The sequence below is a fragment of the Coloeus monedula genome (genome assembly GCF_965178545.1).
Source record: "Coloeus monedula genome assembly, chromosome: 7".
Classification (NCBI taxonomy): domain Eukaryota; kingdom Metazoa; phylum Chordata; class Aves; order Passeriformes; family Corvidae; genus Coloeus; species Coloeus monedula.
In genome coordinates, this window is record NC_138787.1 from 23,645,742 (window position 1) to 23,789,920 (window position 144,179).

The 144,179-nt window shown below is 38.6% G+C and overlaps 3 protein-coding genes across 6 annotated transcripts; all 3 read right to left on the minus strand.

Moving 5' to 3' along the window:
* Nucleotides 1-446: 446 nt before the first annotated feature.
* Nucleotides 447-6,565, minus strand: TBR1 (T-box brain transcription factor 1; the record flags this gene model as incomplete). The annotated part of the gene is made up of 6 exons (XM_082284971.1): nt 447-1,290; nt 3,399-3,460; nt 4,320-4,478; nt 4,834-4,955; nt 5,286-5,440; nt 5,874-6,565. The coding sequence occupies 6 exons, from the start codon at nt 6,563-6,565 to the stop codon at nt 447-449; spliced, it is 2,034 nt and encodes a 677-aa protein (XP_082141097.1).
* Nucleotides 6,566-10,527: 3,962 nt separating this feature from the next.
* Nucleotides 10,528-57,372, minus strand: PSMD14 (proteasome 26S subunit, non-ATPase 14). 2 transcript variants are annotated; one of them, XM_082285434.1, is made up of 13 exons: nt 57,217-57,372; nt 53,926-53,977; nt 52,260-52,348; nt 49,296-49,347; nt 34,830-34,901; nt 34,391-34,510; nt 33,232-33,302; nt 32,110-32,260; nt 20,208-20,315; nt 16,989-17,063; nt 14,556-14,681; nt 13,358-13,420; nt 10,528-11,170 (listed from the first exon to the last, which is right to left on the minus strand). In XM_082285434.1, the coding sequence occupies exons 4-13, from the start codon at nt 49,341-49,343 to the stop codon at nt 11,072-11,074; spliced, it is 933 nt and encodes a 310-aa protein (XP_082141560.1). In that variant the 5' UTR covers nt 49,344-49,347; nt 52,260-52,348; nt 53,926-53,977; nt 57,217-57,372; the 3' UTR covers nt 10,528-11,071. The 2 variants fall into 2 exon arrangements, with proteins under 2 accessions (XP_082141560.1, XP_082141561.1); XM_082285435.1 differs by lacking the exon at nt 57,217-57,372 and adding an exon at nt 55,509-56,102.
* Nucleotides 57,373-88,169: 30,797 nt separating this feature from the next.
* Nucleotides 88,170-121,187, minus strand: TANK (TRAF family member associated NFKB activator). 3 transcript variants are annotated; one of them, XM_082284894.1, is made up of 10 exons: nt 121,113-121,179; nt 120,407-120,545; nt 111,954-112,100; nt 108,781-108,889; nt 107,825-107,937; nt 100,503-100,682; nt 99,128-99,204; nt 96,901-97,019; nt 94,656-95,236; nt 88,170-90,341 (listed from the first exon to the last, which is right to left on the minus strand). In XM_082284894.1, the coding sequence occupies exons 3-10, from the start codon at nt 112,050-112,052 to the stop codon at nt 90,174-90,176; spliced, it is 1,446 nt and encodes a 481-aa protein (XP_082141020.1). In that variant the 5' UTR covers nt 112,053-112,100; nt 120,407-120,545; nt 121,113-121,179; the 3' UTR covers nt 88,170-90,173. The 3 variants fall into 3 exon arrangements, with proteins under 3 accessions (XP_082141020.1, XP_082141021.1, XP_082141022.1); XM_082284895.1 differs by lacking the exon at nt 120,407-120,545 and having other exon boundaries at nt 121,113-121,187; XM_082284896.1 differs by lacking the exon at nt 100,503-100,682.
* Between the last annotated feature and the right edge of the window lie 22,992 nt (nt 121,188-144,179).

Consider the following 144,179-nt stretch of genomic DNA (forward strand, 5'->3'; position numbering starts at 1 on the left):
TTAAACAGGATCTAAGTTTTGTGACTTAACAATGAAAACAAAACAAAAAAATCCAAACAATAAATAAACTGAGCCAAAGAAAAGTAATCTGTTACAATAAAATAAATACTATGTACAGGCATTTCACAGGCTGTTTTCCCCACTATTACTGTTTCCCCTAGAATCCATCCGTGGTAAAAGGAAGGAAGCGCTGTACGGTTTGAGAGTCTAAGCATCCTACTTATCAGTGGGTTTCGGTGCGGCAGTTCCCCCCGCGCCCCCGGGGCGCCGCCGGACCGGGCCGGGCGGGGAGCGGGGCGGGGGGGCGGCGGCGGCCGCGGCTCAGCCTCCCTGCCTGCCTCCCTGCCGGGCCGGGCCGGGGCACGGATAGGGCAGCTAGGGGAGGGGGTCAGTGCGCTAACGCGGAGGAGTTATTGTGCAAAAGGACGGCGGGCCGGCGGCCGCGCCTAGCTGTGCGAGTAGAAGCCGTAATAGCCGATGTCCTTGGCGCAGGTCTTTTCGCAGTCCCGCTGGGTGAGCACCTCGCTCTTGAGGGGCGAGGAGCTCTCGGACACCGGGGTGTCCGAGGGGGAGATCCGCCTCCTTTTGGCCTGCTCGTAAATCCCAGAATCGGAGGAGTCGATGGACTTAATGGACGACGGCGTCTCGATCCAGCTGGAGTCGGACAAATCTTTGGGCTTGGAGTCCTCGGCGCCCGGCAAGGGGGACCGCTCGGGGGCCAGGCTCTCCGCCTCCTCCCCTAGGTAGGGGTTGCCGGCGGCCATGCGCGCCGCCGCCGCGCTGTTGGGCCAGCAGGAGAGCACGGAGCCCGACTTGCTGCAGTACTGCGGGGGGCTGCGGGCCCCCCAGCCCGACGGGTCGGCGTAGTAGCCCAGCGGCCGCCCGGCGCAGCCGGCCGCCTGCAGCGGCAGCGCCTTGACGCCCGCGGCCGCGTAGGACAGCAGCGTGGCCGCGTTGCCGGCGAAGTCGGTGGCCGTGTCGTAGGCGGAGGCGGCGAAGTCGAGGCGGTTGTTGGCGGGGGCGACGAACCAGCGCTGCGGCGAGGGGGCCCCCGGGTCCTCGGCTTGCTGTGGGGAGAGCAGCCCGTTGGTGTGGGGCACGCTGCGGTCGGCGCCGGGCCCCGGGCCGGCTCCTGCCCCGGGGTGGAAGCGGGACTTGGCGTAGTTACTCACGAACTGGTCCTGGAGGAAGGAGCCGGCCATGGCGTAGCGGGCCCCGGGCACGATCTGCGAGCGGGGCGAGTCGTTGGGGGAAGGCGTCAGCCGGTCCATGTCGCAGCCCGTGTAGATCCTGCCCAAGAGAAGGGGAGAGAGCTGGGTGTCCGCCGCAGCCCGGCGGCCTCCTCGGCGCGGCACCCGGCCGAACGCGGCCCTCGGGGTACGAACGGGACGGCGCCGTCCCAGCGCGCTCCTGCCCGGCCGAGAGCCTGCGCTCCTCTCCGGGCTTGGCCTCCGGCATAAGTAGTGCCGAGGGCCTTTAACGGGTAAGAGGAAAGACGGGGGCAAACATGGAGAATAAATCATTCGGAACCGGTTGGCCATTCCTTGACGGGGCTGAGATCCCTCTGTCCGGTCGGAACCCACAACCCAAAGGCATGGAATCCCGCGCGGTGACACATTGACCGGCCCCACCACATGCGCAACAGGCAGCCCGGTCATTTGCCGCGAACAGCATGAGTGGCAGACTACGGAATTCTATCGGCTGTTTAACACTTATTATTGGGAGTCACAGACGAACCATCAACATTTTGCTGAGTTTAAATTAAGCTAATCTTTAAACACCTACTGTAGGAAATGTAAAGCCAGACACTTCCAGTGTTCCCTGCTTGGCCTATATATAATTCTCCCATGCTGGGCTGTAATTTGCGATTATAAAAACTTTAATGGATGAATAACTACTATCTGTATTTAATTCAGGCTAAAACTGTGCTTTAATTAACCCTCCACGCCTCCTGGAATTTCTTATCCAAAATAAACTTGGCCCTTAAACAAATTCAACGTGCTAGACAACATTGAAGCTTCCCCCTCCCCCCGTCTCCTTTCAAGTGACGCCCTATAAAGTTTTTCCCTATCAAAAAGAGAAGAGCACTTTTGGCTGGGGGCGAAGGCCACGTAGCCTTTCCAAAGGCCGCACATACTCTCGCCGAGCTCCCGGAGAGCGGGCAGGCTCGGCTGCCACCCTCTGTGGCACCAGGAACGGCCGCTGTCCTCCCGGCGGCGGCCCTGCTCCCCGCCACAGCCTCCGCGACCCCCGCCCCTGGGGAAGAGCGGCCGAACCACAAGCTGCTCCCTGGGGAGAGCTGGAGCTCGGCCCCGGGCCCCTCTCGCACTAATTCAGCTCTTGGCGTCGTTTCCACCCTTGTCCTGAAAACCTGCTGCTGGTGGCTGCTGGACCGCGGTCCAGCGGAGAGGCCGAAGCAGGCGCTGAAAGTGCGCACGGGATGAGGCGCTCGAGGCCAAGTGAGGCTGCTCACCGCCACAGTTCAGAGAGGAAAGAGGTTTTCCTCCTCAAAGCTGGGGGCCCATCCCACAGACCAGAGCTTGCAGTGGGACAGGCGACATCCCAAGCCGCCTGCTCTCCTGGGTGTATGGGCCGCCCTGCGGCCGCCACCTCCCGCTGCCCCAAGCTGGGCTAGGGGATGCCGGGCGGGCCGCACCTCGGGCCAGGGGAAGCCTGCCTGCAGCGCCTGCAGGCCGGGATATCCCCGTATTTGTCCCGAGGGCCGGGAAAGGCGGCGGCGGGAGTGTTGATGCCGCCCCGGAGCTGCAGTCGGAGGGGCACCAGCCGCGTGTGGCGCGGGGTCAAGGCCGGGGGGTCAAGTGGCTGGGAACGCCTCGGAGGCGGACGGGCAGAGGCAGAACACGGACAAACCGCGTTTAAAACTTCAGAGGCTTTAGCTCCACCCAGAAGGGAGAAGGGGGGAAAAAAATCCAACCCCGGAGAAGAAGAAAACAAGACGAAGACGTTTGCCTCCGGATCCCGGCTCTGCGGACCCCGGGATGATGCAGACCCGGCGGGTTGCCGGGGACTGAGCCCCTGCTGCTCGGGTGCTGCTTTCGGAGCCCTTACACGCAAGTGAAACGGAAGCTTGGAAAGAGGCGCCAAGATACGTGCCAGGAAAAACCAACAACAAAACCGCCGCAAGTGCCAAAGCGAGATGCGGACTCAGGTGCGGGCAGCGCGGCCCCAGGCGCGGAAGCGGCCTCAGGCCTGCGTAGGGCCTCGCCGCAGGGACAGCCCCTGTGCCGGAGCGGGCGCGTGCTTCCCTCCCGGAGGGCTCTGGAAAAGCCTGACATTACATATCTCGGTGTGAAACGAGCCAGCCCTCATGCTAAATCTCCCCCGTTTGACATGTGTGTGCAGCCGGCAGAAAGATAGTAAAAATCCGGTTTACTTACGTATCATAATTGTCTCGGAATCCTTTCGCGAAAGGGTTGTGATCTATTTTCAGCTGTGTGATCTAGGGAAAAAGAGGAGCAGAGCACACATTGTGAAAGCCTGAAAAATATACCCCACTGCAGCCAACAGGTTTTTAAAGGACCAAGCTTTACTCTAGTCAGTCATATTGCCTTTAAACCGTGAAAAATAAGCTCTGGCATGCTTATAGACATCGCCGCCTGATTTTAAGATTTACGTTGTTGTAAAAAGTACAAAAGAATTCAATATTTAACCCCATATTTTGAGACGTGTTCAGCATTCCTAGTGCATGGGTATAAATATATTGAAATCCAGAAATTAGGCAAAACGTACCGCAGAATGGTAACTAGGAGTTTGCATTTGCATCAAGCAAAATAATTAAAGCGAGAATGTGGACTGAACATATGTCATTTGAAAAGGGGGCACCAGTTTGTAGCAAAGCCAGACCACTCCGAAACGCATCCAGGCATTAACGAGCTTTTAATTTGAGGAAGTTGCTCCGTCACCCCCGGGCGCAATCAATGAGGATGTTAATTGATCTTTGCAGACTTAAAGCTTAAGATAACAGCTTAACAGCTAACTAAGCTGTTTCCGACTGGGAGATAAACGCCGCGGGCCAGCGCCCAGCCCCGGACGGAGGGGCAGGATCGCGCCCGTCCTGGGCGGGGGAGGACGATGCCGCTGCGGACGCCCGGAGGGGGCTCCTGGGGCGAAGGCGGCCCGAGCGGCTGCGGCCGCCCTCGGGACGGCCAGGGAGCGATGCCACACAACGGGGAACAGGGAGCCCCATCTCCTGGCGCCGGAGACCCAGGGGAGGGTGGGCAGCAACCGGGCCGTCCCTGGTGGGATGCCTTGCGGGGAGCGGGGGGACCGCGAGGGGAATAAACTAGGGAGCTCTTTACATCGGTGTTTTGGTAGGCGGTGACGGCTATGAACTGCGTCTCGGGGAACGTGAATGTCTGCACTCTGCCCGGCTGATTGGTATCCTCCGTCCCGTCTTCGTTCACCTCCACCACATGCAAGCGAGGTTGGTACTTGTGAAGGGACTGCAAAACCACCATCTGTCAGGCATGGCAAAAGGAGGGAGGGGGACGCGGGGAAAAAAGAAGAAATTAGTGCGAGAAGGACGAGGAGAGCGATGCCCGCTGGCCGCCGCTTCCCCGGGACGGTTGCGGACTTCCCCGGCCGCACCGGACAGCGGTGTCAGCTTGGGCAACGCGCTCAGGGCCGACGAGGCCCATGGCAAAATAAAATGGGAGGACTTTCTCACCACCACCCCCCTTTTATTTTCACCTAACGACACTATCTAAAAAAAACCCCAAAACAACAAAAAACCCCCACGTCCTTTCGGAAACGGTAGGATTTTAACTGAAGCAATAAAAATAATTCTGGCAGCGTCTGCCTTCCCGCACTGACCTGCCCGTTGTTGTTTGATGCTCCTTTATTGTTTGTAAGTTTTAGTTTCCCAAAGGAGATTTCCTGACGCATCCAGTGGGCTCCCGTGTTGGGGGAGTCGGGATGCATATACACCCGGTTTCCTAAGCAAAACAACAAAAAACACAACCACATCACAGTTCTCGCCTGTACCCCTGTTCTGCCACTGCATCCGCACACGAGGGCGAAGGACCCCGTGAAGTTACCAATATTTTACTGCCAAAACTCCCTTCATTTTAAAAGAAAAGGATTAAAACAGCTTTTTTCCGAACACCTTTTACTTTCTCCTCCACCCTCCTTTCTTTCCTTAAAAAAAAAAAAAAATCGTTGGCCCATTTGCGTTTAAGAAGTTGCCAGAGCCAGTCCGCAAAGGCATTAATTAATCATTCTCACCTACATATGTGTCGGGAAAAGTGTTAATTGGAGGAACTTGCCTTGTACATTGGTGTCCGCCTTGCCGCAAGGAACCCATTTGCCTCCCTGAAATCTCCAGTGATTGGGATCCGCCAAAATTACATCCACAAAAATATTGTAGTGAGCCGTAGGGTCGAGACCAGATATATTAAAGCTTAGGAAAGGGAACATGCGCCTAAAAAAAAAAAAAAAAGAAAAAGAAAAAAGGGGGAAAAAAAAGAAAAGGAAGAAGGAAAGCAAGCCACCGGCAGCGACAGGCACACGCGGAGGAACCAGCCGTTGTTCTTTATCCTCACGGCTCCCGATAGCGACCGGGAAATAAAAATCAAAATAAACCCCCTCCCTGGAGCGTCGAGCTTTCCGCGGGGAAGGGATGAGGGCAGCGGGCGCGGGAACTTGCGGGGAGGCAGAGAGGGCTGCCCCGGCGGGGACCGTCTCCGGCGGGGACCAACTCCGGCGGGGACCGGCACCGGCGCTCCCGGCGAGCAGGGCAGGGGCCCCGGTGACGGGCGGATGGCTCCGCCGGGGCGGCGGAGACTCCGGGCGGCTCCCCCGGCGAAGTCCGCGGCTCAGCCCCGACACCCAGAAAGGTCCGCGCGGTGGCTTACCTTCCCTGCTTCGTGATGATCATCTCCGTCTGGTGCCGGTGAAATTTCAGCCAGAGTGGCCTGTTGCACAGGTAGACCTGAGCCTTGCCGGGAACCAGCCCCGGCTGGGTGGAGGAGAACTGGTAGAAAGGTGCCCCTTGGTAGGAATGGCCATACTGCTGGGGGTACGGGTAGCCCGCCGTGGGGTAGCCTTGCGGAGAAGAGTTGGACAGGAGGCTGTTATAAGCTCCGTTGGTGATCACAGGATGATGAGCCATGTAGCGGCTGGGGCTGGCGATGGAGAAGGCTGGGTGAGCAGGTCCATGCTGGCTGGGATAAGGGAACATGGTACTAGGAGCAGAGGCAGCAGACTGGGGCTGGCTGGACTGAGAGAGCAGATAGCGATCTGCAGCAGATCCATCGAAACTGTGACGAAGCTCAGAGACCCCGTCCAAGACGGGAGAGAGTTTATTTCTCTGGACGTCCCCTGGTGTGTCCTTGGAGTCAGGAAAATTGTCTGTATCTGACTGATTCGTCATCCCCCTGGTAATTTTTTTCAAAGGTGAACTTCTCTCCAGGTTGTCAGTGGTCGAGATAATGGGATGATCATGCAAGGCAAGCTCAGATCCGCCTGCATGTGGGTAACTGCTGCTCACATTGAGAAATTTCTTGGAGAGCATGATAGAGGGAGAAAGACAATGCTCCAGCTGCATAGCTCTAGCACCACAGTAATAACCCTTCAGTCCCTGGATCTGAAAGGGCTTCTTAGTATCAGAAGCTAGACATCCTGGGACCCACACTAGGCAGAAAGCACTTCATCTACCAAATGCTTCCCAAACGTTTGATTTACTTTTTTTTTTTTTTTTTTTTTTTTTTTTTTTTTTTTTTTCCTTCCCTTCCCAGGGAGAAGAGATTGGCCAATTGACACTATGCAGCAATCAGGAAAGACTCACTTTTGATCTTGCTGCTTGTGGAGAGGATGAAACGGCTTCTGCCATTGGTTAACCGCTGACAGTAATTTAATTAGATAGACATTAATTAGGATAATCACCTGGCTCCTGGTCGCGACGATCATGGCAAATTGAAGGAGATGATTTTATTGTGAGATAGAAGGAAGGGAAAGGGGGAAGGGAAGAGTGTGTTTGCTGTGAGAGCTCATTATTATGTGACCTTTCTAGCTTTTTTTTTTTTTTTTTTTTTTTTTTTTGACTATGGCTGGAAAATAAATCCAAACCCTGTGATTCCCCAAATACTCCCCGCGTGTACCCCACCTTTGTGCGTCAGGGAGGAGAGCGGGTCCTGGGCGCTTTGGGGAGCGACTGCGAGCGAAGCGTGGGGCTGGGCGGCCGCTGCCCTCAGCTCACTCCCGCGGTTTGTCCCCAGCGGGGCGCAGCCCCTCTCCCCCAGCTCTTCTGGGCGATCCCCGGCGCATCGCCCCCACCCTTCCCACCCGTGCCTATTCGCGGGGGAAAATACACCCTCCGTCCCTGCTGACAGTGGCCGCGTATCATCTCTTTTAACTTCTGAAATAATCATAAGCCCCGCAGCCGAAGTGCCCTAATGTATTTGCCGCGATGTTTACGGGTCCTTTAGTAAATAAATATTTTATCTGGGTGCCGTAATGTCGGAGATTATCAGCAAAACAGCGTGGAAGGCGTCCACCTCCCCATCCGGCTCCGGATTTCTTTCCTCTCGGTGCCTGCTTTCCCTCAGTGACTCAGTCCCGCGGGCAGCTCTCGGGAGGGGCAGATTTTTGGTAGCACCTTTGCCAGGGGCCGCGGCCCGCCGCGGCCGCGGGGTCGATCGGAGCTGAGAAACCCAAACCATGACGGTGCTGCGGCGGGAGCCGCCGGCACCCTCTGCCCGGGGGGTCTCCGCGGGAGCCGCGGCTCGGGCTGCGCTCCCAGGCGAGCGGGGGCGAAGCTCGCCAGCCCTCGGGGGAGCTGCGGGGACACCCAGTGACCGGAGGGACCAGCCGGCGGGTCCCGCGCTGTGCCCGGCCGAGCCTCGGGCTATTGAAAGCGGGACCCTCCAAGGCGTGAAGATGCGCCTGAAGAGTTCAAGGGGCCCGCTCGCCACCCCGCCTTTGCCAAGCACCAGTCTCAATTTCTCTTCCTAGGGAAGCCCGAGAATTTAAAAGCATGGGGTTTGTTTTTCGATTTTTGTGGGTCTAGGGTTTTTTTGCCCGGAGAGGAGCTCTCCTGTTCCATTTTTCTTAGTGTTTGTTGTCCCCTTAGTGGTTTGGACTTCAGGTATTTTACAGACCATATCTCTTCCCAGGTGACATCAGCAGCCGGCTTCAAATTCCACTGACAGATAATGCAGCCTGAACCACTGCATAATAAAACCGAACCACCGTGTAATTGCCTGAAGCCAGACTGAAACTTTGCAAACTCAAATCCAGATAAGACTAGAAGAAGGATGACTTGTCAGAATGTGTATTTCAATGCTCACAAATCCCGTGGCCATTTATTTTTCTGTTGCTTAACCGTGAGCTACTTCAGTTATTTGGTGTTTCACAGATGCCGACATACACACACTCTGCAAGGAAATTATTCTAATAAGATAATTTATGAAGCAAAAAGCAAGCAGTTCACTGTTCTACTCGAGTGGTTCAGCGCATGCAACTTTCCATACACCACCTTCTTTCTATGTTAAGAGAACAGTTTCATTATTACCAGTTCTAACTAATGTTTCCGACACTTGTTTCACCAGTGCTCACCCTTCCCTTTCCCTGTCTGAAACAACAGAATGGTAATGGACTTATATAGGCAGGAGATGGACCAAAATGCAGATAAACCTTCGGAAATGCTGCCCTGAATTACAGAGCTACACCCATATAGATGCGGAGCTGCAATGAATTCAGTGGTATACTGCCAATCACACGGAAGTGCTAATATATGCCAAAAATCTTCAGTGCACAACTCCTAAACTGGTATAATAGGGGGGATATGCAATGGCAGGTGGTGTTACAGAATCGTCATAGAATGGAGTGAGGTTTGCTAATACAATATGCCCGTCCTTCGTGCTGACAGGTGACAAGGGGTCATGCTGCTAATGAAGGTCTGCTCCATTGCGGCTGGAGGCTCAGAAGGTGGCTGCTTGAAAATCTCTTTCTTCCTCCAACATGGTATACGGGCTGCTGCTTTTCAGGTTACAGCATACACACATTCTTCCAAATCCTCTGTGTAGCTCCTAAAGCACTGGACACAAATAAGGAAGGATGCCCCAAAACCCTGCATTTTTATTATTCATGTAACATCTTGGTAAATGGAAAATTGTGCCTCCAAGTTAAACTGAGGAGTGAATAGAAAGCAGGGTACCACAGCAAATGCTTATACTACGGGAGATCTGCGTCTCCAACAGACTCCCTTCAGCTACCCTCTGCAAGATGTACATTTGTCAAAATTAATTTAGAATATGTAAGACTCACTGGTTTGTCTCCCTGCTTACACCAGCCTCTCACGCATGTATACACTGCAGCACTGCGCTAGCTCCTCTCCTGTTCTGCAGTGCCATGTTACCCACGACCTGCCAAACTCTGTCTCCCTCGTGGTGTTACACGTGTGTGTGGGAGTAGAGAGCGGCAGGGATGCAGAGCCCCCCTGGCAGACGAGCCCCAGGGCAGGTCCCGCGATAAGCTCCTGCCCCATCTCACCCCGGGCGTGCGCATCCGGCAACGGCGAGGCCCGAATGCAGCCCTCCTCAACCACCCGCAGGCTTGCAGTGGGAATCGCCAGAAAGAACATCCATTTAACTACACACAGGCAAATGTGGTTTGGTATGTCTCCATCTTCCCAGTCTGATATTCCACTGCCTACTGTGGGGGCAGAGGGAAGGCCATAAGGAGGGCAGCTGCAAAAATCTGCATGTTTCCCTCTGAAGTAAGTGCACGCTAAATATACTTTGAGAGAGAGTTAGTCTAAAATAGTAAATTAAAAGGCCTAAATAAGAAATTTCAAACAAAAGAAAAATCTCTGAATGGTAAAGAGTAAGTAAATATGGGCATAAACTGGAAAATAAGACAAATTTATGGGTTATTTCTTTAGTATGCAAGTAAGAAGTCAATTAAAAAAATTATCTTCAAAAAGAGGTGGAGATAGTTTTATAATATTTGCCTGCCAGTACTGTTGCTGTTTATTAAAAAAAGCCCCAAACAAACAGTAAAGAGAAAAAGAAAACTTCTGCCCAGACAAAAGAATCAAATCAGCCTAAGCAACATCCAACACTTGAAAAAAAGAACTGTAATGAACAATTCCAATCAGTACCTGCCCAAAATGCAGTCACTCCCTAAACCCAGTTATTTGGCTTTGCCTGCTTCAAATCAAGCAGTCAAACCAACTGCCTTCCTTCAAGTGTTTCCCTCTCCAGTTAGTGGAAATGGTTTTAGATGTCATATTCTAGTTGGGACTCTTTCCATATATTTATATATATGGACATCTCATGTACGTTCTCTTTCACAGGAGGGTGGGTTCATGTAACCTAGAACAGCCTCTGTCACTTTAATGTTTATTCTCAGAATACTGCTATTTATGACACCGCTCGTGAGAGTTCTGTGATTCAGTTATCAGCAACTGAATTAATTTTCTTAAGGTCAGTTGTCTTCTGTAGATATTAGGGTTTGAATAATATTCAACGGGAGCTGACAGAGGAATTTTCAGCATTTTTGGTTTTGTACATCCTCAGAATTCTGCACTACGATTTTTTTGTTTTAATCTCCATGAGAGTAACTGGTAATCAATGGGAGCCAAATTCCAGTAGAGAATTTCTGCTTTCCTAGCAATTAGTATCTCAGTAGTTTTACAGTAGGGAGAAACAAATGTTTACTAACGCTTTTTCTAGTTTGTTAATTCCCACTGTCCTTTCTCAAAAAAGACTGTCCAGAACTTAAGACAGATTTGTAAATGTATTTTTATTATGTGGCAACAATCAAAATATATATGTACTACTAATTTTTTCCCCCAAATATTAATTGAAAATGTAATACATTTTTCCCCACATTGTGTTCTTGAATGCTTTGGAATCTGTGAGGACCCTGACATAAAGAAACTGAAGCAAATGCACAATTAGAGACTGAGAGGTGTTATAGTGCTGCACTTACATTGCAAATGAAGTCAGATGTCTCCGTTTAATCAAATTGAGCCTCAACAGTCTCTGTTTTGTGAGTATTAGAAACAATAAACAAATATACACAGAAAGCATCACAAACAGTAAATTGGTTATTTAAATACAACTGTATCCAACATAGCAGCTAAACACTGGACAATGTTTGAGGTCATCAGCACATCCACATGCTCTTCTAAATGACGTTTAGGGTCCTGAAATACAAAGGATGCCATGAGAGGAATGACTGAAACACATCTCTGAAAGATTTCATTTACTTCAAGTCTATTTAAGATGTCTGTGAGTTAATGGAGACAGGCCAGTAATGCTCCTAAATTTTCCATTCTAGGAAGACCTAGCAAATGACTGAATTTCCATGAACAAAATTTTATTAATTCATACTAACAGTTATGTTGAGGATAGGTTTAGGAAGTAAATTTCTATCCAGCATATCAAGAGTAACCGTGGCAGCTGTGAGTTAGTTTTAAGGACAACACACAACATGTGAATTTTACTATACATCTCACTAAGGCCAATATTTTAATCTTACTTCTGGTACATTGCAATTTGTTTTCAGATCTTTGCACAAATGTGTGTTCCAATCCTGCAAAGATTCAAGAATCATCTAACACAGTCTTTGAATAGTTGTGTTGACTGCAAGAAAACTAGCATATCTATACCCATAAAAACATGAAACATGAACAATGCCCTGTTCAAATGCTCTTAGGAATTGAATGTTAAGCCTGAGCAGTTTTCTGAAAATACATATCCCCACACTCTATTACTCAATTGATGTAGGCATTTGTGGGCATCTGCATACAACAGTAAGATTATTTCTGGTTGAAAATCATACCCATGCACTTCTTCAGTTTCACCACTTAAATAATTAATCTCCAAATACTGCAAAAATATCAGGCATACCTCAAAAACATGTCTGAACTTTATTACAGTATCATTGTAGTAATTCTTGTGTGTAAAGAAATTAAAATACGGAAGACAATCATGCATGGGAATTATAACTTCTTTAAAAAATGGAATTATTGTCAAAATGTAATGAACCCATCTAAATTTATATAGAAGAGTGCTACTGAATCCATGTATGCTGACCTTCTTAAATAACTCATTTTCAAAGATCAGACGGTTCTCCAATATTCTTTCTGTTCCTAACAAATTATCACCTAATAACATAATATCCTTATTGTGAGTGGCTGCTTGTTTACAAAGTTTTTTTATCTAAGTTTCATAAAAAAACCCACTTGAAAATTACTTCACTGAACCATTTTTTAAATTTAAAGAAAACTTAAAAATTTTATCAGGAAAAGAATTATTTTCTTTTTGAAGAACTGTATCAAAATAGAGTTTTTTTCACATATGCGTAACAACTAGTGAAGCTCAAGTTCTGTTTGAGATGACATCATAACCCTTAAAATACAACCCTTCTTACATATTTTATATGTATATATTTATGTATGTGTAGGTGTGCATAAACTCCATTGTTCTGAATGCTACAGAAATACATGAGTGACTGAACAATAGTGCAGATGTGTTATGACATTGCTGCTAGAAGCTGACACATAAGAGCAATCCAGAATCTTTTAAATTCTTCTACTGTTACTAGCAATACGATAAGTACTGGTTCTTTAAGGACACACTAGATATTTTAAAAGCTATGTCTTGTTTCCACTGCCCTTCTTGAACACAAGCTCTCACAAATTGGCTTTGCTCTCCTCTTGCTCATGAAAGCACATTTCCTCAACCTTTATGCTGAAATCAAATGTAGAAATAGTTTTTTGTTGAGTCTTTATAAAGACATTATATCCTGACATTGCAAAGGGATGGAATTAATTGAGTGGGTGTTTTCAGTTTCAGCTGTGGTCCTGAACAGTTTTCCTCAAACACCAATACAAAGGAACTCAGCCTACCTGCCTATGTGTGTCTGAGAGCTAAGCATTAACAGTGTGTTCATGAACTGAGGACAGGGGTGAGCTGGCTCTTTAGCCACGACGGTGTACAAACACCTCCCCCCACCTCTGTTTCCATGATTACCATTTTTTAAGTGTCTCCACAGTTTGGGTCTCTCTGACACAGACTTGGATATCTTTATGCCTCTTAGAAGAAGTTAAAACAAATGAAGAAGGAAAAGGGAAAACTACTAAATCTCAACACTGCTCCTCAGTATGTAACAAAAACACACGTAGGACATGGCTTGCAGATATTCTGTCGATTACCTACAGTCAAAGGCCCCGTTCTTTCCATAACCTCCAACAAAAATAAATGTATTATTTGAAGCACTGAGAATATCATGCACATAGAACTAAAATCACCTATGCACATGTAAAAAATTAGTATTTAGAATGAACGAAGCATATCATTCCACCTCACTCTAATTCATCACACCTCACCTGCTTGCCAACATTTTTTATTGCCAGCTGTTCAGGTGTCATCTTATCTTCTTCTTCAACAGCCTGTGAAAGAAACACAGAAAAGGTCAGTGTTTCAGATTTCGTTTACTTTTTCCCCAAGCCACAGATTCTCAAAATACAATTCTGTTCCTTAAAAAAAAAAAAAAAATCAAACAGCAACACATTTCAGAAAGTCAAAAGGAAAGGTACTTCAGCTTTTCAGCAGACGTGGTTTTAATTACTGAGTGTTAGTGCAAAAGATCAAGGCAAATACTTATGAATGGTCTTATTGTCAGATATTCACCAAAATGTTATTAAGCAAAAATCCTAAATGAGCAGTATCAATAGTTAAAGATAGTTAAAACCAGTTAGAATAGTAAAGCAGAATCCAACCCAGCATTATCTATACTGTTTCAACTACTGGAGATTTGATCTCAATAAATTTTAGTACTGTTTAAAGTAATGTATTTTAATACATTTTGATACTGTTATGTTGCCTTCAAATACGGTGTTTTCATAAAGTTCATCCACTAACTTAACTAGTGAATGTAATACTGAATTTTGGTTTTAAGGACTTCTAAGGAGTTGAAAAAATATCACTTGTTAAGAAATACTGACATGATTACTACTCATAGAATGCTTGTTGAGATCTAATACTTGTAAGAAACATTTCTAAGTGTGTCAGTATTAAAACAGTACAAGTAGCTGTGATTCCTCTTACTGACAACACCAATGACAAATTTTTTATCTAAACAGAACACTGAATTGGGCTCTGGAATGTGTTCTAAACACTTATAGCCTATCTAGTAGACTAATGCAGATAGATAACCTTTACTCTGCTACAGTGACCAAATAGTCCTTGACTGAAGGGTTGAAAAATACAACTAACTGCTCATTTTGATCTACAGAAATCTTAAATTCTCGTCACTAAGTAAAAATACAAAATAGATGTGATTACTCACATTTCAAAGCAAAGTGTGTTACAAAACACTTTGACAGTTTAGGGCAAAAAGTCTGGTGGCAATGCCTGAGGAGCTAATGTGGCAACTTCACACAAAACCTTAGGTAGTTGATTAGTACGAACTACAGTCATTCTGAACAAAGCTTGTGATAATCAATTCCTTCTGAAATTAAGCAATTAATTTCTTCATTTCATAAACACAGCTACAGTTATACTATCATTATGGGATATGAATACCTTGTTATAATTCTTAGCTAATTCTAACATCTCCTTCACTACTGTTTCATTGAGTTTGCAATGTTCACTGTAGTCCTGAAGTGTCAAACCTTCCATCCAACTCTTCTTATGCAAATTTAGCAGCATCTGCAAAACAAAACCTCTTTAGAGCATTCATCATAAAATACTTTCAGAATACTATGAAGATCTCTTTGACAGAAAACCAATTTATAGCAAGAAGAATAGAATAAAAAAATATTGATCTTACAATGTCAATGTTTAAATAGAGGAAATACAATCACCAACTATTCTGCTAGAGTAGATGATAGACTTGCATACTTTTTAAAGATCGAAACTTCTTGAATCCTAAATATGTAAATGAGGCATGGAAACATGGGTCGCATTTACTTTGACAGGAATATATAGATTTGTTTTCTGTGATTTGTTATTTTTGTTGCAGGTTGAGAATGCACAGTTGCCTTGTAGCAGGGCTAAAAGAAAATTGAATACTTTAGCCGCCATATGAGGAACTCTGACAAAGTTGAAGAATATTTTAATGCTTGGGTTAAATTCATAAATTAGTTATATAGGCTTCACTGATTATCTGATCTGTATGCAAGCAACTGACAGTTATGATAAAATAAACTTTGAAAGTGACCAAAGCATGACTTGTGCGTCTTTGCCTCATACAAAATAAACAAACATAAAAACCATAAGATAAAATGTGCAGAGGTTTGATGGTGATGAATGCAGGCAGTATTACAAATATTTGAAAGGTTTTACTTGATACTTTGATGTCATTCTTGAAAGAGTAAAGGAATAGGTACAACAGCAATTTCTTTATTTTCATGAACAGAGAAAGCGTATTTTGTAGATCTCCTGCACACTTGATGACTGTAGGAAGGACCCTTTCAGCAAACAGTTTCAGCTTGCCTTCAATTTGTGAACATTTACTAGACATTTTTGAGAATGGGTATGCCCTGTAATTGGTATCACCTGAATTCAGGTACCTGTTTCATCCTACATACAGTTTCCAAAGAAACCTGGCTTTGGAACACGTGAACTGAGTTGAAAGTTTGTGTCATAATTTGTGTTAGCAAGATCTTAGCTACTGACAGAAGGAGTCGTAGGCAAACTGCATATGGACAGTTTAGCTAGGCTATCTTGATTTTAAAATTATGGTTTGGTGTGATGAGCTCCTAATCTAATACATGAAGCATGTACTCTTCTTACTACAGATGGAGATAACAGATCACCACCACCACGAGGGGGGTTTGAGATATGTATGAAGCTGCCTTATGAAAGATGTGAGAGAGAGTTGTTGCCTCACAGATTAAAGTTTTCCTAACTTGGTCAAGATAATTCTCCTACTTGCAAAGGTAACAACTTACTTATGTAAAGCCACTGCTGAAAATACACACTTGGAACTTCGAACAAGACTGGATTTGCCAAACTGTTGCATTTGAACGGAAACAATAACCCCCTGGAAGCCTCATGGACATTTCCTGAGAGAGCTGGTTTTGTTAGACCAGTTATGCTTTTCAGTGAGGTTTTGAAAGTCTGATACTGCCCGACAACGGGTTGTGCATTTCACACATTCTTTCAAACTCCCTAATTTGCACACATACTCCTCCACTATTTGAAACTGGGTTTTTTCTTATTACTTGTACCTCTCTAAAAGTCTGCATTCTGTGAAAAAACGATTCTGACCATTTCATCATAAACTCTATAACCCTAACAAGGCCATGAAAATGCACAGACATATCAGAAAACACACACAGAGGACACAATCTGGCTTTTCAAGAATTAACTTCTGTAGATGATAAATAAGCTTTTTTTTTTTTCCTCATTTGTTTTCCTGGTTGAGACTCCCAAGCAAGATTTCGCTTGTAACTTGAAGTTTGATGCAAAAGTAAGAGAAAACATTTGTTGTCAGTAAATCCATAATATTTATTCTGTAAATGCAGGATATTCAGTGACGTCTTGGGGAGTTCCAATCATACCAACTGGAAGCACCTTCTGTCAAAGTGATTATAGCAAATAAAAACCCAACATCCCTTGGTTATACATTCCATTTTGGAAAACACAGTTAAGAATTCTCCTAGCTTCAGGAATTCCAGCCTGTGAAAACTGAAGGCAGCTAGTATATCTTTCAGCTTCATCACTGAAAACTTGAAACTTTGGACAAACTTAAGTGCAGAGAACAGCATGACAACTTTCCAAAAGGTGGACAAAAATGTTGTTAAATTATTCATATGGTCATTAGAATGTGGTTTTGGAAAGTTTCATCATCATGACTGTACCACCAAGTGCTTTCTGGAAGAGAAGCCACCTATTCCAGGAGAGTTAAAACAACTACTGAAAGTAACAGCCACTGAAATCAGAATATTGCCACAAATCTTAAAAAGTTTGTATAAAGTTCCTTTTACTCTGAATTAAAGCTGAAACATTTACCTTCTGTTCTAGTTCATTCTTCCTGTAGTTGATGGTGATGGAATAGTAATGTCTGTTTAGTCCATGGATTAGTGCCTGCAAAATTTAGGGGAGAAACTGAAGTAAATCACCCACTGCTGAAACGAAGAAGTATCAGAAGGAGAAAGCTAATTTCAATACAAACATCTTTAAACATCACTCAAATAAAAGAAAAAACACAAAGAAAAAAACAGAGACTATAAGGAAATATGAAGTAAATATACCTGGTTCTGTTTCTCTTTTTGTGTTCATTAACTGACAGTTATGCTTTCTATTTCTAAACCACAGCTTTTTTTCACACAGTAGCAACTATAATAAGAAAAAATGGTAACTGCCTGCAAACATTTGACCGATACATATGCACAAACATATTTCTCTCAAATCCTTCCTCTCTCAATAAATTTGGTTATCACTCCTATTAAAATATTCTGTTACAAACAAAAGGTTATTTGCTATCTATTTATTTATAGCCACTGTCAACATTCCCAAGTTCATTTTCCAGGGTACAATATGAAGAGAGAGTAACTGAAGCAAGTAAAAACCTCAGTTAGACAATGTGCATCAAATTAACTTTAGGTATTAAAGCTAATTTTATTTTTTAACTTTAAACAAAAAAAACCCAAACCACCTTTTTCACTGTAATTATGCCCTCTGCAAATACAATCTGATCAACTGAGATTAGTTTTAGTGATATCTGTATGCATGTATTTTCTCTTTTGCTCACACGCGTTAGATACTTCTTTTTACATTTATGACTTAAGGGTGAATTTTATTAATATTTGGGGGTGTAAAATTCTATGATCAATCCTCATCACAACTAAAAGAGTCTATTTTCAAATAAAATTTTACACATTAAGTATACATTTACAAACAAGATAGGATAAATCATATATAAAGTATGCTGAATTAGTGATAAATACTTCTTCTGTTTCAAGCATTCCACCTAAATATGTTTAAATATATATTTAGAACTACACAAAATGAATGTGTATTTGCATCTTGTGCAATTTAATATTTCAGCATTACAAAATTATCTGTATGAAAGCTGAAACTGGTTTCATACATACATTTTAAACAGATTTCTATTGCAAACACATATACAAAGATACAAAACTACTTGAAAAGTTATGAGAACCAGCATTTACAGAAAACCATTACTTGTGCAACTTATTTTAATTAAAATTGTAAAATACAGGTTTTATCATCAATAAAGGAATTTATAGTTGAAACTATTAGCAATAAGTAATTTCCACTGCTATTTTCTTACCACACTCAAAATGATTGCATATGAGATTTTGGTGTTTGTATATAAATTCAAGTGTAGATACTTAGGAAGTTGATTCTCAAGCTCTTAAAATGTGACAAACAGGTCTGCCTTCTCCCACTATCCTCTCCCTTTCCTCTCTCCTTCCAAAAACTACCCTTTAAAAGAGTGGGCAAATGTAAAAGATAAACAACTGTTAAAAAGCTGTTGATAAGGGAACACAAGAAAAAACTACACACACTGTCTTGGGATGAAAAAAAAAGGGAATGAAGCCAAGGCATGTATTATTCTATTATTCTTCTTCCTGAGATTTTAAGTAATGTCTCATAATTCCTGCTTCTAGCCCAGCTGAAATCAGTATTTAGTTTGCTTCTTTGCTCAGCTGGGTCAGAATTTTATTAATGGCTTAAAATAAAAGCAAAACAACACTGCGAGAGCTCTTGCAGCTTTAAGAACAGAGTATTATTTAAAACTATGATTTTTATCTTAACAGTGACATTTGCAGCAGCTCACTGTCAACTTGCAAAAAATCAACACAAACAAAAACTACCGATTTTAACAACAGAAACCCAAAATCCCATGGCCAAAATATGCCATGCTGTAGTGACAGTGATCTTAAAATAATGAAGCTGAATAATACTGCACGGGTTTCCAAGGGAGAGCATTACACATGGTCTAGAACAGCCCAGTTAGAAAAGCCCTGAAACATGCAAGCATGGGCTTGCCTACATCCAATCAAGAGTATTAGCTGCTTATGTCATACTCATTATTGTTCACAGTTTTGACCAATTCGAAAATCAAGAGTAAAACACAGCTTCCTTAAGAAGACACTCTTTAAAGACTCTTTTTTGCTAGCATTTATATCAACAGCAAAGGGTTTCAATGTATTAGTAACAAAAAACCTGCTGATCTTTTGCAAGATAGGGGTATGGTAGTCTAGTGCCTCCCAAAGGATGGCTCTCTCAGAGCACAAGTTCAGCCCTTATTTCAGTTCTGCTCTGACTAATGGATGGTCTTTTTCTTGGATGTTTAAATAGCAAATATTACTTCTATTGTTCCAATAATGGAACAAAAAGCAGGAACTGGTCTTCATGGTTTCAAGGACACATGCTTTTTAGAATACATAGCAAGGGGGAGAAGTTTTTTAAAGGAAAAAACATTGAGGCAGAGGAACGACAGGGATAAAAGCATTAATCACTCCAGAGGATACTTGTTTCAGGACAGAAGCTATTTCTCAAAATAAAGGCTTGCTTCAATGAAGACCAAAACTTCTGTCTTTCTAATGGAAGTCAGCTTCAGAAATCAAACTTTGAATACTTCAGTTTCACAAATGTGTATTCAAAAGAAACATTACAGCAGAAGTCAATCTGGCATCCATTTAATCCATTGAATATTCTCCTCCACCATTTTTTCAGCAAATTACATGCATTACATAAAAATCAGAGATTAATTATTTAAGACACAATACAAAGTTTAATCTGGATTACATAATAAACAAAAACCTCTATAAATTTAAGAGCAAAAAGAAAAGAGAGAACTTTTTCCATAATTTACTTGAGAGTAACTTATCTTGAAGAAAGCTGAGATGTTGATAAGCAGCAGATTTTAAATTGCAGGACTGAAAACAGTACCTGTTTTGCATCACATGTTATGTCATCAATTGTCACTTTTAAAAGTTTGCCTTTCCATAAATTTATACTTGAATCTTTGCTGTACACAGTAAACACATGTATTCACACTCAGGTAGCAAATTTAGGGCTCAATTTTAAACCCTTCACATATACATCTTCAATGATGAATCACATCAATTATAAATGCATGTGACAAAATGCAATAGAGAGAACAATAAATAGTTTTTAACCTACTGATTTAAGTACCTTTCCCAAAAATTGACGAATAAATTTTGCAATTTACAGGACTATCAGCCCTAGGTTTACCTGAATAGATGGCTTGTTTAAGTGACCCAGATTTGAAGTTGTTTGTCTTGGTTCATGTCCTAAGACCATCATATTAGCATTGATCAGCCTGAAGGCATCAATAACAACCTGTAAAAACAAGATGTCAAGTCAATTCTTTTTAGAAAATGCAACTAATAGAGCCAAGCAACAGTGGACAAGGCACAATCAACTCTCATCTGTTTTTGGCCTTTATCCAGAAAATCATTTAATTATAATATTAATAAAAAAGAACCTCCTGCTGGCTATGTGATCAGCACACTATACTACCTCGTATTGTAAGGTGACACCAATTATTACCTTTTCCATGGAACTGTAAGTTTTATATGCATTATATCATCATATAACATTGAATTTTACGTACAGTTACTCTAAGCCTCAAAACTATGCATATGTTTGTCACCTAAATCTTATCCAATCAAAATGAATGACAGAGAGAGACTAAAACTGAAAGTGAGCACAAGCTAAGGGACCAAGTCTAAAGCCCAGTCCTGTCACATCAATTATACTACCACAATACTTGAAATGACAACAAAATTATAGCCAGCAAGGAACTTGCCCCATGTATTCCCTTCTAGTCAGATGCTTTTTGCTTCTTGTGACTACGAAAGGGTCTATAAACTGTCTGATGGATTAAAAAGTCCTTGTCAGTGTCATGCTCAGGAGTAAAAAAGAGAGTAAAAGAAAGCCAAGGTCATTTATGATTTAAAGGTACATAGTAGGCAGTATTCAGTGCTATTTTACTGCAAATAATGTAAACTCATCACTGATTCTTACTCCGTCCTGTGCTAAATTTCTCTATGAAAATTTTTGGAAAGAGAAATTCATGGTCCCATGCAATAAAACCCCCATCCCTATCCAAAACCTACAGGAGCTGAAACAGAGCTAAGAACGTAACAACAATACACTCAAACCCACTCTTACTGTGTCCTGACCAACACAGGTTCATAACTGCAAGATAGGAATTCCTGTTTAGGTTCCAGTCTTTTAACTGGACCACTGCAGGCACAGCCCTGCACATCCACTAAAACAGTACGAGGCAGACTTTGCAGGCATCTTGTCTGTATATGTTTGAAGAGTTATTAACTTAAATCTCATTTTAACAGTTTTTTTTCTATAACAATTTTTATTCTTTTCCTCTCTGTACTGTGAGTTGGACAACAACAGATGCATTTACGTGGCTTGTTTGATATTTTGAGGAATTAGACTTGAATCTTGCTTACGTTGAACAAATAAGAAATCAACCACTGTCACTGAAAGTCTGCACTGAAAGTGACACTGAGTCTCCTACCTTGTTCCAGCACTTTCCTCTCCATTTACACAAATGTTAATAACTAAATAATGTGCAGATTTTAGGATTACAAGATAAATACTGAGGTCCTTCATGTGGAAATTAAATTAATTGGCAAGTATTTATAATAAAAAAAATCATCAGGTGTAAACAGAAAAAAACCCCAAACTTATCACCTGTTGTATTTACTTTTGAGACCCAAGTGAGACAGTGGTGTTGACTGACTGAGTGCCACTAAGGGCTATTGCTTGGTCTCTCAGCTGTTGGCCAGATCCACCTGCATATGCCATATCTTCAAATTGCATGCAGAAAACCTTCCAAAAAAGATCTTCTTTATTAAAAATGTTCAGTTGTGACCCAGTTAAAGTGAGTTACCAGTGACCTTTTTTTCCCCCTGAACAATAAAAACCCCAAATTCAGATTTAGAATGCAGCAGAAGCATGCTATCTGATACCAATGCTACAAAAAAAGGAATTAACATTTAGAAGAATTTAACTCCCAAAAATATCTAGAACAATTACTACATATCTATACATTCTTTCTCATAATGTAAGAAGTAATTAGTTTTTTTTTCCTTTTTTACCATTTTTCTCTGTCTCAGAACACTTGTGACAAGCTTTCGTACGTATCTTGGTATTCCATTTTAACCAGATGCTCTAATTTATCAACACCTGGAAATGCCAAACCATAACAACCAGGCAGTATAAATTAAAAAGCCAAGCAAAGCAAAAAAAAAAAAAGAAAAAAGCACACCACAGATTCTCCAGAGACAAGCTAGATAATGGAAAAAAACTAAGCAAGCAAAAATTTACCCTGAGGAGCAAGAAACATGAACTTGGCAGTATACTATAATGACAAGGAGTTGCTTCATAGCTTACTAACAGCCATACTTCTAGACCTGAATTTAACTGAGAACTTCACTAGACAATGTTGAGCTTATCCAAAAACAATGGCATTGTGCAGCATGGATTTGTTTTGGGACTTGAGCCATGTAAAATAAAAAAAATTATTAAACTTTGTTTCGATAAGAAAATTCAACATTTCGGTTAGTTTTCAGATTTGTTAAACTTCACATTAAAATATGAGAACAAGTTGCTGAATTATTTATGAGGGATACTCAATATTGCTCAATCATCTTAATTCTGACGAGAAGTAACGTTCATTATGTTTCAGGTACAAGCTGCATGGCAATATACTGCACTGTCTATCTGTCCTCCTGAAGGAATGCCATGCAAGTATTTCCTAAGTAGAAAAAATATAAATCTAACAGAAAGCCGTATGAAAAACTGAAGTCACAAATCACAAATATGCTTTTAAAATTGCAATTCCTGCAATCTCAGAGGGGTACAAAAAGTACATGTGCAAATGCTGTTTTTCATCTTAGTTGCACTCTGATGACCAATGGTAACTAAATACTTTAACTACACTAAGATTAAAGGAATTTGCTGCTATCACTATAGCAACCATCTTAAAGAAACTAACATGCTCAGCAACCTGGAGGCTAAATTTAGACCTAATACACAATAAAAACATAAATACAACAATAAATCCTACATATTCATTTCTATGAAATGTAGTTGCTTTTTTCACAGCGAGCATAAATCAGTCCCGCCTTTAGAGGATTACATAAAAATAAATAGACTCATTAATGTCCAGTGTACTAATGAGCAATGGGTGAAGTAGGTGTTAATTATGCCACAGTAAGATCCAAGAAAAAAGCCCCAGTGAGCACTTGGAGGTGTGTACAAGTTGAAGTCTCCTCTCTATGTTTGTGTATTTCGAAGTACAGAATGATGCAGGCTGATGACAGAAACATGGTCACCCCATATTCTATGATGCAAACTTTAGATGCAGTATTTTGAACAAAGAACTTCTAAGGATTAATTAAACCCAGTACAAACCACCACTTGGTTGCTTAGATTTTTGTTGTAAAACGTCAGTATTTCCCAACCAAAAATTTTAAGCTTTCATTGTACTTAAATTACCTGTATAATATAATGCAGCATGTACTCTTTTAGTAAAAATTTGTTTCCAAGATTCATGCTAAATTCCTTTTCTAAAAAGACATTAAAAAGTTAGCCAGAAGTCTATGCTATTGGGATGTTTTCCAGAAATTTGAAGGTAATTTTTTTTTAAAAGGCACTTCCATAGTGCAACTCTTTCACCACTCTGACCATTTAATTTTTCCTTGTGTAAGTGTCTCCAGACTTTTCAGAGGTCATTTCAACAGCAGACAGCTTATAACAAAACCATTAGCAGTTTGGCTAGCTTAAGGAAACCTCTTACTTTCCTTTTTTGTTTATTATCACTGCATGAATCTGCAGCATATGAGAGTTTATAATTTCTCAGGCTTGTTAAATTCATGTTAAAGGTCTGTTTTCTTGTTGAATAAATTTTGTTCATATAATGCTGCCTATTTCATATACTGAGTCTTTAATAGCACCTTTGGTCTATGCGCAACTCACAGATCAAAACAGAGGACTAAAATAGGGGTTGATGATGCTATTTACATGTGTGATTCCTGCTGTCTTCTTGTTAGTAGCTTTAATATAATAGAAGACCTTGTCTGTTTTGTAATTAACACATCTTTACTGGAGAGATATTTGGAAGTGATTGCTGTGAATATACTGGTTAGTAAAATAAACACAATCACACACCACTTTCTGTTATCAGACAAATTTGTGAATTGTACACATTATACTCCAGATCAACAAACTGTGATTTAACAGCCAAGTAGAAGACACATTTATATAACCCTTTATTTTTCTGAAAATATGTATTCAATCTGACCTTGCAAATATAATTAGCTTGTGGGATGTGTGGATTTCAGTACCATGGATGCTTTACTAATTGCAGTTCTTGGAAATAGATACTAAATATTTGGAAGCTGCCAATACAAAATAAAAACTACATCTTTTTGTACATCTGTCTTAGCTTCAAAATGCATAATAATCTAAGAAACAATAACTATACTGCATTTTTTTAGCATTTGCCTGGGGTCAACAGCCCACACTAGAGTCCATATAATGTATTTTTAGAAAGAAAATTTACAATTTTGTTCTGTGTATATTTCAGGACAGCTATAATTAATATGATTCAAATTTACTCACAATCTAAGATGAGCACTGGACACCTCAACTGCTAGCTAGATAAAAATCTGGCCTCTTATAGTCTCCACATAGTTATTAAAAATAATGACTTGATTAAAATTTAGGATGTTTAGTAGCCAGACTTCTTTTAGCTTCTCCTGAAAGTGTGAATATATATATATATAAACAGTTTTTCTAAAACAGTCTTCATAACTTCGTGGGGTATTTAAAAAAAAAAAAAATTAATTCAAGAGCACTTTACACACTTGATCCTTAAATCTCTCCAATATTAAATTTCCAAACAATACTGAATGAAATAGTCCTGTTTTTCAAGTCCCACTATATTTTAACTTCAGTTAGGAGTAAGTCAGCCTTTCTTGTTTAAATTTTTTTTTTAAATCTAACATCAATATTTTTCCAGCAAAGAATCCACAGCATATGGTGACTTTAGAAATGCATTGTGTCCTTGGAATTCCAATAGCGATGTATTGTTTATGCCATATGTTTATGAACAAACATACCAGTGCTGCAAGACAACTGCAAAGGAGAGAGTGTGGTTATGCCAGGTGTGGAAAAAGAAGTAATGTCCCATCTAAAATCTCTTTTATCACCTGCAACTGACCTGTTATCAACTGCTTAGTTTGTTTCTAGATTCTTTAAAAATGAAATGGAACACGTGACCAGAGAAGTGCAGCTCAGGTTTATGACCATTTCGTTATTTATGCTGCCATGCACTGTTAGACAACTACAAGTGAAGAACATCTTCTGTCCCCTGCAAGCCCACAACATAAAAAATTCAAAGAAATCATATTTTTTATGCCATTTCCAATGAAAAGCACTAAGAACTGAAACTGACTCATGCCAAATGCATATCGCTGAATTGCTGTGATTGTGATTTTGAAGTTTGCAACATGGAAATTATTTATAAAATGTCAATTTTAGCTCTGGAAAACATATTCCTAGGAGTATGTGCATTTTCCTTCTCTATCCTTGGAGAATTATTTACTTGTGGTCAAATCTGCAGTACAACTTCAATATCCATACTGGAAGGGGAAGAGAACTACAGCATAATACATTTATCTTGACAAGTGAGGGCATGCATCCATAACTCCCAAGTAGCTGAGCCACAAGTTTTAAAGCTATATGCCTTAATGAACATAAATGGACTATTCTACATCCACCACAGCAAAAGGAAATTAAACATTTAATACTTTTCAACGAAGTCTTGGAACTTTCTGTTTTAGGGAAGGGCATGAACTGAAGTAACCTCTGTAAACGGTTTAGTAGGTAGACATACATTAATTCATTAAATCACAAGTCCAAAGGACATTACATAACAAATTTTAGAACATTAGCATTGATATTAACAATTTCAGCACTCCATTAAGAAAAGAGGAAGTAAAATATGCAAAATATGTTAATCTGGATACATGTAACTACTCTAGAAAATGTAACAAAAGACTGGTGCACTGGCAGTAATAAAACTTTTTAGTTTATACCTAGGTTTACGCAGCCTGAACTGAAAACACCAAGTGGCTCACACTGTGATGCAGATGCAATTAATCTCCTACAAAGATGATTTTCCAGGAAAAAGAACATCAATCTTTACTGAACCAACAGTGACCAAACCCAGCACACACAACTTCCTTACTCTCCAAACCAAGCTCCTTCCTATTGAAACCCAGCTCTTGCCTAGATCAAACTAGGATGTTTCTGTCCAGTCAATGGTAAGAAATAGCACAGTACTGTGAGAGTATGCAAATGTACTATACATGCAAAATGTTCAGAAACATATTCTTGATACTCCAATCAAAATTACACACTGCAAAGTTATGTTCACCATTTTAGGATTTTTCTCTTTACAATAGAAAAGTATTAGCAAATCCAGTTCTAACAATGGAAGTTGTTCCAGGTATAAAAGATTCTGAAACAAAATTGTAGGCATCATGTTTTAAAATACATTTTCTTCTACATGCTATCTGCATAATAATTCACAATGAACAGACATGTCTCTAAAGTAGTGACAATACAGTCAATTTACTGTTTTATTGTTTTTAATTACTAATTTCTACAGTGTTACTAATTTTTAACTGTACCCTAAAGACTGTTGAATTCACTTGTGTTTTAGAAGTCTTAGAAGACTTACTACAGCAAAGATCAAGACATGCGCATGAAGTGGGTGGAGGAGTTGGGTATATTAAAAAAGTCTTGTTAGGTGGCTCCAATCTGCTTATAGTTCTCACAAACTTAATGGGCTATTTTAAATTGCAGGCATTACACTAGTGACTCCACAAACCTCATTTGAAGGACTGCTCCTTTTCTGCCTTCTTAAAAAACAAAGTCTCTAAATCTTGTGGTTAATTCAAACAAAGAAGGGAAAAAGACAAGTTCAAAGGAAAAATAACAGCACTTTTATCAAAGAGTGGAGGTTTAAAACCATGCAATCTTTCAAAAAACTAGTGTAAGACATGTTCAGCTGAAGAAAATCTTGAAGCTAGATAGTAATTCCAATATTCAGGAAATTAATTGTTGAATCACTGTCAGCTATTGGTTTCAGTATTTTAGACTAACAACTAATTACCAAATTATGAAACCATTCACACACATATTTGCCTTGATAAACTGGGAAGATTTGCAGCACAAAAACGGAACTCACCAATCTGAAACAGTGTTATATACAGACAATTTAATCTAAACCAGAGCATAAAAGTAGCAAAAGAGATCAAAACTACTTGCGAATCACTATTTTTATGATAAGCACTCAACAAAATGACCATCTATTACTCTGAAGAGTAAAAAACTGAAGTAATGTATTAACAAACCTGTAATGCTCATATACGTGACTAATTACACACAACTGTCACCTAGATTTACAAGTACCAATGGACAAAAAAGGGGAAAGAGGTTGCTAAAACAAGTCCTCCAGCTCTCCTCAGGGTCTTTATTTGTATAAGGAGGATAAAACCAGCACGTATCTTTCTCTCTCTCTAGCACGATAAGAGTAATTTTTTTCATACTTCAAAAATTAGTAAAAGAACAAATGATAAAGTTCAGCACATTTTTTTACTCCATTTAGAAGAAAATTCTAATGATCTCTTAAGTTGAACAAAAGAAAGCAATTTTCAACTACCAATGAAAAGAAACTGCATGCACAAAGTGGTTCCAAACTACAGCCCACATTCTGACTCTTTGAAATAAAAAACCTTCCAGTTCCAGAAGAGCTTGCTTGGGCCACAGAACAAGGTTCTTCAATGATGTATGTGGCAGGAGACAATTGCAATAAACTGAAAAGAGGAGATGCTGGCTATATGCATACAAGGGGAAAAAAACAACTGCAAGAAAAATAAAATATTGGAACAGGAATTGCCATGAAGCTGTTGAATCTCAAGACACAAATGGACAAAACACTAAGTGAGCTGACCTGAACTCAATGTTGACACTGTGCTCAGCACAAAGTTGGGCTAGATGATCTACACAGATCACCCTCAACTAGAATTACTTTGATTTTCCAGGCTACCCAAATGTATGCATTTTTTCTTCTTTTACCATCTGAATGAGTGTAAGTTAAGGATGAAGTACCACAGCAAAATCCTCTTATCAAAGTGGCGGGATCTGGTTTAAGCACAAGATTAAGATGCATAGCATATTTGTTTTTATCTGTCAAAGGTGACTGAAAGAGAATTTATAAAAAAGTAATTGCAAAGACAACTATTTTCCTCAGCAAACAATTAAAAAAAAGAATTTTGCCATGAACCAACAGATCTTCCTACAAATACTTCTATCAGTGCTTGCTAGGAAAAAATATGGCTTAACAGAAATGAAAGTTTGCTGTATGCCTAAGAGATTTTGCTACCAATCCTCCTAAACACCCCACGTGCCAATGAGCTTCTCAGATGTACAAAGTGGACTTCTGACAATTTTGGATATTTCACCGATCCTTATGCAAGCAGTTATTAATCAAGGGAAACCAGTTAATTCTCTCAGAAGAACAAATCATTTAAAATGGTGACTTCGTTATACTAAAGATCTAAAGTTTAAAACAGCTCAAAAAAGAAAACACCACATTTTTCTTTTTTAATTTAACAATACTATGAGTGCAACACAGTAAGTTAATGCTTTTGGAGTTAAAGATACTATGTTACAGTGGGTTTGATGTAGTTATATTTTCCTTATGAGGTGATGAACAGCTGCTAAGTTAAGGTCCAAAAAAACACACTTATTTTTAACATTTGGCAAAGGTTTATGGTTCTCTGTACAGACATTGCAAAGTGTATATTGGAAATAAATATGAAATGTCAATATTTAGCTTTATTCCAGATCTTTAATGAAATTACTGCTTCTGTGGAATATTCTAAATATGTATTACAGCTTTCATTGCACAGATTGGAAAACTGGAGGGGATAACAGAAAGGTTTATTAGTAAGTATAAAATGAAACAACAGCTAGCCAGGTTGCCCCACTGGCCATATTTCAGGATGTTTATTTTGACTTCATTCAAAGAAATCAAGCTAAAAAAAAAAAAGAAAAGTCAAAACAAAGCTTTTCCTCTCTGGGTTCTGAGAACACTGACCTTCAGTTAAAGCTCACTGATCTGCCGCGAGTTTATTTTACAGACAACTGGAGCACTGTGAGCCTAAATATTGCAAAATATGGTACACAGTCATGAAAAAACATACTTTGTGTGCAAGAATATGTATGTAGAGTAGTAAGATCAGTATTTAAAATTACTTGTCCTTCATGTGTCCTACTATATTTATGCAAAAATATCCCAGTCCTAAAATGGTCATTAAAGCAGTTGGCATTTAATCCACAGATCTATATGAGTGGTGTATTTTTATATAAGGATTTTATGTGACTTTTTATTTCTGCTCATTGGCTTTAAGACATAAAGTGACTTTGTTTTTTTTCTTTTAACTGATGAGAATTACAGGTATACTTATCTTTAAACTGCAATCATACAGCCCTGTCCTATGTAGAAAACACGTATGGAGATGAGGCAGTTAACAAAGAACAAATTTTCATTTTCTACAGTAACAGGGCAAACTGCTTTTCAATGTTTTAGCTAGTCAAGGTGAACCTGAGGTTCCTCATCAGAATTCACTGCAACTTTCTGACACATGAAAATAACCTCTGCCCCAGTTATTCTTCACTAGCCCAACCATGACTGCTTCACTGACCATAAACCATAGCAATTTATATGGGCATGGACCTGCCCTGAGGCAGGTTTAAAATTAGCTGATGTGTTATTTTGGATTTTGCTTTTAAATACATCTAATCTCAGACAAAACACACCATATTAAAATCTTCTATGCCACATGTTCACTGTATTTTGTTGCCAGACAGTCATGCCAGTATAAGGTACAATGAGTTATGATCTTGGACTCATGTAGCTAAACCCCACCAGTACACTGGTTACTACACCACCAAAATTACCTCTGCAAGTGGTTCTTCATTTGCTGACAAATGCAGATGCTTCCCTGAAATAGGCTGAGCTTGAGCTCTCTAGCACACAAAGAGGCTCTGGGTGCCATAATAAGTTAGCCAGGCACATGAAGCACTGAAACCTGACCTAAGAAACCCCCCTGACTCTAATATATCTGTTCTTCTTTCAGTTCATTTAAAATCCAAAAACACATTTTGGTATAAGTGATCTTGCCAACTAGGATCGTAAAAGTCGAACACATTCCACATCTTCCAAATCAAGAAGTTAATTACAAGTGGTATTCATAATTTGGGAGATTCTTTTTATTTCTAAGCTTTAAAGGATGCACTTGCCAGAAACATGACAGATGTAAATTTTTTTTAATGTGAAACCTGAGAACGTAATTTAATCTGACTGTAGCAGCTAAAAACGTGTATGAAAAACAAACATTAGAAGACTTCCAGTAATCTCAAGTACTGGCAGCAATGCCATAAGAGCAGCTGTAACTGAGAAATGCTTAGATGGACAAAAATTTATTCACATTCAAAATAAATATGCCAAAGATTACTTTATTGAAGAACTCAAAGATCTCAAAGATAGACATCTATGTCAAACAACAGCGGCAATAAAATTACTTTAAAAAGAAGCACTTAGTCAGCAAATGTGTTATAACAGTAGTGTGACTTATTGGGAGGCTTTTATTCTTAATGGATTTAATAGCTAGTGAGGTCTAAATTAATTACTAGTAATAGTCTTGACAATTATATTTTGACAAAATAAAAAGAATCCTATTTCAACATTTCTATTGGAGTGGGAAAATAAAAGTTCTAGGAAAAATAAGTCAGGAATAATTAAGTGTTCTATTGCATCTTCCCCCCTCCCCCCAGACTACCTGTATTTTCCTCTACTCTTTATGCAATTTAAAAGGGAACAAAATTTATAGAGGACTAATAGCTTCCAAACAACCAGAAGCTAATAATTTTTCAACTGCCTGTTACATAAACATATTTGCTATAAAATTCTGAATTTAAAAAAAAAACAACTAAAAATGCAACTGTAGCTTCAGAACATTCGGCTATGAAATTAAGAGAACCCATAGTGTTTAATAAGATCTGCCTCACAGGAAATATGATACTACAGTTCTGTAGAAGATGAACACTTTTAAAATATTTATAAATTTACATGAATATCATCCATATATACCATGACACATTTCAATAATTATTCTACAATACAATGGGAGTGCATGCTCAAACAAAACACCTCAGCAGTATTTTAAAGCAGTAAACCACCTAGCCAATTTCTGTACGTTCTGTAGTTTTTCTAATCCACTCTCCCTGTGGTTGAGCAAAATCGAATTGCCTCTCACATTTGCAGACAGCTCTGTGAAGGTGATAATAGAGCTGCTCCCTGCTGTCATGAGGCAGGAAATAGGAAAATGGCATATGGGGCTAGAAAGAAATAAAAAGAGAACTAAACAAGAACAAAAGAGATTTCAACAAAGGACAACTATAACCCAATATGCTTTGCAAGTTAATCTCTTTTCATAATAATTTAACGTACTTAATCATTTATCTGCACACTTCTCAAAAATCCAAATGCTTAATACCAACTTCTCTGTAAAGTCTTATTGCCCAAAACATTTTGAATAGAAATTTTAATACCATTCATCATATGCAATGCCTGCAAATCAGTGCATTCTTAGTACCCATGTTAAGGAGCTGAACCTATTCCAATCTGTTAGTAATGGATCTTTGATTTTGTACCTAAATTGTAATATATAAAACAATGTATACTTGGATTATTAGTTATAAACCTGTTGAGTCACACCTAAATAACAAAATATTGAGAGGATTATGACTGGTTATGTGTACTGACAATATCAAAGATCTCCAGCCTGTTTCAGGACCGATATAAGATGCAGAACAAACTGGAAATATTTTCATTTACAATGAGATTTTTGTTTTAATTTTTTTTAAATACAGTATGGGCCTCCAAAATCACGTACTTACACGTATTTACAGTGCTTCTATATTAAATCCTACTGAAGTACCTTAAAAATGAAAAGCAAGCCTACTATACCTTTCCTTTTACACTCTGAATGGGATCCACCACCACGGCAACAGCTCTTTCTGATAAGGCTTCAAAGCTCTGCTGAGTATTGATATCTACACCAGATAACCAACAGCCAAAGCCAGGATGACTATGGTACCAACCAACTACCATCTCAGGTCTGAAACAAAAAGGACATTGAGAGTCTTAAAAATATAAACACCTATCACAAGAAGAAGTAGGAATATATCAGGGCATAAATTAGGATAAGCTGTGAAAAAAACACCATTAGTAATATTTAAATTACTCACCACAGTATGGTGAAAACATGGACATGAATAAATGCGACAAAAGAGGGCTATCATTAAGGGATACACATTAGCAGTGGTAGATCATGCTTTCAGTTTTTCACCCTGTTACCACACCTTCCCTGAACCAGTTTTTACCCTTTCAGCACTTGAGTAAATATCCACTCTTTAACTCCTTGGCGTCGAAGGTTGAATTTTCACGGCAGAAAGTCCATTTCAGACATGGACAACGGGAACCAACGGTGGGAAAGGATTAAATATCAATTAAACCAGCAGTAGAACTAGGAACTCAGTCAAAAAGCAATTTGCACTGTTCTGTTCAGCTGCTGAGCCTTTTGGTAACACTAATTTTGAAGTTTTTCCCACAGTAAAAGAATTTGAGCAAGCAGACGACAACTGTTGAGAGGTAGGAGTGAAATAAAATTTGTTTAAATACTAGGATCTTTTACAAAATTATTTTCCCTTTCTTTTCATTAACATTGCTCATGAATAAGCTGTAACTTCAAAAATTTTTAAAATCTTATTTAAAGGGTTAAATAAAAAAATCAGTCTTTTAAGCAGGTACTGTGTAGTAATCGCCTATGCTAAACTGAGCAGCATTCTAATCTATCTGGGCGATAATCAAAGCTGTAGGTTTAACAGGAGTGACAATCTCCCGACAATTGAAATGCATGAGGGGGACTGAATTACATGCTAAGCTACTCTCCTAATTTCTAGGGCAATTCTTCATTTTTAAACATTATTAATAGCCCTTAGAGCACTAGTTTTGCAGAAAGCCAGCTGTTTCTTCTAAAAACTGTGGAGGGAGTACTTGTTACTGTCAGCCCTCTTTACAGTGACTTACCTTCCCGTCTGTTTCAGCATATCCAACATTTTTGCTTGAAATACAGGATCAACTGCCTCCACACTGACACCCTAATTTAAAAGACAGACAAAAATCATAGTAGTTGTACATGAAGCAATATTATCTTTTAACTTGTAACTTTGCACAAACAAAAATATTCATAAGCATCTGTTTAAAAAGGCAACCTGAATACTTTAGTACTACGTGACAGAACTCCCTTAAACGCAAAATGTAATTTTTGGAAATGTATTTCAATGTGATTTTTAAAATACTGAAAGATTATTTTGAATTGTTTTTTAAGTAATCTTTACTATGAATAAACATGATTAAATAGGCACAGGAATTCACATTTTTCTCCTCTGTTTGGTCTGCACACAGTGGCCTGTTGTTTTTCCCAAGTTCAGCACTACACATTTTATCAACACACTGGCTTTTTGCAGATTTTTATATTATGCACATGTATAGAATAAACTCAGGACAAAAGAATTTGAAAATTCTATGGAGTGCAGCTCTGAGTTACAAAGGAATCATTCCATGCTTGTTTTAAGAACATTTCATTCTAGTTACACAAAATAAAAATCATAAATTCCAATTATGCCCCTTGACACATCTCTTTAATCTGTTCATAAAATGGATATTGTACTCAAAATTTAAATACATATTTTTTTCAAATCACAGAAGTATCATATAAGAGACATGCAACTAAGGTCTGTCAAAGAGAGCAAGTTTGAAGTATATCTAGTGTGAAGTTTATCTATAGCACCATCAGAATTAAGGGCATGCTACACTTCTAATCAAACCTTTTACATTTTGAATCTTTCTGCTGGCTCATAGGATATGAGTTCTGAAAGTTATCCATTTATAAGCCTTATAAGTCACATTATACCAATATATTTATATATACATAAGGACATAACATCTGCATATATTGATAGACTCACTTAAGTACTAGCCTTTACTAAAAATTAAGTTTTGACTACATTTTTTTTTTACTGAAACCCTTTAACCATTAGACTTGTTTGTATTAAAACTTGCAGCTTATACCTTCAGATTGCTTCAATAAGGTAAAGCACAAAAAGCTTTTAAAAAATATATTTACCATAAGGAAAAAAACAAACAAGCAAATAAAATTTTCAACATCTAGATGCAAAGAACTCACCGTTCCAGACTGTGGCATTGCAAAAACATCAATCACTCTCACAGTATAATCATCAACAAATTCCCCAAGCATCAGACCCATAACTTCCATAGGGACACCAGCACGACCATGCTTCAACATCTGGAATAAAGACCAAATGACACCATATGTTTAACAGAAGGTTCGAGTTTGATTTGAGGTAGTTCTTTCAGCCTTTGTTGATCTATAGCTAATTTGCAACTTGTAGCACTTTTGGAAACTGTAACAAACTATAAAATAGTAAAAACAAAGCCAACGAAAGAACTAATTAAAGTAAGTTTCTGAGGGTTCTAATCAGTATTAATTTATTCTTAATATTAGTCTGGCCAGCACTTAGGCAACACAAGTCCAATAACTTTGGACAGCTGCCAGGTGCTCTCCAGCATTATATTCAGACATAGTATGCACACAGAACACTTACTTTGAGCAGTGCAAGGGAAGAGATATAAACCTGTTCCGCTGTATCGACCGCAGGAGCATCTGTTGGTGGCCCCTATAAAAAGAATAAACAATTATTTTCACCATCATTGTTATTCTGCAGTTTCTAAATATTTTCTTCTGTTTTGCATACTACAAAACTTACAGAAAAATGCATGCGTAATTGTAACTTTGTGGGTTAGATGCAGTTGTTACAAACAAAACAAAAAAAAGGCACACCCAACCCCCAAACCCTTCTTTACAGCACCTTCCTTCACTAACATTATTTTGTAATAGGTCACCTAGCCATCATCTTGTCTTCCCCCACCCCAAACAACACAGTCTAAAGAGCAACCTTACCAGAACCAGTCAAATATAAAGCAGGCAAGTACTACACTGGATACAAACCTGTTACAAGACACTCAGGCTAAGAGTCAGATCTAAGTTTCCATTAGTCAGCCTTGCTGCAATGCTAACCTTCGTCAGCTGTAAAATATGGCCAGTTCTCCAATTAACTATGTGTTTCTTACAGTGGTGTGAATGTAAATGCTGCTGGGCTAGCATGATTAACTGGCACCAACACAAACAGCAATTTCCCTTTGCTTCATCAGCTTTCAGCTAAAGAGGACTTGCAGATAAAGGCTATGGGAGTACTTTGCAGATACACTGGTACAGTGAGAGAAAAAACGGACCTCTGATCCCTAGGTGGAAAAGCTGTGAACAAAATACTTTGCTCTTTGCCTTATGAGTAGTTATTCAAAAATTAGCACAACTGTCCCAGGTGTGAATGATTGGTTGAAACAGGTTCTGTGTACTGTTGAAATTGAAAAACACAGGAAGCAGCAGTTTAAATGTCCCTTTCTTGAGGAGCAAGAGAAATGTTGCTCTTATATACAGAATTCCATATCAGCATACCTCATTACAGCCAATTAACAGCAAATGCATTACTTTATTACCAAATTGTGTACAACAAATTTCCACTGTAAAGACAGCTTACTTCAGCATGAGGTGATGTAAACTTAGAAGGGCAACAAAGCAACTATGGGTATGGCCAAAAAAAAAAAGATACTTCAAGTTAAAAGAGAAAAAATGGTGCCTTTACACAAATACTTTGTAGACTTAGAACTTTGATTCCACAGTTATAAGCAAAATTGGGGGGAAAAAGTTTCTAATAAATTCTTAACGTTTCACTTTAAGTGAAAAAATTCAACACAACATGCATCCACACGACATCAAACAAGACACAGCAATCAACACAAGCCATTACTTCCTGAAGATAAAATCAGATATTTAAGTCATCGACACATTACATTTGTATAGGAATAATACTTTCTGCATACTTTGATTTTCACACACACAGAAAAACATCAGTCTTCAGAATAAAGCCTTAAAGACAGTAAGAAAATTCAGTTGTGGGATTTTTTCCCCCCTAAAGTCAATGAATCTATTAGTTCTAGATCTAATCTTCATATTATAAATCCAATCTTTGTATTCTGAAATTCACATATATGCATGGATCTGTCAACCATACCCACTTCCTAACAGCTTCAAACCTCTGTTTCCAACTTTGATACTGCTGACCATCATCTCTCCATATTTGCCCTTCCTCATTTCTTACTACTCATTGCTAGTTCTTCTGTCACTTTGGCCTTTTCTTCCAGCAGATTTCCCTACTTTTCACCTTCCATAGTATTCTCAGCAAAGGTCCATTTTTCATCAACCTCACCCTTTCATCAAGTATTTCCCTGGCTTAGCCCTAGTCCAACAGTGAGATACTCCCGTGGAGAAATGCTCCTCTAGCACTCACACTGAAAACTCTGTTCTTCAGTTCTTCAGAACATTTCCCAGAACCAAATGGGCAGAGCACCTGCATTACTTACACCGAATTTTCTACAATTAAAATTTCTACTGGCAAAGCTTCAAATGCCCCATCATTTTTTAATGGTGTTCCTATGTTTTATTCTCCATAAACATGTCAGTTTACTTTTTTAACTTTATCTGTCCTGCTTTAAGTCTATTCACTTAGCAGTGTTCACTTAGAATTTGGAAAGCACAAAGACTCATGTTTCCACTTAATGCTAAGAAAAAAGCCCATGTAAGTTGAGTTTTAATTTTAAAAGTAACTTCCTAGTTTGTTAACAAAACCCTTTATTCATACATAAAGCTCTCCCAATTTTCTACCAGCTCTAGAACAGAGATGGTCTAAAGGGAAGATAAAAATAACTAGTAACCTTGTGCTTTAGGAAGAACCATAATACCCATGCTGTGATCACCAAATACATTCTACATTTGCTCCAGATTTGGTTTAACATTTCACTATAAGCAACCATCCCATTAGAGCATTCAGTAATTTTTTAAATAAAGAATTGTGTAATAAAAATCTCCCCCAGATTAGCACAAATACTTCCATGATTTCTGGAAGGCTAATCTTAATGTTTGACTGAGACTAACTTCTCAAAAATCAGGAGCTTGAACTAGAATTTACTCCAGCTCTTGAATGAGCTCTCCCCTATGGAATTTCTAGCGTCTCTTAAAATCACACTGACAGCTGTCCTGCAGCTGAGGCATTAATCACAGCTCTGTCCTCCATATAGATGCTGGTGTCCTCAACTTACAAGAGCTTATTCTTCAAAATTTTTCTCATTTTAGGATCAGTCAGTAGATTCACCACTTACAGGGAACAAACAAAGACAAACATTAATACATTTTCTTTCTGTAACAAGGCAAATGAATCAACCTTTAGTTTAAGTGAAAGTAGGAATTAAGACAGGGTGTTCCTAAATATTTCCTTATGATTTCTACACTCCTTGGAGCATCCAAATGCTCATTTACCTTGATGCTGGGTCCAGAAGAGGGGATACTTAATATTATACTTCATCAAATCTTTAGGCATTCTATGAGATAAAATTGTTTTCAAAACTTACATTGAATTCCTGTTGCCACCACCCATAGCCAACAATTTATTTTCAGCATAGGAAACATTGCTAATTCATAAAGGAATTTTTCATTGGTGTAAACCAACTTGCTTAGCTTTTGCGATTTTTTTTTAAAGCCACAGTATTCACCGTGAAGGAATTTACATACTAAATGTGTTTAAACATATATAGAAACCACTACGTTAAGGATTAGGAGATATCAACTGCATACTTCACTGCTTCATTTTAAGCACATGCAAGAGACAGTAAAAATATTAAACATGAGTTTCCACTCTTACCATGCAGTTCAACCAATTTACCTGAACTTGTAAAAATTAGCTAATGGTAGTACACAAGGCAGGTTTGTTAATTCTCAGTCATCTTAGACACAGCACATACCAAGTATTTCCTTGGTCACTGATGCTTCTTTGTGTGACCTCACTATCTCCTTTCCGTCTGCTCTGTTCTTCTTATAGATTTTAATTACTAGCTAAATTATGAGAAAATGAAAGCCCTCATTGCACTGTACCAATTATGTGTATTAATTTTCAAGTTAATATTCCTTCCTTTGTCTTGAATATCGATTACAATAAGCTGCTCAAAAGTACTGAAATTCAGGAATTTAGAGGAGGAAATTATTTTTCTACCAAAGATAAACTGCCACATAAAATACTATAAGCACACATTTGTATTTCTATAGAAAATTCTAAACCAAAGTTCATCAAATTCTTAACATAAAACTTTTAAAGATTTAAGAGATAAAACCAAATGGAACTTGGGTCTTCCAAGTAGCTTACTTGACTTTAGATGATTTGAAGAAAAAGACATTTGGAAACTAGAACCAATTTCTTCCATCTCTGATCACCTCCTTTTCCACAAATGGCTGATAATCTAACACAGACCTGGAGTGACAGCCCCAGCTTCTGCGTGTTAGTTACGCAGTATGTGGCAGCCAGCTACCAGTTAGTGTTTTGAGATCTCTTTGGCCTGTTTCTGGTAGTCTTTCACAAAAGTTTATGCTTTTCTTTCATCAAGCAAAGAAGAAGAAAGATTTTATTAGCTAATCTCTACATGGAGGCAAATATTTTACACTGACCCTCCACAGCATGTGCTATTACCACTGTTCATAAACTTCACTGCCTGCCAACTTTAACAAAGAAGCACCATCCTTACGAAGCAGAGCACCAAATTAAATTAACTGGTATCAGGAAAGCAGACAAGAAAGCGTTTGTGTCTGCAATGCAAAAGAGCTGCTGGTACTTTTGGTTACATTATCATATTCAAAGAACAGCTATCTCATTGCATAGTTTTGGAAGACTGTTCATCCCACAGTGAACAGTGAATATTGCATACCTACAGGTTTATTGGATTATTTCTTGGGGAATTAGAGAAAAATTAGATTTGGAAACTGCAAGGAATACTGAACATTCTTTTTCCCAACTATGCATGTATAAGCTGGATACAGTAATTATTAAAGAACTGCTGTAAAAAATACTGTTATGTGTTACTAAAAAACTGGTATTTCTTCTGAATTAACTTTATGCTTTCAGTAAGTGAAATGAACTGCCTGATAACCACCTCATAAAACCCAACCAAGCTTTAGGTTTGTTTTCATTTAGAATAGCAGAATTCCAAGTTCAGTAATAATTGATAAAATTAAGTTACTGCTATTAAAATACTTTTTTTTTTTTTTTAGTAAGACTTGAAAGGGAAAAAGATTCACATGCAAGTTATGGATAGAAAATTATATTGTAATATTAAATTATGCATGTTACTATTTTTGTTTCAAATAGTTAAAGAGATGATCCAATATAAAAAGCAGTCCTTTACTTGGGCAGCCCTTGTTGATGAAGTGTTAAAGGCATTTGCCATTCTTACAGGATAAAAACTAACGCCTTGAAGTGTTACCTACTCAGGCCTTTTAGCAAATTTGTTAACACTTTTAGGTATATTACTTCACCTTTCTCTTAGTGTGAACTGATATCAATTATTTAACCAATTTTATTATTAAATGTGAACTAAAGTGTTATTTTAGAGCACTGCTCTTTATTTGTACTATTTTAGAATTATTCAAATAGGTATAGAAAGTGGACTTGAATAATTACACAAGGAACTGAGAAATATTCCACATATGGATACACTTTCCATTGTTTAGATGGATCTTAAACACTGCTCTGGTTTCATGCTAATAGCACAAAAGATGATTTTGAAATACATCATAGCTGTTTCAAAGAAACTCAGTTTTGCAGGGGCAACTGTAATAAAAACCCAAAGGCAGTCAACTTAAGTGCTGTGAAGCACATCTCAGCTTTAATGCACCAAATGACATATCACTGTGTTAAAATAAAAGAATCATTACTACTTCTATTTATTTTTGTAACTGGAACGATTTAAACACAAACATAGGACACACAAGCAAACAATGACTGCTATCATGTTTTATTTCTTTCCCAGTAAGCTAAGAAAGAACCTTTTAATAGTTTAATTTTGTGGGTATTAAACAACTAGTGTGAAAAACAAGCTGCATGTAAACTATTTCTACTGCCTCTGCTTCAATGACTAGCTGAGGCAACCTGTTATAGGAGGTGTTAATTGGCAATAGGAGTACAAGTCAGAAGCATGTTCCCCATCGTCCTAACCCAGCAAGGCTAGGTCATTAAAGTGGAAATGAATTCTTTCATGCCGACTTAACCCTTTCACTACATATTTTCAGCTGTTATATCCAAAGACAATTGAGAAAGATTAGCTAAAAAAAAAAAAACAAACCAACAAAAACCCAAGACAAAAAACCCCCTTGCATTACTTTTGAATTTATTCACCCCACAATTTTTCTTCACTGCCCTTCTCTACCTCCTCCAGAACATGTGTTTCAGGTAAAGATGACATTTTATTATGTAGGTAAGGGGTAGAAAGGCAACTGAGGTATAAATGCAATGACAATAATTATAAAACAATAGTTTATCATATTAAAAGATGCATGGAAGGATGAGGCACTTAAAGTGAGCTTATAGCTACCATTTTGTGGAGGTAAATTCAACTTTGCGTGTATAGCTTGGTAGAAGGAAAAAAAACCCACTATAAAATACTAGCTGCAGAGAAGACACAAATATGAGCAAGTGTGCAGAGGAGGTAGAGGTATTAATGATAGTAAGGCCTTAAAAGTTCACCAGAGTACCACTGCTCTTCTCTACTTTTGGCCAGTAAGTGGGACAACTTGCTGATACATTGATATAAAGAATAAGAAATTTCTTAGATCAGCATAGTGCTTTTTACACATTGTTAAGCCTAAAAATCTAAGCAGAGCTGGGATTGTGGAACAATTTTTTTCCTGGACTGAGACAATACACCTATAGAAATTACCAACTCATGTTCCATCAGTGGAAGTGGCAAAAGGAGTGAGACATATTCTGAAATCTCAATGGTTCTAACAACTTCGTCATGACAAGCACCAGAAGCCACGTATTGCATTTTCTGCAGTACAGGAAGTTAATGTGATCAGTCATGGCAGAGAAAATTATTGAGGTCATACAAAAATATTAAAAAATCAGAGAACTCAAAAAAAGAGGGAAAAACGTATTATTTTGCACTGTGAATCACATACTAATTAGTGGAAATTTGGAATATTATTGTTATTTTCAAGCTATTACACACACAATTTTGTAGTTAGTTCCACATCAACAGGATTAGATTTTGAAGCTAGCATTATGTCTAAACAGTTTGTATGTTTAGGTCCATTTTTATACCACTTATAATCAAGCATGCATAACAGACCACAAAATACCATAAGTCTCAAAAAACAGCCTAGATTTCTCAAAGGATCACATTGTCTTGATACACCATATGTCAGATGAAATAAAAATTGTAGTAATATGTTTAGTTTCATAGACTCCAAAATGGAGTAGGGATACTAAGGAAGTATTGTGGCATCAACTGCTACCTTAAATTGAAAAATCTCTGAAAAAACCCCACCTTAACAGGCTAGATAAAAACTGTCTCAGTATGTTTTACAAAATTCTGTCTCCTAAAAAAAGTTTACCCAGGTTCACATTTACAACAGCAATATAGATGGACTTGAAATATATAACATTCCCCATCTCCCTTCCTCTTCAAAACCAAAATTACAAAACACAGAACTTTGTATAGCTTTGAGCAGTTGGTTAAACGGGTTGGGATCATAAATTTGCCAACACCTCTTTGGTGCAGAGCCAGAATTTTACTGCTTAGCTTTTCTGCTTGTTTAGAATTTTTTAGTTTCTGTTGGGTGGTTGAGAGGTTTTCTTTTTTTGTGTGTGTGGGGTGGGTTTTGGTTTGTTTTTTTGCTAGGGCTTTGGCAGGGGGGTGAGGGGGTGTTTTTGGTTTTTTGGTTCAGTTCTTTTTTAGGGGTTTTTTGGTCAGTTTGTTTTGTTATTTGATTGGTTCTAACTAAGCAGAACTTCAAACAAAAATAGTCTCTAGCTTATCAGGACACTCAGAGAATATTATTATCAGAAATAAACGTTTACTACTCAATATTAACATGTATTCATGATAGAAAATTATTTACATATATCACCTTGTTGCAACTTGCAATAGTCAGACTTCCTGCAATGTTCCCAGTATAACCATTGCATGAAATGGCTGCTTAAGTGTAATCTTCCCTGGGTCAGTGTTTCCGCTACCTTTACCCCATTTAATCTACAAATTCCTTGAGAGACATTACACAAAGGGGTAGTTATGCTGTATTACTGCATTTAATATTCCTTATCAAGCATAAGGACAATCTGGACTAGATAACCTTTAAATGTCTCTTCCAACACAAACCATTCTATGATTCTATGACAATGTTATGGTTAGCAAAAAGCTGTAAGATCAGGGACACAAAACAAATCCTCAGTAACACTGTACATCTTTTTGAAAAGAACTATTATTTTTCACAGCCTCAATGTACTGTAAATAAAAAGAAAATCCAGAAAATACAAAGGTCAGTTTCATTCCAGAATAAAACCAGGACTAACCTGTTATCTATTCCAATCAGCATTACAGAAGGTATTGGGATTTAGAACTGAGAGCCTCAAGGCAGATGACAAGTCAGCACCTGTAATTCTGTCTGCCTTCAGAAGTCTTGCTCTAATGTAGATTTTTAATTACCTTATTCTAGACACAGTTCTGCCAAGAAGAAGGTTTGCCCTCAGCAGGTTCTGCCTAAGCTCACCCTAAAGTACACTTTGTGAAGCAAAGCAGTTAAAGATATCTTCTCAATATGCAGAAGAATGTACTGGGTTCTATATGCCTATAGGTTCTCTGCTGTGAAGATCTGGTTCTCTGGATACAAGCAGGTGAACTGGGAGACTCAGTGGCAATATGCAGGAAAGTCAGTTGTTTGCAACAGTTGAAAAAAACAATCAATCAACCAACACCCACCAGCCCCCCAAACCACACCACTATAACACAAAAACATTTCAAACTTCCCAGAAAACTTGAAGAGGACTCTTCTATACAGCAGGAGGAAAACAGAAACCCTTGTTCAAAGGTGGTAGATAGTGGCACTGCAACTTAATATTCAAATGCATGGGATTTCAGAAAGAAGATACAATTTCCAAGAGAAATAAATTACATCAATCACTATAAGGCAGCTGTTTCGTGCTTGAAGAAAGGAACATTACAAGTGAATAGATGTAATGCAAAATGCACAAAGATGTCTCTTTAGTCTTTCTTCCCCAAGCTCTTTCTCGTTATGGCTACACTCATTTCCTTGTCCAAGCTCCTTTGTCTCTTCTGGGGAAAGTCGAAAGTCAGCTGGACTGCACTGTCAATTAAACTGAGGAGAGAGAACCTAATTGCCTAATTATTAGAAATACTGAAGTTTAAGATCTGAGGCCAAGAAGAGGCAGCTAAAAATGTTCTCTAGAGTAAAACAGCAGATCAGAGGAAACTGTAATGCTCAGACACAATCCACTAGTATTTTAGTTTTAGTTTTATGTTTGTGACTAATACATAAGACGTGTCTATAGTCCAGCCATCCTACTTTAAGACAGCCTTTATAACACAAATTACACACAGGGTTTAAGTAAAATTATATGACTGCTCTAAACCAACTCTAGCAGGTTTCTCTCTCTCTCTCTCTCTCTCTCCCATCAGCCCCTTAGGAGATAAATCACATTACAATGACTCAACTGTACTACAAATGTATGAGAATTACACCCTGCCTTTGCAATCCCCAGCAACTTTCAAACAAGCCTAACATGACCCATGGAGTTACTGTCTCCAGCGAAATCAGACCCAGGCCACACCTGTACCCTAAATTTGATATGAAGCTTTTGTTGAACAGACCTGTACTAAAGCACTAATCAATGCAGTAAAACATTCATCCCAGACAATGAAAGTAAAACAACACAGTTTACTATCTCTAAGGTGGTTTTTTTCTCCTTAAAACAAAATCATATATTTTGTATATAAAAACTGATGCTGAGACTTTCTACAGAAGATAATGCAGGCAATTAAGTCTTCTGAACTTTCTATGGGACTTCATGTTAGATGTTTTTAATGGATAAAAAATGTTTGTCACTGAGAAAAGTTTTTTATTCCTTAAGTGCGTTGACAGCTTCCAGGGAAAAAAAGTAAAACTGGAATAACCCACCCAAACAGTACACCATCTCATCTACTGGGAGTTACATTGGAGTTCTAGAAATAGTAACATTCTTCGTACTTGAGAACTTTGCTGGAAAATGTCTCAGAAGCAATGGCACAGAAATGATGCACAATTTTCAGAGCTATAATTCAGATTTATTCCCCTGGCAAAACAGTCTCAAAAGGCATATTTGAAGCTTCAAATACATATGAGAAGCAGACAACAGTGCATCACCACAATTCAAACCCCATAAAGCATATATACCCAGGAGACACAGAAAGGAGAAAGTCATACAGCTAAACAGATACTGAGATAACAGAACACTCTACAGCTTTACAAAGAAAAAGGCACTTCATTAAAGACAACACATTTGCACCCTTCAAATTGAAACACAACCTGTTTCAAGAATCAATGAACCAAAATAATCTTCAGTAAGATGTTAAGGTGTTGCAGTTTTTCCTGGTTGGGTTGTTGGTGTGATTTTGGTTTTTTGGGTTTTCTTTGGAGAGACGGGATGGGAGTGGTCTGGGTTTGTTTTGGGCTTAAGGTTTTTTTGTTGGTGGTGGATGCTTCTGTTTACATATGGAAGATGTAAGATGCAAGAAAAAGTCATATACTTTGAATGACAAATCAGCTTAATGAAGTAACTCAAGGAAATTTGCATCTAGTAGTTAATTGGGAATGATCTACACTGAGTCTGATCCTCCACTGTCTGCCAGACCATCAACTCCTCTTTGGAAGCCTTTTTTTGCACATGAAAGAGTGCACTGTACTGTCCTCCAACAACCACCCCGACCACATCAGCACATGAAACAGAACTTTAGATCAGCAGCAGGTCTCCCAAGTTCCCATGGTGCCAGAAATTTACTAAATAGCATAAGCATGTTCTGAAAAAACCAAGATCCTATGAGAGGAAAAAGGTTCCACAGCATCAAGCAGTGCAGTATTTGAAACCTCCTAATCAAAGTGACAGTTTTCAAGTGCCATTTACAATGCCCTAATCTGGAAACATCCCAGCTAACCCATCTGATCAACTATTTCACAGATGGAAGCACTTGATGGCTAATTGGCAAGTCCATGATTCAAATAAAATAGCTATCTGCACTTCTTTTTCTGTATTCCAAGTCAAGGTGTAAACACTCCTTATAAGCCACAGGTCAGTTCTCTGTCTCCCCCTCCCTTCCCATAGGAATTTTCCCCCTTCCCCTCTGTCATCAAATATGTTAATTCAAAAATACAGAATCAGTTTTATTTTTCATCTATTGTACTAGAACAGTTGTCTGCACTAACAGAGCAGTGTAAATGAATATTTTCAAAAATCTATCAAGCAGTAAAAATTACTTCAACAACCTCTTTTAAAAGTGTCAGTATTTCACTGCTCCCTATCACATCTGGATTCAGAAAAACAGACAGCATGTGCTAGTATGGACAAGAACTTAACTTGAATTACTGTTCTGAAAGTGTTGAGGAGAGAAAGCTTGGCTACAAATGCACTTAATTTGCTCACACCCTTTGCAGTGGGATTACCTAATAGAGACATATGTGGAACTGATTTCACCAGCAAACAATAGTTCAGCATACAAAATGAAGATGAGTGTTGCTCCAAATTCCCGCCTGCTACATACGCAGGATGCTTTTACGTACCCCACAAACCTGTTCATTTGTCTGCAGCAAATGTACAATGCAAACCAAAGTACTAAACCACTAGTGAAATTCTGTGGTAGGCAGTATTCCAGGGGGACAAACAGGGAGAGACAGAAAAGAAGGAATCAGGAAAGAGAAGTTAAGTAGAAAAACGCAACACGACAAGGGGCAGAAGGAAAAAGACAGGAGACCATATAAGTAAAGAAAAACAAGTGCATTGCCAAAATCTTAATTCCCTTGAACTACAGGAGGGAAATTGAAGTAATAAGATTTTCTTTGAGACATCACAACACTTTGAATCTTTTACATCTTTTCTAAAAGGCTTCATTCATTCATTCATCTTATGCATTTATCACAAGAGCATAAATTCAAGACAAAACAAACTTATGGACCAGGTCTACAACACCAGTCATGTAAGACATAAACAATTTCTGCATGAAGCAGTGTTCCAAAGAAGGTCATACTTTTGGCATGAAGTTCAAAACTAAACACATGTACCTTGCCATAAAAAGAACACACAGTTAATGACCAAGTGCACTGTCAGGAAATACTGTGAATGGCTTATGTGATGCCAAAAGCTGTAAGATTCTCCTCCCTTCTCCTCTCTTGTCCACCTCCTCCTCCCCTTTATTCACCTATGATTAAAATAGAAGAAATGCCTCAAGAAAAGCCACAAGTCACTGGAGGGAAAGTTTATTGTTGAAGTATCAGTTTAAGATTACTTCCTTAAAGATCTGTTTATTAGCCATTTGAAGACAGGCTTAGGGTAGATGGGATTTAGCACTGACCTCCACTGGACAACTGAAGGCCAATCAGCCACTCAATAGCATCCTGAAGGAGCAAGAAGTAAGGAAAGAGAACCACAAATTCAGTGACAGCAGCTATCAAGTGTAATACACTACACCAAAAGACCTGAAAAGCATATTGCAAACACATTAATTTAAAGTTCATTTGGAACAACAGATCTGAGTTTGGAAAACCAAGAAAACCTAAATGAGACAATAATCAGAAGAGGTAATTTTGCCAAGGGGAAAAAGTCAAGTAACTGCTGCTGAAGAAGCTAAAGCAAGTCACTGAGAAAGAATGCCTTGGCAGAGATGAAACGGGAACTGTGCTGACCAAGCATCCGCCAGTACTTTAACATCAGTTACAAAGCAAATCAAACCAAATGGACTCTTAGCAAACTTCAATGGAGAGGACATGCAGTCCTCTTGCTAAGCAGACCCCAAGCTACACAAAAAAGAAATCTCCAAACTATGTGATAAAATTACTTTGAAAATGCCCCTTTTTCTACCAGACTATATACACAGATGATTCTTATGCTGGCAAGAATGACTCAGTCAGATGTTTTTACTACATTCAACCTTTAGAACAACTGTGACACAGCAATAAGAAGAACAAAAAGCTTTGTACTGCTGATTAAAACACCCTAGTGCAAACAAATGGTAATAACTTTGCTTTCTAGCAGTACAAAATATATCCAAGAAATACCTTCCTCCTCTCTTCTATCTCAAAGACATCTGATTCACTCTGGATTATCTCTCAGTTTTCATCAATTGATACTCAGAATTTAAGTGACCTTTGAAGGTCCATTGAAATACAGTATTTTAAGGATATAAAAATATTCTATTTGAAAAGTCTTCCTGCTGATTCAATAAACCAAAAGACTACAAATTCAGTCAAGACATCCAGTGCAAGCAGCAGCTTGAGTAAAGAGCAATTCAGTTTTATGCCTTTTTTTTTAATCCAACACATACTCATCAACTCATTTAAGAGACAATTCCATATTTAAACAAACACAGAGCAGCTTTGCAGGCCAAAGCTACCAGAGGAGTTCAGTGAGCTTCCTCTGAATGTTATGTTCTATTGTCTGCCACAGTTTTTTAGCAAGCCTTAAGTTAAAGATGAAAAATTCAGAAAACAGCAGAGAGTTAACCGTAAATGTGAAAAACAGCTTTGATATGCGTCAAGTTCAGAGAGGACTAAGAAGTGAAAGCTTGAGAGATTAGACTGCACAGATGTTAAAAAAATGAAGAGTCATGAAGCAGGCTGGCAGCTCAGAGGAACAAGAGAAATAACTGTTTAAGAAAGTGAAACTAAAAATAACTGAGGGCGGCTTGAAGATTCACTAAGAGAACGTGAATAGAATTTTAGCTATAAAAAGGGGAAAAAAATTATGCACCAAAAGTTACAGCTTATTTGGCAAAACATCTAGAGTCTGTAGATCAGCCTAGAATATTTCACCAAATGCTTCAGTATTATACTCCTGTAGTTATACTGGACACAAACACACTACACACAACCAAAAGAAGCTTTGGGTTTAGCAATTTCAAACATCCCAGAAACAACCCCTGGCTACACATCATGAAGCCTAAGACATACAGAACTGATTACTCCAGAAGAACAAGAGTCTGGATTCCCGATTTAGAAAGAGCCCAGGAGGCAGATGAGGAAACAGAGAAAGGCCAGCTATTGCAGCCAACCAAGACTACAAAGGAAATTACGCTGGGGCTCATTCCTGAAGGAAATAATTCTTTCTACAGACCTCAAACAAAGAAGTTCCTAATTATTTTTAACCCTGTACCCAGAGTAATCAGCACAACGTAATAAGATCAGCTTGATTTTATTTTTGAAGACTGCTGGCAATGCCAGTTGATCAAGGAAAAAAGCACTAGGACTTGCTGTAAAGGTAGGAGAAGCCATATGATGTGAATAGGTCTCTCACTGGAACAAGACAGCTGCCAGGGAGACCTTTTTGCTGTGAGTAGAGAAGTGAGGACAATCAACAGGAGGAGACACAATAAAACACACATACAGGTAGCTACAACTACCCATACGTGATAAATCCAATTCAAATTACCTCTTGAAATTTACCTATACTTCAGTATCTTATAATGCCCCATTCACAATGTGATCCAAGAACCAAAAGATGTAATTTATGACAGAGCAGTGGATGTGCTCGGCCATTTAGAATACCCTTCATGTTCTGAAATTCTGTATTACTCGCAACTGGTTTTTAAAAAAATATATTATGTGTTTCCAATGCTTTTCAATTCAAACTTTAAAATGCTCAGACACAAAAAGAAAGGTCTATAAACTTTCTGTAAACTTAGTGCCAACACAGGTATTCGTATTTACAAAAAAAAAAGGTCAGGCTGTAACAAAGATTTGCATACACATATAGAATCTCTTGAGTCAAAGATTACAATGAACTCTGCTTTTTGGTGCTGTTTTAAAATATAACAGAAGGCATGTTCCAGAATTGATTAATTTTAAAGAAAAGATTGACAAGCTATATACTAACCTGTCCCAGCCCAGGCATACCTCCTCCCAGTCGCAGAAGTCTATCCATATTTCTAGAAAAACAGAAACAAAGGAAAAATGTTCCCAAACTCAAAATGTTTACTAAATTGCTATCTATATAATTCACCTTCAGTCACTCAGTATGTCAAAAATATTGGTGGTAATTACAACACAACATCAGACTTCCTGTTAATTAACACCACATATTAATTCAAGAAGCTGTCTTCCATGCTAATTAACAGACTTTGTTTTATTGCTTTGGTTTTGGGTTATCCCCATTTCTGAAGATGAACACTCTTGTCAAACTTCTCAAAACTTTCCCATCATTCAATTAATTGGGGGATTTTTGTTGCTTATGATCAGTACCTACAGCCAGAAAGTTCCTAAAACTTATTAGATATACAATCGAATTTACTTCAGTTTGCTCAGAAATCATCAATAAAAATGTTAAAGTAAGGATTTTAGCATCCTCATTAGTAAGTTCCGCGCTAATTAACTTACAGCTTGTCAGTTATCATCAAAACTACATGTGAAAGACACTAAGCAGATTATGGATCTCTGAATTAGCATCAAAAGCTTTTTTTTAATGAACTCATTATACTAAAAGAAATACTGTAAAGTAAACATTTAATGTGTATATAGTTAGAAGACTAGTGACAGTACAGTCATTTAATACATTTCCAGTGTTGCATGTGCCATTGCTTTAGTGCAAGATTATTCCAATCAATGAAATGTCTTACCTTAAAAAAAAAAAAGCCAATAAAAAAAACCCCCATCAGTTTTTATGTCTTGTAACTTTCAAAGGGGTGATCCCCAGGAATAAAGGCTGTTAAGGTGCCCAACCAAAAAAATTACACTGATATTTCTTTCTCTAGTTTCTTTACTTTCTATTGTTGAAAAGACATCGACAATTTCATGGTGGATACCTAAGTACAGGTTCTGCCCCAGCTTTAACAGAACTTTACCATGCTTACTTGGCTTTTTCAACTTCTTAGCTCTATACAACAGAACTTAAGGATAAAATTTTAAAAAGCCTACTGAATATTAATTTTTGAACATCTGTTTTCAGCAAATCAAGCAATTTCCAAGGCTTACAGAAATCAGAAAATTTTACTGGCTTATTTTATTTGTGAAATAGAAGATACAAAGTACAGCATCGAAAATTATGGTCTTAACTGGACAAGTTTTAACACAACACAACAAAGCCTGTTTAGGTGATATAAAAGCAATTGAGAACACAAAGTATGATTTCCAAAACACATTCATCCTCCAAGTGGATGTTACATTACACATAAGAGAATTATATACATGATTTCAGATTACATTAATAACACTAATTCAATAGTCTTCTCTTGAAAGTAATTATGCAAAAGAACTTGAAAAACATATTTGTTTTGTATATGAAAAAATCTTCATGCTGAAGATGAACATCACCATCATTTTCATCATTTCTTCTGAAATTTGCTAGAATTTTTACTGGCTAAAGACTAACAAACTTTATTTCAGTATAAGTTTAAAACAAATAGTTTAAGCTTCTAAACACACAGAGAAGCAGCATTTTACTTCCTACTTTAATGACTTCATAAGCTATCCAAGGTACATCGATCAGAAATACTTTACTTGCTAATTTCACTTTCCCAGTTTAATGAACTATCAGGCTATTAGTTTAATATGATTCACTGCCTTGATTTTGTAGAACCTGCAAACCCAACAAGTGCAGCCTCACCTAGCAGTAAGTATTTTCTTAAAGCTCCACTGGCGCCATATAAATTAAAAAGGAGTTTATTAAAGCGTCAATGGTTATGCTTCACTTTTTCAGTAAGTTCACTGAAACCAAGCTTCTTTATTAGAGGTAAAAGCTGCACACAGTGTATATGCTTTTCTATCCTGAACTACAATAAATTCCAAATCAAGTTGGAGGATTGCCTTGGAAAGGTTAAGTTGCTGTTTAAAGATATTATGTAAGCATATGTTAAATGGCTTCAATAAAACAGTCACAATGTTACCACAAATTAACGCCAACTACAGTTCATTTTACCCCTCTGTGGTAGATACTCCTCCATTGAAACCCACAGTGATTCATCTTCCATGACACTAAAGAGGGCTGAAGAGTAACTGAGAAGTAGATTTAAGCTACTAAAACGATTATTTTAATCCATCATGGTTGTTCATTTATTTTAAGAAACTTTTAGTCTCTACAACTGGTAACCCTAAAACTGGTAGTTCTGACAACTACAGCAACTTCCATAAGCTGATGAGGTACATTATCTACATACATTTAAGAAATAGTATTGAATAACAAATCCTATAACACAAGTGAAAAATAATAGACAGTACTAATTAATATTTTATTTACACTTTTTTTGCCATTTCTAACCCAATAGAATAGTACATCATTTATAGAGCCATACTTTGCCATATTAAAGTTGGATTAGACTAATGTGTTAAACAAATTGATTATTTGTCAGCATAACTTTACAACAAAATCTCACTGTCTTACAGAACTGGAGGGATGTAACATTTCCCACCTGTCACAGACTGGTCACTGAACTGAGATACTTAGATTTTCATGACAGCAGCACAGACAGAAAATCTCCAAAACCCAGTTCTAGACGCACTGCAAATTATTTCACTAGCTCCATGACTTGACTCTGGTTAGAGCTGTGGCAACTAACGCTTTACTTGCCTATTTGTAACTGAGTATGTTTTAGTAAGCCATAGATTATATGGACCTAAACATAACTGTTTACTCAGATGTATAAACATCTGAAGAATTTAGGTCAGTGAACCAAATCAGAACAAATTTTAATTTTTGTTAATCCACTGTATCTAAATATTATTTCAGCTATAAACTCCATTTCTGAAACAATGCTTTTGTAAAACTTAAAACAGCTTAAGCAAAATTTTTAGACATTCATGAAGGTAACTTTAGCCTTTACAAATAAAGCAACTATGCATTTCTAACCTGGTGCTCAGCAAGAGGTGCTCACAGAACAAACTCAGCAGCAGCTCCCCACTTTTTGACTGTAAAGATGATACCAGTAGATCTCTTTCCTGTAGAAAGAAACAGAAACGAGAAGGGCAGAAACCCAGTAAAATTTAGAAACACATGTAAAAAGATACATTACATTGATAAGCTACAAAAGGACAAGGCACCACTGAAGAATAACCCAAATAAAGTCTACTGGCTTTTTCTTTTCCTTTTACCATACAATCCCTTGAAGTGGTACATGCCATGTCTTGCTCAAATATCCATAATACTGCAAGAAGCTTCCAATTTTCTCAAAATTACATGTAAAAATACTTTAGTAATTAATTTAAGCAATTTAAAGCTAATTGATTATTTAAACTGCTGTTAGAAACTGAAACCACAGTCTTTTTTTACTAAGCTCTTGTTGTAACTAAGATCCCCTAAGCACCAAGGGTAAGAGCAGTCTGCAGATACAGAAAGCTTTCCTGTTTATTTCTGCAAGAGCAATTGGTGTGACTGGAAAAGTCACAAAGACCTTTAGGTTTGCCTGAATTCAGGTTGAGAAAGAATGCTTCACATTCAATTTAGGAGTTAAAATTCATGTTATCCTCCTCCCTGAGAACACTGCCCATTAACTGCATCCACTCATTCATTTGTAGAGCAGTGTTTTAAAACAGATCTGTGGCCGTGATTTGATAGACGTTTTTTTCAATGTCAGTGTTAACATAAGGAGCAATGAGGAAGCTGCTGCTGCTCACCAACTTGATGCTGCTTTCTCAGTACTGCCAGGACAGCCATTTGTGCAGCCCTGCAGCAAACTGAGAGGCTATCAAAAACGCTGGGTTTAACCCTGTTCACTTCTCTGAGAGGCTTCACGCTGCATCCCAGAAATAGTTGTCTTGCCGTAACAGAAAAAGAGGTCTGGGAAGAGCTGACTGCTTCTAACACTAATACAGGTTCCAGAAGACATTTCTGTCAAATCATTCTTTAAGCTAAAGCTGCCCAAAGAATGTCTGTGGGTTTTGGAGGTTGGTTTTGTGTTTCTGTTTGGGTGGAGGGCTTTTGTTTTGCTTTTTAGTAACTGAGGTAATTTAACAGAGACCCTTCTGAACCTTAACTCAAAGTAGTACAAGAGCAAAGGAAGATGTGTTCACCTTCCCAGAAAGCTGGAAAAAAAAGAACAAGTCAGCGTTTCTCAGTGCTGACAGGCTGGGGTGGAAATCACTAACAAGTCAAATGGAAAGTTACTATCCTTCTGCCAGCTTTGCAGAAGGCAATGATCCAGGAGAGACCATGAGAGCCAGGAGCCCAGGCTACAACAGAACTGCAACCACTTCAGCAACTGGGCTAGAGTTACAACCCAATTCACCTTTAGCCACCTGACCACCCAGTGGTCTTGCATTCCCTTCTCCACTTACTGTAAGGATATGAAAGAAACAAATCTCCGTGAGCTTGGTCTGTTCCTCAGGGAGGCACACACGGTAACCTACAGCTGAGAATCTTACCTCTGTTACAAAGTGCAAAAAGCTGGGTTCGATTACCAACTTACCTGTTGGGTTTTTCCCTATATTTGCACACACACACTCATATTATATATACATATATATATGTATATAATAAAAGCCAGAAAAGCAAACAAACAATTCACAGTAAATCTCACCTCTTTTCCTTCCAAAGTTGGCAAAAGTTATTTTGATACTGTTTCCTTCTGTCTGCAAGGAAGAATTAACAGTCTCTGTTTAAAGCAAAACTTTAAGGAAGTAAATGTATCAAATAGTTCCATATCAGAAAAACGCAGGACAGTTATCATAATAAACTTGCATTTTGGTGCATTGCAGGATTTAGATGACATGTACTTATCATTGAAATCAATACGGTCACTAATGGCTTAAGACAAAAAGAATTAAATAGCTTCTCTGCTTATGTATGTCCATGATTGGAAACACCGTAACTAAAAAAATCTTGGTCATAGGATGGTATTTAAAACTCTAAACTTCCATTACTGCAATTTTCTTTTTAACTGTCCTTGCCTCAAAAGGGAAAAATCAGTGGATATTAATAATGCAGTGGAAGTATATACAGAGCACCTCAGAACTGATTTGAAAACAGAAAATTTAAAACCCATGTCTAATATTTGCTCCTAATACTACTGGTTAGGTAACTGTAATAATTGGGAAGAACTGCCCATTTGGAGGGCTCTGGTTCACTATTCAGCTGTTCATTGGTATTTTCAAGTCACTTAAATTCTGACTTTTAATAATGAAAACATTTTTCCTTAGGTAACACAGGGATGAAATTATATAAAAGGATTATGCACAAATGTGTGTACATGTATAGGTATAAACCAACAGCTACTGTGCTTATACTTGGCATGCTTCAGCATGTATTTTGAAATCAACTTGAAACAGTCTTAAATTACTGCATCTCTTTGCATGAGACACATGAGTTTCACACTACAGTGCACTATTTTTATCTAGCATTAACACTCCATGATGTGATCCCTCAATGAAAGAGGGTTCTCCTGGTTTGGCAACTTTTGAGTTAGTAAAGAAATAAGTATCAAAATCAGCTTCGACATACAGAGAAAACAATGTCTACTAAACTGCCCTATTAGTGGAGAGAGTATCAGGCTACACACAGGTGACAGCAATTTACTTTGCAATTCCTACACTGAGTGACTTGATGCAAATCATATCATCTTCAGTAACTCAGTTTCTCCACCTGAGACTACATAACAAGATTTGTACAAGCACTTCCAGATCTCCTGTTGAGGAGTTACACATAGCAGATGATCAACAATTTTATTAACAGCAACTAAAGAAGTGGCTTAAGGTTTTTGGTGCAACTGCAACCATTTCAGCTTCACTAGGGACGATAAACAGCTACAGAGGTAAACCAGCTGAGAAACTGCACATTGCAGAAAAACATCATTTCACCAAGCAAAGAACAAAAACTCGCTGCAGTTAAAGTCATCAAACCTGAACAGACTTCACACATAAAAAGGCTAAGGGGGTTGGGGGGGTGGGTGTGGAGCTAGTCTATTTTCCTATATATTTTGTATGAAAAGAAGAAAAAAATATAGATGTTACCATCAATTCTAAGTAATCTGTTCATTAAAGCTAGAGTTTAATCATGCCATGCATGATTGCAGTCTCAGCAGTGCAAGTCCAGAGCTACATGACTCTTGCTTCCAAAATATGCTCAGTTCTGTAAACCCAGACCCTGTTTCTGGATCACACAAACCTGAATCTCAATAGACCCCAACTGGACTAGGAGGTTTGCAGGTCAGCTTCCCAAACGCTGCTTTCTGACTTCCAGAAGTACATCAAACCTAATTCTACTACATTCATTGCTGAGCTGGAGTTACTTCAGTAACACAGATTCAAACAGACTTCTTTAAAGCTACTGAAGCACACTCACAAAAAACTTACAGATAAGCAAAGGTTCATTAACAAGCTGCACCACCACAGAAACGGATAGAATTTATTTTAATTTTATGCAATATATAAACTAATGGTCTTCTCTGAAATCTGCAGAAAGGCAGGTAGACACACAACTATTGTTGAACTATTCTGTAGTCCAGCAAGTACTTATCACACCAGTTCTCTATTGTTCAAGGTGTCCTTAACACCTGCCATCTCCCATCATCCTAGATATTACAAGGCAGTTGTAGGTACTATTAGTTTATACGCAGTAATTCTTGTCAGGAGTGAATCACTTACAAGAAAGTTGACAAACTAATTTATATACTGGTATTATTTAATATTAATTTTAAAGTATTCTCTAACATATAACGTTCTAAATCATAGTTTTCAAATTAATATCACTGAAATGGTATGTTACAATAAATGATGGAACACAACATTTTCCATTAAGCTACAGGCTAAATCCTGTTGCTCAAAGTCACACTAAGTGATTCAGAAGCAATCCATATGCAAGTCAACTTCTGAATTTCTTCACAAACAGGTATTTTTCACTGTCTCAATAAGGTCACGAACAGTTTCTGTTCCACAGAATCTTCTTCCAAGGTTACTCCCTACCCGAGGTATACAGGACACCTTGGACTCCCAGGGCCGACAGCTTTAAGATGAATACAAATCTGTCACACTTTTCAGCTTGCCTAGTACCATTTCAGTTACATATAGCTTCGAGATACATTTACATAAAACTTCTTTTTAAAAAGGGGATCTCAATCCCTGCTGGTTTTCTGTTTTTCCACAGTATACCGAAAACAACTGCAGCTTTAAGACATGACGCCAGCACACAACCAGATTTGCCAACTGTTTACAAGTATCCAACTACACGACACAAATGTGTTAAAAAAACAATACTTAAGTCAGCTGCATATTAGAAATAGCGCTGTTAATTTTTGATTGTCGCTCCTTTTCTATTTAATTCTGCTTCCTTCCCCTTCAGGTATCCCAGCCAGTGCTTTGCCCTCACTTCCTCCCGTCCCCCTCTAACTTCAGCTGCACTGCCGGGGATCGTGGCAATGCAGCACTCCGGGAGCAGCAGCGCTGCCGTCCGTGAGGTGCCTCTAATGGGGCACAGAGCGCTGGTGCTGCCCGCAGCACGAACCCGCGCCCGGCGCTGCCGAACTACGACAGCCGCTGCGGGCCGGGGCGGAGGCGGCCGGGCCCTGGGGCCCGTGCGGCGCCGAGGCCCGTCCGGCTCCAGCGGCTGAGCACCCCTCCGCCGCTCCCCGGCCCGTTCAGACCTGCCCCCGCGCCGCCGCTGCCCTGAAGTGCCCGGACTTCCCCCGCGGAAAGCCCACGGGGCCCAGCGCGCTCCCCACCCGGGCCGGTGCCGCCCGCCAGACCCGCCCCGTCCCGGTCCCGTCCGCGGCCCTGCCCGGCGCTCGGGCCGACTCCCCGGGCCGCGCTCCCGCCGCCGCGGAGAGGCCGCCGCGGGGTCCCTCAGCACCCCGGCGCGGAGGCGGCCGGGCCCTCACCTGGGCCGGAGCCGCCCGGGCCGCGGTGAATCAGCCGGATCTCATTCAAACCGAGCCCTTCCCGGTTCACAGGGCACCCGGCAGCGGCTTCCGGCCTCGCGGCCGGCGGGGAGGAGCTTCTGAGAGCGGAGACCTCCGGAGGGAGGCAGGCTCCGAGTGGAACAGGCCGAAGGGAAACGGCTTAAGGTGCTCTGCTGTAAAGTGCTGTGGGTTAACTTTGTCCCTTTGCAGCCAAATGTCACCAGTGCTGCAACAACGACACGATAGGATGGCAGAAGAACCAACAAATGAGTCATCAAATCAATAAAAGAAAGATTACTGTAATAGGAACAGCACCACGTACTCCTCTCAAAAACGGTACTACAGAAAATACAAGGATATAGACAAGAGAAGAGAAATATGAGTGGCCATATGTATAAAACCGGCACAAGCAGAAATGGAAACAGTGAGAATTTTGGCCAAACAGAGATAATAGGGAGATAATCACATAAAAGCATGTATGGTGATGAATGATGCAAACTACTCTGATGCAAACAGAAGCAAATTGGAACTTCTATTACCCTTATGTTAACTCCGGAGTGAAAACTGTTGTAAGTTAAAAGCAAATCACAAGGCCAAGGAAGTACATTATCAGCACGTGAACAACTTGTGGATCTCAGTGCCCCTTATTAACTTACTATGGCTAACACAATAAGAATTTTTAAAAGTTGATTTATATGTAGTTAGTGAAATACTGCAAGTATTTTAGAAAATATTGGGACAGCTTAAGAACCTATAAAAGCAATTTATTAGAACTCTGTGTAGAGTTTCTGCCATGAACGACCAAGAAGAGCCTCATGGTTTATTTGAAAGCTCCATTAAAGACTGAGAATGTAATATTAGAAGACGATCAGCATTTTCTGCTCACGTACCAACTACATGGAAGCAGGTGAAAAGGTACTAAGTTATAAATTACATGGAAATAACCTCAAACAGATACAGTCATCACTTCCACAACACTTCAGCAGACACAGAAGTCTTAGTTTTTTATACCATGAAGTATAAAATTAATCCAAAGAAAGAGAAAGGGAATTAAAATGATATGGTATTCTGCTTTTTAAGAAGCAAGCTTTCTGAGAAGCAAAATATTTGTCTCTTCCATTCCTTTTCAGATCTTTACTAGGCTGAGGGAATGACAAGAGTTAAAATCTCCAAAAGATTCTTAAAAAGCTAAAGGCTTGAAATGTAGTTTAAATTGTGGGATAGTAATTTCTTTTTCACATTACTAATGCAAAAACCTATTAGTGTAATTTATTGGTGCACCCACAGCCAAATTACTCAGAAACAAAGAGTAGAACCTATGTGTGTCTGTCCATGTGTATGTTTATCTATGTATGTTTGTCTCAAAAGGAAGAAGTCTTGCACCCTGCTTCAAACATGCTGTTACAGTCCTTCCTGTTTTAACCTGGCAAAACTTAGCTCCTATAGTCCTGAGACTGTATTTTGAGACTTGTGCATGTCCTAATGTTCACAAAAGTCATGATAATAATTATGTGGTCAAAGATTTTTCTTTTGGATTAAATTAATGAGGTAAAGTATTCAGTGAATTGGAATTCATTATGTATTTTGCTAGTTTTACCATGATTTTTTGAGAGCAAACCTTTTATTCCTCTGTGTTCACTGGAATTCTGGCACCTTAAGGAGAAATACCCATTATATCTGGGTTCTCACCCTGCAGTCATGTGTCTTTAAGGAACTCTGAACTTCTGAAAAAAGAAAGAAAACAAATATTTATGAAAAGTGAGCATTTCTCTGGGTTAATGTGTATGATAAAGAAAAACAACATAGTTAAATCTTTATAATATGCCTATAACCACTGACTTAAATAAGCAATGGCATTTCAAACCATTTGAGGATTTGGCCCTTCTTTGAAATACAAAGTGAAACAGACTTTCATTGTTATTCCTAATTACATTTCAAGTCATAGTATTGACTTTTTAAATATATACATTTATTGAAATTTTATAAATAAATACAGTTACAGAAAAAGAAAAAAGGAGAAAATAGGAGAAATATTTACACTAGAAAGTATAGTGAATTAATTGGATATATAGAGACAGTATCATGGTTGGAACTTATGACAGATGGTATTTTATATTTTTATATAAAAAAGATATATTCTTAATCGTATATGTCAAAGAAAAGAGACCATATGTTGTTAAACACTTCCAAATTGTCATTTAATCTGAGGGGCACTCTCTCGCATGCTACTGAATCCCTCATTGTTTTGGTCTAACCAGTGCTAATCTATAGAGGATTTTATTTATTGATTTGCAGTAATGCAGTGCAAGAAAATGTTCAAGGTTTGTTCCCTTTTTTATTACTTGGATGGCTCTCGTAAGTGGTAAAAACTACCTTTGATTGGACCCTTAACATTTTTCCTGGTCTCCCCATGCTAACCTATCCTTGTTTGTAGTGAACTGATCAACAGAGATCAGTCTTGCTAAGAGATCACACTATTTTTTCCTAACTCCTGCTATATAATTTTCCCTTAGAATCTGTTTGTTCCCTTAGAATCTGTTTGGATTAAAGCAGCAATATTGCTGAAGCTCTGTGAAGATATAATTCAATTTTACATAGCTAAGTGGCAAAATATGAGAGTGAAGAATACCCTGGGAGATTGGACACAATTTTCTTGCAAGTCATATATATAGAGAGTGCTGTTTGTGCTAGGACAGCAGGAGTTCGCCAGAACTGAGTTATAATATTTAAAAAAAAAAAAAAAAAATAGCAACACCAAAAAACCCAAACAGACCCAACAGAAGATACGGTTTCAGATGTTAGAATACCCAATGCACTGCGGATTGAGCAAAACATTAGAGTTGTGGATATTTTTGTTTTCTATGTTTAAACATGTAGAACAGAGCATGGGGAATTAATTATACATCAAGGAGTACAAGAGCTGACATAATCTTTGTGAGAGGGTAATAGAGCCAGGATCACACTATTTTATTTGTTTATTTATTTATTTATTTATTTATTGGTTTAGAACTATGTTTGGTAGTTAAACACTGAAGAAGTAATGAAGGAATAATAGTGTTTTAAACAGCCTTTCACCCTGGGAATGGACTGGAACTCTGTCTTGGCAAACCTGTATATGGGGAAATGATTTCTTCTGTTATCCTTGGCAAGCACTCACTCAGTTAGAAGTGCTGATGGTGACCTCTTTGACGTCCCCAACAGCTTGTACAATGCTTGATCAATTCCTTGCTGCATGCAGAGTAATAGCAAGTCTTGTCACAAACAATGAATAAAATTTTACAGGATTAGTTAAAGATAGTATATGAGTGAGATTACTTTTTTTAGACTCCTCAACAATTCTACAATCAGCTGCAGAAGGCTGCTAGAGGATTGAAAGAGGCTTCATTAATCATGAAACATATGATTATTGAAAACCTGCAAACAAAACTATTTTCATCTCTTTCAGAGCACAGACCTGCCCATTAAAGTATGACAAGTATAAAGTCAGTTTAATTTGAGTGAGAAGAATGGTAACAATGTATTTGGATATAATCCATCCCAGTTAAGGAAATGATATTAAGCAAGCAAACGTTCCTTACAGCGAGCCATAAACACAGCCCCAGCCTCCCCCCCCCAGTTGGTGCCAAAATATCTTGTTTACATTGGAAATTTCACCAGCCAATACAAGTTTCACATGCAGTCCTAAAGGAAACTGGACTTTTGTCTTTTTAAGTCTATTTAAAGTGATGGCTGAGTTGTGAGAACTATCTACAAACCATCTGGAGAAGATAAGGCCAAGAAAAAAATCAGTCTTGTTGGAAATGCTTGTGTTGGGGGTGTCTATGGAAAATTTTTATGAGGAAACAGAGAAGTGGGTTTGTGTCCCTGGCAATTGCAAAGGTGCTACTCTGTGAGAGACAGTTTATTTAAATAACTGTGTAGAAGACTGTAAATTGAAAACTGTAAATTAAGAGAGAGGTGGTATGTAAAGTGGACATACTGTGGGTTTTTTCTGGATTGCTGTGGGATGGAACAATACTACATTTTTTCCCCCCCTTTATTCAGTGGGAGATTTTCCCCTTATTTGTGACGCAATAAAAATTAATTTTACAGTTCCTTTAGTACTTAAGATATTTCTGATTGGGCTGAAACATTGCTTTTATAGAAGTGCTGTGTCATTGGTATAGTGCTTGTCACCAATTTCAGGTACTGAGAGCCAACCAACAAAGACAATTTCAATTACTTCTGTGGTTGTGTCTGTGTTAGGAAGTAGTACAGACTAGGAGGAGCAAATGTGTGGGGCTAAACAGGCAACCATGATATATTTCTTTCAGTATTTTTACTTTGGATAGCTCTACTTGTGTCCAACAGAGTGAATGCCCATTTGCAAATTGTATTAAGCATGTTTCAGCTCTGCTGTTTTTCAATGGGAGTCTACTTCCAGCACTCACAAACAGCTTCACAGAGCAAACCAAAGCACCAAACTGCTTTGAGAGTTTTGCTTTAAAGGCACGCTCTGGATGCAAACTTAAACAATCCTGTAGATGCATGATATGTATCATCTTTTTTTTTTTTTTTTACAAGAATTAACCAACAATGTGTAAAGATAATATGGCAGAAAGCTGGAGAAGAGTGAAATAAAATTGAAGAAGGTGAAGTCGTCCACATTGCTACACATGGCATGCCCAAAGCACTGGGTATATACAATATGTTCTATGGAGAGCCTGAGGGACCTGTAAACTGCTAGATAAAAACCCATTCAGTGAATATTTTGATCCTCACAAGAATGTCACTTGGGAAAGGCACATTTTTTACAAGAAACCAGCTGCCAGATGAGACCATTGACCATTGTTAAGATCTTTAAAATAAAGCCAAGTAATGTGAATTGGAGCAGTTAACAGATGGATGAATTACTTGTGATATAAGTGATAACCAAGTCAAAGCAAGGTGAGAAAAGGACTTGACATTGCAAAGAACAGCGGATATTTGCAGGGCTAGTAAAGACTGCTTCCCAAATAAAAGTGTTAGCTAGTGGTGAAAGAACTGGAGTGTATCTAATTAAAAATGCATACCAAAGCATAAAGAGAGAATACAAGGGTAAACAAATGGCAGAGACCAGACTTGTTTTCAATAGATGTAAAATCAATCACAACATGGTGAAAAGGTCCTACACAAGAGGTTCGGTGTCCTGTATACAATGAAAGCAGCCATTTTGCCGAGATTAGATTGCTTTCAACTCAATTTGTAAAGATCTGCTTAAGAAAATCTATCTGTGACTGCGCTGCTGGAGAACATAACGCATGACAACGGTGATTACAATGGCTGATTTAAAGGATGGTAGGGATGATACTATTCTATAAAATAAGATTTTCTGCTGGACCAAAACATTTACCTTTGAAATTACCTCACAAACAGGATTGCAATTTGCAGATTTTGAAAATTCTCTGATGACACGAAAGTAACGAAGAATTCTTAAATAGCTTCATTCCACAGAGTTCTACATAAATTTAATAAATCTATAGAGATTACATTGCTATACTAATCACAGAGATATAGCGGAGAATAAAGAATTTGCAGTCTTGATGCCTCTACAAAACAAGGTTCTATTCATCATGTGTAATTTACCCTGTTACTCAGGACGTGAGGAACCTGTACTTTCTATTTAAATAGAAACTGGACCTAAATACAAAATAACGTATCTGACTTAGACATTAAATTTGTGACTTCTACATAGTCTTCAGAATTATGAAAGTTATCAATCAGTTACATTGACTCTTCTCTCTAGGGTGGTTTCAGTTCTTGCAGCCTTCAAGATACACCTCATGGCATTTTTTTCTCTTCATTACTCTGACTCTTTTTTCTTTCATCCTTCGTAGAATTATCTATTGTTCTTGTAAACATTAAAGCATGATAGAGCCCAGTTGTGTTTGGAATTTTTCTGAGATAATACAAATTATTAATAGCTAGCTAAGATAAACTAGATAGTTCTCCTCCTTGGGTGGTTCAGAAAAATAGCTATTTTATTGATTAAACATATATGTCATACTTCAGTCAGTTCAGCCTTTTGGAACACGAGGCATTGGTAAAAGGAAAAGGAAAATAAAATATAGCATAATTGTTTTTTGAATGTGCACAATCTGTGGAGTTGTGATCATGCCTTGTTCTCTGTGTTGGTCACAGAAAAAATACTAGAAGTACATAGAAAATGTTGGTTTCATTCCTGTAGTACCTGAATTGTCAGAAATGTAATTCTTCCTGACTTTATTACACTGAATAGGAAAGCTTCTTACAAACACTGAGAGAAATGTAACGTGGATAGGCACAGTATTTGCAATTGACAATAAACTATTCAGGTAAGGTTGTATCCTTATTTTAGCTGTATTGGCTATGTGCCATAAATAAATACAGTAGCAATTTATCTCATCTCACTAGCTATCTTGATTCAGTTGATTAAAGGCTATAAACTGACTTTAATTATATGTTGTAACAGTTGGTATTTGGAGACCTAAATATTTGGGTCCATGTGGTGGCAGTTTGAGTCTCCATTGTAGAAGGGATCTGGAGAAGCTTTTAGTACTGCCCAGATTTCTAATTTCAACCTTTTTTTTTTTTTTTTTTTAAATTTCATATGAATCCAGATTTTTTATTCATTTAGGGGGTCATTATTCTTTTAGTTTGACTACTAAATACTTTTTTTTCCTATCTTATTCCAGGTCCAGAGTTCATTTCAAGCATCAGTTGAACCTAAGCCTTTTCTCTGCAAAGGTAGGATGTGGAAAATGCAATGCACTCTAGATACTTTTTGCTAAGATGATAAAAGAGTGAAACATTTTGTCCATGCAGAGAAGGTGGATGCAAATATTACACTTGCATGTGCTATTGTTTTATAAAATGATTTGCAGGGTTTTTTTAATTCCTGAGAACTGATGAGGCTTAAGGCATCATTGCCTTATTATCAGGTGCTTAAGGCATCATTGATTTGTTCTTTGAATATTTTATTAAATTAAATTAAATTTAATTTAAACTCTATTTTACTAGTTTACTTCGTATTTAGTTACTCTGCTAAAAAGAGTAAATATGATTCCCTTCCTGTTTAACTATTAGTCTCCACAGCACTGTCTAAGTTGTTTTGTTTTATGGATAAAAATGAGTCTAAATCCAGGTAAGAATATTCAAGGGAAAAGTCAATACAAAAGCTTGTTGTAATTAAATAAAATATTGAAACCAGATAATGAAAAATGAATATTCATTAGATCTTATAAATTGTTGTATTGCTGGTATTTAAGTTTCTGAGTTCTTAAAATGTAATGCAAGACACATTCTTTAATTCTGGTATGGAGTCTTTTGAAGAAAGCGGATTTGAATTATTATGGTAGAGAAATATCTTAAATTGTCCTAAGACCACTGATTCTGCTACCTACCTGATTAAGTCAATGTTTAATATCTGGGTTTAATACCCCAGATAACTTAATGCAATAACTTAAATGGTCGGTTACTGAAGTCCAAGAAAGTACTGCTACCTAGTTTTGGTCATATTCAAACTTGATACTAGCTCAAACCTTAAAGTTTGCTTTGGCTCTTGTTTTATTTCCAGCTATGTATGTCAGTATATGGCAGTAGTTTTCAATCTCTTTTGAGTTGTGAAATCATAAAAATTTCAGTGGACAAGGAATTGCATTGGAAACATAGTTTGAGAACAAAGAATACTCCACAGACACTTTTTTGCCACAGTCCACAGGTGACAAAGTTAACATCATCACTTTAAAAATGCTTTGGAGTATTTGACTAGTTTTCATATATATGTTTAATATATTTGAAATATAATACGATGATTCATATGGCATATTTACAATAGGGAATTTGGGGTGGAATAAATGCAATTGTGATGATCTCGATAATCTTTTTCTAACAGCAATTATACTCCCTAGTAACTACCTTGTCCCACAGAACCTTATACTATTTTTGTGTATTTTAGGAGCTTGGAGTTTTTGACTAGTGTTTGTATACTTAAAACTTACATTGTTGTCCTTTCTGTGGTACCCTTCTCAGTATTAGGTCAACAAGCCAATACAATTATTTGCTCCTTTCAGCTTAGTTTTATGCTCACTATTGAGAACCTTTCCTTTCTCCACAAAACTTGGATATAAAAATTAATTAAATTTCACATTTCCAATTTACCTAAAAAATATGTTTAAGCAAGAGCCATAATCTCCTCTAGCTAACAATTACTTTTTATATTCAATATCCTTTACTTGTTATTTTCAGGAACTGTGGATAGCCTTTAAAAAATCATCAGTCCTTTGTTGCATATTTCTTTATGAGCACAGATGCTTACAACGTCTATCGAGTGACTGTAAATAACATCATTTTTAATTAGAAATGCACTGATTTAAAACTGCCTGCTCATCTTAGCTCCATCTTTCAGGTAACTGGAGCTGCTAATTACTTTCAAAAACCCAGGTCAAATGGTCAGTGTCTGAATTCATTAACCACTCAGCAAAATATCTCTCTCCCTCTAAAAAAGAGGAAAACTTTACAAATATTTTTAAAGGTCAAATGTTGTGCTCCACTTTACCCATTTACTTTGTTCTTGGTAATAGATCTGGGATTTTGTAGTAGTAGTAATATACAAATAGTTAATATTGTTTGAATAAGTGGTAGGTAAACTAGCTCTGTTACTTTGTAATGGAAGACAGCAAAATATATTGTTAATGGTGTACATAAGCAGTAACCTTTTAAGATCTGCATCCCTCTGAAAAACATTCAAATCCAATTCTTTCAAATTTTCTTCAGACAATCTTTTATGTTTTTATTTTTCAAGTAAGTAAGAGAATAATTACCAGTAGTGATCATCACGTGTAGACTAGCAAATAATGTGGTCAAATAAGCATAAAAATTGGGTCTAAAGCCCAGGTGTTTTAAATGGTTTCTTCTGACCACCTGCATGGGACACAATTTTTAAGGAAATGTTTTCTACTTTTAATTTTTGAGAAAAGAGTTTGAAGCTATTGTAACTTTTAAATTTTGCTGACACTATGGAAATTGTCCAGTCTAGATCTGTACTTTTGTGTGTTATACATTTATTTAAGGAACAATTTTATAAATGCAAATCACTCTAACTGTCTTGAAGCATAAGAGTAGGCTGCCCACTGTGTGAAAAGTAATTGTGATTTGAATTCTTTGGAAATACTTCTGATAGTTAGCTTTCTGATAGTTAGATAGTTAGTTTTCAAACAACCATTATACTTAAAGTTGGTGAGCTATTTCTATTATTAACATGGTGTAGGTCTTTTAATTTTGTGGTACTTCTTTCAGGTCTTCCTTTCCTGAGCGTTTGTTAAACTTTCTTCTCTGCTTACCAGTAAAGTTCTAGCTAGCTTAGACACTTCTCTTGTAATTGAAACTTGGTTTCAGATATACTGGGCTGATATGGATAATATTCATGTCATCAATAAAATAGTGTAAGGTTTTTCATACTCTACTTGTGTGTTGTTGTAATTATGTGCTGTTATGATGTAGTTAAGTTTTGTTTCTCATTGGTTCTAGAATTTTTACTATACAAATAGAAAAAATCCTTAATATGAAGTCTTTCTTGTGACAGAAAAAGCAGCTATCTCTTGTATTTTGAATGAAGTGGTATTTTTATGGAGGAAGAATACACTCTACCTAGGTAAATTCGGACATTTGGATATTTTGCCTCTTGAGGTCTTTGTCATTTTACTAGTTGAAGAAAGAGGGTGCTTTTTTTGTCCCAGAACCTAAGAGTGCTAAATATGCTCTTTCATAGAGCCTACTGAAGAACAATAGTTTTATTTTATTTTTATATTGACTGATACCAGTAGGAGGGGAAGGCATGTATTATTATGCAGTATTGCACACAAATTTATTTCATGTTTTCATGAAGTATAAATTTATATTTCTTTAGAAAAAATGATTCAGGTACATCTTCAAACACAAGGAAACACTGTGAATAGTGCTGTCTTTCCCTTCTGAATTATAAATGTGTTCTATGTGACTCAAGCCATCCTTACATAAACCATTCTACAATGCCCAAGGAACAAGAATCATAGAATCTTTTAGGTTGGAGAAGACCCCTGATATTGAGTCTAACAGTTAACCTAACACCTTCTCCACTAAACTATGTCCTCAAGTGCTACATCAACATGATTTTTGATCAGTGATTCCACCACTGCCCTGGGCATCCTATTTCAGTGCTTGGCTACACTTTCAATGGTGACATTTTCCCTAATATTTTCCTAATATCCAATCTAAACATTCCTTGGCATAACATGAGACCAGTGTTTGGTCTTATTGGTCTACATTTGGTCAATACTGGTATTTAAAACTTTGGTATTCCAGAGTGGCACGATCATCTCAGTTGGCAGTCCTCTTATTTTAGACCAGAAGTGCCACTGCCTTTCAGAAGAGGACATAGTGAAGATCTCAACTGCAAATGATCATCGAATTTTATCATGTTTAATGTAGTAGCTGAACACAAAATTCTGCTTTAGTTAATTTGTCGTCTAATTCATTATTATGTTATTAATCATATCAACTAACAGCAAGAAGTTATTTTTGGGTGCACTTTCCTTTTTGTACATTAAACTATTGCGAATAATGGCTGTGGGACAGGTGTGCATCTGTATAGACAAAACCATCCATATGTAGAGCAGCATGTAAAAAACCCCAAAGCAATGGACTTTATCTTTGATTTAGATGAAAAAAAAAGAGGTTGCAAATTCATTAGTATTTATTACCATTTACATTAAATATCTATGCTAGCTGCATGCGTTTGTTCTGCAAAGGTTGGTGGAAAATAAGGCCATGCATATTCCTACAACAAAGCTGTTCATTGTATAATTTAGTTTTTAGCTGACTCTGAACTTACTGCAGGTGAAAATAAGATGATCCAGATCTGTCAGCACTGATATACATGTAGGTGGTTCCATTATTATAATTTGTGAAATGCTCACAAGCTGTCTTTGTGAGGGTGCTTATATAGAGTAATGTATTAAAAAGAGGCAAGATGTTCTACCTTATGATGGCATTGCAGTTGTGCAGTTTGTGTAAAGTAATCAAGTGTTTCTAAAATACACATGAAAAGTATTTTAAGAGGAAAATTGATTAATATTCTTATATGGTTTTGTGTATAATGCAATAGTACATACCTCAAGAAAGAATTTCCTGCTTTTTATGGGACAGATATGTTCCAATCAAATGAACTGATAAGTATTTATAAACTAGATGCTCTTTTCATGAGTTGTGAGTACTATAAGAATAACATCACTATTCTTATAGCAAACATAGATATTAGAACTGCCCCTCTCTTGAATAAAGAGTTGTTGCATTAATAGTGGTGAAATTTCTGGACTTTTCCCACTATTTTGAGAAGACTACCCTGCTTTTTTCAATCTTTTCTTAAGTTTTGCTTTCAGTTGTTTAAATTTTCAGTGTTGAGCTTGTATAGCATGTGTAATAGGTATTATAACCAGTCTGCAACAGATGAAAATAAATTATTGGGGAAAAAAATTACTTCAAATATCTACTTCTAGATAAGTAGATATCTAGATGAGCTTATCTAGATACCTACTAGATATCTACATAAACTTTTTTTTTTTTAATTAATGTATAATAATAAAATAATATATTGTAGCTGGATATAATCCAGTATTTTATAAGCTGAATTTCAGTCCTCTCTCTCCTCCTCCCCTCCATGTTCAGAACAGTAGCAAAATGATATTATGAGGTTTTATTGAGACTGGCAGATATACTTAGAAAGAAATAGAGGAGCTTTTGGACTCATGGTGATTTCATGAAGTAATTCTGCTTCCCTTACTTTCAGTGAAGCAAAAAAGAAAAAAAATCTGAAATTACACCAATCTAAGCTTGTGCTCTTGTAACTCTATGGGTATGTAATTTTGGGGGTCTCCATGGGGTCCACATATGAATCCATGTTTGAGCTTAAATAATGGAAAATGGCCAGCTCTATGATGTAGTAAATTCTTTGTGAAAAGAGAATGAGATGTATTCACCTAAAATGTGCTAATCCTGTGAATGCTTGACCATATTCTCTACTTCAGGCACATTATTATAGACAGCTTTGGATGAATAGAGCATTCCTAATCTGAAGAAATCACATGATGGGCACATGAATAAGCAGGGTATTCCTCCTTACGTGAAATGAAGGGCAAAAGTGTATTTTATCTATCCCTGAAAACAGAATTCCTGCCCTCAAGCGTAGCCAACTACGTAAAAAATAAAGTATTGAGCAGCCCGTTTTATCTATCTGAAATCTGAGCATTGGAACCATTGAATTTTTGTATAAGTAGCAGCTCTGCTTTTCTCTTCTTAAGTTCTGGCCAGTGTGCCATTTTTGAAATATTCAAACAAAGAAACCACAAACCGCTAGTCACACCACAATACCAGCTTGTGTTTACATTTTCAGCTCTCCAGATCATGATCCTATTGAGTGCACATAGAGCGAGTGCGTGTACACGCGCCCATCCACCATCAGGAGAAACGAAACTGTAAACACAAGCTGGTATTTTGGTGGGGGCACACTAATATGGCGGTTGGTGGGGTCGGAAGGTGGAGGGTGAATTATGGATCCAGAATTTCCTTGTATTTTTAAGTCAGACTGCTTGCAGTATCTGCTTTTCAAAATGAAATGTTTGGTTGTTTTATAAGACTAAGGCCTAGTTTCATTAATTTTAAACTACGCATTCAGGCTTGAAAAGTGATGGATGAAAGCGCTAATGCTTGGCAGATTTAAACTGGACAGTGACTTACAAACTGTATTACAGGGAGTTCTGACTGCATGAGTGGAGGGTGGGCAAGAATGATCTCACGGTTATTACCATTTATGGAATTCTTTGCTGAACTAACTAGTGAATCATCTTGCTTAATATTAAACTAAACACTAAAGACATTGTTAAAAATAATGTGGTGAGACCAAAGTGACTATCTTTAAATTTGCAGAATCTAAGATACATATTTGAATATAAACTCTTAAAATATAGAGCACTTGATGGGTAAACTGAGGAGATGAAACGTATTTAATTAGATATCTCTGAGAACTTCTTCATGATATATGTTGCTTAATTTAAATATGCCTGCAAGTCCCTAAACTTTTTTTTTTTTTAAATCAATGTAATGGTATTCTTTAATTAAAGCTAGAGTGCCTGAACAAAGCTTTTATCTGGAGAAGACATGGTTTTGCTGTTTACAGATCAGCTGTTGCCATTAATCTTTATGGAAATCTCATATTTGTGGCTGTCTGAAGTTGATAAGCCTTCCTTACTGGCCATTTGCTGCCACTTTCTCTTGTCTGCTCCTCCAAGAAGAAGAGGCATACTGCTGAAAGAAGAGTTAGATTACTGTTTTGAGAAAACAGGATGCTGGAATGCACTATCAAGTCATGGCCTTAAGGAATAGAAAAGAAACAAGAACAAAAAGGAGACTGTTGACTTCAGAAGGAAAATAGTCTCTCTCTAAAATCTAAATAGTTCAATAGCTTCTCCCAGTGTGAAAACTGCATGGCCTAATTTTCAGTCCTGCTCTCATATTAGCACATTGTGTTAACAACAGCATTTCTGAGCTCGCTCCTTTATGTGCTATGTGTTGTTCTTTCCTCCATAGTAGACATTTTAAAGCACTACTAATTAAATCACAATCACAGATACTAAAATAGCTCCTTTATAAATTAATTGAAAATTTAAACCTTCAAAATAATAAAATGCAGACATGTTTCTCTCAAAAGCCATAAATCCATTTTTTGAGTTGCAAGTTTGATTACTTAGCACACAATGCCCATATTTATCTGATCCTTAAAAAAAAAAGCATGTTAGAGGGAACAACACAGTACTGAAAAAAACCATACCATAGGCTTTGTTGTGAACTGTCTACACTTTATGAAAATTACGTAACATCTTAGTTCTTAGTACAAGTCTGGTTAAATAGAGTGGAAGAAGACTGTTTACCTGCACTTAAAGAACTTCTGAAATTTGATATGTGTGTATTTTGAAATTTTGAAATTACTAAATGGAAGAGACTAAATAGAATAATTGCTTTTCCTTATAACTAATGTGATTGTTTTGGAACAATAATATTCAGAAGACTGTAATTCAACCACAAGATCTGGAAAGATACCACAAAACTTTGAAAAAAAAAAAATCATGCTGCTTAATGCAATTAAGTAAGTCTGAAACTGAGATATTTTCATCTGCCCCTTTAGATAGTTCATAGACTATCAGAGAGAAATTAGAGAAAGAGCCAAAAAGAGATACTGTTTCCTTCTTATTGCTGTCACACTTGTGCTTTAAATCACTGATATTTTTTACAGGTAAGCTTTAAGTTGTTTGTGTGAAAAATCATGTTTTGATTTGATTTAATGGAAGCTGAGATTCTCAATGAAGTCTATCACACAATATTGAGAAATTTTCAGTAAAGTCGTGAGGGTTAGCAAACAGCTGAAAAGTTGGTGAATTAAAGCTGAAGTGGAATGAGTTGGTAGTTGGTGGGAAGTCTCATCTCACACTCTTACCTAAATAAATGGATGATAATCCATTGTTTTAGCAAGCTTTTTTTCTGTCTTTTTTTTTTTTTTTTTTTTTTTTACATTTTGATCCCCTTCCTTTCATGCTGAAAGGCAACAAGATATGCCCATCTAGACTTGCTACTTATTTCTGTGGACCTTTCATCTCACTCTGATCTCTCTATTCATGTCCAGGAAACTCATCCAACAGCGAGAACGAACCAACCTTTCAAAAAAGCTACATAGCCTCATAGATGAAAAGTTCCTTCTTTGATCGGGCAGAGCAATAGAGCTCCATCAGGCAACCCATCAGTACTGCAAGGAGATGTAGTTACGGGAGATCTGCTCAGTGTTTTTTCCAGACCTTATGAGAAAATTAATTAGCAAGAAGTGATGAATACAAATACTGCTAATGTTTCTCCCATAAGCATTTTTCTAGTAGTAGGTTTTTTACTACATTTTCCTCTAAAATTTTGTTACTATGAAATCTTGTCGATCCAATCCATTATCTCCTGGTTATGAATTAATAAATTTTTGTTTCAAAATTCCTAAATTGTTATGGTGTCATATGAATGGACATTAGACTAAAACATTAGACCAGTAAAAATAGTACACCTGAAATAGTAACTATAACTGCATAGCCATTAGTATTAAATAGCTGCAGTCCTATCTTGTAATATTCCTGCTTCAATACAGAGGAGAAAAAATTTAAATTGGGAAGATTCTATTTCTGAATGCCACATCTTAGGAAACTGGCAGAGATCACTCTCTCTTTAATTCCAGTTTAATATGCACAGAGATAAAAAACCTAATACTCAACTAATAAGAAGAAAATTCCTAGAACTGATGTGCAATTGAGTGATTTGCATAAATAGGAGCAATGTAGTCAAAGCCCACCTGTACACACTGTTGCCTTCTGCCAACATGCTGCCATGACAGTTTTGCTTTATTTTTTAATATAAACAATTATTAGCATGATTTTAAAGTGTCAAACAGTGGATTGTCTTTCATATTTACTATATATATATGTGTCGCATATATTTTGATGCATTGTAAAGAAGAAAACTGTTTTAAAGTTTTATATCTTTACATAATTTCAGATTTTATATTAAAATTTAACAGTAGTACTGAAAATATTAATGAAGGATATAAATAGTATGTAGTAAGTAGTTTAATAATGTATTAACATCATACCACCCAATAGAGGATTACTTTCAGGATTATTTAAATGGAAAATTTATCCCAGAGACAGCTATTCTTTTAAAAGGCTTTTACTGACATTTCAAAGTAATGTGATGCATATTTGCACATAGTAAAGAGTAAAAAACTTTTTAAATGCATAGCTTTGCATTTACAGTTAAATGCTTTTAAAATATTCTTTGAAGGGTCAGATTAAATCTTGCATAGGTAAAACTAAGTTCAGCATCAAGTATAATCAACTGGTAGACTCACATGTTGTATGCTAACTGGCTGAAAATATATTACATGAAGTAAGTTACTATTACTATTACTATCACTGTAATTGATGTGCTTGTTGAGTTTCTTTTTCTTGGAGGAGGAGTATGAAATGACTTGCCTTATGTTTGTTTTGAGGAAGTTCCTTCAGAATTAGATCTTATTTACAGTAAATCCAAGCCTGTGGTTCCACTGAAGCTGAAGCCAATCTAAATGTTGATTGCTGCAAACCCTACTTTTGGCCATATGTTACCACCGCTTTCCCTTGAGCTCTCTTTGCTGTGCTCTTCTCCAGCATTTTCACTGGCACCTTCATTCATCTGACTTTAAACTGAATGTCTTGTAGCTCAGGGGCCTTCTTGTAGTATAGAGAAGTATATTTTATATGATTGTTTTTATGTCTCTTTGACTTCTCTGTGGGGTCAGATCAATACCTATGCCAGGGAGGATGCAGCTAGGTTTGGGAACAAAACATAGATGGATAATTTCTTTTTATAAGGGATTGATTTTGGACCAGCCCAGTAGTATTGTCAGGCTTCACCCTGAACAGAATTCTGCCATGAAACAACTCATTTCTGTGGGAAGGCAGTGGGGGGACAGTAGCCTCCAAACACTGGTGGAAGAGATAAGGCAGAAACACTTGGCACAGTGGCAGCTCCGATGTAGAGCAGTTCAAAGTGTCATGAAACTGCAGCTTTAACTAATGAAATTCTATAGTTGGCTACATGTTGCTCAGGATATGTTAGCTTTTAATTTAAAACAATGTCATGTTTATAATTAAACAGAAATAGTGTAGTAATATTTAAATGTGTTCATTTAGGATGGCACATTAGAAGAATTTGAAATAAGTCTTGTAACATTATCCAGTTTTTAAATTATTGTACAATAATTGCTTTGTAATTATTATAATTAATGTTTTGTAAATATTTAAGAACGGAAATCTGAACCTGTTTTCCTTCACATCCATGGAAGTTCTGTTTCCCAGAGCAGGATTAGACATACTCACAAATTCCCTAAAACTCATGAGTGACAGCATGTTACTATAGATGCCTAGCTGTATGTTATAGCAGTATACCCCATCAGATTTTAAACATTTAGATCTGTCTTCCATCAAGACTCTCTTCTTATTTAAGAATGTCCTGTTATTGCATCAATTGTTCCAAGACTAGCAGTGCTTCTAAAGTGATATCCAGAGACTTTTTAAAATTTAATAAATAAAGATGTACAAGAAATAGAAAAGAAAGTCACTAGCTTAAATTGTATCATATTAGATGTGCAGTATTTCATCATTTTAATTATCCTTAAGCATTTTATCTAAATAGTATTAATGAGGTTAATATCCATAAGAAGGCAGATTTAGAATCTCATTGCTAAAACTGGTCAAATAATTCATAATGAATTATTCACCTTGTTTTTTTCATGAACTCTTGGTGAACAGATTGTGATTTTCTCGGAAGGATTAATTATTCAAAGTTATTCACCAAAAAACTTAATAGTTCTTGGGCTCAGTTTCTTGGTGAGCAATATATTGTGAACATCTGACCAGCTCCAGTATTTCAGATCATACAAAAGTGGGTTTTTACTACTGTGACCTTTCCCCACCTGTTAAGGTCTCTCTGAGATGAAATGTTTATATTTTTTTCTCATACCGTCTATGGAACTGTCCCTTTAAATCTGACAGAGATGTTCAGTAGCAGTCCTACAGCTAATACAATATCGTTCTTGCCTTTCAGTTACTAAGTACTGTATGCTGTATTATGCCTTTACCTAGTTTTCCATTACTTATTCTTGGAGGTATGATTCATTGTCAGTTATGTATGGATGATGTGGATTTATTTATTGAATTCTACATTCAAAACTTTATTAGAATTATTGCTGAAAATGTTCTTTATGAGTGAATAATACTGCAAATCACTTGTACAAACCAAGTGAATTAATTTTAATGTTTTAATATTATATTATCTAATTTGCTTAGTATTCGGAGGACTTTTTTTTCCCCTTGCAGTGGCCTATTTCCGTGGGCACATTGCTTTCTTCGTCTCTCAAATATGGACGTTATCAGTCTCCACTGTGATCTCTTCACTTTGTGCAAAAACATCTCCAGTGAAATGGCTACAGTTGCTGGAATAGCCATGGATTAGCCAGGTTTAGTAAGGTTTTGTAAATATTATTTAGAAATGTTGGTTCTGTCCCACCTTAGTTACTTTCCTGTATAGTTCATTTGTTCGTTCATTCTTTCTCTCTCTCTCCCTCTCTCTGTTTCTCAAGAACAATCCAGTTCTGACGTTTACTCTGTCTCACTGAAAAGTAACTCTGCCTTTTGAGGAGGCAATATTCTAGAGAATGTCTTGTGGCTCTTTTTTTACAGAATTCTCCCTTCTTTTTTTCTTTTGTTTTAGCCTTCATAAGCAATTTAGTCGACACTATTCAAATCACATCCTTCAAGTGCAACAATATAGCATCACCTTTTAACATTAGAAGACTCTATGTTACTAAAATGTTTAAATATTGTAAGAAAAACAAAAGGAAGAAAACAAAGTCTTTTGCATTGGTCTCTCAAGTCGAATGGAAATAGCCAACATAGGAGCCTACTGGCTTTGTGGCTCTTCTTTTCCTATCACATTTAATGGACTTGTTTTCTTCTTCAGTCTTTGCTGTTCACAGCTTCTCTTTAGTAATGTCTGGAGAATGTACTTGTAAAAGTGCATCCAATTATCTTCTGCCCCGATGAAGTGCTGTAAAAGTTGAAGGATTGCTTTGTGCAACACAAAAATTGATACTGATTTGGTGGACAAAGTTCTGAAATTCACTGTGAATTTCTTTCTTACCTGTTGTCTCAGGACCATAGAAAACAGTCCAGTAATGAAATATTAGAATACTTACAGTGAAAAGCTGCTCAATTAACATTAAACTGATTTGTTACAGTTCTGTCTCCTGTATTGCCCTACCTACTCCCATCTCTTCAGTATCCCAAGTTATCCTTAGGTTACTTCTATGTCTTAAGACCTCCGAGACATGCTCTGTTCCTTTAATGGATCATCCCCAGAATGTTTCTGGCTTTTCCCTTAACCTCTAGTTTTGAATTCCGGCCTGCTAGCTAGGTAAGAGATATCACATGGTAAGATGGGTCCAGGAGCTCACGTAGGCTTTCTGATCAACCAATTGCTGCTAAATAATAGTTGGCTTCTTTGTGCCTTTCACATAGTAGTAACAAAGCTTATTTTTATTTACAAAAATTTTAAAAACCAAACAAACAGTGCCTTAATGTGTATTTCTCAGTCAGATTGGTTGAACTTTGCTAACAAATTTTAAAATTATTAGGCAATAGGCCATAAACCCACTTTTTCCTTTTTTATCTGTAGATGAGAATTTAAAAAAACACCTCAACATTTTTTCCTAAAGTGAGATAAATGAACACATAGAAATGTACAAGAGCAGAGTACTCAGAAAATGTTAAAAAAATTGCTGTTTCCACAGTTGTATATGTGTGTATATCTGAGGTAAATATTCCCAGATACCAATTATGTGGAAACCATACCCAAAGTTGAGAGAGAAGTTGTGTTCTGCAAGTCCAGATGTCACTGAACTCTCTAAACAGTGCATGCAGTTGTACAGCACCACATGTTTTCCAGTATGCAATTTTAATTAAGTGAACTCAGGATGAAGGTCCAAACCCTGTTCTCCTTAATAATGAAAATAACAGCATTATTTTGTTCTGAATTTCCTGGATACAGTCGATTTACATGAAACTGTAAACATCAGAATTATTTTGATTAGGTTATGCCTTACATGGTTTGAAATTATGTGTTTAGTATTATCTATGCCTTGTTCTTTAAATTTAGCTGATTAATGAGATTTACGTCATCATTAAAACAGAAGAAGCAAAGGATTTGTGTGAATGCAAAATATTTTATTTATATATAGACAAACATATATATTCATGAGAAAATTTGAAGGCCATTCTTTGTTCAAACTAAAACTTAAAAAAGCAAATGGTTTCATGTGAGAAATTATTCGATCCTAGTATATTTCATATAAACGTTGGCATATTGATGTGGGTTAATAGTAGGAAGCTTTAAAACAAACTAAAGCATTTTTAAAGGATGACTATGTTCTATGTGTTTGTGAGACACTAGAGAAAATAAAGGAGTGAATTGACAAAGGTGTTGCAATCTGGAAAAAGGCATCGCAAATGATAATCCAAACAAGCAGGGAGATGGGAACCCATCTGAATGTAAATACTGCTTGATGAATGTCCTACAGATTTTCCTGTCTGTGTGCGATTGAATTGATATTTTAGTCGAACTAGTCTTCCTTTTGCTGTTATCGGCTTCAGGTGAGGATTTGTATCGTTCTGCCTTTGGGGCCCTGGTATTTCAGGGCAAATTGTCCTTCTCAAAGATCTGACTTTTTAAGGATCTGTGAATATAAATGGGTATATTTCCCAGTTCCCGCTGAAAACCAGACCGTATGAGTCTTTTTATACCCCAGCTTTCCTCTAAGTTGTGTGCGATATTGATTTGATAATGGAACAGAACGGTGAAGAATTAGCATCTAAATCTAAACGTACATTCTTCGTCGGAATTCCCGGGCGCTGCTTGGAAAGCCGCGGAGGACCTGGATGGGGAAAGGGAGGGATGGAGCGATGGAGGGAGGGAGGCGCAGCCCGGCGCGGGGCTGTCGCGCGCCCCTCGCGCCGGGCTCCGCGCGCGGCTCGAGCGGCGCCGGTTGCGGGTCCGTCGGCAGCGCCCGCCGAGCCAGCGCCGGGAGCCGGCGGAGCGGAGCGGCGTGTTCCAGCTGCCACGGGAATTACTGAGCCGGGGAACGGAGAGCGATCGGGACGGCAGCGGTCGTGACCGCGGGAAAAGACGGCAGAAGTGGCGGTGGTCGGAGGCAGGCTCCCGCCGCACGGCAGGCGCCGCACAAACCGCGCCACGCAAATCCCTTCCTGAGGCGCTTGCCTCTAGAGAGGAGCAAACTTTCCGGCCTGCCTTCATGGAGAATCCTAATTCTAAAGACGCTGAGATATTTAATCGTGAAAATAAGACTATTAAGAATTCACAGATTATCGAAAACATCAGTTAATCACCCCACGTCTGTCCTAGAAGAGACAGACAGACATTGGGGAAAGCGCTGGGGACGGGCTGGTGTGAAATGCAGCAGTCTTGCAAAGCCTTTCCAGCTCCAGCCTGCTATTACAAGAAAAGGATCATGTGAGGATCCTTTGAAAGGCAATGTTCTGACTTAAGCAAGCAACTGCATTAATTGGGAGTCTTGTATTCATACATGCTGGGCTAAATAAAGCAAGCTGGTTTACTGCGGCAGGCTGGGGAAAATATATAAAACTAATCCTTCAATTACTTTGTCGCGGATGAGAGTATCCATAACAAACGTAAGAGTCCCATGTAGCACGGAACATCTTTTCAGGGAACTGGACAAGCGTCCTAAACAAGAACCAAAATGACCTAACTTTTTTGGGTTTGGGGTTTTTTTTGACATTTGGTGGGGGGCGGAGGAAAGGGTGAATAGCCACGACTCCCTGCTTTCGAGAGTTTCAGCTACAAGGTATCCCCCCTTTTTTTTAAATCCCCTGAAGTTAACTTTCATGATGGAGAAAAACTCGGCAGGACAACAAAGCTTTGATCTTCGTGTGAAGAAAGAAAGTAATAGAGTGAAAGTCTCTCCGGAGGGTAATTATTCTTTGGCCGCTCAGACAAGAAGTTCCCTGTCACTCTTAAGATTAATATTAAGGTAGCTCTGCTATACTTTCCCATATTAAAAAAAAAAAAAAAAAAAAAAAAACCAAAAAACCAAAAAACCAAAAAAAACCACCCAAAACAAAACAAGAAAAAAAAAAAAACAACAAAAACCCCCCCAAAACAAAAACCCTCCCCAGAATGTTATACTATTAATTGCCAATTTGCATATGTGTGCAGCTGCTGTTTTGGCTCCGATCTTCCATCCGATAAGCTTGCTGGAGGTATCACAGAGCACTTGGCAGCTTTCCTATTTGAAAAGAAAGCCTTCCTAACTACAGAACAGCTGATAGTCTATCAGTGATAGACCCTGATGGCGTGAATTACAATTACACTACTTTTCACACTAAATCTGGGTGATAGCTACTTGGAAAGAAGTTTCATCATTTTTTACCACAAACTGGAAAAAGAATTACATGGTCATGCTGTGCTTTTAAAGGCAGTTTGGTTCACTTTTGTCTATTTAACACCTAATTCCGAGGAGTCCATAGGCATCTGGAGATCTGAACGTCGCGTAATGAATTCACTGTTTAGATGGGAGATTTTTTAAATCTACCTCAAATTACATTTATTAACAAGGCGAGCAGGAAGTGTTAGAGTTGTTAGACGCTTCATTTATTAAATAATTTGTGGATATTTTCAGTTGTCATATCCAGAGTCATGGGGGTTTACTTATTTTTTAATTAGCAATTCCAAAACAATGCTACCACAATTTAACAATTCATCACGTAATCTGGGGCTGTTCAGTTCAGCCACTAATGCTAGATAATTCAGATTGTTATTTTGATCTGTTGATAACTCATTTTGTTGTGATAGGAGAACTGCTGCCCTGAAATTAAATGCACGATTTCCTATAGACCTTGTTGCGACCTAGAAACTAACTCTATCATCTTTGTCTACCTATTTCTTAACGTTATACTTAGTATAGTAAAGCAATAGTAATTTTTAAATGTCACTTATTTGTTTTCTCACTTCATGATTGGTCTTTATTTCGCATTAATGTGTTTTCATATACCACTGCGGAGGAGGAGGTTGGGAGAAATGCAAGTGTCAAAGTAAATTTAATTGTACAAGTAAGTCACCCACATTGATGCCGAGGTCACGATGTCTAAACTTTTTCCTTTATATGTCAGAAAGTTAATTTAATGAGGTGCTACCCTGATAGTTAAATGTAGCTGCTTAAATATCTTATAAAGGCATGGTGGAAAGCCTGACTCCTGACGTAGCTAACCTAACAGAAAATAGACTTTGTTTTCCTTTTTTAGTTGCTTGCTTTATTAGATTTCTCACTCTCACAGATTATCCAAAAACTACCCATTGATTGATCGCCCGTAGAGCTGCATTTGGTGTAAAGAAAAACTTCACAGCTTTATTGGCTCCCAGGAGACAAAACAAACATAACAAGATATTCGTATTAATACAAACAATGCAACAAATGAGAAAACCATCACATTTAAATAAGATGGTAAAATCAGTCCAGTGTACATCCCAGCCTCTGATATAGCAGACATGGCAGTTCAACTATTCACCAGTGTTCTCAGGCACGGGTCCCTCTGGGAGTTGCGCTACTGCTCACAGCATCTCATCACCTCAAACAGTTAACCTCAGAAAATGCCACCAAGTAAAACTTTCAGAACCCAGTTTAATGGTATTTCACTGCAGCTTTGCAACCGTAAATACAAAGGTTGAGATTAGTCTGTTTCTTCAAAAATATTTTGAACAAGGTTTTGAGGTTTTTTTGTGTGCTTGGACCTGGAAGCTATTACTTATTTTTTTTAGGGCATCACATATCTGATCTTAATAAGGCATTTATTTTGAGAAGAGAAAGCGTGAAGATTCAAACTTTCTGCCATTTCTTCTGAAGACAAAGAAAGGGATGTGTCCCTTTAGCCTAGGTTAAAAAAAAAATCCAAGGAACAGTTTTATTTCTAAATAAAAAAACTTTCCTTCCCAGCACAAATACATCCACACATGCCACAGACATTTTGTTTAAAAGAAAGCTAATGCCCTCTTAGCTTCATCTCAGAAAGGAAAGGTACCAGTTTTGAGGAAAGCAAGCTGGCAAGTCCACTCTCTGTGTTACTTCCTACAAAGTCTTCATCAAAAGATGCAACCACCCTGTTACATAGTAACATTTTCTTCACCACATTTTCTTATAATAACGATTTTCTTCACTCTTTAATGGAAAAGTCACTTAGGCCCAGTGGGAAATACAGACCTTCTGAAATGCTATGGGAGTCTTATAATACTTATCATCTTGTTGCCCTCATGCAAAAGCTAAGAAATTGCTGTTCTGCCATTCTGGTGATAGCTTTTTCTGGTGATCTTATGGGCTACTAAATCAAAGTGAAGCTGGACTTGGTGGCCACGTTATTCCTTTGAAGCCCATAAGAGATCTGACAGGTCTGAGAATCGCATCACTTTCCGGGTCTTGCATCCATTTTCCACCAGATAGTGAGGTTGAAGAAGGCTGAAGGGACTGCCTTTTCTTCCCATGTTTGTAGTGTTCAACAGGCGTTTCTTGGCATTCCTGCTATTCTACATGAAAAAAACCCAAGACTAACTTATAAATTGCTACTGCAGTTACACCCGTCACATTTCAATGGGCTTGTGAGCTTGCATATGTGGCTATGGGCTCTCTGCTAATGACATCTATGTTGGTCTTTATGCACACTTGACCACTGATCACCCCACACGCTTGCCACGACAGAGCTTTGTGTGGAACATCAGGCACACGAGGTACACAGTAACTGGTTGTCTGTGTGGGTATCACTTAGATTGCCTCTTTCGTGGGTAGGTCAGTGAGACACATAAAGGAGCAACATGCACATGCTTAAATGATAAAATTTAAAAAGTAGAACTAAACAATCTTTAAAAGAATTTGTGAAGCATACAGCATTTTCTTCTCTTAGAAGAGGCATTCGCAGGTTACTGCACATGTCTTCAAAGAGTTGCATTTGCAGTCATGGCATATATTGCCAAGTTATCACTACACATAGTAAATTTTAAAATGATGACTCTTAATTTCTTGCTAAGGTGTAGGAAGATATTTCATAACCAACTGATATAACATTTCATATTACTTTCTAGCTGCGTATTCTTGCCTGAAATGCCTGTGTGTGTACACAAAATTAAATGGAATAAAAACTTTGGAAAAATTCAGAGAGTAGCGTGCTGAAAGAGATTTCAGAAACGATACATAAGAATGAGAGGAAGTATGTTAGAAGTAATGGCAGAAGTATGGAAGAAGGAAATTAAAGGTAGAAGTAAACCTGCTGTTTCTCTTCCCTGGGCAGAAGGAGCTCTAAACCTAGCAGCTTTATTCTGGAAGATTTTTATAATTCTTTGAATACTTAGGGACACTAAACTCCCCGAATAAAGAAATCAGATGAATCCATTCTAATTAGGGATATTCCTGTTGCTACTGTCTTGTATCACTTGATGCAACTGGGAATCTATAAGTAACAAGCTTATTTGATCTGTATTAACTGCAGTTAAATGGACACATGGATAAGAACTCTATTAAAAAAACAGTGTATGCGATTTTGGCTGCTGAGTCTCCGTGGGCTTTCACATCTCGGATGGCATGGAGCCCGAGGTTTCTCTCCCGTGATCCTATTGAGCTTGGACGTGGCTTTTTCTACGCCCCCACCCTTATGTCCAGAGTTATGTACATGTTTCCACATATTAAAAATGCAGTCTATACTGCTCAGATTTACAACACTATCTAAGCCTCTCCAGACATATCCATCACCAGGTCTATGTGCACTCCGAATGGTACCACTCCAGCCAGCTAGTTCCTCTGGGTGGTTCTGTACTGACAGAGAACTTGCATGAAAATACAATGATATTTTTTTCCTGCTCACCTCACGTTCTGTACCTCCTCCTACAATTACTGTAGTCCCTTTAACCCCACAGAAACCTCCAACACTCAACTGTTGATAAATTGGTAGGTCAGATAGCCTTTCACCTGGTTGTCACCACTGGAAAAAGTGCTAATGGACATTTGTAGATAGGATTGTCACCTGACCAGAGGCTCAGTTTCTGCTGCACAGGCATGGGCTTGTCACACAAAGCCTCGGCTCCACACATTGTCTGTCCATATACTCTTTTGCATGCACACTGACCCCAGGAATAGCTTCTGTGTTTTTTCAGGGCAACTGTTATAAGCAGATGTTCTTATTAGAACATCTTATAATCCGCGATCTCAAGGACTAATTTCATTCTGTTATCCCGTGTACGTGGAGTAACCCATGTACAGGAGGCTTGTGATGGTTAGAAGGGCAGTTGATCAATTAAAAACAAACAAACAAAAACCCCAACAAACTACACCCCTCCCGAAAAAGAAAAAAAGAACAAAACCAAAAAACAAACCCCAACCGTTATTTGTCATTCCTTTGCTGGCAGTCAATTATAAAGAAGAAACTTTGAAAGACTGCATGTCAGCAATGTCAGGAGGGGCAGCAGTGCAGATGTACTGCCTGGGTTCATCCATCATTACCTAGCAAATGAGCTGACTAGCTTGTGGGCAGGTACAGAAGCCCTGGCAGGCAAGCAAGAGAAGAAATTATTTTTGCATATCTTCTGTGAATCTCCAGGGAATTCAGTGGCATTCTTGATCTCAAAAGCTTGTAATTAAGAGGATGGCATCTTTGGGCTGGAGAATTCCAGAGAAAATCATTTTCACAGCACCTAGAGGGCTCGATGTTGTGCTTGATGACAGATGGGAAACCTTTATGAAGGCTCCGTAACCTTTTGCCCTTAGAGACTGTACTTTTGACACTGCAGAAACTGGGAGGATATAGATGTTTTTATTCGGGTGATAGTGTGGTGATTTTTTAAAACAACGAGTCATTTATTAAAGTATTTTAATGAACTATACAAACAGCAAAAACCTGACAAAGCTTGTGTCACTGCTGAGAGCGAAAACATAACTATTAACTATAGAGTGTTTTGCTTATGGAGACTTTTCTATTGCACGCAAATCAGATATAGGAAAAGACTAGCATATAGAATTTCATGGTTTCATCTTTTCAGATCATGACCTCAGGAGTGTCATGCCACTCCCATTAATCCTTTTCTCAACTTAAAGATCCCTGTAAATATGAATAAAGTTGTATTTTTAAAATGAAAGAAAGAGAGAAAGAGAAAACAAGACTCATTCACATTCCGAGTCTGCTTTCTGTCTCACACGTATTACATTTCACAAAACAGATAGAAACAATAGAGCTTATTAAGAAAAACTTGTTTTGAATGGCAAATTAAGCATAATGAAAATACACACGTTTTTATAAGTAGTTATTTTTTACACCAATTGAATATTTTAAACCTTTTTAAACTATGTGCTTGTCTCTGCAAAATGTTTTTCTTTTAGCTCATTTGCACCATATTACCCTGCTACATATTTTTATTTAAAATTTTAATTTGGTCAGTTCAGAAACCTAGATAAGCACAGCACCTTGTCTGTGGCCAGGCAGTAACCAATAGGGATGCCCTACCCTGGATATTTATGAGCAATATCAGTGTGGGTTTCCAGGCTGAACAGGCTGATGCATGGATTGCTCCACACTATGGCTTCTTAGGCAGGAAAAAAGTTATTATATTCGAGAAGATATCTCAGCATTTGTCTTTGATCCAAATACCTTTTTAGTGCAGTGTAAATCATCAAAATAGATATAATAATTTGTTTTCAGCTTGAAAACGTATGTGAAATCAAGAAACAATCCAAGAATCTTTTAATGAAAAGTAAACTTGACCTAATGAAAACTTATTTCTGCTTTTCATCCTTATGTACAGTTAAAAAAATATACAGATAATAGCACAGGCAAATTTTTATCTCCATCCCCCATATATCTAAATTCAGAAGTACATAAAAAAGGGCACAGAGTTTATCTTAAATTTTGCTTTATACTGTAAATGTCTTCCTGATATGCACAAACTCATGTATTTAGTATATAAAATCTCTTAAAATATAAAGCACTCAAATGTAGAGCATTAAGGTGGACTGCATTTTTCTATTTCTTAGGTATTACAGCGATCTGGGAATTTATTTTTACAGCCTGAGATGTCAGTATGCCACAGAAGCATGAAAATCTCACCATCTGTATGCTCATGGACAATCTCATCAAGTACACTCAACGACAGACTTAGAATAACAAAATTTAAACGCTATTACTACCGCCTAGCTGTACATGCTCTCAAATCTATTTTAAATAGCATTCAACCTGAGTTATCGTGCTGCTTACCTCAGGCCTAAACCAGTTTATTCCAGTTTATTCCCTTTAAGTGTTTTTTTGTCCCCATGAATCCTACTGTAAACCAGGCACATGATATTTGAAACAACATTTGTTAAATTAAATGTGAGGTTACACACAGACTTACATAATTTAATTTGGCCAAGTGCTGATCCATAACCCAGTGAAGGTTTAGGAGTCGAGCAGTGGCTTCACCTGGCAGCTTACCTAATGTGCTGGGCAATGTCCTTCTGGATATGTTACTTGACAGTGCCAGAAAGCAAGGATATGTTTTAGTTGGAACTCTGTTATAGCAGACACTACATAGTTTAGATTAACTCCTTTCAGTAGTACAGCATCAATGTGTTATTGCCTTAACATAAAACATACAGATTATGTAAATCTGTAATAAATACTATTTTGAAGTGTATAGTAATCAAAAATCTTTCAGGGCAGGATGGAATGGAAACTGAGAAATATTGGAGAGTAAACATTCCAACGCTCATTCCTCTGCTTCTCCCTGGCAGAGCAGAGCACTTACTGTAGCTGGGCTGCTAATGCTCCAGCCCCAGGGTTTGCCCTGTGAGTAGTGCAGAGCGCGGACTTCCTGGGAAAGCTAGGGCCAAAGAGATCCCTCAGAAAGCATTTCTGCTGTCTCTGCAGACCCTGTCGCACTGTTTGTGAAAGGGAATGGTTGTTCCTGGTCTGAGAGAGGGCCAGACCTTTTAGTACCTCCTCACAAGGTGCACACTGTGTACATGCAGAGCCATTCAGGCTTGCAAGGCCAAGCAATCTGGTAGGCAAGAGGCAGTGGCAGAAGAGAGGCCGTACCACTTGCTTATTGCATGTTTTAGCATTCCGAACTCCAGTTCCTGTGCAGAGCTGAGAGGGCAACGGAGCCCTTGGAGTCCATCAGTAATTAGCACAGCTCTGCATTTCCCTCACATCGGCGGCCTGGTCTGGGGTGCGGCAACCTGCCAACCTGCTGCGCTGCCGGCTATGGCCTGGCCTTTGGCGGGGAGGAGGGCGCCGGGAGGTCAGCCCAAAGAACCCGCAGGACTCGTACGAAGAGCTCCTCGTCTCTGCCCCTTGCGGGGAGCGCACTGACGGGCTCCTGGCAGCCCGGGCGCCACGGGCGAGGTCTGAAATCTACCACTGATAGCCAGCAGCCTGCCAGGTCCCCCGGGTGCCGCCAGCCCCGCTGCGTGGTCCCGCTGGAACTCTCTCTAGGTTACCACCTATGCCGGGTGCGGTGCCGCCTGCTGCGGAGGGGCCGGGGAGCGTTGGGCTTGCCATGCGGCCAGCGAGAAGGAGGGATCGCGGCAGGCAGGCAGGCGGAGGGAAGGAAGGAAGGAGGCCGGGCTGATTAGCATGCAGCAGCGCTCGCAAGCCCGGCTCCATTGTTTTAACACCTCCCCTCTCCTCCGCGCCAATCTGTCACCGTTCAGCAGGCGAACGCTGCTGCCTCGAATGCTGCTCTTCTCAAATGAGACGGATAATTAGCTGCCCCGCACGAATGGCGCACTCTTCTCACCCCTGATTGCTATCACCTTCTTGCTCCTGGCAGTTTTGACACCTCGTAATCAGCCTGCTGCTTTTTCTCTTTTCTTTCCCTATTTCTGATTTTTTCTCCCCCTTCCTTCTTTTCCTTTTTTTTTTTTTTTTTTTTTTTTTTTAAATGCAATCCCAGTTGCCATTTGGATTGAGACTCCTCTGTTGAGTTAACCTTGTATGATTGCGGGGGAAAGGGGAATGTACGGTAGGGAGGGGAAGAAATCGCCTCCTCTAAGTCTCATCTGCTGAGTGAACCATGGGTGGGGGTAGAAGCATCTCGGCTTGATCCTCCAGTGCTTTTGTTCGTAAGGAGGGACAGCCTCTCCTGAGCATCCTCTGAATTAATATTATCTCGGATGGAGAAGGATCGTTTTCGAGAGACTCGTCCGCTCAGTTAATGGAGAAAAGGCTGCATTTCTGTTATCTGGTTAAATACAGCCATACGGGGAAGGGATTTTAAAAGTAAGTTCGCAAGGCCAGGAAGCTCCCTCTTCCTCCTGGGTAGGCAGGGGAAGGAAGGTAACTTCCTCAGCCTCTTAGAGCGAATTCACTGCTTCATGGGAGTCGGAAGAGAGATCTGATTGGAGTGCGAGATGGCAGAGGGAACTTCTTTCCTTCTGATTCTAGAGAAATAAGAGATCTCAGTTAATGCTCTGGTGATTTCTGCGAGATTTTAAAAAACAGAGGACTCGTGGAATCTGTCATAGGAGCGTTTTCCTCTCCTCTAACAAGCAGTGACAGTCTAATTACTGGAGCTACGAGCAGCTGTCGAGTTAGCCTGAGCAACAGAGGAGCTACATGTGTTCTACCCGGCCGCCGGCACTGAGCTCTCGCAGCAGGCTGAGGCAGCCGTACCGCCGCAGTGTCCCTCAGAGAGCTCCCGATAGGAAACAGGAGCAGTTTGTTTCCTTGCGAGCGCTCCCGCGAACGCTGGCTGTGGGTTCACGCGTCGCGCACCGTCAGCGCGGGGCGGGGTGACAATGAACTCGTACGGGAGCCCTGAAACTGCTGCAGCCCCGGGTCTACCCCGGGGGGGGCTCCGCTGGCCCTGGCAGAGTTGGAATTCGGTAGAACACCTTGGCACGGGTTTGCTGCTCTTCTTGTCCTCTCAAGTTCCTTCCACCATATTTATTATTTTTAATGACATTCTACTTCCCATTTGGATTCAAACTCCTCTGCTGAGTTGAGCTTGTGTGGAAGAGGGAGGGAAGGGGAGGAATACTGAGTCTCCTCTGGTGAGTGTAATAAAGCAGATGTCCCTGCTGGCAGCAGCAGCCTCCTCCAGGAAAGCTGTATAAGGGGGGCCCTTTCAGGGACCGCACTCGCCTCCCACTTCGAGTCGCTCACAACTGCTTAGCGGGAGATTTATTTATTTATTTATTTATTTTTATTTATTTAAAACCTCAACTGGTGCCCCTCGCAGTGGTCTGATCGGTGAGCCTATCTGGATGCCCTCAGGCAGCAACAGTTTTACGCAAGCAGTTTAAACAGCTTCCTAAAACGCCGCACTAGGCAGGAGCCCTCACAGTGGGAGATGGATGGGTACTGCTGGTCTAAGACTTCGGTCAACCGTGTTCCCTCACCTCCTGCCGCCGCCCCCGCTGTGCCCTGGCTGCGGGGGACCCCAGGCTGCCTCCAGCAACAAAGAGCCTTGTCCCCGCGCGGGGACTCGGGCTCGGCGCAGGGCTCCCGGCTCTGCCAGCTCAAGGGCTCCTGGGGAAAAAGCATCCACGCGTGGGGGCGGGGGGGAGAAACAGATGACTTTATTTTCTTCAAAGGTGATTCGCAGTTTGTTCATCTCTTAATAACTCGAGCTCCTGAGCTCGAATTTCACGGTTGAGAGGACGAGTCCGTGCTGTGTGTCGGGCTGGCTGGAGAAGTGCGAATCCCCTTCTCTCCTCCCAAGCCTGGAACTTGTGCCTCTCCCGGGCACCACCCCCAGCCGTGCTCTCTGGGGAGGTGCTTCACACGCCGCACGGCGCGGCCGGGGCCGAACATCGCCTCTGCAGCGCTGCGGACCGGCGAGGGTTTAGAACTCCGAAGAGTAACAAACTCTTCCTCCAGGTCATGTAGCAGACATGCACTGTACACTGCTGTTTATTACAGTACACTCTGCTGACAGCCCATCACAAACACGACATGTTTAAAATAGAGAAAATAATTGCAGAAAAATCCATTTCTAAAAATTACGCAGGTGTTAATTCTTCCAGAAATTTGTCACCTGCAAACAAATCTTTAAAAAGAAAAAGTGTTGTGCTCTGCTGCTATGAAAATATTAATGCTAATTATCAATATCAGGGCTAAACTCTATATTCAGTTCAAATGCAAAAAGCAAGCACCCTTTATCATTAATTTAAAATACTTGGCAACACCCCTATTTTTAAATTTGATATCAGTAAATCTAGAAAATGTGCAAACTTTATCAGACTGCAATGTTTCAACTAAACACAAGTTTTAATTGCATTGAGAAAGCCACTAAGCGTATTCACGTTAAAAATAAAGTCACTGAGATTTGGGTGATTAGGTGATCTCCTTTCATTTCTAGTCTGTACCAGACTCCGGCTATCCATCATAGCAGACCAGAAGGGAAGGCAAATAATCTTTGGTACTATTAGTTTTGGAGAAAGTTTAATCTTTCCTATCCTTCATACTAATATAACCTGTTTCCTGAAAGCATTTTTAGTAATTATTAATGCTATAAGGGTACACGAACAAGATAATTATTTTTTTAATAACATGTAACAGATATTCATAAAATCATTACTGTTCCATTTTGGCAAAAGGGTCATTTATGTGTTGCTTTTGATTACTCTCTTTAGTAAAAAATTCATCTGGGAAACTCACCCATTCACCTGTGTTACTAGTGAACGAGCCTATCTTAATTCTGGCACACCTGGCATTCAGCTACTGTAATAATTTTACAAGAATCTGTATTAAGAGGTTCACTATCATAAGTTAAATCTGGGAATTATATAATATAGATGAAAAATGAGGGCCTACTTCTCTTCCTGTTTACTTCAGGGAGAACATAATCACATCACTGGATATTGTAAAAAAAATCCTAGCATTACACCAATTTTTGCCAGTCAGATTAAGGCATTAATCCTGCAAGTCTACATTCATAAATATAATCACAACTTCAGGCCTATTCAGGCAAAGATTAATTGGGGAAGAAAAAAAATATTTGACACCACTCTCAAAGTTAATAGTGAAGCCTAACAAACAATAATGTGAATTACAGTACTGGGTGACTTAGTTTCATTTTGCCTTGTCAAAAGACAACTAAAAATGTGCTTATCTGACAAACAATTTCAGTCATGAGTTCTTGTTACAAGAAGTCTTAATTCTTAAACTCTTATCATATCTATTGAATAAAAAAAATGTATAAATGTATGCAAAAACAGTGAACCATTGAATTCTCATACATTAAGACTGTACTTTAAAGTGGGAATTGAGATGCCGAAGAAAATCTTCCTTAGATGTTAGAGATGGTGGGAAAACTTCTCGACAGAATTCACATATTCCACACTGATTCAGTTCAGAGTCTGCATATGCTTGTGCCAGCAAATCATTGTCTCGAGGCTGCCAAATGAGCTAAAAGAAACAGAAAATTATTATTGCTGAGGTTTACAATGTGGTTTACATTATGCTGTAGTTTATATTTATATTGAAGAAAAATACCTGCCTCTTTAAATTAGGATTCGTTTACACCTGCCTGGCCAGAGACATTAACTAGAGAGTTCTCATTTAAGAAAAGCAAGATAGGACTTTGTTTTTTTTGAAAGTTCTATAAACACACTATCCTTGCAAATATTTAAAAATACCTTGGTATCTATTAACAATAAATACTGCTATGAGCAGAAGTCTGTAATATCAGTCTGGTACATACTAAAGCTTTTATTTAACTTTTCATTTCAGTATTTTACTGTAGAAGTCGTACACAACAGCCATTTAGGAGAAATGAGAAAATACATTTTTACTTTAGAATAAAGTGTTTCTTGTACAGAGTTAATATGACTCATATTTTATTTCCATTCTTATTGACATATAAGTAGTTTTCAGTTTACTTCAAAAATTACTACATCACTGTCATGGCTTAAGGTACTTATTTGCTCTGGCTGCCTCTTAGTATAAACACGTCACAAATAATCTTGTTTGGGATTCCTTCTGCCATGACAGCATCAAACTCACTGGGACCATCTGAATATCTATCCATGCATTCAGGCAATTCCATAAACTATGTTGTATTTGGTTCAGCAGCTGCACTGCTCTTGGTCCCTGAGATAGTTAGTTTAAAGCCAGCAAGTCTGTTTATTCAACATTGGAATTCAAGGCACTTAAGCCCAGAGTCTAAGCATACACTATTTAGAATTGTACCAACTAGGAATCAAAAAGTCTTGCACCAATTTTCAAAGTCAAGCTAAAAATTAAGTTTCATAACTTTAGTATTAGCAACACAAGATCAAATAGTTATGTTCTATGACCAGGGCAATCAGGTTTTGAGTAAATTGAAAACCAAATGCATCCTGTTGTGACTACACAGTAGAAAGAATGGCAGCAAGCTGCTATGAGCTGTAGCTGGGGATGGAACTTAAAAGTGAGAGTGCCCTACACGGGGTTTTTTGGCTCATTTTTTCCCTCTTGCTTCACTCACGCATGGAAAGGCAAGCAAGAATAGTTTACAAAGTAGTTTCTTTAGAATTTTTTAATTTCTTGCTTCTGATACTTACCCAAGATTTTAAATTTTCAGCTTTTCTTTAAATTTCATCATGCCAAATAGTTAGAATCTATTGTTTATTTCTCCCACGATAACCCACTGTACAACTAAGCTGGCTTTCACAGCAGTTAAACCTTCTTTTTAAACCACCCTGAACTTCTTGGGAGTCAATTTCCTGCCCATTCTGTATTTAAACAGTGTTTAGCTTATCACATAGAAATAGCAGATTTACTGTCTTTCATTATGGTCAGCAATCCATATAATTAAATTGACTAATTAGTAATTAAGTGCAATCACACCACTTTTTTCAGCTCAAAGAGTCTACTTATTGTATGTTGCTGGTGTAAATTGCATATTAAATCTATCTAGACACTGACACACTTAAACAAGTTAACACACTTAAACACACTACATAAATGTGTTTAGAATTACTTGTTTCTGATATGATGTAAAGCACTGTTTGAAAAAAAGATAAAATAGCAATGTAAAAACTATTTGTCATCTTGGAAACATAACAAGGGGAGGTACTCATCCAGCAACCCACACATGCAGGCACTTAACTTCCATTTCTTGAGTGCTGAGATTGTGCTTAGTATCCTTGTCAGAATAGGGATCTGTTTAAGCAGATGTTCCATTTCAAAAACATTAATATTCAGATTAATAGACTACTGTTTTGCTTTTAAAATCATGAACATACTTGCAAGTATTTTTGGTGGAAACAACTCCCTCAAACTGCAAATACTAATAAACGTGTATCTATATGAAAGGCTCAGCTAAATGTAGTCTGTAAAATCCTAGGTTCACTAATATCCATGTGTATTTTAATCTGCTGCTCTTTTCAGTCACGTTTTTTTTTTTAAAGTTACATTCTAAGAAAACAGTACTGAGTTTTTAGATTTAGTATCCACATAGAAGGAAAGAGCTAAATTTATTACACCAACTGAGAGCAGTTCCAAGAACTTACTGTTGCCAAATCCATTGCATTTATGGGGTTTTCCATTTTATAAGTTAACATATGTAGTAAATACTTGAAAGTTTTATCTACACTAGGAAAAAAAAGAGGTATATAATTCTCTCCTTTTTGACTCTTCCTTCATTTTTTGAAGGGATGATAGAAGCTGTAAGCAGCATAACCACCCCCAAGAAAGGTGGTAAAAATACTAAGGACTAGTTTATGCATAAATTTTGCTAAGGTTAACATAGTGAAAAGGGCATGTATACAAGTAACTTTAAAAAAAATTAGTATTTCAATCTACATATGTATTATCTGTGATCAAATCTTTAGCACAACTTACAGTCAGAAAAACCTCTAGAGCTGAGTCCAATTAATTGGGAAAAATACTTGAAAACCTATTTTTAAGGCAAGTGAATAAAGGTGATGGGTATTTAAATATACTGATATGTACAGATGTATGTTTAATGGATTCTAAAGTAATACTGGCTTTTTTCAAACAAACTTCTGGATAAGAAATAACATTTTAATCAATGCAGTGCTATTGTAGATATGACTTTGAAATACTGAAACAGTTCACCATTAGTTTTCTTTTTCTCTGAGTGTTAGCATTAGTACGTTTTTCTCCACAAAATAGATCATTCACATTTTAAATGCTGGCTCCAAATTAATTTCCTTATTTTGAAGAAATACCAATGGACAAAGGCTTGCTGCTATTCAACCACTGTTCTGTACTTTTTAAGCTGCATACTCCCCTATCAATTTATAACCACATACCAGCTGTTTCACTTGCTGTAATGTACAATGCAGGGTGCCATCTATTGAAAAAGGAATACACAGACTAACTAGTAAAAGAACAGGCTGGAGAGGGAATACAGAAAAAGAGGATAGTAACAAGCAATGGAGTGAATGCTTCACAGTTCCACAGGAATTCTACTAGCAGTAAAATAAATGTGTTAATTTGTTTAACTTAGTCACAACTTTAACTGAAGACCCTCAATGAAAAATACAATAAAAACTGAAATTAGTAAGTTAGTATAGAATTGAGATCTCCTACATTACAAATAGATATTTAAAATACCTTTCAAAAAAATCAAGCTTTTGATTTAAAACAGCAACCTTTCAATGCTTTAAAATTTTCCCTCAAAAGTGGTTTGCAATAGAAAATTAAACTAGACTGGGTAAATTTTAGGAGAAGAAAACATCCAAGGTATCATGTCCTACAAACACTTTCCAAATGCTAGTTTTGCATGTCATGCAGTGACCAAATGAGAGGTAACGCTGTTCAGCTGCACGTACCTTGTCATTAGGAAAGAACAGAAAACTTCATCCATGTAAATAGTAAAAATATGTGAATTCCACCCTCAGAGAATTCCTAATTATCACTATTTGCTTATTCTTGAAAATCTGTCCTTTCACAAGGTACCAGAAAAGCCACAGAAACAAAAAAGCCCACAAAATCAGTCTATAAAGCTCCATAATTTTGCCAGCTTTCAGCTGAGACAGGATGTTGCACAAAAGAAGCAAAGTATTCAGAGATGTGAGTGTCAGAACATGACAATGTTTTTCTGCATTACAGTAACTGGGTCTTGTTTTCAGAACCTCCCATGGACTTCAGGCTATAACTGAAATTTAAGCCCAAATTACATATATAAACCTAAAATAAAGTGTTTTAGTGAACTTTCCTTCATTCGAAAAAATAATTATGCTTTTTTCCTACAATGACAAAAATTTAAGTTTCTTAGAGCGGAGGAATAGCGTGTTGTTGATACCTCAGACTGAGACAAAAAGTAGCTATTTTTTTCATAGTGGAAGTATTTATCTGTTTAGCTTTTTAATTGGTCCATTTTTCATATTCTCTGCTGTACATGAAAAACAATTAAAACAAATGTGTGCCCTATTCAACTGAGATCCAGGGTAGAAAGAAAACAATCTAGGGGGCAATTTAGGATTAATGACAGCTTTGAAATAGATATAGAAGCAATTAATATCTAGAAGAACTGAAATTTGTACAACCATCCAGTGCTTGTGTCTGCTTATATTCCTGATGTCTCACTGGAAAAGCATGTGGTACACATTCTCCAGTATTAGGAAGAAGAACTAACAAGAGATATTGTCTTAAAAAAAGACTGATGAGGTATTTTATAGAATATATTAATTCCATCTCAAAGATCTTTTCAAAATGTGTGTCTGAATCATTACCATTTTTTCAAATGTAAAATATTTATAGAAAAGATACCTGGTGAGGACCTCTGACGGTTGTTCCAGCAGCTTCTAAAGAAAAAATTACTTCAGGTACACCCTGGTTTGTGTGCTTAGGTACAAATGTGAAACCTCTGTCTGTCGTTTTTAAACATGGTTTGTCAAAGATATTTTCTATGGGCATCTTTGAATGATCTGAGGGGTTTGTTTTGTCAACAGTAGTTAAGCTTTGTAAAGCTGAGGTCATGAGATCAATGCCATGAGCTTGAAATGAGTTAGGTTCCAGTTTACTGAGGTTAACAGCACGGTCTCTGTGCTCCAGGTTAAAATGATGATCTTGAAGCATGTTTTCAGATATACCAGTACACGGAACTGTTGGTTTTTCCTGAGTGCTCTGCAAGAAAGCAGAGTCATTGTCTGTAGGTGGAAACTTGACATTAAATTTAGAAAGTGATTCTACAGAGTTGTTGTCCTCATCTTGGCCCACTCCTCTTGGTGTGATAGATGTGATGCATGATGCACCTCTATTTATATCCTTTATAACCCGAGGCTTAAAAAGCTCTTCTGCTTGTTCATCAGTTTTATCAGTGCACTGTATCGGCATAGAAAACTGTATTTCTGTGAAGAAAGAATGAAGAAAACATTAAATAGTCCATTGAAGTATAATTATTAAAAACGTGGTGTTTGGATAATTTTTTTTTGTCTTCCTTCCCTGCTTTTTTTAATTGTTAATTTTTGCTCTTTAAAATCAGATTGCGGTTCTCTTTCACAAACATTAGTTCTGACACAAAAACTAGCAGAACAGAAATAAGAGGAAATAATTCTGGTCTAGTAATTATATTTCTCTTTGATTTATGGCTATAAACATTTTCATTTTATTGAAAATTATGTTGTCCCATACTCTTAACACATACTTGCATATTTACTGAAGTGTTCTGGCAGAAATAGAAGCTGGAACCCAAACCATTTCACACAGTGCCAAGAACATGCTAGGCACCATGAGCACGATTTTAGAAGGTATTCAGGTACCCAACTCCCACTGGTTTCCAAATTAGTTAAATATTTAAACTGAATAACTATTCAGAAATGGGGCCATATTTTCCCTTTGTTTTGAGAATTTGCCCTTCATTTTTGGCACTATATTAATAAAAATGGTAATGGTTGCTCCTAATCAGGCGAGAGAATAACTTAGTTAAAAACTGATCATGCAGCAGTCTTCTGACATCAGATAGTGTAGTAAAGTGGAACACAGAAGTACCAAATCAAATGTTAAATCTATATAGCTTTTGTCACGCATATCTTTGCATACAGTTGACTTAGGCACTTTTTTTATCATCTATACAGCTTGTATCATGTATGGCTTTTCACACAGCGGAGTTAGGCACTTCTTTAGGGAAATCAAAACCATTCTGAAGTAAGTCACCAAATACAGCTGCTCCAAAATTCCCATCCCCAAATAATGAAGTTATTAACATACAATCAGAATATCACAATACAGTACAGAGAAATTTGAAGCAACAAGACATGTCAGCACTTCATGTAACAAAACTTCAAAAATGGATGACCTAAATTAAAATCAAGTGCTGAAATCAGCATCTTTTGCTTCAACTGTGTGCATTTGCCGGTGCTTATTGAAATCACTTAAGAGTCTGATCCTACTATTAAGAAAAGCTAGTAGAGAATACCCAGAGTAGCTTACATTATATCAAAGGTAAGCAGAACCAGACATTCAGGACCCCTCATAGTTTCAACAAAAATCAAGCCTTCCCTTTGTTTCCAGGAAGTGTTGGATTAAGCTCTTGTCCCATGTAACAAAACAGTATTTAAAAGTCTGCACAAGGAAGTCTAGAAAATAAGTCCTCTGAGTCTCCTCAGTCCGGCAGATTTCCTCTAACAGATATGGGGCTAGAGGCATTCATAGCAGACATCTTTTGAACTGACAGCTAAATTAAAAGCAAGCAAGTGCTGTCATTCACACAGTATGGATGGGATATCACATGTAGTAAGTGCCTGCCTCTCACTCCAAGGGACAAAACAATTACAAGAGCCATTGATGTGATGACTGTCTTTTATAGCATGTGATTTGGAGCACTCGTCATAGAATGCCAAAACTGGCGGTGCGTTTTCTTGGTGAAATACTGAGCACCATGTGAACAGACTTGAAAAAGGCAGATGGTAAACAGTGGAAGTACTTCTATGTATGTGTAATTTGCAGTATTTTCAAATATAAAGCAAAGCTTTCAAACAGTTGAATCACAATAAGAGCTTAAGTATGATATTACCAGTTTCAGGTTCTGGCTTTATCTTAAATTTACTCAGTTGGTCTGTTTGTTCTCTGGCTAGCATACATATTTGATGACATTCTTCTTTCATGTCCTGGAAAATAGTCTCCAGACTCTCTCTGGAAGATCAAAATTGTAAATTAGAGTCAAACAATTCAGCTTGTTGTGACCTTTAATCTAGTCACACCCACAAACCAGAGAAAAACAATAGTATAAGCTACTTTTCTTGGATATCTTGTTCCTCAACATATGTATACATATTTTTGTTCTCCTCAGTAAAAGCAAGCAGGAAAAAGAAAAGGAAATGTTGTCAAACGGCTGTTTAGTCATATCATACACATATATATTTGAGCATAGGAACTGACCCTGCAAGGACCATCCCCAAAAATCCAGCCTTTCGGTTCTTTCAGGTATTTTTGGGAAGAGTTTATCTTTCCCAAGGGTACTGTTTCCACCTCATTCTAGGGAAAATAAGATGGTGCCACTATGAACATCAGTAGTTTTCTGTTGTTGCCGGTGCACTTCAGACTGCAGAAGAAGGAACACACAAGCATTTGTTATGGCTCTTTCCTTCTCTGTCTACCTGGGATTTTGGGGAGGAGTTTGTGAACTCATTGCCTCTGGTTTCATACAATATCATATGACTTTTCTTTTTATTTTGAGGGATTTGTTGTATTATATCTTTTCCAGAGTATCATATGGGAATCAGATATTTAGTTATCTGCACCAAGAATGGTAAAAATAGTTCATGCTGGTGTGAGTTTATTTGCCCAAAGGCACCGTTATTTAGTTACTGATGCATCCATAAAATTCCATTGTGAAATTTTGAGAAACTTGCTGAGTAATTTATATTTTTAAGCACAATATAATGGATTTTATAAAATTAACTTCAAAGATGAAAAAGTGAAGTTCGATTTGTGTTCTCTTTTGCATCTTTATATCAAAAGATCTCAAAAGGGATTTTTCTTTAGTGAATTGTTTTCCTTTTTTACTGCTTATTCATATAGCAGACTGTGTTCCTACTTCTGTTGTGTTTCTCTTTTTGAACATACAAATGTCTATTTGTATCTCATTTGAAAAAAAATCAACAGAAGGAGTTAAAATTGCTACTGTTAACACATTCTGATGATTTTTCAGATATTTTAATAAATAAGAAAAAAATTTGAAGTTTCTAATCAGAACTTTAAAATATAGCTATGATTGGATGAAGCAGTCTTAATTTGCTAGACATTTGTGATACTATAATCTTACTAATGTAAGATTACCAGTAATCTTACCGGTCACATACCTCTTTCCAAGAAAACAGTAAAGTAAGGGAGCTATTTGAAAGCAGGGAGACAGAAGAGAGGTAAAGGTTTTTCATTTTTTTGGATATAAATCAAAAAGACAAACAAGTCTTTCTCACATTACAGTCTTATTTCCTCTTTTTCTTATCATAAAGGAGTAGTGAGCCAGACTAAAGATTCATGTAGTTCACCTAGCCTATGTGTGGAAGTAGTCAAAAGCAGATGCCTAGGCAAGAGAATAAGAAGACAGCAAGAATTTATGACACTTTCCCTTAACACTCCCCTAACCTCACCTTAGAGAATCTTCTATTTGACCTCAGCAAAGCTGTTAAAAGTGGCATTACTGCCTATCCTACGAAAAATGCAAACCTAAGATTTTGGTCAATATTTTTCCGAAATCACTGGCAGAAGAGGAAATCGACTGCCTTGCTCATAGCAGGGGCTTGCTGGCTTCAGCTTACAGATAAACTTGGTTTCAAACTCTCTCATTTAGGATGGATCAGACCAGGAATTATTTCTTCATGCTGCCTATCAGACCTCTTCCTGGCAGCACAGCAGGCTCCTGTGCTCTGCTGCCATTAGTTAATCCATAATGGCTGTACACTCCTGTCCAGAAGAGTTAATGCAAGGCAGTTAATGCTTATCCAAACCCCAGCATTAACATGCACTGCTGTTTCCCAGAGTTTAACCTCCAGCTGAACCAAGAGGCTCTCTTTCTCCCTCCCAACTTATTCTTACATACTTGGAAAGCCCCAGCTATGACTCTACATACTTGCTGGCTCTGTTATCTTCCTGCATTAAGTCTTTGACCTTTGATGCTCCCCCCTCCCGACTCCCTGTCCAGCCAGTTGTTAAGGTACTGTGTAGAAAAGAGGGAAATAGCTGGTCTTAATTGCAGAAAAGAGAAAAATAGATTTGAAAAATGCTGCAGAAGTATTTACCTTTCAGGCCTAGGTGAAATACCAGAGATCCCTAGAGATAATTCAGGCTTATCTGGAACAACTTTCTTACTTCTCACCTTGAAGTAAAATATGAAAATATTGAGCACATTAGCATATTAATTTTGCGCTTCACCTTGATATGAATAAAAATTTCATGTGGTCCTTCACCCAGTCCTGTTGAAAGCTCTCAAAGCATTGTCAAAATAACAAAAGCAGTTTGTGTGAAATTCCTAGTTCTTTTTAGTTTAACTTATTAACTCAGTGTGGTATTTCTCTGCTCATACTCCCTTGAAAGGGAACTGGTTCTAAGAATATTGCTTGATTGTAATTCTTTTTCAGTCATGTATAAGGTAAGATTCTGTCTTTTGTATCAGCTTGTTACACAGCTATTTTACCTCTTAAAAAATTTATTCACTGAAAATTTCAATGAACACATTGGAAGCGAAGATGTCAGGAGTTTTAGCAGTTTTTTAAATAAGTTATTAACTTTGACTACCACCGTGTGGTTCACTCCAGTATTACATAGTTTTACATCTGCCAGGCATTAAGGGAAGTTTTCATAATAACCAGTCATTAAACTGCAGTTCCACTAGAGCTACATTACCAGATGGCCTGGGTAGTTCATATGTGCTCCAAGTCAGACACGAACTTGAGCACGCCTGCCAAATCAGCTGATTTCAAAGATGTATAAGCTTAGAAATCCGTATAAGCTGATACACTGCCTATAGCCACAGGTCCATAGCCTACAGGTGTGTCTTACCTGTAAGGCTGAAGTGCAGCTGCAGCTCCTGTAGATGCATTTGAGCTGCCTTACACCCAGCAACATGGAATACAAGTGCTTGCCACAGTAAGTTAAGCAATGCCCAGGAAGTCCAATAGCAACAAGTTACGTGTTGCTGTGCTCCTACCCTTACCTGTGTTCACTTTAGATTAGGTAGCTAATATGTGTATACATGGTTAGATTCACATCAATGACTGCACTCTAGCTATCCCACAAGGACAGACTAGCACCCTGGATGCTATTCTGTAACAAAAATAGGGTGGCATAAAAATGAAAAATTCAACTCAATCTTGGTCAAAACTTCAAACTGAAAATTATAAACCAGAAATGCTAATCAGGAGTTTTCACAAACATGAAAATTTTCAAGACATACCATAAAATAATTAACACACAAACTAACCAATATGTATTTAATGGTGTTCCCTATGTGCTTTATATAATTTGACAATTTCCTAGTAATTATAGAATTCTGAAATTTAAAATAAATTTATTAGAATAATTAGTATGAATTCCAAACATTTCATGTTTGAAAGAAGTAATAATTTACAAATGTTTGTCTTTTTCATTTTGTCTCTACTTGGTTTCTTATCTTACCTCCCTTTTATACGTTGGCATCTGTATACCTTTTTGTGCTTCATTTAATTCTTGCAATTTGCTTTTCAGATTTCTTATTTTATCATCTTGATTGGAAATAATAGATAAAAGCTTTCTTTCCTTTTGATTGCTTTTGTCCTCAAGTTGCTTCAATTTCATGCTCTCACTGTCTAACTGTTCCTAAAAAATAATTTTAGAAACACCAGTACAATTAATATAATTGAGGCTTGTGGAATATCACTATTCAGCAGTCTATAATAGGCTAAATGTAGGTTTTGCATCATAAGTAAGGGTCAGTCTTGTTTATTACATTATTAATTTTAAATTGATAGTAAAGACCTTCTACCACTACACAGAGATGTAACTCATCATGGGTGATTACTCAAAACAACCGTATCTTCTGAATTTCTGAAAGTCATATTAGTGTTTATACAAAATAAAGACACTCAGTTCACTTACTGTATCATTTACATTAGCATTTTATGTATATTTTGCATATATGATACATAAAATAGTATTTAATTAATTTCAATCTTATACCATTTTGAAGATAGTGATAACTCTGCAAATTGAGCAAACCCAAGAACACAATCACACAATCACACAATCCTAGAATATCTCCAATTGGAAGGGACCCATATGGATCAAGTCCAACTCCCTGCTGCTCGCAGGATTACCTAAACCTAAACCACAGAACTAAGAGCATTGTCCAGACACTCTGAATTCTGACAGGCTGGGTGCCATGACAGCTTCCCTGGAGAGCCTGTTCAGTGACCAACAACCCTCTCAGTGACGGACCCTTTCCTAACGTCCAGCCTGAACTTCCCCTGATGTAACTTGATTCTGTTGCCTCGTGTCCTATCGCTGCTCACCAGGGAGAGGAGAGCAGCACCTCCCCATCCACTGCCGCCCTCAAGGGAGTTGTCAACTGTGATGAGGTCACTCCTGAGCCTTCTCTTTTCCAGGCTCAACAAACAAGTGACCTCAGCTGCTCCTCCTAAATCTTGCCCTCAGAACCTTTCACCATCTTGGTCACCCTCCTCTGGACATTCTCTAACAGTTTGATGTCCTTTTTGTGGCACCCAAAACTGCACACAGTGCTTGAGGTGGGGCTGTGCCATTGCAGAGCAGAGCGGGACAATCCCATCCCTTGCCTGGCTGGCGATGCTGTGCCTGATGCCCCCCAGGACACAGCTGGCCCTTTTGGCTGCCAAGGGACACTGTTGATTCCTATCAAATGGCCATCAACCCAAACCACATATCCCCTTCTGCAGGGCAGCTCTCCTGCCTCTCATCCTCCAATCTTTATGTATAACCAGGATTGTATTGCAAGTATTTCAGTCCTATAAAGATTTGTGGAATAAAAAGTCCTGGCCGCTCTCACTTTAATGATCCATCCTAGCAATTCATGGAACTTTTAACTATGTGGGATTTTTGTGGAATAAAGAAGAAAATAACAAACAATATTTTTAATATGCTCAAAGACAGTAGTTGCAAAAATTTTCAAGGAACAACCTACAGTTTAAAACTGCTGCTAAGAAAACCTTATAGCTGTTAGTTTATGAAATCTAGAGAATTGTATCGTGTCACAAAAAGTGTCCCCAAGACCCATGACTGTCTCTGCAAGAGAAGTAAGCCCAAAGGGTTAACTCTTAAAGAAGAATGTAAGTGAAACAAGGTTAAATATTCTGTAGACAGGTAAGGCAAGATGAAGAGGAAAGAAGCAACTAAGTGCTCTTTCAAGACCTTTTGTTTTATTTTCAAATGGAACCTACATAGGGTGCAGTTGTGCATTTGCAGATTAGGTAGGTAGGGGCTACCTTTCTAGACAAAGACAGCCATGCAGGGATAGGTCCAGAGCTGGTTTACCAAGACACCGGCTGGCTAAGCATGGATGAGTGTACATGCAGCTGACACAACTGTTTAGCCTCAAAAAGTTATACTAGCTGGATAAAAAAGAAAAATCTGCAGAAAAATAGCTTTGAAGGCATTGGTTTATGGTCTCAACTGCGACTTTGAATAGCCAATCTACAGTAAGAATTTCAATGCAACTCCAGACTTGGGTGGTATCTTAGGGATCCAGATTAGGCCTCTTCTGCTCAGTGACTTCAAAACATTGTCTAAAAATGGCATGTCTCAATCCCAGCAAAACTCCTTAATCCTAACTCTTCTATGATTTGCATTTCTGGCAGGTCAAATTCAATTTCCCATTTAAAAAAGGTAAGGGGATACAGCTTCTCCTGTATTTTCCTTCATCATTATTTGCTGGAAATCCAAACACCTAGGAAAAAACTTTCATCAAAGGTAACACTTGCCCTTGAGGAACAATTGTATCTTAAGGACAGTAAAATAAATCACTGAGCCTGTGATACAGCATAATTTATCTCTTTGAGACTATTAGAGCTCCAATTCACATGTGGGTTTTCAAAAGCCTTCAGATAACTAGAGGCACTGCAGTAATGGCCAATAGTTCTCTTCCATTTCTCCTACATCTGCAGGAAGTGAGGACAAGATTTAAGCAAGCAGGGAAAAAAGCCACATAAGAAGAGCCATGCAACTGAAGACATTATCAGTACATACTGATGGAAATCATCATTCCTGTGCACCATCAGGATACCATGAAAAACACTGGAGAAACAATTACACCTTTTGGGATTTTTCAATAATACAACTCTTCATAGCTTGATGATCTTAAGAGTTTCCAGTGTTGTGCTTGGTGGTTTGCAATGATGTGGTAACCCTTATAAACTCAGTGAAGTTTACAAAGTGAATGCTTTATAAACTTCATAATCTTTATAAACTTTATAAATATGTCACACAGGTCATACCTGCTCAGTTAAGTACTTGGCAACACAATGGATCTTCTAAACATGCTGGTAGTAGCTGCCAGAAAAGTGGTTACATATGTATTATGAACAGATCAGTATCTTTTTTGCAGAGGTTTTATAGGATCAGAAGATAAATGAAATTGGAAGGACTTCCAGGGTTGTCTAGCTTCCAATCAAATCAGGGTCAGTTATGATGTCTGATCAGGTTACTCAGTTTGGTCTTGAATTTCCCAAGGACTGAGACTGCACAAGCTCTCTGGGCAACCTTTTCCCATGCCTGGCTGTCCTCATGGTGAAATGTTTTCCCCTATGTTCCATCTGAACCTTTTCTGTTTCATCTGCCCATTGTCTCTTATCCTCTTGCCATGTACCACCATTAAGAGCCTGGCTCCATCTGCCTGATAACCTGAATGTAGGTATTGGAATGCTATTAGCTTCCCCTGAAGCCACTTCTCCAGGCTGGACAAGAGCAATCTCTGCATCTTCTCATGGGATATGTACTCCAGCCCCCAGTTATCTCAGTGGGGCTTCTGCTGAACTCACTGTAGTTTGTCAATGTTTTTCCTGTACTGGAGGTCCCTAAACCCGATGTAGTATTCTAGATGCCGTCCAGTGAACACTGAATAGAGGGAGATACCCACTTCCCTGGGTGTGCTAGCTGTGCTCCTGTTACTACAACACAGGGAGCTGTTGCCCTTCTTTTCTGTCAGGACATGCTGCTGGGTCATGGTCAGCTTGCTGTCTAACAAGATCCCAGCTCCTTTCCAGCAGAGCTGCTCCACAGCCAGTCAGTCCCCAGACTGTACTGCAGCACAGGCAGGTCCTTTTATTTTTCCCTGAAGTGTGCTACAATGGCCTGTTTCAGTGTCTTCCTAAAAAAACAAATGGTCAGCTAGTTTCAAGGAAAAACACAATTCAACTGATGAACTGATGATAAGTCATCTCAAGGAATATTAACTGTGACTTTTAACAGTCTCCCCACAAACTCTTCTCTATTATTGGGTAGAGATAGATTAAACAGATGAAGCAATGGGAGAAAAGGCTATCAATACTAGAATTTCTTACATCTTATATTAGGGCCTAATCCTACTGCATACATCAGTACCAGCAGCAAAGAACAGCTAAATGCACAATATTACCAGCCAGCAAAAAATCAAGTACAGCTTTCTTTGCATTAAAGATAGGAAACAAAGCGACACTAGAGAAGCTGGTATGGACTGGAACATGCAACTCTACAAGACTGCTGCAGTAGCTACTCTTAGTTATGTAAGTAATTTTAGCCCCATAATTAGAACATAAAGATGGCTACCATATGTCTGCCATTCCTCTGCTTATGTCCTGCACGAAAAAGAAGACCTAAACATTTATTGCAGGATGAAGAGTTTTGTATAACATTTGCTTCATTCATTCCTAACACATAGTTTCCTCCTCCTTTTCATGGCAGAAGACACTCTGACGAACAAATTCCACACTGCGTTTAATACTGAGATTCTTGAACCAGCAAAATGCAATCATGAGCATGTTTTCTTGTCACAGGTGTTGACTTTAGCTTCATGTCTTACTGAGTTTACAACAATTTTGTTGTCTGACTGTACTAAAAAGTAGAAGCTTGACACTGTCTCATCTCTAAGGTTTTCGGTTTGCTGCACAGCTTTGGCTCTGAGACAGAAGATGGATCCAAATTCTTCCTACTTAACTTTAGCCAGGGTCTCAAAACTAGGCAGCAATATAGGCCCCTTTGGTCTTCTCAAGCAGAGAGCTGAAAAATTCTGCTGATCTTGTATACAGTTTGGTACTGACCACCAAGCCAATTTGGTTCACTCACCTCTTTCAGTGAAGACAAATGTGAACAAAAAAATCTTAAAGCATTTTATGACACACAGGCAACAGACCTTGACAGCAGCATATAAAATACACATGTATGGCCACCTACTAGAAAACAAAGAAAAGACAGCCCCTCCCTCATTTTAAACCCCTGAAATTTAAGCTCTAATCATGCACCTATTACAATCAATTCAGGATTTCTATTAATTTTACTGCAGGACTGAATACAGTCCACTAAAAATCCCACTGGACTTAGCAAATGACAGTTTCAAAAGGTATCAATAAACCCAGGCACCTCCTGCCATGGGAGAGACACTGAATTTCAAGGACACTGTAGAGGACAATGGCTGTAGGAATAATTTATCTGGTTTAGAACAGAATGTGGATAGAATATGATTAGAAAAATACAGGCTTTCAAATAGAATAGTCAAACTTCCAAATTTCAATACCTGAAAAAGCCAATACTTTATTGAATTATGTACAAGAAAACTATATTGGGTCAGTGACAAGATGATGGATTTTCAGTTTAAGAGATGTCAAAACATGATGTCTGGGGAAAAAAAAGTACAAGAAAACAGGAGACATTAATGATATATCCATTAATAAATTCCCAGATCTTCTGAGTAATAGTGTCTATGTATTTATTAATTCTCAACAGATGTCTCTTCCATGCAGCTGTCCAATTTTCCCTTGAACCACTGGCTTACTGTGGGGTTTTTTTTTATTCAATAAAATGATAACCTGTGTAGAAACACTGCTGTATATCTTCACTCATAGCCATGAATTGCATGGCCAAGACACAGCCAGAGCTAGTACAAGTGTGTGTGCCTCTGCTATGCTATCTGGACATTTTTGTATCATTCTTGCCAGATTAGTGCAAGTTTACTGGACACAATAACAAACATTAGGGTCCTCTTTGCATTGGAAGGATGGTGCAAATATATCTATGTGCCTCTGCAGAAGGCAGCCTTTGTCCAGTCAAACATATTTTCCAAGCTCCTTGCTTTTTCCCAGTAACAGGAATATAGAATAGGCTGGGTCAACCCAACTTTGTATGGGTTTAAATCTCTACATATCCCCTCTAAAAAGACCTTATTTGAATAGCAATGTGCCTGGGTTTAAATGCACCACCATGCAGACAGACTTATATAATTCATTCTGCATGGAGGCATTTCAGAAATATTTCTGTTCATGGAACAGAAGAAGCAAAATCCAGATGAAATACCTGTTGCTGAGACGTAACTGCAGTAACTGGCTACATAAAACAAATATGCAGATAAAGAAAATAACCTACATTCCATTAGGAAAATAGCTCCTGAAATAATGATTCCAGCTTCTCATGCATTGCCTATTATAATCTCCTGTATAGATCACATAATTTCAGTGTTTACCCATGAGATGAGCAAATAATACAGCTTCCTTTCATTCCTAACTCATTATATGACTAAGTTGCTTAAAACTATTGCTCTTTAGTAAGCATTCAGAAACAAGAGTATGAAATACTAGACTTGGTCAGATCTTCCTGTGCAACCATAAGACATAATTTTCATCCAGCTCAAGACAGCAAATGGCAAAAATATGCAAAGATGCTCCACCAAAGAATTAACCCTTCAGCTGTGTTTTAATCCAAGTAAGTGCAGAGATTAGGAAAGAAATGACATTTTATGATTACAGATTCTAGTGTAGAAAAATTATATAAAGACTTCCTTTTAAATAGAAAAGGAGTGTGTATAAATATTTGCTGACAGTATGTTTAAAATGTTTGCAAGGGCTTCATCTCATGTAAGATTCCTTCAGGATAATTAAGCAAGCACCAGTAATCCAATGAAATTACTTTTCAATTATATTTCTGATAAAAAATGTGTTTCTTTGAATTTAGCACAATTAATTTGTTTGAAGCTTAGGAAATAAATCCTGAAATTGATTCTTTTTAATTCTAATGCTTGATTTCTCACAAGGGTCTTTTTATGACCCGTACAAAGTCTCTGCTATGGAACTATGGAGATTCACATTCAAAAATAAGAGACTTTATGTTACAAGACAATTCTCAAAAACCACAGTGAGATGATTTACGATAAGAACAATGCAACTTCATGCATCTCTGTCACTGTCTTTTCTCAATATGTAAAATCCATTCAAGGCACTTCCCAGCTATTCTGCGCTATTACTTTACTCTTACTCCTGTTACACTCAGTAGGCTGTAGTGAAAATCTTAATGTTACTTCGGTAAGGAGGGGCAGAGAGACATCATCTTAACACTGGCTATTTAAAAAACCCAAATCAGCATCTCTGGAGCCATGGATCGTTCACTTCCCACTCCACCACTTTTTGAGTGCAGATTCTCCGTTTCTTGCAAAACTAGAGAGACCGTTTGCAATGTGAAATGCTCTTGTAAGAAAGAAAAAGCCCTTTTTTGGGTTTTGGCAAGTTAAGAAATAAATAAGCAACTAAGTTCCTGCTTTATGATCAAAACTGTTCTAGGGAGCTTGATGGCCAAACAGAGATTTCACTGGGAAGGACCAAAGATAATGCTTAGTTCACCTAAACAGGCTGCAGTGGCACAACACTCACACACTTCACATGCAGTTCAAAGGCACCAGTAAAAATCTCCCTTATCTTTTAGGTTCTCATAGTATAATCACAGCACAAAAGTGAACTTAAGTGACATACCTTTAGGAGTTTTTCTCTTTGCTTTGCTATGTTCAGTTTTTCAGAGAGCTGGCTGATAGGTAAGTTGGATGTTTCAATGTCTTCATGCATCAGAATGTAAGGATGTGTATTGCCTTAAATTAAAATAAAAGCAACTGACTATTTGCTGCATTTTTCAGTTGGCTTCTAAGTACAAACAAAATTAAAAGAAGCTAGACTGTATTAACTTCTTTATGTTCTTTGAGCAAGCCCTCATATTAAACAAGCAAGAGAAGCCAAATTCTGTGCTTAGAGACAATGTAAGACTAAATTGGCAATAAAGAAATGTACATGTACTCTTAAAAATAAAAGTCAGCCACTTTGCTAGTATTTATGAAAACCAGGAGTGTTAGGCTAGTGTGAATAAATATTTAATGAGCATGGCAGATTAACACATGGTTACTTTGACTCTTTTCTCTTATTTGTGTAATACAGTCAAACACTGAAAAATTATCCATCAATGACTATTTGATTTGAAAGAGAATTACCTGCTTATAAAGTTCTGGTTATGCAATAAGATTAGCATCACAAGACTTCTCTAACATAAAAGACATATAATTATAGCACTCACATCTAGAACAACCTGAAATAAAGTTATTAACAGATAAGTGTAAAATTAATTATGTAACAATTTTTTTAAAATTCAAGTGAATGATTTGAACCCATATTTTCATAACTTTTATTGGCTTCAGTGTTAGCAGGTTCTACCTCTATAGAAAATCTCACAATTTCTTGAAGAGGATAAAGAGAGACCCCAGAAGTGTTGGCTTTTATAAATAGATCTTGAAACGGCACATTTGTGTTAACTCTCACATTCACAGGAAAGTATGATACTCATTTGAAATATGTATATTGTAAAAACTGAAGCAACAAAGTCAGAACTATTCATCAGTGCAACACAGCATAAAAAGCAATAATGTGCAAACTGGAGTACATACCTCTATTAGCATTCAGAGCAGCCAACTGTGATTTCAGTTTTGCAATAATGCTGTTTTGAAGCTCTATCTTTTCCTGCTGTTCACGTATTTGCTGCATGTAGTTTTCTGTCTGCAAATATAATTTAATTAGCATTAATCTTATTCTGTTTTGACTAGGGGTCTCCTATTTGGCATATAAAATGCGCTCTGATTTTTAAAGATAACTGTAGTTGTGGTCCTCTGTGTAAAAACCTTTGGCAAGTCCATCTTTTCAGGACTGTACTGATTAGAAAAGGTATTATGGAAATAAACCTTGAGTTTTAGTAACTCTTTCACAGCTGTGGCAGTTGTAAAGGGTAACTTTTAAGTTAGGATTCTTCATTTACAGACGCAGAATACATCAGGCTTTTAATTGAAATTTTAGTATTCTTCAGAATGCTTGTCAATTAGTTTATCTATAGAAAGAAGTAATTCCCCCCCCCCATATTTTCTAACAAATTATATAAAAATAGGCTTTTAAAAAGAAATTTTAAATGGAAAACAACAATATTGTTTATTCCATACAACAGACATTCTGTAAACCATTTTGACTGCCTATGAACAGTTTTTTACATTTCTTTGAATGTAGTGGACTTGTTTTTCTAACCTACATAATGGGGCTGAGGAGGAAGGTAAGCAAAAAGCCACATCCTTTGTCTCCAATACTACAGCTCATGCTATAAACAGGCCACACAGACTCCTCTAATAATATTGCTTGTGTTTCACCAAACTGTATAAATTTTGCTAGACAGTCCATTAATTGAATGAATGGCCAGGTGGTAGGAAGATACTAAAATTCAAAACGATTACATTTCTTTAGCACATGCCTAATGCTGCAGTTACAGAGGTGCTAAAAAACTTGTGAAATCCCAACAAGAAAACTTTCAGGAATGCACTGAATTTTTCTGAAATTAGGAATATGTCTATTACTGAACAGGTCACCACCTGTCACTATCTGGGACAAGACTCAGCACTGTTTTCATGTCTATTCATAGTTTATCCATAGTGCTATCTACTTCTCAAATCACAGCCACATTTAAATTCCATACCCTCCTACTATCCACTGTGTTTGTTTGTAAAGCAGGCAGGAAAATATCTACAAGGAAAATTGATTTTAAAAGGCCAGGTAGTAGTTGTACTATGAGAGGGGGTTTTTGTTGGGTTTAAAAAAAAAAAAAAAAAAAAAAGTGATCAAAGAGCAGTACACTCCAGCAGCTATAAGAGACCTCATGAAGCAGAAAAATCACTGAGAACCAAATTGAAAATGTACAACAGCAATGTCTTGTCAACACTTCTGTACAGAGCACAGACATGACAGCTAAAACAGACAGAAGAGAAGATGCTTTTGACAGCCAGTGTGCACAAATTATTCCTTGAGTCAGATGGCAGCAACAAGTTACCAACTAGAAGATCTGCATGACAACCAACCATCCATCTGTATCAAACACCATCTGGCCGAGATGACTCTGGCTTCTGTGTGCTTGACATGGCTCCCAGCTCTAGAGACTGGCAAAACAAGTGGCCTATCGGTAACTTAAGTAGTAAACTGTTAACAACAGCATGGTGGACAATCCAACAGTGTGTGGAGGCCACACAATGAACAGAGGAAGTTACTAGAGTAAAGCACTGTACAAAGGTCATTCAAAAAACAGGAGTTTGGTTAAAAAAAAGCAACACAAATAAAAAAATACAAGTAATTTTAGTATCAACTCTACTTGAAAAAATATTTTTGTTCTCTTTTGAAATCATAAAATTCAACTACTGAAAGTTTGATTAGGACAAAGATTTAAACTGGTAGTAATCCTTTATCAAAGGCTTTAAATTTTTAATTTCTGAACCAGTGAAAATGCAGAGAGAAATCTTGCAAGGATTTAGTTCACTTAGCACTGATGATCTCACACTTCTCTGGTTTTCTTGCACAGACCTTAGAAGGATATCGATCTTGTATTCGATGACTTGTTTCTTGGTCAGAAGATTCTTTCATGTACTTTTAGATGATTCAGGAGTATTAACTTAACTGGCTTTCCTTCAAATAGTTAATAGTTCACCCTTAGAGATAGAATTTTAAAGATCCCCAAACATTCTAAAATGTCTTGCCTTTTGTTAATTAGTTGCAATTTCAGCACAAAATCACACTACTTATGCTTGTTATGTATAGAAATCTCTACAGATTTACACCAGCACTGCTGCAAGACTATGAATAGAGACAGACTGCACAGTGGATGATTGCACACATGACTGACTTGGAATGTGTTCTGTGATGCCTTGGCTAGTTTATTTTGCCATGCAAGGAGATGGCAAGATTGGGCCCAGATATCAGAATATTCTCTATTAGATCCTTCCCTGCTTCCAATTCTACTACTGCTCCATGAACTTGACATGGAATGTGGTTCATCAGCCCCTGAACAAAGTCCCAGCCTACCAGTTCTACTAAGTATCAGAAAGTCCTGTAGCAACAAAAACATTCGAGCCTTCCTGTGACAGAGATTCCATTGCTGGGCAGAATATGCATGATAAAATGACTGTGAGAAAGCCCAGACCTGATAGGTTTGAAATATGCTTTCCTACTTGACAAGTTCTAGAGGAGTTTTGACCGAACTAATGTTTTCTGCAACAGACTAAGTAAAAATTCAAAGGTGCTTCTTACTGGTCAGAATGCCTCCAGAATTTGTTACTTCATAATTAAAGAATAAATGTACAGGTTATTATTTTTAAAACAGGAATATTTATTCTAGCAACTTTCAGGTACATTTGTGACAAAAATTGTTTAATTTAAGCTATTTATATTAATAATATAAAAATTAATTTTTAAGAATGCAAATTAAATTCCAAAAAGTACTTCATTAAAGTTAGGTAAATTTTATATACATCTTTGCTGGGTTTACATTAGAAGACTTATTAATCCTCCAAAACAGACAACACTTTTCCAACCTTTAAAACTAATAAAAATACCAAAATATTCAAGGTCAAAAACCAGAAACCCACCTACTAAATTCAAAACCTGATGAGTTACTTAGAAGTGTACTGGCATGGTTTCATGATGTCAATTTCCAACTTTAACAGATGCACTAAAGTGTGCATAGCTAAAGTGAAACTGGTATCATACTCCATGGGAAGGATGGCTTTAAAGATAGATTTCAGATCCCAACACCTACTTTTTGCTGTAGCTCTTTCACAGCATGGTCCCTATCCATGCATGCTTGTCGATAGGCTTCATAAGCTTTATTAAGCTGTTCTCCAATGTTTTTGTCCATAATTCCCAATGTTGTTTCATCACTGGAAAGATGATCAAGTTAACACATCTGAAAAGTAATCAGAAGGAAAAAGAGAGAACACTAAGAAACAGCAGTATGTAACTAAAAACATATATAGCATGACTTGTACCACTGTTGTATTCAACTGATACATGCAGTATGTTTGACCATTAACATCATAGCTTGAACTATAGCTCTGTTCACCTCAACATTTAATTTTATGTCCAGGGATAGGTTTAAACAAAAGACAAACAAAAGCAGCTTAACTCTGAATCAAATTCTGGATGTACAGAATGTGTAAATGTATCTGCAGTTACAGTGCGTAAGACTGAGACTCAAAATTGGTGCAGATTACCAGTTATGTGATTTTATGTGATCTCCAAAAGTTTAACGTTTGCATAATTGTGAAATAAAGACAACATTAATAAACAAAGCTAAACTCAGCTTTTGACATTGTGCAGAAAAATCGCGCTATGAAAAGCCAGTGTCCATAAAGGAGACAGAGGAGTCCTGCAACTTCATTCGAATAAAGGGAGAGAGTCCACCGGGGCACACGCCCACGGGGTTTTCTCTCTCGAGGTTTCGGAGGGCGCAGCCTCCTTTTAATCCTAAACTCCCGGCCGTGTTGCCCTCTTCCTTTCTCCATTGGCTGAGGTACTCGGAAGGTACAGCCTGCCCGAACCGCCTCCCACATATTCCCCTCCTTGAACCTGTTATTTTACCCCAAAATTCTGAAACTCAGGCTTGTGCAGACCTTTTTGTCTGTTTCAGGAGTCAAACTGTCTGGGTTCTGTAACAAACCTGTGTCTTGAAGTTGGTGGAGACATTAACACCCACACCCTCACCCATGGAATTGTTTGTAAAGACATTAGCACACATCTTTCCCATCAGCATTAAGAAATAAAAAGATAAAAACTCAATTAGGTCACACAAACTTATCCTATTCTGTGCCAAATTTGAAAATGTCAACACAAGCTACCCTACAAGGTGAGTTAAAACATCTTTTATCTAAAAATCAGTAATACCAACCAGTATGAATTATCAAGACTTGGACCTTTTCACATAATATTATGAACTTTTTACACTTTGTGTACAATTTCAGTAACGACTCCCAAAACGACAGCTCATGAACTTTGACACATAAGACTAGAACACTATTAAATGTCACAGACTCCAATTTCAAGAACTTTGTAAACACAGGTCATTTGCTTCTATAGTAATGTATGATACTAATTTTAAGATAAAATTCAGCACAATAGAAGTGCAGTAGAGAAAAAGTTAGTGAAGTCTCCCCCCGCAAAAAGGATACCAGCATTAAGAAAAAAAAAAAATTAGTAATTTCATCTTTCCTAATATTTAAAGTAGTATGGACTGCCACTATCATTTGGGATTATGCATAAACCACAAATACTACCAAAGAAAGTGGTGCAGTCACACGAGGATAAGCCAAGCAAGAAGAGTTTAAGGGTAACTTGCCTTGGACACTGCTCAAAATTCTGAAGATTGCAGCTTGAAGATTTTGTTCATGTTTCCTTGCTTTTGAATATCTTCCCTATCGTAGGGTTTGAATACAGAAATGTGGTCTGACTTTTCTAGAAGGTTCAACAGACTACTATATGGACATCACACTTTTCTGTCTTGCAAATTTTATTTTACCAATGTAAAATGAAATTTTACTACAGGGAAAAGCAGTTGTATCTTACCTCTGGCACGGCTGTAGTTTAATAGTAGCAAAGTGAATTCTTTAACAACTTGGAATTTTTTAGGGATCCTTTGATGTAACAAATGTTACTGAAATCCAAGTTTATAAATTTTGCATAAAAGGCCTACATTGTTTCACAGGAAAGGCTTTGTTTGTTTTGACTTGTTTTCCTAAACATCAGTTCAGTAGTTTATAATCTCAGTCTGTGCATACTGTCTCAAAGCATTGTCAGTAACACAGGCTACTCCATCCACCTCCTTCCTCCCCCAAATGCTACCCCTTCACTAAATGGAGTATTCATTCTCATACCTGGGGCACACCTTTAACTAAATGGGTAGCCTTTCTTTCCATTTCAAATGAAGGACTGTTCTATGTAGTTCAGTAAATAAAATCAGGTATTACATCTGCCTTTAGGGACAGGTGCTAAACTGCAGAGGGCATTGTTACAGGTGAAAGTGACTGAAAGTGTGTTCTCACAATCTATAAAAGCTTGCAAAGTTTCTATCAGCATGGATTCCATACTCTTCTGAAATCCTCCACTGTTAACAACTTACCTAGTAAATGGCATGTCTTGTACATATAAGAGGTAACTTCAAAAAATGACAGCAATGGGATTTAAGAAAAAATGTTCGGCTTCTAATGGAGGGTACAGAGCTCAGATCCACGTGACTCACAGTTCACAGAAAATGAAGCTTTTAATTTCATTCATGCAAACTCAAACCTCCATTTGAAAAACAGTATTTAAAATTTATACCTAATTTCCATCCAGCCTTTTACTCATTCATTCAGACTAGGAACACTAACAAAGAGTGCTGCTGTCATCTGGACTGATGGTATCAAAAGTAATTGATCCAACAGGCAGAACTATAGCACTGCGCCTTGTGGTGGCCAGTGAACATACATTACAGGGGACAGAGAATTTTCAGTCAGACAAGTCCCCAGTACCACAAGAACCACTTTATGTTAGGGTGACCAGAAAGGCTTCTCCCAGGATGCATTGTTCTGTTATGTTAATCTATCCCAGTTTGAATTCCCCAGTTGGCTGTTGGCCTCTACCCCCTCGTCACTCCCCCAGAGCTTCCCCATTGGTCCCTGTTCCCTAGTCCCGCCTCTTCCCCACCCCCAGATAAAACTCTGAGTTTTGGGATCATCTTGGTATTTGTGTCTGCAACCTTCGACCGTGTAGAAGCAATAAATGCTCCTGCCGGAACGCACGCAAACGCCCTTCTTGACTCTTTGCTACCGACTGTAACACTGAACCCACCCGTGCATCTGTGGGGGCACGCGGGACCCCACGGAGCCGGGCAGGGACAGTGTTAAATGGCGCCTCAGTGTGGATGGCCTCAGACCCTCCCCAACAGCATCTCCTGTAGTTCCTGGATTTAAGTCGCATTTGAGCAGCAATAGCCCCAAAGAAACCTCTGAGTTCTATCAGGGGCTTGGCGGGGGAGACCAAGAACCTTCTGGGGAAAGAGAAGACTGGTCTAAAGTCAGTAGGCCACCTTCGAGACTTTTTATTTGACCCTCTAATATAATATGGGTCACTTTTGTATCCTTTTCTGTTAATTGCCTGTTATCTCAAGGGTTGGGAAGAGAGGAAGACGGGGGCAGAGTTCTCTCGTCTCCTACGAGGAGTTTTTCTCCCAGTTCTAGGAGTCCTTGTTCAGGAAAATTATTGTTATACCAGGGAAGGTTTAAAACATTTTGTTCAGTGGTTATTTAAGCAGTGGTTAGTTGAGTATTTACAGCGCTTCGTGCGATGGTTATTTATGTCGGGAAAAGGTTATTTGCTTTACAAGCTAGCAAAAGCTGTTGATAGTCTTGTGAAACGGTTGGGAAATGTTAACCCCAGTTTAAAAAACCCTTGACCGCTTCCCTCTCCCTGCATCCCTGTTCCCTCTGCCCTATCTCAAGAGAAACCAGGAGATGGATCCTGCCCAAGTGCACAGGTCTGCTACCGACTGCCTGCCTCTTCCCGATTTCTTTTGTTCCCTGCCCGGGGTGGCGATGGCCAGGCTACCCCGAGTTCCTCCCCAGACCTCTTCCCAATACCCACTTCCCCAGTTTTCTCTACATCAAATTTGCTCCAAGATCACGGTGGCAGCAGAATCGGTCCCTCAATCCCAGCTGCTACCTTTATTTTTAATTCTGTCGCCTCCACTCCCCTCATCCAAGCTGGGGGACACCACGTGGCGCCCGCAGCTGCAGTGGCGGGCTTTTCGCAAATGCGCGGTCCCCGTTCCCCACCTGCTCCCGCTTATTTTACCACGCACAGTCAGTCCCTCTTCCGTCCCTGGCCCCTCCCACGTGTCGATACGTGTTGTGTTAGGCCCCTCCGCCTCTGCCGGGGGTCCCCTCCCAGCCACGGACCCTGCCTCTCCCTCCTGTGTTCTCCATTGCTGGTCCCGCTTGTGAGCCCCAACCCACCTCGGGTTCCCACGCGGCCGAGACCACGAGTGGGGGTGGTAGCAGCTAGGAAGTCTCCGGGACGCTCGGGGACAGTGGCACCTCCGCATGCGCTGCCCTGGTAACCTTCCCTTCGCTGCCCAGCCATAGTGAGGCTGCAGCTGTGCGCGCTAGGGCGCAAGGCGCTGAGAGTGCTGCTGCAAGAATGCGGTGTCCGCACCTGTTTCATGAGGGGAGGTTGTGAAGCGTTCGCACCCACCTGCTCTGAGCCCTGTGCTGGATCAGCCGCCCCCGCAGGGCTCAGCCTGCCCCTCAGCACCAGCTCCGCACCCTGGCCGGGCCAGCTTCGGGCCCCAGCAGCCCCAGCACAAGCCGCGAGTGAAGCGGCAGTGACTCTCCCTGACAAAGCCCACGCGGCCGCCCCGGCACCCCGGCGGGTTCCGGCTGTGGCTGGAAGAGGCCCGAGCCGAAAAGGGGGCATTCTGAAACTTCCTGAGGTGCTTTGGACACACCCAGGACATTACGAACGGAGGGAGTTTAGTGCCTTTTGAACACAGCCTGAGGGGGTGGCAGTGCTTGCTGGAGGGGTCTGGCCCCACCGCTCTCGGGGGCCCCGGCGACGCCGCTTTTCATCGCTGCTGCCGCCGAGTCCACCTACAACCCCCTGCTGGCTCATGCCTGGCTGCCTCTCCCCGCCAAAGCGGGGGCATGCCCAAGTCGGCCACACTGCTAGCCCAAGACCAAGCCCCGCGTGGCCGCTTGCCGTGGCTCACCCTGGCTGCCCACGTGCCATGGGGGTTGAAAGAGTTTTCTCGTTCTCGGCCGGGTAGACCTGGCCTCCCCTGCTGTAGTAGCAAACTGGAGCCACTTCCTAAAGAAATGTTTCACCCCAGCCGACTCCGCCACTGCTCCCGGAATGCCCTGAGGATATCAAGCCGCGGCTGCTGCTGCTCTGCTCCCCCAGCTGTGAGAACTCCACCCGCATGGTGTCTATGGTGTCTTTCGTGTCGGCCTCGGCCCTGGCTGCACCCTCCGCTCCTGTGCTGCAAGAGAAGCAGAAAAAGAGGGAGGGTAGCAGGACCAGGATGTAGGACTCAGACTGTTCCCAGAAAGCTGCGAGAACATCGTGGAAGAGGCAGTGGATCTAAGCAGCTCACAGATAAGGCTGGAGCATGCAGAACAGCAGCCAAAGAAACAGAATAGTGACTTCTCAGATTCTGATGTTAAGTGTGAAGACCAAAGGACTGGGGTGAAGAAACCAAAGGCCACAGATGATACCTGGAAACCGCCAGAGAAAAACAAGCCCTGCACCAGCCCAACAAACACCCTGCAGACAAAACGCCAACCAAGATGAACAGGGCGCAGTCAAAAGACCAGACAGCCGCTGCTTGGAAACGGAGATGACCCAAAACAGCACCGATATCCACCATAGAAACAGACTCACTGTCCCGTAACCAGAACTGCAAACAAGACTTTGACTGGATAAGTCAAGACACCCTTGGTGTCTCCCCTGATCTTACCACTTCTGTTGCTTTCCCAACAGTTAATATTCCCTACCTCCACCCCTCTGCTTTGGCTTTCCCACAGCCACACTGCCCAATACACCTATTGGGATGCTTTCTGTTAACTTGCATCCATCTCTTTATTTACTACTTGTTATACCATTCCCTAGCCACAGGTTCCCACACCCCTGTGCCATTATACCATTCCCTTTCCCCCAGACCTTTAAGTAAGACGGGGGGGAAGGGAAAGCCCCCCCCCCCCCCCCACCTGAAACTGCCATTTTTAAACTTTCATTAAAACCCTAACAGAAGCAACTGCCAGAGCCCGTGCCCACATTCACGATTATGCCCAGCACCCAACACCTATCACTCTGCCGCCCTCTGGATGCTCCTGGTACCACCAGCAGTGAATGCTTGGACTGTGCTGCAGCCCAAAGAGAACTGTGCTGCTTCAACCTCACCTCCGCCCATGAGAGCATCCATTCCAGCATCCAGAGCGAAAAATCCTCTAAAAGATTTGAGGACTTGTTGGGATATTGGGTTGTGGGTGCTGCTGATCATTTTTGTTGTTTTGTGTGTGTTTGGATGTTTTGGACACTGGGTGTTGGGATCCCTGGGGGAGGCCTTTTTGTTTAATACAAAAAGGAGGAATTGTGGTGGCCAGTGAACATACATTACAAGGGACAGAGAATTTTCAGTCAGACAAGTCCCCAGTACCACAAGAACCACTTTATGTTAGGGTGACCAGAAAGGCTTCTCCCAGGATGCATTGTTCTGTTACGTTAATCTATCCCAGTTTGGCTCCCCTAGATGGCTGTTGGCCTCTACCCCTCGTCACTCCCCCAGAGCTTCCCCACTGGTCCCTGTTCCCTAGTTCTGCCTTTTCCCCACCCCCAGATAAAACTCTGAGTTTTGGGATCATCTTGGTATGTGTGTCTGCAACCTTCGACCGTGTAGAAGCAATAAATGCTCCTGCCGGAACGCACGCAAACGCCCTTCTTGACTCTTTGCTACCGACTGTAACACTGAACCCACCCGTGCATCTGTGGGGGCACGCGGGACCCCACGGAGCCGGACAGGGACAGTATTAGCACCCGATTTTCTACTTGGTACGAAAAATAACTTACTGGTAGCTCCCTAAAATTCAGACTCCATGCAGTAAGAAAGGATCAATCAATGTCATTACTAGTGACACTTTCAGATGGCACTGTAACTAGAAGAATTGGTCCTACATTTTCCCCATACCCTAGACATCCATTTCTTCTTTGACCTTACCCTTCCCTTTCTTCCAGCACAAGAAACCTTTCTGTAAACCATATCAGCAAACCAATTCAGTTTAAAACTAAACACTAAATGTATTTTTGCTGCATTACTTTTAATGCAGATCAGATCCACAGACCACTTCAAATGGCACAATAACACAAGGAAGCCTGCACAGGAACAGAAAACATCAGCAATAGGCAGACAGAACTCTTGTGTTCAACAGCAGCACTGGCTTTCCAATTGTAACACAAAGTCACAGTTATGTAACACTGTCACAAGTCCACACTGCCACTGAGAAGGATAGGCCAGCCTTCCCCCATCTCTGGCCGTGTATTTTTGCCGCTTACTGGTACCACTATTAGTACTTCTATGCTACACAGTTGAGTATGCCAAAGTAGCTCCCTACTTCCTCAAAAAAGCAACAATAAACCCCCTAAAAAAACCAACCTCGAAATTAAAACTGGAGCTAGCTCACTGCAAGGCTGCTGGAGCACTACTACCAGCACAAGGAGGCAGTGGGAACATGCGACTAGCCGTGGGCAGGACTGCCGCAGTCTAGATTTAGATTGGATTAAACTACTCTGTAGTCACAGCCCGGATTGCCTGCTGCTGGAATAAATAACTGCTTCTTATGTTATCTGTCTCATATCCAGAACTCCTTGCAGTTAGAAAAACTGGCTCATTTTCCTGCTTCTCCTCCATAGGCATCAATATTTATCAGGGAATTTGCCAACTGTTCCTTGTCATTTACCCTTCTCCCTGCATCCAACGAGGAGGAAAAAACTCCCTCCCAACAGCCCTAAAAAAAAACCCCCCAAAACCCAACAAACCAAAAAACCCCAACCCAAATATCCCCACTATTTTAATCAGCTATGATTAGTTATGCTGTATTCAAATGGCAACTGGAACATAATTCAGCTCACAATCCTGATCTTCCACAACTTACATTCTGGATATTCATTAGATCCTAAAGACTTTTACAATCACTAACACCAATATGTAGTCTGCAGAGTTGCAGCACTACAAAATGCTGCATTTATTCTAACAGGGACAGAATTAGAATGAGGTACCTGTGATTGCTGTGCTGCTGGAGCTATGGCAATGAGAACTGGAATTTCATATTTGAGTAAAGACTTGAACACTGGACGACCACTGGGTACAGCTAATGTAAGAGAAACTTTTAAGTAAACGCACCAAATGAAACTTGCAGATTATCTTAAAATACTTGCTTCAAATAGAAGCGTTTTGCTGATACAGGTGGGGGGGGGAAAAAAGAAACAGTAATATGCATTTTCTTCATCAAATGCCAAAAAAGCTCCCACACAAAGATTAGCAACATATTTCTGTTGCAATCCCAGCTCTACAGCTCACTAGTTTTCATACTAGTTTTCATATTGCCTCAAAAAACACCTTAAATTATGAAAGAAAGGTTTTAGCTAATCATGTGTATATGCACATTAATTGGTAATCCACATTCCTACCTCTCATAGGTTCATGAGAGATGAAAACACAGGTGCCATCCAGCCGCAAGTACTTCTCTACATATTTCTGCTTTCAAAACAGATTTTTCAATTGCAATATTTTGTAAGTTACACTGCCATCATCTTGGGAACTGGAAACCTGTTGAGGTAATCATTTGTGAGAGACTGAGAGCTCACTGAACTTTCTGCTTTGTTTCTTTCCCTTATTTTTTCTGAGTAGAAACAATTCCTGCTTTGCCCGACTGCGGGATGCGTCGTTAACACAGCAGGAGCCCCTGGCACATCAGCGTTTACAGCTGGGCAGCCCCTGTGCGCCCAGGGCTCGGGACGGTGATTCCCGGAGCGCTGCGGTTCGCTGCCCCCGCCGCGCTGCCGCTGCCCGCGGGGGCAGCCGCCTCTTCCTGCTCCTGCGCTCGCCGCCCGGGCCATCGCCTCCCGGCAGCGAGCCCGCTGATCCCGTCCCCCGATTCCCCGCTCCCGGAGCGCCTCCGCACGCAAACGACGCGTCCCCGGCCCCGCTCCCGAGCCGGGCCGAGCGGCGCCGAGGGGGAAGCGGCACCCCCGGGGAAAGCGGCACCCCCGGGAGCGGGGGGCAGAAACACGGCCCGGGAGCGCCCGGCCCGCGCTCCGGCCCCGGGCCGACCCCGCTGCTCCCGGCACAGGGGAGGGCGAGGAGCGCGTGGTTTCCAAAGCGACTCAGACTTACGAGCGCCTCACGGAGCCCGCGGCCGCTCCCGGCACAAGGCGCTCGTTCCTGCCTGGGCGACTTAACCCAGGAACCAGAACCGACTTCCTGCCGTGCCTCTCCCCGCCCTGTGACGGGGTTCTGCCCGCGCCGGCCTCGGGTCGGGGCAGGGCAGGGCAGCGGCCGCAGGAGCCGCCGGGTTCGCTCGGGGATGGCACCTTCCTCGTCCGCCCCGCGCAAGGATGGGAGCCTGTCCGCTCGTCTCCGGCTGTCCGGCAGTGCTTCTTCTGTCTGGCTGCTGAAGACCTCTCAAGCAGCGTCTGCTTCCGACTTCCACAGCCCTTTCCTGTCTTTCCATGACTTAGAGTGATTTGTAAATAACAATAGTTACATTTGTAACATACTTTTCATGCTCAGGGTAGTTTCTGTCTGAAGGGTCTGTTCTAGGTTACTACAGTGGTATTCCCGTCCCTACATTTAGTTCACGCAGGCAATGAATTTTATAGGTAAGAATATAATGGAAACACACACTTTTAATTTTGCTACTGCTACAAGCCCTTCTCTCTTTAGGTCACATATATAAGTACAACTTTTTTCCTGAAGGTGTGTAGGAGGATGGGAGCTGATGGGAGAATATTTGTTACATACTTGCCCAGGATACCGTCACAGAGCCAGCAGCAGAGAAGCACTACAGATTTTTAATTAATATCGGCTGTCTCTGAACCCCAGCGAACATATCCATGCAGCCAAGCTGTGGTGTTTCTTCTGCTAGGGCAGAGCTTTTCCATTTGCCCACTCCCAGATCAGAACTTGCATTCCAGCTATCACAACCCACCTACCCCGAGTGCCTGCCCTTGGAAGCCTGAGGATTGAGCTCAAACATAGCCACAGAAGTAGCCAGCTTTTGCTGTCTGTGCTCTTTTGAAGGTTATTTTTATTATAATTTATATTTCCTGCAGAGTCTTTAGCAACTCTTTTGGTCTGTTTTGGCCTTTACTAAGGCTAAAGAGACTTACAGGCAGACAGCTTAACAAGCCTATAAATATACTTTCTGTTTGGCCACTTTTAAGAACTTCAGGTGAGGTCCTAATGAATTATTAAAGTTCAGAGAGAGTTTGCTCTTTTAGCACGTTTCCAAGAAAAGGGGATTCAATTTCCTTTTTCAGAGACATCCAAGTTAAGGCTTTATTCAACCAGGTCTTTAAAAAAAAAATAGGGTGTGGGCAAAAAAGGCTATTGCTTCTCTTTTAATTCATGTTAATTCATTTAATAATATGTTACATTTTTATTCAGTTTTGGCAAGTAGTTACGCACTAAAAGTTATAATGGATATCTCAGCTGAAATAAAACCTGCATTTCTTAAATACAGATCAATACATGCAATATAATTTAACTGATGTTGTATTTAAAAAGGGATAATGTGCAGAAAAGTACAAGTGGGTTGTTGTCTGATGATAAGCATGCATCAACTAAGATTATGGCTACCTGAATTCAAATAGAGCCATAATATGTATACCACCTCTGAAACACTATCATTGCATGTTAGTTGTTTTAGAGGAAAAATTGTTTATTAAATTCTAGAAATGTACTTAATGTAAATTCTCTGTGAAGGTCTCAAACTCAGCAAAGCAAAACCGACAACCATCTACAAACATGACTTTTCAAATCACATGCATTAATTTCTTAGTGCTTTATTGGTAATATTCTTTCACAGTAAAGCATGGGAGAAGCTTTTTTTTCCTCTGTCTTCATTATCTAGTGCCTTCTTTCTTTACATTTCCTCCCCCAATACAATAAGGTGTATTTTACAAGCTTTACAGTAACCCATCTTGATATTCTTAGAGACCTCCAACCTTTGAATAAATTAAATAGAAGAAAAGAAAAATACCCATGAAAATAGTACAAAACCTCTATTTAGTAGCTAACTTGATCTCTGACTTTGATCTTTTATTTTCTGCTTTACAGTCAATTACTTAATTACTTTTCGTCCTTCTCTTCCTCATCTTGCTTTCTTTTTCTTTGTTTTTCTGCTTCCTCCTCTTCTGTCTCTGTATTCTCTTCCCCACAGCTATTCCAGGAACAACTTTCTGTATTTCTGTCCCACATCAGTATTTCACACTTTTGTGTCATTGTCAAGGCAGGATTGCTTTCCTCTATGTAGTCCTCACAAGATAGCTGGAAAGAAGAAGCATATATGAGTGTATTCTAAAATGATTTAGGATTTTAGGAATCTACCAATTTTAAAAACAGTTGCAAACCACTTATCTAGGGTTTGGGAGTGGTGACAAAGAGCTTCTTGTTTTTACTATTTTATTTCACTTTGTGTTCAGACTCAGAAAAAGTCTTACTTTGACTACTTATGCTTAGAAACTTAGAGTGGGTTTTTTGTTGTTGTTGGTAGGGGGTTTTGTTTGGTCTTTGTTTGGTCTTTTTTTTTCCTTGGTGATTGGGAATTAGCAAGTTGATACTTTTTTCATAGTGAAAATTCAAGTTTGCGCTCCGTGGGTCAAGCAGCCTATTTAAATACTTACATCATCTGTATGCAGTTTGCTGTTTGACATTACTTCCAAAATGGTATTTTAACAGGATTTTTTCTTAGTCTGTGCTGATTAGTTAACACTGTGCTCGTCGGTTACACTGAGCTGAGGTCTTGGGAGGATCTCACTGCTGGGGAGGCTTGTGCTGGAGCAGCTGGCAAAAGACCGTAGTTCATCAAAGGTTTAATCTGATTCCTTTGTAATTATATAAGCTTAGAAGTGCAAACTGGCTTCTACTAGAAAGATGTTAAAATGTTTCTTGCAAGTTGTTAATGTAGCCATTCATTCAGTCACTAGGTGGCTCACGTCAGATGTTAAACCTTTTCCAGAACTCCGAGGCTGTGGTCCCAAAGAAGTGTGCTGGGTGCTGAAAGAGTCTCTGCTACTGTGGGGTGTTTCGCCGTTCTTTTCATCTGTTGCTGCTTTAACAAAATAAAAAGTGTGTTTTGATCTTGAAATGCCTTTCCTGGTCCGAAAATGAGAACTGTGTATTAGTTTAGACCAAATGCTGTCATTTCTTAGTGTGAAGGAAGGTGAGGCTGATTAATTTTTTCCCCAGCATCAAGAGTAGTTCGCTGATGAGCCTATGTAATTTGCCTGTAGGTTGTAACAAATAAAGCCTGGGTTCCAGAAACTAAAGTATATTTAATCAAAATGCAGACATACAGATTTGGAGCACTATAAGCAACATATAAGTAGTGTCTTACACTTTTTCTGTGTATCTGAATGCTGAAGTTGATAAGTGTAATTTACTCATTGTCTTTACAAAGTGTAGGAACAAAAAGTTGGGATTTTCTCATCTCTTTGGTAACAGTATAGGAAATCTTTATGTTGCCTGGAGGACTATCAACAAGATTATGAAATGTGGTTTTGTACTTCTTATGGCTAATATTAGCTGGGAACTTCCACTGAGAAATACCCAGCTGAAGAACTTAAGCGTGACTGTGTGCAGTCAGTCATTCTCTAAAACAGAGACTTTCGCAGAAGCAGCCTGCAAAGTGGTTTTGGACCCAGTGCAACATTCTTTATTTCCATAAGTGATGTCAATGTCTTCTGGAGGCTCCCTACCCTGGAGAAAGGTTACCCTGCATGAAAAGGGAGCAGTGCATGAACAGGCAACCCTGCATGCATGGGAACAGTTAACATACAGAGCAACTGTTGTACCAAATATAATACATACTTCTTAATATGTTGTGAAGAAAAGCCTGTGATGATAATGAGACCAAAAGAAAGTAGCAACAGTTTTGGAAAACAAATGCCATTCCTCTGTATAGAATACAACCTGTATTACATGTAGAGGGAGTAAAAGGGAGTGTGATACTTCTTTGAGAAGAATAGCCAATCCACTGATTCTTAGTTAAGCTCCAAAGAAACTTAATTAGACAGACCCTTGAGCTCTGTTTAAGTTTTATCATAATTGTGTCTCTCCTCACTTTCCCTCAAACCACTGTATAGTTGAAACTGAGTTCTGTAGAACAATGTAGGGAAAACACCTTGAAAAATTCATGTTCTAGTATGAGTGCCTTTTTGTCACAGAAACAAGTATTCACGAAATTTAACATATAATCATTAATTCCTTAGATCTGTCAATGTGAAAAAGTGAGATATTTTGATATAAACTACATTGCATAGGCCTTCTCCCTTTTTTCTTTGTTAAAATTTGTTGAATCTTGATAGCTGATCTACATAGAACTACATTATATACAGTATCTAATTTAAGAAAATATGATTGATATACAGAGCCTTTGCACTATTTAATGTTTCTTGATCCCAAGCCTCTATTTAGGCTTCAGTTTGTAGTAAGAGTGGAAGAAGTCAAGGAAGATGTATTTGAAATGAAACATTTAATTTCTGGAATCTTACAACTTCTTTTCCTCGTCTGCAAAAAGGGGAGTTATGTCATGCAGCAAGACCAGATTCCACGGTATTACTTTTGTTTCTGTAGTGTCATAGAATTCCAGAGTCTGGAGAGAAGGAGGAGACAGGTGTTGATGCAAAGTCATTACATTAATGGACCTGTGTTAGTACACCTATGGAACTTCTTGTCATAACTGTTCAGGATGTGAAAATTTTGATGTTCATGGGAAAATTGTAAAAAAAGTAAATACTTGAGAGATTCACTGATGGAAACTAAAGAGACAGGCAGCATCAATCTCAGGAAGTTCTCTGACCTGAAAATAGCTGGCAGCTGGGAGAAGACTCTGAGGAAGTATTACATATGCTTGCCCTGTTCTTATTCTTCCCAGGGCATTGATTTCTAGCCACCGCTGAAGAGAAGATGGGTCTGAACCAATGTGGCATATGTTCTTATGTTAATGACTTCATGCTGATACAAATGTGTAGGAATTTCTCTACATTAAACAATCTCCTGTAAATGACAGGATTCTGTAGGAGTCTAGAGGACATTACTATTGCTCCAAATAATCTTGGAAAATCCATTCAAAACTATTTCTTATTAATTTGAGAACATCCATTTGAAAGATAGAACCTTTGGGCAAGTTTATTAAAGATAATCAGTTTTATCTGGTTTCTCAAAGATGCTGTGTATAATTTGACTATATTTCTAGTTAAATTATGATGACCAACAGATCAGCTACATAATATCATTCTAACTGCTCACAAAGCTTAACAGAAGGTATGTCTATGTAAATACACAGCAAGGTGACCTTCTTCTGTGTAATCTTTTAACAAAACCACTAGTCCTCCTTAATTATTTTTACAAAAAGATAGAGCAACTGAAACTATATCCATAATTTGCCTGACACATGGAGTTGATCTACATTCTCTCAACATTATTTGATTGTATGTTATAGTAGAATTTGAAAATAAATAGTTCTGTTTATCTGCATAGTGAAAAAAATTTTTGGAATTGTTCATCTCTATCATCTTTGTTTTGTGATATAGTTGTTCTAACTCCTTGTTTTAATTTCCAAATCTTTTTATAAATGAAAAAGTGGTTTTGTGACTTTAACAAAGCACTTTTTCTTGATTCTTACTGACAATCTTCCTATGACAGTTTGGTGGGTCTAAGCTTGACTAATTAGAGTGGCAAGACAAAATAAGATGCTCAGATGAGTGTTTCTGTAAATCTTAAAATGTACCATTGCAGTGAAGTTCTATAACCGAGTAAACAAACAAAAAAAAAAAACAACAACAAAAACTCCCCCAAAAAAGACCCTGAACAGTCATTGAGCAGTCAGGCTGCTCAAATTTTAACTAAAATTTCTTGATATCTGCATGCACCAAAGATAAATCAGCAGCTGTGCCTGCTGAATTTTGTGGTAAATCTTTCCCAACTTAAAGCAAAGAAAGCTTGAAGCCATGTGCTGTGTAGCTCATCATGTGTTGGCTCTGTGCTGGATTGAATAAAGCCTCATCATCTCTGAAACTAGGAGGAGTTAATGATAATAAAAGTTCAGATCAGCTTCTTGCAAATGATATTTGTTCTTACCATGCAGTGAACAGGAGTATATGTACAAAACATAAAGAAAAAAATGGATTATTCATTGTGTGTTGTCAGTTCTAGTACAGAAATTACATCACTAGTAATAACTCTGACTTTCTGGAAGAGCTGTCACACTTCAAGATTTATTCCCGGTGAAGTAGGGAGAGAAGCACATGATCAATGGGTTTGGGCCTTTTTGCATAATTAGTGGCAAAACGTGTGTGCACACACACATGCACACACTCACTTCGTCTGGCACAGCTTCAGTCTTCTGATACACCAGCTGCTAAGACATTTTCCTATCTGTAGCTGCTTCCTCTGAGTGAAAACACACCTGCTCTTCTAGCATTGTATCCACTTATTGTTGGCTTTCTGGAAGCAAAAGATGTAAGAGAATTTTGGCTTGTAGCAGAGATCTGAAATAGAACAGGGTAACTCAAAACAGTCTTATAAAAGCAATTATACATTAATTTGTATTTATTAAGTACCAATTTATTTCAGTAGATACACATCAAGGGTCTAGAAAGACATGTTCAAAGTGGCATTTTTGCTCATATTATTTTCTGCCCTTGTATCATACTCTTATTTGAACAGGTTTTGGCCATTCCTGTAGTGTCATCACATGCTCTTAAATTGTACTGCAATCAGTATACTGTGTATTAAATCAAATGGGAGAATTCTACACAGAACTGAAAAATAATTTCCTGCAGCAGTGAATAGCAACTGCATTTCAGATTGCAAAAGGATATCAGGCAAAAAGAACATTAAAGAAAGGCAACTCTTAATATGAGGGGTAAAACCAGGGAAGAAAAAAAAATCATAGATGTCAGGTTAGTTGGGAGCAAGAAAATGAAGTATCAGAGGCCCTCCCTCCCTGGTGCTTGGCCTTACCTTTGTGTCTGTACTCTGAAGTACAGTCAAACTGACAGCTGACTCTAAACCTCTCTTTTAAAAGATTTGACCTACACTATGGCCTGGAACTTAAAGGATTGTTCTCAAGTTTGTTCTCCAAATTCTTCAGAGGCAATGGACAGGTAAAGTATTGTTCTATCAGTCCCACTCCTGACACACTTGTATCTTCCAACCTAACCCTTCCTACTTTGTTGGTAGATGATAGAGTAGCTAAAGACAAGAATCAGAAAAGGAATTTGGGGTTATGGTACCAGTGGCTTCATGGAGGCTGCTACAGCCTCTAGTACATAATTTTGCTACACAGAATGTGGAGCTTGCTGAAAAGCAATGTTTTAAGTATAGCTGCTTGTCTCTGGGTAATACTCTGTAGTTCTGAATCCTTTCTAATCACATCTCTTGGAGATGAAAATCAGATTTTGCATGGACTGATTGGGACAGATCACAGAGACTATTTTCACTAGTCTCGTGGCTACAACAATCTTTGGGTTCCAGTCTCCTTTTAACAATGTTTGCATGTTTTTTGGCACAGTTGGCAGTAGGTCATTCCCACTTTTCTGCTTTTGACAATCAGTTTTACTGACTGATTTTCTACTTCACTGGTGCCTAGAACAGCCCTCTGAAGATACCATCCTTGCCAAAGGCAGCATCAGCTTTACCTAAACCATTTCTAACATATGTTTGCCTGTTTTGAAGATCTATATTGGTGATAAAGATTTCACAGCCTCCCAAGGGACCTTCTGTTCTTTCTTACAGATTTTTTTTTCTAAATCTCTAATTATTCTTCAGTTGAACCACATTTTCCACAAGGTACAATGAACAAACTGGACAACATGATCCAGCTGACTTTCTACCATAGTTTTCAACAAATACATGCTTCCTGTTTTATGTCCTTAAAACGGGACAAAAACTTAAGCTTTTAAGCAAACTCATTCAATTATTTTCTCCAGTGTTTTTCTCAGGAAGAAAGACAGAACAATATGTAATTTCCTGATTTCTTCTGTTCTCTGCTCTTAAAGATAAACATGACATCTGTCCTTTTTCATTCTTTTAGAAGCTCATCTATACTCCACAAGTTCTCAAAGATTGTTGCTAATGACTCCAAAATGTCTTTATTCTGTTCTCTAAGTATCCTGAAAGGAATTGTTTGAGCTCAGCTGGTTTGAAAATATTTTGTTTAAGTTATGGTCCTGTCCTGTATTCTCTCTCCTTGTCTCTGAGACTAATCATTTTAGCCAGCTGATTGAGGCTGACCCTCCTAGTGAAGAAAAGTAAAAAAGGTATCAACATTTTTGACATCATGTCTAATCATACTTTTTCTCCACTGAGTAGCAGGTCTCCCTTTCCTTTGTCTTTGTCTTGCTACAAATACCTTACAGGAATAGATATTTTTTCTGCATTGCTATTTATCCCATTTTCACTTTTCCAATTCTGCCATTTTTTTTACATTCTTTTACATTCCTCAGTAACTTTATTGAGCTTAATTTACCTAGAAAAACCATCTTATTTAGCATGTTGGGATTTTTTGAAGTGTATTTCTTACTTTGTCCCTAGCATTAGGGTGGATTGTGTTATCTCCTCTTTCTCTAAAGGAGATGGAAAATCTCTTAAATCCCTTGATGTATTTTTTTTTAAGGATCATGATTATATCTAAATACTAGATTTAGGACCTAAAATGTCTGTGTAGATGTAGTCCTGACTGACTTGCCAGAAATAACACCGTGCATTTTTATTAGAGATGGGTCTGAAGCATAGAAATGTCTTGTTCGCATCAGTGGCTTCTGATTCCTGCTTAATTTTTGATCTGATTAAAACAGGATTATTTGGTTACTATCTGATTTCTGTAGGTTTATTTTATGCTAGCAGATTTCCTTACTTACCAGTTCTTCTTTGCATGCCCTTCATTGTCCTTGATTATTTCTACATTGTATTGTGGGAAAAAAAAAAAAGAACTAACGAAAGAAAAAAAGTTTCAGTATGTATTTTTCCCATCTGGTTAGTCCAGCACTCTTCTTAATTAGTAAAATGCCATCCTGTCAGATTCTCTCCTGCCAGGAAGTCATTCAGCTCCGAAATCACTTCTTCACCTCCATCATATATTTTAACATTTGAAAAAGCAAAAGTCTAAGATATTGTATTCTTCCTTGCAGCAGAAAAAGCAAAATCAACCACAGCAATGCTAATTAAGTGTAGTTTAGGATTAATTTGTATTAAAACAAGGCCTCATGGGATTTCAGGACATGTACTCAGAGTGTCATAAAATATGTAACAGCACTTCTCAATTAATATTCATTCATTTGGGAACAATGAAAAGCAGCAAAATAGGTACAACCTCTTCCTTACTCTTTCCCCAGAGTTTATGCAATGCCCATTCTGCTTTTCCAAGTCCAAAGGTCAGTTTCTTCATAGTTTTTGGCAATACCAGACAGGATCAAGAATAATTTTATTCCTTTTCTTGAGTATTGAACCTCTTTTCCACTATGAAGCCACTTATAGACAGTGTATTGTGTATTACCCCATAGCCCAAATGTTTGACTACAGCGATTGTGTTGAAAAGATCTAATTACTGTGTTTCTTTTCCATTGTGTCAAGAGAAAAGCTAGCCATTTAAAAATGAATATATGATTTAATTATTTTAAAAATTATTGTCATATCTATAAAAATATTTAAATCAGTCAATGCCATCATATTGATTATAAATAATAAGGTAAACAAATGTTAAAATTCAGCATTCTTTGATTAAAAAAAGCACAGTCTCAAGGAGAAACCTAAACTACATCTGTGTTCAGAGTAACTAAACATATAACTATACATATTTGAATAGTTTGTAAACAATTAGGAAACGGCAAAAAACCACAAAGTTACAAACCTTCATGTACAATTTTAAGTGGAATTTGCTGTAAAGGAATTAAATAAATGAGAATTATGCATATACATATAATTTTAAAGTAGACTATAGCATTTTTCTCTCTTTGTTAATTTTTTGATAACTGCTATAGAATATAGCAGGTTTTTTCTTTCTTTTAATTTCTGTAGGAATTTTTCCTTTTACATGGAAGTAATCTGAAAATAACTATTGTCAGTAATTACACCAACTGGGTATTGCTCCCAAAATATTTCTGCTGTATTCTGACTTCACTGTGGTGGGGGCTTTCCTATGTTTTCTGGAAAGCTGACCGGTGTGTTTAGGTGAGCTTTAAATAATATGGAGCAGAAGTAGGAAGGGTGAAGTAAACTACTTAGAGAATCTCCTGTGCATAGAACTCACTTCCCTAGGCATCCATTCCTAGCTGCTGTTGGGATCTCTGAATCAATTAGGAACTTCTACTATGCAGGAACTTCTACTTTTGTGGAAGAAAGCAAGGGAAAATGAGTTGATTGTCACAAAACCACAAAAGGTAATCAGTTCTGTAGATGTGACTGTTCCAAGGTGTGAGAAAGTTGGGTAAGATCATTGTACAGACATCCCAGGTTTTAGGTTTTACCACTAGTATCCTAGCAGAGAATGAAAACAATTATGGTTTTTGTTCCATAGTGTAGCTTGTGAAAATTGGTGTTAATTGAATGGTACAAATTCTCTTTGAGTAAAGGCCATATCCATAGTGTGGAGCCAGGCTAAAATGTTACACAAATGAAATGCAAAATGTAATGCTAGTTCAACATAATCCTTATTTATGCTTCAACCCCAGCCAAAGAAACTGAAGAAACCCAGGCACCACTTTAGTAAATACTCAAAGCTTTCTTCTTGTTTCCAGCAACATAGCCATATAAGATGTCAGCATTTCAGTAGGCAGAGACTCAGTGAATATTCCTCGATTCCCTGAAGCTCTCCCTAGCATGCTTACACTGTTTTCTCATACTGGATTCACTCCAAAAAACAAGTATATCAAAGCCAGTATTTTAGTACATGGAAACAACACCCCCCCCAACTGGTCTTTATTAATCACTGTCTCTTTGGACAGCATTTTGCTTCCCTAAGTGTTTGTCAGATTTGTGCCCCAGGCATGTATACTTGAGAAATAGAGTTTTATTTGGGTATTAAATAACATAATACATCTCATTAGTAATAAGCTGCTTTTTCTGACAGAACATAAGACTTATTAAACATGACTGTTGGGTTCAGTGTCTAAACAGGACCTTGCCGCAAATCCCAATCTACTTGAGCAGACATGCAGTAAAATGCCATGGGTAATACCTCATCATATCATTAGGAATAATGATAATAAACAGTGGTAATGAATCTCTTGGCCACTTTTATATTAAAAGAAATGAGATGATAATATCTCACTATAGGAAAAAACAGCAGTTGATGAGAGGTTAATATGGATATACAGTATAATGAAAAAGGTTAATTATGGAGAGATGTCAGACAGCAGTTATTTCATCTATAATAGTAGTACTTTATTACATTACAAATACAGCTTTCACTCCTCATCCTTCGGTGACCAATTAATATGCAAAGCATCTTAGGAAGGGTACTCCATATTGGGAATTTTTTGCCAACAAAGCTGGGTTATGCTAGGTAAAGCTTCCTTTCTTTCAGCATACACTGATATTTCTGTTTGTTCTTTTTCCCTTAGAATCACTTCCATTCCTTCTAGATCTTCCTGTCTTCATCCTCTTCTGCTTCTGCATGTCTTATAAGAGTTTCTCAGTTTTTGCTCTGCTTTTGCCCAAACCCCACCAACTCTCTCTAACTCAGCTGCTCCTTCCTATTCTGCTTCTTGTACCTCAGAAACCTCCTAGCCTTTGAATGGTATAGCCACTGCAATTTCTCCTGGTTAAATACTTTGTCACAATGGATTAATATGTTTCTAGCCTATGTATTCTGGCATGGCAAATACCAGCTCCATGGACTGACAGCATTAAGAAGCTTCCCCAGTGCTTGAGATGAGGAAACTAGATTTTCTTCTCTTTCTGCCTTAATAGTTTAGTAGAAAAAGACATGAAGTGGAAAAGTAGTGGAAAAAAGTAGTATGGAAAACAGAAATTTATCTGTCCTTAAAGAGGTGATCAAAGAGGAAGAAAAATAATGAGATGAAGAAAACTTTCTTGTAGCAAGGGATTCATAGGTACGGGCAAATGTGGCAAATCTACCTCAGTGGCAAATTTGATTTTTCACCCAGCAACCTGAAGGAGCCGTTGATTGTTGTCAGCTTTAAGTTCTTTCTAAAGAGTGGCTGCAGTTGTAAGACGACAAATTCTACATACTAAGATGCTGGCTTGCTCTTGACTATAAAAATAACGAAGGACACTGGATTGTGGAAAATAAAAGAGCAGATTCTAGAAGTGATAGAAAGTAAAGAGAGGACTTCTTGGGTTCTGGCCTGCATAGTGCTTGTTACCTCTCTGGCCATCTTTGCCTTCTCCCTGTAGTGCAAATTTTTCACTCTCCAATCTCATTCCCTTCACAACATCCAGTGTAATGTTCAGACTGAACCTTTAAATCCACTCAACATTCAGAATATACTAGATGGGGGGTTGAACCAAATTGTTGTTCTTGTCGTTTAAACCTGTAAGTTTTCAAAATAAATTGATTTCAAAGCAAACATCTATTTACATTTTTTTGATGTTTGAGAGCCCTAAAAATGTTGGCCTGGCAGCAAGGGTAATGAATATAGTATTATTATATTACCAAATTAATTTTTTTACCAAATTCACTTATTTTAGCAGATTTCTTTCTCTTCCTTATCTCCACTCCTATTTCATTTTGACATCTGACTGTGTTTAGCAGTAGGGTAATGTTAAAAATAACCCAAACAAAGAGCTTGGCTAAGGTTGATTAAAGGGCTTCTGAGAAAACAAGGACTGACTTGAAGTTTGGCGTGGGGGGGTGGGGGAGGTGGAATTAATTTAGAAAAATGGAATTTACCTTAAGCTTATCCAGTTCTTCTTGGATTTTTCCTCTGTGATTCAGGTCCCATTTCCATATTATTTTTAACTTTTTTCTTGCTAATCTTTGAAGATGAGCATGCGTCCATTGCTAGTAAGCATGTCTTATGGCTTATGGCTACATGAATAATACAAAGAATATAAATAGGCTGCTGGAAAATACAAAAGCACTAAAAGATTTGAAATGCTGTTGAATTGAAAAGGTGGTTTTGGAAATTATTAAAAATGCTGTCCTGTTATGACCTTAATTTTCTTTTTTTTTTGCATATGTATCATAAACCAGCATGGTTAATTAAATACCTAGTTTGGCATTTGGGTTCATCATATGTTTTTGAATATCAAAACAATAGACATACTACCTCAACAGTTTTTTCTTATAATATGCTTTTAACATAATATTACAGATGGTGCTTCTTGATTGCTCACAAAATTTCAGGCTTGTAGTTTTCCCAATAATTGTCTTATATAAAGGATTTCAAGATTCTGTGTTAGGCTGTTGAGACAGTGGTGAACTTCCAGATGAAACCCAGAGTTATTAAAATGTAAGGAATAATACAGAGTACTCTAAGTTTTATCTGTGGAAGGTATTCTCAGATTAATTGGATTTTGCATCAATACAGTCTTGTAACTTGGATTGTCTCTTGGTCATTCATAATGTCACATAATTACCATTCACATTCTCATAATTTCCTCTTGACAACTCAAGCACAAAAAGACAGTCATGTAGGCATGAGCATGGACAGGCTACCAGGAAGGGATATGGAAGCATTGCTTGGGCATGCCAGGATGGAATTAGGAAGATCAGAGCTAGAGCTAGAGCTGAAACTGAAAGGAATGTGGGCAGCAAAAAAAAAAGCTGAACAAACTTGTGTGGGTACACTGGCAGCAGATGGAAGACCTTGGAAAATGGTTCCCCTTGATGAACAGGGCAGGCAATCTAGTCCTGAGGATGAAGGCTGACACCAGTGATGTCTTTGTTTCTGTTGTCATTGGCAAGGTCTGCTCTCAGGCCTCACAGGCCTCTGTTCCCAGCAGCAAAGTTCATGGGAGAAAGTTACTGTCCACAATAGACAACTGAATCAGAATCAGCTTGAGAAACTGGGCATGTGTTAAGTCCGTAGGATTTATCTGGTGCTGCTAAGGGAGTTGGTTGGTTCCCTCAGTGTAAAGTGTCTCTAAAAAATCTTTTGAAAAGTCGTGATTATTAGGAAAATTTCCTGCTCACTAGCAAAAAGACAAATATTATGCCCATCTTTTGAAAAGGCAAGGAGGAGAATCTGGTGAACTACGGACCCATATTCCTACCCAAATATAGGAACGAGGTATTTACAAGCACGTAATTTCTAAAAAGATAGGATGGTGTGATCTAGACAATAAATTTTCATAAGTCTTTGTTATTGCATTTTCATAAATAGGTTTGGGCTCTTGATTTTCTCCCTGTCATACTTCTTCCTGCAAGAATTCCTTTGAAAATATTTCCACATAACAGCTGGCTTCCACACTGAGTCTTTTCTGCAGAATATTGATGGCCAAGGACTACAAACTAAATACTATTAGGTGGGCATCAGTTTGGATATAACTTGCCCTTGGAAGTATGGATTCAACTCCTGACATTGTTCAGTAAATCACTTTCCTGGTCCAGAAGAAAGCTGATTTCATTTTGGAATTTGGCCTAATATTAACAAAGCAGAGCTAGCAAGGAGAGAGAGTAGGTTCTATTTTGGTTTTAAATGGGTTACGTTTTACCTTCTGCTTAAGAGATGACTGACCCTGGCCTACTTTGTCTCCTTTTCTGCATTCCTCTTTTTCAGCAGCCACAGATGGATAGAGCAGTACCTGCAACCTCAGTTTATCTTTCCTTCCTTTTGGCAACAATCTGTGTGATTTTTCATTAGAGCTACGACAGCCTTGGGCTTGCTCAGGAGCTTATGCTGAGTTTCACATTATGAACTTGATAACATCTTAAATCAAAATTTTCTTTTAAAATCTTTGAACTGGTATTTTGAATGTCTCAAAACCAGGTAGTTCTTACCAAAAGGATTTACTATTGCTCCCTGACCCAAGCTGCCAGCCATTTGAGACCTTGTATGATTGGTTGTTACATGAAGAAGTTAATTAATGGTTCAGAATGTTCTGGGGTTCTTTGTTTTGTTTTCTGGTCAGGTAATACAAAGTCTTTTTCAGTGCATACTTTATGAATAAACAACAACAGTTTGCTCACAGTTTCTCTGTCTGACTTCCCAGTTACTCCTGCCCCCCAAGGCAGCTGTTTTGACTCCCTTCTAAGGTCTAGCACATGACTGTCTCTCGCTTTGCTGGCCCTTTTCTTTGCCCTTTTTAAAATTTGCAGCCACTCAAAGAGGAACCTTGGCTTGGAGCATCACTGTTTGTCAGATGTGTACAATCTAGTGCCATTTGTTTCCATGATAGTTTCTAGCTGCCTCATTAACATGTTTCTTCCAATTAGGATAACCAAGAATTACCTTACTCTAATTAGATTTTTGTTTGCTTGCAGATCAAACACAGACTTGATGGCTTTATGGTTTCCAGTATAAATATATACTAAACATTTCTAGTGTATGAAATGTGCATAGATTCCACTTCCTCACAACTAACACAGAAGTTCTCTATTCCTCTTCACTTCTTCTGGTTTCTTTTTTAATTTTCTACTCTTTAACTTAATATACAGCAGCAAGTGGGTATAATCCCTGTTTTGTACCATACTCTGTCTTGATGCTTCCTACTGCTCTCTTTGCTTATACCTAGTGTACCAGTATCAATGATGATAACTTCTTTACCTGGGCACACTTTGAAAGGAAGCTCTGTGATTTATTCACAAGGAAATGAAAACATTCTGAACATTGTGTTCACTATTTGCCATTGACTTTCTGACCTGCTCAAAAATAGGTAATTTTTACCAAGTTCCTCCATCATTTCTATCATCTGACCCGTACTTCTGGTACTAGCAGGGAAACCTTCAGGCAGATCAGCAAATCAGGCTTTGTGATTTGCTCAGGTCTTTTTTCCCGGCACCAGTGAAGACTACTCAAAAGACTCCATCAACAAAGCACTGTAAATCAGTGTCCAAGTGAGAATGATTGACTTCACAAGATATCTGATGAAGGTGTAAATTTATTGTGTGATAAATTTGCCTGTTATGTGCACTCTCTTGGTGACTGACTAAGCTGCTTTTGAAAACCTTTCCTTTACACTCATCAAGCCTCAGTTTCAACTATTAAATATTATTTATTCTGTAGAGAGAATTCTACATATCAATTTATAATTTCTCTTCAGTACATCAATTTGTCTTATCATTTTTTATGTTGGCACATAGAGAACTTCTTTGTTATTTGCAAATACCTTTCTATGCACATTATAATACAGGGTGGAGTGGGAAGTCAGGTTTGTGGGTATATGCTGAAAGGAATTTCTGCAGGAGGAGGTGTGATAGCAAGAAAACCTTTAATCCAAACATATTTGCACAAAGGTAATCATTAGTACAGAAAGTTTCTATTATAAACACTGGATTTTGTAAGAAGCTAGCCTGTTTCTTCACAAATGGCATGTCTTTAAGTACCTTTGCTTCTATACTTCAAATGGGACAAAGAAGCTAACATCTTGAATACATAAAATGAATCCCCGAACCACAAACAAACAAACAACAAAAAAAGGCCCAAAATCCAGAAAGAGCAAAAAGAACTGAAGTCCTGTAAGATACAATAAAGAAAATAATCTGTGTCTGACAACAGGAGTGAAGAGAAAAAACCATACATGGTTTGGTGAAAATCAAGCTTCATATGGTCAGGGTCCCTTTTTTCCCAATGATGTGTTCAGGTCAGGCCAAAATACCTACATTGCTTGGCATTTCACTTGGTATAATAAAATGCTACAGGATCTCCCCCCCTTTCTCCCATAGCACACTTACTAGATTAGTCCAAATTCCTTTACTCAAGTCTGGTAGTTCTGGCATATGGGCTACCAGCTGCCCATAAAACCGTGGTTATCTTCACTTTACAACAGGAAGAAAGCCTTTTTAGTGAAACATTATATATCTATTTTATCAGCATGCCTATTTTTATTTGAGTTTCTCTCCTCTCAACACATTCAGATTTCAGATCATGAGTTTTGAATTGTTCTGAACTAAACAAAACAGAAATGTCTTTGCAGCAATATGCTGCAGCTTAAAATGTCATGTTCTGACCTATGAGAAAGAGAGGAGGAGAACACCGTACCTATCCCATAGCTTTTGTCTCAGGCAACCAGGGATGCTTCTCAAACACTGAGTGGGGAGGGGTAAATTCAGGAAAAGCTGTCTGGCCAGAAGTATAAGCAGAAGGTGAAGAATATTGGTTATTGCTGTTATTTGCACAATGTTGTAAAGCCAGGCAACCAGGAGAGATTTAAAATTCCAACCTTTTTTTTTTGTTATTTCTGGCTATTGTGATTCTTCTCTGACTTCTTCAGTGATGACCATCCACAAAGTCACTTAGAAGCCTATTACCATTTCTGGAGTATACCAAACACAATGTGTAATTCTAATAGATTTTCAGTCTTCCAGGACTGCAGAAATCAGTCACTACAGATATAAAACTGTAAAGCTCTGTGCTCCTTGGTACTGTGATGCTCTTATTTGTACTACCGGATATAAAACTTCTAGTTACATTTCCTGTTCAGAGACTGTTTAAAGTTTCAGAATGGCAGACAGCTGGTTTTTTAGCCTTACAATGAGAAGTAAAAAGCAGCAGTACAACACTCACTAACAGGTTTCTGTATTTTTTTACTGAAATAGCAGCTATTGAAATGTCAATGTCTATTCATTGGACTTGTTCATCTACATCTCCACAGGCCATGTATGTCCTTGGCCTCTTTTTTTTTTTTAATCAGATGGCAATCACAACTGCTTTTTCACATGTTCTGCATATATAAATTTTAAACAGATTTTAAATGGATCTCATGTGCAGCGTGATAGCTTAAAACATTTATATCAAAAACATTTCCCCCCCATATTTTAGGAAAATAGAAATAAAGCATTTTTCCTTAACTAATACATGCTTATACTTTTTCTTCTGTGTAATTCTGTGAGATAGATTTTGCAGGAAATGATTCCCTGGATTTCAGATCCTTAGTGATACATGGGCTGGAAATTAAGAGCAGAACTGATAGAGTCAACTCTCAGGTTCCTATTTTCCCCTCTGGGGGCAGGAATATTGATGAAGCAGACCTAGCCAAACAGATGAGATACGATGAGGAGAAAAGATGCACCTCTGTAGCATTATACTTACAATCACAGAGTTGTTTAGGCTAGAAGAGGCCTCTGAAGCCCAACCTCATGCTCAAAACAGAGTCAACTTCAAAGTTAGATGGTTTATGATGAACTCACCCATCTAAGTTCTAAAAATCTCAAAAAAGTGGCAATTCCACAGCTTCACTAAGCAGCCTGTTCCAGTGCTACATTGCTTTTCCAAATGTCCATGCTAATACAGCCTTTGTCACCATAAATGCACAGCTGCTGACTCATGTTCCACTTGCTCACCAGATCCTTTTCTGCAGAGATGCTGTTGTTGTCCTGTTCTCTCTCCCCTCCACTCCCAGCTTGTCCCTTCTTTTCCAATAACATTTCAGTCATTTGTTTGGTTGGTGTTGTTTTGTTTTGGTAAGGTCTACGGGTTCTGAAAATATAAATTTATCCTGTATGTCCTTTCTTTGCTATAAAACATCCTGTTCAGCCTGTGGGGTTGTGAAGGAGTAAAAGGCCTATGCATTTAGTTTTCCCTTGGTGAATCCTCCAAAAGCTGCTGATCTGAAGGAGCTCAGCCACTTCCCTGAAGATTAAATGGAAGTCCTCATGTCCTTATGAAGAAATCCAAAAAAGTTTTGCAGATGTAAAATTTATTTTTGATTTGAGATGTAAGAACTATTTAAATAGATTCCAGAAATAGTCCTTGGTTTCATCTTTCATAATTCACCATGTATATATTTTGTATATGTAGTTTCTAGAAGTGTTTAGGAGATTAATCTCAGAAACTACACAGGAAATACATGCAGCATACCAATAAAACCTTGAAAACAGATTTACTTATGGATTGTATAATGTGAACAGTGAAAACATTATAGGAATAAGAGAGTAAAGGAGCAGAAAGGCTATTGAACTATTTGTATAATAAGTTATTAAAAGAACTGCTATGGTGACAGATGGAAATAAACACTGCTGCATGAATAATAATCATGTTTTTCCCTACCCAGAGATCAACTCTAGACATTCTGTCTGAATTAATTTTCCTTTAAATTAAGAGAAAAAATAAACAGAAAACAAAAGAATCAAGTCCTTATATATGTCTCCTCTGTAATGTACTTTCTGTAATGCACTGTAATACAATTTTTTCTCAAAAATGGAGGCTATCCTTGTGTACAAGACATTTAGAAATGTATCTGTATAAGACATGAAAAGCAGTGAGCAATAACATAACTCATTACATCAATAAGAATTCAAACAGTAATTGCAGCTAAAAATCCCTACAAAAACAACCCAAACAAAAAACAACCACAAAAGTTGTCCAAAAAAAAGTATTCTCCATCACAATAAGTTAATTACAAGAAACAGATGTACATTCTGCATAGAAATTATGAAAACAGAAGCCACGTGCTGATACCTTTATGTATCCTAGTACTCCCCCCTCTCTGCATAAATAAATTACTCTTTGTTATTGTCTTCACATTTTCTTCAAATCAAAGTAAAATTTTCAGGACAGTCAGTAATGTTTTCAGTGTATTTGTAGAGTATGTGAGCTCTCAAAGTCTGAGATCTCTCGTGTACTGTCATAACAGAGATAAGAACTGAACTAGTAATCATGTAACAAAGCAGGGGGGTAATTTTGTAACTTTTATGTAAGTGTAATTCACATTGGTTTTGAGATAAATTTTGCCAAAAAGTTATGAATACAGGATTACATGGGTGGTATTTCAAATCTCTGTGTCAGCTCTGTTTTCCAGCAGCCAAGGTTTATGTGTTGCCTGTTTCCAAGTAGGAACCCTTTTATTTTCCATTTTGTAAAGCACTAAGTATATTCTTTGGCCTAAATAAATAATGAGTTCTAAAATAGAAATATCCCTCAGACCCTGGCTTTCAGACCCATGCACCGATCTTGTTTGTATTGCTAGATGGTTCAACTCTGATTTGTACTGTTATGTTTTTAAACATGTGGGGTTAAACACTTGAAACTATTTTAGTTTCTGAATCTCACAAAGCTAGTCCTATTGCAAAACCCAGGTATTTTGTGTACCTGGCGTTCTGAAACAATTCTATGTCTTTGCTAAGCAATTAGCACAATTTTTCTGAAGTGTAGTATATGGCAGACATACTTGTAAACAGATGCCCTTTTTATTGCTAGATTCTGAACCAAGCTGCAATTCCATATGCATTTATTATCTGTGTATAATAGTCATTACTATGGCATTCATATTTCAATATTACCTGTGAAAGCACCAGCTATTTGAATTTGCTCTGAAAATTTTGTCACAAGTCTACCTTGCTTTCAGCTGTAGATGTGTACTTGGACAAGATCAAGTTGAGCAAAAGAGTTTTCAGAAAGCACAACAAACACAGAGGTTTCCCCAGTCAGTCTGTCATGGGGTAAAGATTCCCATGGGCTCCACTTTCAGTGCCACTGCAGCAAGTGACTGAGGGTCTTTAAGAGATATGGCTGGAGAATAGTCATGTATTAGAAATCAAAGTGAGGATACCTCTGGGGACAGATTAAATGAGAGCTGAATCCAGTATGTGTAGGTGAGATTTAGCACTGTGTTGAACACCATCTGGGACCTGGGCATCACACTGTGAGAACTAGGTACTGAATAAATATAAGTTGTGTACTCACTCATCTTGCACAGGTCTTGCTCTTTCATACAAGTTTTGTTCAGAAGGCAGCAGGGAATTCTCACAGTGCTTTTGTTCATTGCAAGGTTCAAATGCCGTATTTGTTACTTGGTAGCTCTTACTTCAGTGAGATTTTTCTGAAGAAAAAAGCAGTCTGTCTTTAAGAAGAGTCTGCTAGGTAGCCCAACAGAATTTTGTGGGTACTTTTTATAGATATTTAGACATGCTAAAGATGTAATGTTGAGAAGCCAAGAGCTTAGATAGTCATCCTGTTACCACAGGCTATAAATAATCTCTATTTTTTTTTTAATAGGAAAAATCTTCATTGCCATCTAGCACCAGGATAAAATTTTCATGTGACCCTGTAAAAACTATTTTTTCCTCCCGATCTTCCCTTTCTCCTGCTTTTCCTTTGTCTAATGCTTCATGCTTAAGGTCTTGATTTAATTTAGATAGATAATTCTTCAGTATCAAATAATTTGCTCTGAACTGCAATGTTCTATTTACAGCACATACAAATGATGAATAATAGCATCATCTTTCAATGAACAACAGACTTCTAGTTTGTATACACAGTGCAAATCAGTTTTTATCTAGATTTTATATTAATATCAAAGGGAAGAAATAGACTTATAGATCTACTTTACAAAATAAAGAGAGAAATCTCCTGCCCCTGCAATAGCTCTAGAACAGTGAATATTCTAGTTTGCCTTCAACTACTGTGAGCAAACCCTTGACTATCATTTTGAGTGGTGGGAGATCAGTATACTTCAGAAGAACTTGTATACCTTTTCTCCTCCTTTGGAAAATCCCATATGACATGGGATTATGTTTTGATCCCTTCAAAACGTAATTTAGGAAACACATCTATTTTAAAGGTAGTTCTGATGATCTTCAGACATGTAGAAGCTCAAGAGAGGGCTGAACTGTAAGCAATTAATCAATTTGTTTGGGTTATTTTGTTCATTTTATTTTACGTGTCTGTGAGTGTAAACTCCAGGGAGGAAGAAACCCAGCAGAGAAGAACAACTTGGTGGCCGCCATGATTTCTATTAAAAAATCATAATCCCTTGACATCCTGTAGACACATTTGACACCCACCCATTTTAGGATTATCCCACATTTAGCACTGCTACTTTCTGCAGTTCCTTAAGCCTTCCATTGCTATTTTCTGCACAATACAAAATTGTGTATCTGTAAAGGCACTGTGACTTGAATGATCCATTTGCAATTAAAGTAGAACTATAATGCATTTTCCCCACCTCCCACATGCCTATTTTTACCACTTTTCTTGTTCTGACTCACAGAAGATGTGAAGGGAAGTGCTGAGGCCTTGCCTAACATTCAGTGTCCCAGGAAACCACTGCCCTCCCACTCAGTTTGCCTCTGCACAGTCGGTACTGTGTGAGCAAGCTACTGCCTCGCGTGCTGAGCACCAGAGTGTGTCTGCACCCAGGATACAGCTCCAAAGAGCAATATTGAGTCCTCAGCACTCAGTATATTGCTACTGATTCAGATGTTTATGCTGGTGTATTGTACATATTAGGTAGCTCAATTCTCAGAGAGCTCTAAGAACTGCAAACTGGGGGAAACTGCTCTTACTGTATACAGATCTCCCAATGGCAATCACAATAGCTGGGACACTGGGACGCATTTGGAAAGGAAAACAATGAAGAATGGGACAACGCACTTACATAAGTGCCAAAGGAGAAAGGTTGTCTAAAACTCTGTGTATCTTTACATTTGAGGTGTTTCTGTCCCCCACCATGTTGGAAGTTTAGATATTCAGAGTTCCTAAACATCAGAGTTCCTCAAAGAAACCTTTCTTTCTCCCACTCCTTACCCCTTCCAAGAACTTACACTGTATTTTTGTGTTTTACTCTACAAACACTGAAAAAAAAAGCAGTCCCATAGATTAGGGACCTATGTGCAGGTCGCCCTTCTCCAAGAGAAATGCTCTTATCCCTAGTCTCAAGTCAGTTTCTTGCTTGTAAGTTCCTTTTCTGGCTCCTAGAAACTTGCAGTCAGCAGGATCACGTCTGTGCTCAAACCTCACAGCGAGTCATCGGAAATGAAATTGGTCTAAAGAAAAACTCCCAGAGAGAAACACTCACTGTATTGCTTCATTTCTGACTTCCCTTCAGTCTTGATCCCGGAATCTGAGCTCTGACGTTCTAATCTTTGACTTGAATCATCCTGCCTAGATCTGTTTCATTTCTGCCTGCTCCTCACCTTGGAATCTTCTGGTTGGTTTAACTGACCTTTGCATATCTTTTTGCTTTTTCCATTTGGATCAATGAATGTGGACACTCTAGTGCCCAAACTGGGTTTTATATTTGTCCTTAGCAATTCCTGGCTTTGAGCTGTTTTATATGGTTTGCATCTGCACATCAAATCCAGCCCAGGCCTAGCCGCGGATGTGTTCCCAGAGT

What these genes read in the sequence shown, in the direction of transcription:
- PSMD14 (XM_082285434.1), bottom strand. Translation starts at nt 49,343, where the DNA reads ATGGATAGACTTCTGCGACTGGGAGGAGGTATGCCTGGGCTGGGACAG. An exon ending in CAATGCCACAGTCTGGAACG is followed by an intron (nt 33,303 to 34,390) that starts GTGAGTTCTTTG and finishes CTTTTAAATTAG; the next exon opens with GGTGTCAGTGTGGAGGCAGT. An exon ending in TAAAAAATGTTGGCAAGCAG is followed by an intron (nt 11,171 to 13,357) that starts GTGAGGTGTGAT and finishes TTTGTATTTCAG; the next exon opens with GACCCTAAACGTCATTTAGA.
- TANK (XM_082284895.1), bottom strand. Translation starts at nt 112,052, where the DNA reads ATGGACAAAAACATTGGAGAACAGCTTAATAAAGCTTATGAAGCCTAT. An exon ending in TGAAAGAGCTACAGCAAAAA is followed by an intron (nt 108,890 to 111,953) that starts GTAGGTGTTGGG and finishes TTATATTTGCAG; the next exon opens with ACAGAAAACTACATGCAGCA. An exon ending in ATTTCACCTAGGCCTGAAAG is followed by an intron (nt 97,020 to 99,127) that starts GTAAATACTTCT and finishes TTGATCTTCCAG; the next exon opens with AGAGAGTCTGGAGACTATTT.